The 121,896-nt window shown below is 34.4% G+C and overlaps 6 protein-coding genes and 1 non-coding gene across 15 annotated transcripts; 2 read left to right on the top strand and 5 right to left on the bottom strand.

Moving 5' to 3' along the window:
• Window positions 1–5,922: 5,922 nt before the first annotated feature.
• Window positions 5,923–37,180, bottom strand: REPTOR-BP (REPTOR-binding partner). 2 transcript variants are annotated; one of them, XM_076126264.1, is made up of 4 exons: window positions 36,977–37,180; window positions 23,192–23,330; window positions 20,738–20,859; window positions 5,923–19,929 (listed from the first exon to the last, which is right to left on the bottom strand). In XM_076126264.1, exons 1-4 carry the CDS (start codon window positions 37,025–37,027, stop codon window positions 19,822–19,824), a joined length of 420 nt encoding a protein of 139 aa, XP_075982379.1. In that variant the 5' UTR covers window positions 37,028–37,180; the 3' UTR covers window positions 5,923–19,821. The 2 variants fall into 2 exon arrangements, with proteins under 2 accessions (XP_075982379.1, XP_075982378.1); XM_076126263.1 differs by having other exon boundaries at window positions 20,738–20,880; window positions 36,977–37,178.
• A 146-nt stretch (window positions 37,181–37,326) lies between these two features.
• Window positions 37,327–83,066, top strand: Stim (stromal interaction molecule). 4 transcript variants are annotated; one of them, XR_012959895.1, is made up of 16 exons: window positions 37,327–37,732; window positions 53,291–53,421; window positions 54,887–55,006; window positions 55,347–55,459; window positions 56,229–56,344; window positions 69,969–70,165; window positions 71,507–71,626; window positions 72,816–72,983; window positions 73,346–73,480; window positions 73,817–73,940; window positions 74,977–75,039; window positions 78,182–78,275; window positions 78,519–78,728; window positions 78,982–79,241; window positions 79,514–79,692; window positions 80,127–80,267. XR_012959895.1 is itself a non-coding variant. In XM_076126261.1 (15 exons), exons 1-15 carry the CDS (start codon window positions 37,561–37,563, stop codon window positions 80,264–80,266), a joined length of 2,160 nt encoding a protein of 719 aa, XP_075982376.1. In that variant the 5' UTR covers window positions 37,327–37,560; the 3' UTR covers window positions 80,267–83,066. The 4 variants fall into 4 exon arrangements, 3 of the variants coding, with proteins under 3 accessions (XP_075982376.1, XP_075982375.1, XP_075982377.1); XM_076126261.1 differs by lacking the exon at window positions 79,514–79,692 and having other exon boundaries at window positions 69,972–70,165; window positions 80,127–83,066; XM_076126260.1 differs by lacking the exon at window positions 79,514–79,692 and having other exon boundaries at window positions 80,127–83,066.
• A 1,183-nt stretch (window positions 83,067–84,249) lies between these two features.
• LOC142980706 (nucleosome assembly protein 1-like 1) lies at window positions 84,250–95,168 on the bottom strand. Of its 5 annotated transcripts, none has more exons than XM_076126240.1 (9): window positions 95,044–95,168; window positions 94,566–94,680; window positions 90,107–90,314; window positions 89,666–89,823; window positions 89,298–89,428; window positions 88,762–88,934; window positions 88,353–88,541; window positions 87,471–87,593; window positions 84,250–85,596 (listed from the first exon to the last, which is right to left on the bottom strand). In XM_076126240.1, exons 2-9 carry the CDS (start codon window positions 94,670–94,672, stop codon window positions 85,477–85,479), a joined length of 1,209 nt encoding a protein of 402 aa, XP_075982355.1. In that variant the 5' UTR covers window positions 94,673–94,680; window positions 95,044–95,168; the 3' UTR covers window positions 84,250–85,476. The 5 variants fall into 5 exon arrangements, with proteins under 5 accessions (XP_075982355.1, XP_075982357.1, XP_075982356.1 ...); XM_076126242.1 differs by having other exon boundaries at window positions 88,762–88,922; XM_076126241.1 differs by having other exon boundaries at window positions 94,944–95,082.
• Window positions 89,490–89,573, bottom strand: LOC142980793 (small nucleolar RNA Me18S-Um1356). Its single transcript, XR_012959904.1, has one exon. It is a non-coding gene; the product is annotated as a small nucleolar RNA Me18S-Um1356 (small nucleolar RNA).
• A 1,175-nt stretch (window positions 95,169–96,343) lies between the features above and the next one.
• atms (RNA polymerase II-associated factor 1-like protein antimeros) lies at window positions 96,344–102,308 on the top strand. The gene is made up of 10 exons (XM_076126076.1): window positions 96,344–96,569; window positions 96,649–97,024; window positions 97,240–97,529; window positions 97,941–98,139; window positions 98,446–98,628; window positions 98,928–99,004; window positions 99,376–99,546; window positions 101,286–101,475; window positions 101,713–101,913; window positions 102,163–102,308. Exons 1-10 carry the CDS (start codon window positions 96,502–96,504, stop codon window positions 102,223–102,225), a joined length of 1,818 nt encoding a protein of 605 aa, XP_075982191.1. The 5' UTR covers window positions 96,344–96,501; the 3' UTR covers window positions 102,226–102,308.
• A 350-nt stretch (window positions 102,309–102,658) lies between these two features.
• On the bottom strand, window positions 102,659–110,909 carry LOC142980556 (T-complex protein 11-like protein 1). Its single transcript, XM_076126006.1, has 9 exons — window positions 110,469–110,909; window positions 109,391–109,585; window positions 108,900–109,020; window positions 107,693–107,899; window positions 107,186–107,336; window positions 106,606–106,769; window positions 105,985–106,166; window positions 105,421–105,587; window positions 102,659–104,791 (listed from the first exon to the last, which is right to left on the bottom strand). The coding sequence occupies exons 1-9, from the start codon at window positions 110,564–110,566 to the stop codon at window positions 104,595–104,597; spliced, it is 1,482 nt and encodes a 493-aa protein (XP_075982121.1). The 5' UTR covers window positions 110,567–110,909; the 3' UTR covers window positions 102,659–104,594.
• A 6,812-nt stretch (window positions 110,910–117,721) lies between these two features.
• On the bottom strand, window positions 117,722–119,415 carry LOC142980714 (alpha-(1,3)-fucosyltransferase C-like). Its single transcript, XM_076126259.1, has 3 exons — window positions 119,279–119,415; window positions 118,285–118,719; window positions 117,722–118,095 (listed from the first exon to the last, which is right to left on the bottom strand). The coding sequence occupies exons 2-3, from the start codon at window positions 118,629–118,631 to the stop codon at window positions 117,807–117,809; spliced, it is 636 nt and encodes a 211-aa protein (XP_075982374.1). The 5' UTR covers window positions 118,632–118,719; window positions 119,279–119,415; the 3' UTR covers window positions 117,722–117,806.
• Between the last annotated feature and the right edge of the window lie 2,481 nt (window positions 119,416–121,896).

The raw sequence follows: 121,896 nt of genomic DNA, 5'->3' as shown, positions 1-121,896 counted from the left end.
TACGAATACTTGCGAAGTAGATATTTACAAATGAATGCGACCCTCGTCACAAAGTATTTGCGACAAAGTCTATACAAAGTAGGGTTGTATCGGAGCTGTTATATAGCTTAGCCTTTCTTTCAACTATGTTAAAGTCAGCTTCCATTCAATGCAGCTGGATATAAGTATTTTACATGGAACGACTGCGCGACCTCCTCAACCCAGTTACCGGGGTTATAACACGATACCTTTCGGTAAGACAGGTTGTCAGACCTTCAAGCTTCTGACTACTGTTAACGAACTTACTAAAAGCATGCGATTAGCCTTATAAACATTCAATGAACTAGGCTAAATTTCAAACAATGTGACAAAAAAAAATCTAGCACCATGCGTTAAGTTTTGTGGATACAGAAGCGTAAGCTAACTTTTTAATTCAATCAGATGTTATATTGAAGGCGCATGCTAAGCGTTTTGTCATTATGCCATTTGCCATTATAACGCTGGACTTTCGAGGTCAAGATTATAGAAAGAACATTCTTGATTAACTCGCGTTAACTTTTTCGAACCCCTAAACGTAAGGTCTTGAGGAAAATCAACAGTTATGCTGATGCGGATCAAAGCTCCGTTACATCCCTAATACAAAGCGACATTTTATTAGTTTTTCTACGTTCCAACGATTGCTGAACATTGCTAGACTACTAACCAATGTAAGTTGTCTAACATAGACTAAAATAACTTTACAATTCCAACCACATATGGCTACGTCAAAGAACTAGCCTTTGCTTGTTCATTATAAATCAAGTCATCAACATGTTTTAGTCTACTGAGTTCTTTTTCATTGATATTTCAAGGTCATTGCGTCTTAACCCAGAATCTCTAAACTAGGCCTATTTCTATTCAAAGATTGCATAGTAACCGGCCTTACGGATAGCGATAGCCAATAGGCTTTCTACAAAGGATCAGAATATAGGTAGCCTATAAGTAATCCAACAACTTAATAGAGAACCTTCACGATTTATAAGATTAGTATTAAGAATTCTGATTAATCTATACTAATATTATAAAGCTGAATAGTTTGTTTGTTTGATTGTTTGAACGCGCTAATCTCAGGAACTACTGGTCCGATTTGAAAAATTCTTTCACTGTTAGATAGCCCATTTATCGAGAACGGTTTTAGGCTATATAGCATTACGCTACGACCATTAGGAGCGGAGTAGTAACGAAAAATGTTACAAAAACGGGGAAAATTATGACCCATTCTCTCTTACGTGACGCAAGTGAAGTTGCGCGGGTCAGCTAGTTCGAAAATAAAGTAGCTATATCATACCCATATCAGCTGCATAAACTTGTGGATCAATTATGTTTTAAATTGTCAATGTTATTTATTATCTGTTGGCCTAGCAACAAAATTAAACTATTCAGTCTCAATTGGAAACCGATTATGAAATTCAGCCGGCATTCTGATGGATAGATAGTGTTACTAGGAATTGTAAGCAGGCTATACAATAGGGTCCCAAGGTTTACCCAGTGGCTGACAAATGAAACACGTCCTTGGTGAAGATTATATCGTTGTAGGCTTAGATTCGGACCCTGGAGTTGTTTAGGTCCAATAATCTCAACAAAAGCTTGTTTACTTGCCCCACTGGACGGCTTTAGTGTTTTATGGTACGTGTAAAGACTTCTGAATTTTCCTGTTTGATATTTTAGAAAACGTATAATAGTTTCTTTATATCGTATTGTATTTGAATTTTTCATTGTATATTTAGCTGTACTTTATAATTATTATGACTACATTCCTTTCGGTTTTTAAGGAATGATTTTAAAATACATTTAAGTACTATTCTATTGGATAGCAGATAGTTGTTTAGAAATTTATTATTAAGGTTTTACAAAGGTAATGTTCAGAAGTATTTTTTTAAGAGAATTTATAAAGAAATCAAAACAAAATCGTTCCTTAAAAGTTAGTCTGCCAAATAACACTAGGGTACTACTTTAACTTAAAGAAACATGTTTAACTTAGGAAAAAGGAAAAATCCGAACAAATAACGACTAAAATGTCTTAAAGAGTGGAACCCCAGTCCCTTGTCAGTACCGTCGGTAAGCAAAGAACTGTCAGTTGCTGCAATGAATAATACATGGAGTCTACCACAACGACGTTTTCTAACCACGCTTATACGTGCCAGTCACTCTCCGTACCAATAATAATATTAAACTACAAAATAGTGTCTTTAAATCTGACGTTTTACTCCTTTTATCAGATTAAAATGGAAAGCGGATTTTTTAAATCGCTTTTTTGTATGCACATTAAAATTAAAAATAATAATAATGTAGAATGACTTTTTAATGTAGATTTAGAGATATCACTTCTTAACTTTTGGTTTTTTCCGTTCTACATACAATATACATATATTTACGTGCTAAGTATTTACTTGTGGCAGTGCGTTAGTATACGGTAAAGAAGAAAAGACCACGAAGTTAACGAAAAACAATTATTTCTAAATACGGAGGGCTTCTTTAATAATAGAAAAAAACCATCAGCAATCCTTTAAAATAACAAAAATATTTACCTTTGACCAAACACTTAGATAGTAGGAACTTGCTTAGAGGTAAATAAAAGAGGTTCAACTCTTATTTATCTAACATTTCGTAACAAATATTGCGAGTTTTCTTACCTAATCGTCTATTTCATTAGTACTTCATTAATAAATTAATGTGTTATAATAATATGAACAATTCAATATAATAAACACTAAGATGGCCATCAAATATATTAAATGGTGCGTTAGTTATACAAATAAATAGTTTATTAACCTCCACAACTTTGTGTATGAAACAATAGCAACGCAATAAAACATGTCGCAACTATTTTATTTTACGACTGAATAAATCTAAACATGTTTCAAAGGATTTATGAGTTACGATAATTATCAAAAATACGTGCTGTTGATAATTGCAAACTGAATTTATGGACTTTTGTATTCATACGAAACGTATAAAAAGAGAAAAGTTTACAAATATCCGACTTACGTCTTTTTTGTCTAGATTTCCACCTTGCATTTTTATGAGATGTCGTTCCCAAGGATACACTTACCCCCGGTCTCTGAGTACATTTAACGGTAGTTTATCTATTCAATAGCGTTTTTTTTTGTATGAGTTTAAACGCTGTTGAATAGATAAACTACCGCTAAATGTACCTCATAAATCGGGGTTAAATCTTTAACATTCACATTTTTAAATTTCGTCGTAACCGGGTTAGCAGTTTACTCTTAGAAGAAGAGAGCCTGGTGCTTGAACATCAAAGTATTGAACGTAAATTTATATGATAAGTACTTTGATTTTAAATGATCCATCAAACAATTCTCGTTTAGAACAAAATTAAAACTTGTCAACGGCTATCAAAAGGAATTATTAGAATCCATAAGCGCTAATAAAGAATCGCTTCAATGCTACCAATAATAATATCATTTTAAACGATCGACTAAGTGGTTTGTTCTACGCAATCCACGCTCCATTTGCTCGCTTTAATGGTTTTAACTAATCTAAATATATTTGTTATGTTTGTGGCATTTGAAGCATCAAACTTTGGTTTTATCGGAAGACAGATAAGGGATTAAATTATTTTCATCTATACTCACAAAATAATATTTATCACTTTATGTTTTTTATATGAATGACTGTTTTTCGGGAAATAATTTTAAAGATTTTGACTAATAGGCGCTATAAGTAGAATCTGTTGGTAAAGTCGAAATTATTCTTACCAATACCAGGTTTAATTCTTCTTCATTGAATGTTGCTTGTATATTATTTATTTAAATTCATACGTGATTTATGTCTCATAATCATATGCCTCTTCATATATTATTTATTGAAAAAATATTGCAAGCACTTTTCTGAGGGTTAATATTATTCTCTATCATAGCAGCTGTTATTGACAAGACAGGGCTTATCAAATTATTTTAAGTAGATGCATGGAGTTTAATAAATCCAAAGATTATCAAATTTCAATATAATCTATCTCAACCTATTTCGTTTTTTTCTGCACGCATTATTGAAATTCTAGGACTAGATTTATTGGACGTTTTTCTAAGAATATGTCCGAACAAGTATAATTATGTATTTTTTGGAAAATTTCATTATTGAGAAAGTGCATATATTAGTTTCCAAGACCCATTAGAAGCGTAATCTGAAGTTTAATGAACGATCGTTCAGAGAAAGACTTAGTTATCATTTTAAAAAACTCTGAACGGGGTTCTATTTTCGAGGACTGAAACAACCAATGAGTTATAAAAATATTTTCTTGATTTATTCTCTAGGATGTAATCTATAATTGCCCAACTTTACAACTTTAGATCTGTTTAGCCGTGATAAAAATGTAATAACTTACTTTGGAGACGTACGTAAAATCAAAACTGACAGCGCCACCTATCGCTGAGACGCCACATTAGCAGAACGGGGAATGCGGTATCGCAGAAGCAAAGTTTGTACGACAATATTCATTATAATTGAATTTGATTGACATTTTCACTTACCATTTTTCTCCTTTCAAGTACGATTTGTGTTCAAGGAAGAAAATAGCTCTTTACATAAGAAAACTATCTAAATCTAAACGACGTGCGTAGGTAATATAAAGGTAAATATATGTACCTACCTATAGTACCTACGCTTTATTATATTAGTACTAGCTACTGCTTGCGACTTCGTCCACGTGAACAGATTTCCCGGGGTAAAAAATATCCTACGGGATAATCCAAGTTATAAACTATATCTGGATCAAATCCGTCCAGTAGATTTTTCGTGAAAGAGTACCTAACAAACATACAAACTTTCGCACCATACTTTCGCATTCATATCGTTAGTACGATAGTATGGATTTTAGTCTTAATTTTAAATAGAAAACAAAATCACAAACCATTTATTAATATAAGTTTAATAATCTCTATCGCTTAGTTCGCTATGTGAATTCAATCAAATCTAACAAATGCTTGAACACATTTCATCGGCTGTGGGAGCAATCAATCGTGAAAGCATTGTTATATACTACTTAGTTCAATAACAATAGAATAGGTATATTAGTTTATTTTCCAACTAAATTGTGTTATTTTACTCTTTAAAGGTCAGGTTTGATAACGGACATTTTATTATTTTAATACGCCTACGTGGACATCAACGTTTGAAGTAATTTTAACTGAAAGATGTTTAGGGGAATTGTATGTCCAAATACACCTACGTCCTTTATTTTTAGGGGTATTTCGATATTTGACTTCTTCAGTTGTGTAATGGTGTAATAGGTAACAATACCGGGTTATTATTTTATAGAAAACCATAGGTCTGATAATGCAATCGAGTATTTTGTACTTTATTTAACCAAGCGTTTATAATTATTAAGGTGCTCGTTGTTTGCTGCGTTTTTTTGTAAATGAGGCATGTGTAGATATAAAGTGATCTTTAGCCCCCTACCTGAAAAATTATAGTTATATTAAAAGGATGAGCAGTGATAGCAGAGTGGTATTAATTGACAACTCCCACGCAAGTGGTTGCTGGTTCATTAATGAGGACAATGGACATTAATGAGTTAAATTTATTTATTATAATAGGATATTTTTTACATTTAGAAGTGTATATAAGGAATTATCTACTTCAGTAATTATTGGCAAAGGAGAAATCACTGTATATACACACAAATAAACCCTTAAGGCTACTTGACGGTTAAACGTAACGACCTGTAGTACGATTCTGTACAGTCGGTGCTGTCGAGTATCGAAATTTTGACATTTAGAATGTACTGCCAAAATATTTCCTACGACGTCCGTCAGAGGCGCTGATCAGATTTTCATACAAAATTTCTCGATGACAGGTCGGTTGTCGGTAGTCGATAGTAGTAGAGAATCGAGCTACTGTAAGGTAATGCGAGGATATTACTTGGGTAGCATAATAAAAAATCTGTTCAAATTAAAATGATTATATTATTATTCTAAATAATAACAAGTTCAAACGTATGACACGAACAACATATTAATATCTTAAATCATAAAAATTAACATACACTGATTGTTCCATTTTCTTTTATCGTTTAAAAAGTAAACTATCTGGTAATATATAAATTAAAAATTAAGGGAAAATCTTACGAAAAATTTTAATGAAAACATATCTTATATGTAGACACTCTTATTTCAAACACATTTATAAAGAACAACAGTGAATTTTCACACATTAAAATAGTTATTTTAATAATAAATATGTTTTTGATTTTCATAAAATATAAATTATTTCGTATTTAGAATAGCGACATCTATTAAAGTGTTTGAGGTACTATAGAAATTGTTTTAGAATATCGTACGTGAATGTTTACAAACAAACATACAAAGATACATAATTATTCTTTTTTAAAAGTCGGTATAGTAAGTAGCGTTATGGTGAATGCACGGTCTAAAAGTTTAAAAATATATGAGATTTTATGAACTTGTACACAATCGCCGGGCAACGAGTCTACTTAGTATTCCTTAGTTATTTAAGGTGTCACTAGTAAAAACTCTACTATTTATATTTTCATACATAATTGACATTATATGAAATACACTAGACCTGTAAGAGTACTTAAGTAAGCGTACGGTACTATCGAGTATCGAGAGTTTGACATTTAAAATGTACTGATAAAATAGTTCCTGTAACACCCACTAGAGGCGCTGATCAGATTTTCATACAAAATGACTCGATAGCTAGCCGTTTGTTGATAGTCGGCAGTAGTCGTATAAATGATGGCATTTAGATGTACATTCGATCTGTTTCAAACGAAAAAACTGCGTTGCACGGCGACTATTGTAATTACTTCTCGGCTAAAAGTACCTAAGTTATTATACATAAATAACAATAAATTTTACATACAGTTTTTATACATATAAGCCCATTCATCCTTTCTATAAGCATAGTCTTATAGTAACTATCAAGAATATAACTAGTCGAATATTAAAAAACATTTTACGATTTGAAAATAGCTCTCCTTTTTTCGGTCTCATACAAGGTAATATTAATAATTATTATATTAAAGTAAACTTACTTCATAGGACAAAATATATATTTTAATAAACACTTAAATATATATCTAATTTACGAAAACGTTTTTTGAAACGTGCTTATATGTTATTACTACTCGACTTTTCTTCATTAATGTCATTTAATATACAATTTTCTTATATCAATACTATTTATTTAAATGGGTAATGAAAATGGTATGACAAAATATATATATGAAAATATAAAACTGAAAAAACTAGTTTGACTTCAAAACTTTTAAACTGCAACTACGGCTAGTGCAACCTGCGCCGAAACGTCAAGCAATCCAAGGTAAAATGCGTGTTGACGCTATTTCCCGTATCGTATTTAATGGTTTTACTTCAATATATCGCAGTTAAGTGACTAATGTACTTAGTATTTTCATTGTTTTTATTTTACCTACTAGCAATGTGGGTTGTAGTACTCTTTGTGACCTGTCCAAGTATACATAGAAAATGTGTTAAGTAAGAGTTTACGTCGGTAATTAGATTTCATATAAAGACCGACTAGTGATACTTCACAACTGCTAGACTTTCTTGGCTATGCATTGCGGAACCGATGATAATTTCAAATAAATGATATTTTGTGTTATTTTTGATAATTATTCAATAAAATGTATGTATGAGATGAATTTATAAAAATACGTTAAACTAACACTGGTATACTTTAACCTACATTAAAATTGTATTTATAAACTAATGTCGCGTTTTCAAATATGGATGACTATATAATGTACACAATGAGACTTGCTTGTATTTTTGTTATATGTACATTTTACTTATTATATACTTATATACCTATTTATAGGTATTTATTATTCTTCTGACGACCCAATAGCGTAAACCGCGGTTCGATTCTCGACCGGTATGTACATATTTACTACATGTAACACTTTTAACGCACTCAAACAATAAATGAAAACTTTAGTCTTTAGTTACTTGATATTATATTTATAGTCGTTATGGTTGTTAATTTTAACATAATAACTTTTTTATATTGAAAAAATATTTTGTCTAATAAGTAAATTAGAAATACATAATCATACATAATATATAGCTATGCTATTCAACGAAACTAACTGATGATACTAGAATCAAAATGATTTACCGTTTAGCTGTTATATTGACAATTATGACAATCAAAAATACAGTCAGTGAAAACTGCCACCGATACATATTATATTATTGTTGTTTAACAGTTTACTATTGAACAAAGTAAGTATTGGGATTACGCACAATTGACATTCGTCAATGATAGTCATTTATTGTCTACGGAAAGAGCTCTCTGCCGTATTGTTATAATGAAGTAAAGGCTATGGGCGGCTAAAGTGAGTTATGATGGCCAAAGTAACTCATTAACTGTCTTCATGTCTTGAAACTTGTACTTTCAATAAGATAAATAAAATGTATTTGATTTTGAATGTGTACGTTATTAATGTTACATGTTGTAACCCTATCCTAATTGTATACTAAACCTTATTTTATTTCTATTATAAATTATAAATATGACAATGGAATAATATATATGCAGATATTTATTCATATATGGTGACATTTATTTCTTTAAATTGTTTTGCAATTGTAAATCAAAAAGTGGGTATTTTGTTATGATTAACTTTAGTATGAATTCAACTTAAACGCTTGAAATCACATTTCCCCTTGAAACGAAAATTTAAATGAATATAGATAAAAATAAATTAACCCATTACCGTCCCACACTAGTGGGATTTTGTTTTCCATAGGGCTTTATATAGCTTTTTCCATATGCCACCAGGAACGAGCCTTTTAAAAAGGGTCTCGTCGCACCGAACAACAAAAATATTTTTGATGGCGATTTCAACAAAACTGTTTCGCAAATAAAATTGTTACTTATGAATAAATACGATGATAAAAAATTCTTCATTTATTTGTGCTACACACACATGTAGTCGGTATTATTCAGCCGGTGAAAAAATAGCTCATTCGGAAAAAAGTCGCTCAGATTAATCGCATGTTAATACGTAGGAATCAGAGAGCGCTAACGTAAACACACAATCGTATCTCTTTTGCGTCGAGTCTTAGATATTTTAATCAAAGAAAAAATACTCGCAAATATTTAGAGAGTAACAGACTCTTTGTTTTTTCAAGCAAAAGTTGCCGATAGCAACTCGATAAAAGAGTCGCGAGCAGAGACTGAAAGCGATTCGAAATGGTCACAACATGTCTGTTCTGACCAAATACCTAGTCCTTAAAATTACCGTAACCGAAAACCGTAATTTGTGGGTAGTCTCCAAACCCCGCGGAGCATGCACTTGAACGAATACGACTTAAAAATAACCGTAATTCTGGGGTAGTCTCCAAACCCCGCGGAGCATGCACTTGAACGAATACGACTTAAAAATAACCGTAATTCTGGGGTAGTCTCCAAACCCCGCGGAGCATGCACTTGAACGAATACGACTTAAAAATAAGCGTAAATGAAAACCGTAATTTTTGGGTAGTCTCCAAACCCAGCGGAGCATGCATTTGAAAGAATACGACTTAAAAATAACCGTAATTTGTGGGTAGTCTCCAAACCCCGCGGAGCATGCACTTGAACGCATACGACTTAAAAATAACCGTAATTTGTGGGTAGTCTCCAAACCCCGCGGAGCATGCACTTGAACGCATACGACTTAAAAATAACCGTAATTTGTGGGTAGTCTCCAAACCCCGCGGAGCATGCACTTGAACGCATACGACTTAAAAATAACCATAATTTGTGGGTAGTCTCCAAACCCCGCGGAGCATGCATTTGAAAGAATACGACTTAAAAATAACCGTAATTTGTGGGTAGTCTCCAAACCCCGCGGAGCATGCACTTGAACGCATACGACTTAAAAATAACCATAATTTGTGGGTAGTCTCCAAACCCCGCGGAGCATGCATTTGAAAGAATACGACTTAAAAATAACCGTAATTTGTGGGTAGTCTCCAAACCCAGCGGAGCATGCACTTGAACGAATACGACTTAAAATTAACCGTAACTTGTGGGTAGTCTCCAAACCCCACGACCGCATACATTTGACGCATCTTATCAGCATTTTTTCGGTTATTCAGCCCCTGTTCGCAAGTAATTCGTGAACGCTCTCCTATCCACGATGCGTGTAGTCCGAGAAACCCCCGATATGTGGTGATTAGATACTTTACTTTGATGTTCAATAAAACGGCTGAATTGAAAGTTCCGACGCAACTGTGAATATAGCACTTACGATAGTATGTTTTAATTTATTAAGATGATGTACAATTATTTGATTGAAAAGGAAAAACAGTTTTGTTGTATGAGAAAATTCTCGCGTTATTCTTTACGAATTCTTTGCGCAGAAAAATAATAATTTGAGGTTTAAGCACTTGTCCCACCGCCGACGAGGGAACGACCAACTATCGGCTATTTTCTCGCTCAAGAAACGTATAACAGATATGCATTGCATGTAAACAAAAGAGACGCATATAACAGTTGATCGCTGACTGTCCACACTGACGGCGAGCACTCGCTTCACTAGTTTGTTGCTAAGCGACAGGAACTATGAAAGATAACACTCGCTTAGAGATACTCGCGCGATTAGAACATACGTCGAGAGAGCAACCAGCGGTCATTTCTCTACGATGAAAACAGTGATGCGAGTAATCGCTCGCCTCACTCACGCACTCGCTTGTTGCAGAGCTACGCTACTATCGCAACTACGCACTCGCTCCCCGCGGATCGCCAACTAGTTTCCAATTCTAGCGCTACTCGTTCATCGTTGGCGGTGGGACAACTGCCTTACCGACACATTACATGAGTTATTGAAATTAATGAATACTGTAATGCAATGATAAATTTAACGAGTGTTTAATATAAAGTATGGATGTACTGAAAACTTTTCGTTTAAAGGGGAAATGCGTTAATTAGCAAAATGTTTGATTATTTTATTATACCTGGTTTAAGTTTAATTACTTGATTTTATTTTACTTTGATAATTAATATTAATTTCAATATTGTTGAATACCGTTTGACAAAATTACTCCTGAATTTCAGACAGTCTGTGATAAACTATAGCAAGCTGGTTTTAGGAATGATTTCTATTTGGAATTATATGTATATTAATATATTATCGTATATCATATATATAATAATATATTTAACGTAATACTGAACTACACCAGATGAGAGATGGCCGTGCTTACTAAACCTAACCTATAATAATAATTATTAAGTAGTTCATTGTCCTTAACTATCACTGAGGTGAGAAGACTATCATTTCAAAATGTACACTTATATTTATTTAACAATATCTTAATCATTAATGTGCGTAGATCCAACTCAGAATTTTATAACCTTAAGAATTACTAAAACACTTTCTATAAACTTACTAAAACTAAGTGCTTAATTCATTTTAGTGTTACTACGAAGACGTGCTCTATCACTTTTATACGCGGAACTTTGCCGCTTAATTATACATATAAGACTATATTATATACATATTCAATTGACGTTGAGCTTTCCATATATACAGGTACTATATTAGACTTATGTATAAATATTGTAATTCTACTGTAGTGTTAATAAACAAGGGGATTGTCCGATTATATGTATTTTATACTGGCAACAACTAAAATCGAAACAAATAAATAAAAAATCTAGAAAAAGACTGGAAATTAGTATGTAACGCACAAAAAATTACTACTGAAATGAATATTATTTTCCTCTTATGAAGATTAGGTTTTAACATTATAGAAGTTACTGTTAGAAAAGTTAAATAATTACTGAATTTAATTGTATGTTGTATTCGTTAAATTATGGCAATATAAGAATAATCCGTGCACGCAGATGTACGTACCCGTTATAAAAGCGTATACGCCCGTGCACGTAAAAAAAACATACTAATATTACATATTTGCAGTAATATTAAGATAGTCACCAAACAAAAAATTAATTATATATTATAGTTTCAAGAAATAACGAGATTCCCCTTACTTATTAACACGACATAGCAACACTTATAATAAATCCAAGTCAGTGACTTTTGTTTACTATCTAATCTATTTGCTTGATGGGCCTAGGGCACTTCCCGTTTTAGGTATTTTTATATACTACACTATGTGCTATTCGCTTCCGTAGATTATAATTAATACATATATACTAACATTATATTAATTTAAGTTATAAAAATACTGCGTTTAACGATTATAATAATTTAATTTCAATGGAGTGAAAAATGGATTATAATAGATACGATTTCTAAAATGTTATATACTTAGCTTTACGTTAAAAAAAATGTCTTTTAAGAAGAAAACGACGTAATGAGTTGTGAATAATATTTCATAGAATGAATGATGTTCAAGAACAATTTATAATGTCTTATATTGATGAAATGGGTATGAGCTTGAATTAATAGAAATATAATATTTATTGTAAATAAAAGGGGAATTATGACATGGCTAAGTAAAGAAAAAAGTTGAATGATGCCTTAAAAAATTATAAAAATTATTATAATCGTCAGACGCGTATAAAACTACCTATACGAATGCTACTTCCCGTTTCATGCCAAATAATCAATGACTTATATCAATATACAGTTTATCTTAATATGACTTAATACTAATAACGACGTCGCAACCAGGCTCCCATTTCAATATTATGTACAATAATATATTGAAATGTCCATTAACTATAATTGTCCTTGGAGAAGCATGAGAAAATTGGAAAATTAATATTTAAACAACCGAAATGTCTAGTCTACTATTATTATTATTAGAAGCAAACACATGCCCCGTCCAGTGAAACATTATGAATAGTACTACGAAGGTATAATTTGACTTTAAATAAAAACAACCGAATTTATTTAAAAATAAAATACAGCCTGTTATTTGCTGGCTATTAAGCTGTAGTATGCTTGTCCGTTACTGGAGATAGTTTATAGAAATTGGCTATAAGGGATATTATTATACTTAAAATATTATAAAACCAAAAGTGATAGATAACTAAATAATGTATCCCAAGCCGTTAGTCGGCTACGAAGATCAGTATAACTGAAACCAGACACATAACAATATTTAAAAATTAGAATATAGATAAAATCTAAATAAAAAATTTCGAACTAAGTCTGTATTTAAAAGTATATAAGTATACTAGCGGACCCAACAGACGTTGTCCTGTCTACACGTCTTTAATTTAAAAAAAATAAACTTTTTTTAATAATCTAAACCATTCTCAGATCCCCTTGAACACACACAAAAAAAAACATCAAAATCGGTCCAGTCGTTTAAGAGAAGTTCAGTGACATACACACTTACAGAAGAATTATATATATAAAGATTTGTCAGTTGTCTGCTTAGTTTGAAATCAGATGACCGTGTTTAAAGATATTGATGTTATTTAATTCTTCAATAATGTCATTTCTCTGGACGTGGCATGTTATATTGTCACATTCCCACTTAGTTAATAAGTTAGTACATTAGGGTCCTTCGCACATCATCATTTATTCTACTAGCAACTTGTTCTTACATAAATTTATAACTAATCTTATTATAAAATCATTATTTATATCCTACTCGTAATATTCGTTCCAATTATTATTAGTGTTCGTTTTTATATTTACACTAAGCATATAAACTTACTTAATCTGTTTAATAATAGAGATCTAATAAGTAATCTATTGGCTTTATTTCCGGAAAATTCGAAATAAAATAAAAAATAATAAGACCAAAAAATATTACTTTTAAATAAATAACAAAATAATATGCCAAAGTAATATTTCTTTATGAAATAAACAAAATATTATTACCAACCTATAAAATTGTTTCATTATTTTTTTACTATGGCAAACTATGGTGTCGACTTACGGTAGTTTCTATAAACTACCTACCGTAAGGTGCCTAAACTGCAGCTTGTAAATTAAAAGATTTGTTTATGTCCTAAGTTATATGACTGTATTGTCAGTACCAACAATTTTATAACAAAAATTACCAAACTATTTGAAAAAATATAATTTTTGCTTTACTTCTATTATTAACAAGGAGATCTCTACCTGAGCTATTCTTGTTATATTGACAGTAATTGTACTTGGATTATAGCATTATCTGCATAACAATGTACACTAAAATAATATTTGGAATTTTCATACCTTACCTTGCTTAACACTACTACTACCTACAAATGACTTAATATTTACGATTTCTTGTTTAATATATACAACTACTCGTTTACAAAACACCGGGTACACACCTACATAATTAAATATAATAATTATATGATAATAACACAGTTAGTTAGATCGGTACTATAATATTCCCGCTTGTCACTTATAACAATCACACGAATCGGCGTGGCCAATATTTACCCTATACTAATTATTAATAAGATTATACGCAAATATTATTATTATAATCAAAATATATATTATTATATAACTAGGAATAAAATTGGTAATAGTTTTGTAGACACGATCAATTAAAGCCGCTTTCGTCTTTCTTGATCTAATGTACAATTAAAACTACGATAGAATTACGAAATTAAATTTGAGTAAAAACACAGGGATTACAAGTTTATTAGCTTTGAATTTAATTGCATTGTATGGTTAGTGATCAATCTAGTGTCAAAGTTGTTCAAGCCCCCCGAAGCCTTAGCTTGTTTTAAGTGTCATATTGTAATTGATGGCCATTGTTGAAACGTGTATATAATATACTATTAAAACTGCATATTGTTCGCTATTAAGTGCATTGTAACAGTGTTAAATATTTATTACATTTATTTGTCATAGGTGGTGTTATTATTTTATATGGCTACAGCGCCCCTATCGTGTATTCATGGTACTAATCAGTATCGTTGAAATGTCAAACAGAAAAGTTTGACGTTTAGACGATATGAGTTAAATACTATAGAATTGCAAACTTGTACTATTTGACCTATTCATTGTTTATTTATTCAGTGCATTTAGTCTTCGTTTCCCTGCTTTTATCAATATTTTATTTGTTATTTTTATGTAATGCCAACCAGACACTGTTTAAAACTTCTTAAAATACCTAAATAATATAACGCATTGCACAAATATAATAGTAGTTTTAAAGTATAGACTTATAGCTACACCTTACACTAGGCTACGTTTTAAAGCCAGACGTGTATGAAATTCTGCGCTGCACAGAATATAATTATATAATATATATACTTACATACATACTTATCCTACTACCCCATACACGAAACACAGCGCAATGAATTCCTTTTTTCAAATGTAAAATCTTCTTTTAAACGAACTCTAAAATGGGTCGCTGATAAAAACCCAGTTTGAGGACAGCGCCATCTATTGGTCGAATATATATATTTGTAAAATAGAATCAAGTTAATCGATCATTTGTGGCTTGAAAGCCACTATGACGCTATTTAAACGATCTTCTGGTACGACATAAGAATTATTACAATATAATAATCGTGTTCATCAAACAATAGAATATTAGTAAGTAGTTTTCAAATGAGATTTCAAACAATGTTTCGTGTATGGAGATACTTACAAATCTATTTGAGGTGGATTTCCTTTTGGTTGTATCAAGTATTTGATTTTAATTTTCAAAAAAATATAGCGAAATTCACACACCTTCAACTTAAGGATCAGGCAGAAATACTTATTCAACTCTCGTCTTACAGCTGTTAGAAAAGACTTTGGTAATAACAATTGTATTTCTGGCGTCCCCCAAAGCTGTGTGTTACCTAAAAATAATTTTGTAATAATAACTTCTTACAACATACTTTTAAAAACTTTAATAAAAAAATATAATGAAAACAGTTGCTGTGAAATAATTCTATATGTTGCGAGATATAAAATTATAAATAAACAAAAATGAAAATGAGCCATGAAAAATGGATTATAACGCAAACTAAATGAATAAGTAAAAACTAAGGCGGATTGCCGACAATGTCAAAATACCCTCTTATTGCAAAACACAATAAACTCAAGTCTAAAATCAAAATGTTATATTTTGACTTTATACTTATGTATATTATATATTTCGTAATAAAAGGTACAGTGTTTACTTCCTAAAATGGGACGAGATTATAATTGAATTGAATAATGTTATAATAAAATAAATTATATTCAGTTAACAGAATTATATTAAAATAACAGGGATTTTTAATAATACAATATTATATAAAAAAAGTAATTTAAAGAAAAAAAATGTTTTTTTATTTTGTCACGTAATCTCGTCCCAAATTAAATAGAAACTATAAAGTAAAAGCGTACTAGTAAATAAGACTATTCAGCCACGTGAAAAATAAACTAAATTACAAAACTAATAATTGAACGAAAGGGGACTCTTTCAAATAAAACTTATATTACAATAACAACTAAACGAACCAACTTTAAAATCGAGTGAAAAGATGTTTCTTATTAGCTCTTAATTTGTATCAAATGTTTATGATATTTGACTATATTAGTGTAAGCTTAGTCTTAGTTATAATTGTCGAGTCTATTATTATTATGTACCCAAAGAGGTAATTGACTGAAAGCTATCGGTATTTTTGTTGTAAAAGTCAATTATGTAACTGAAGAAAATTTAAATTAGTAAAATAATTGAATGCAAACTGAATCTTAACCGTATCACTAATATACCTGCATAATATGTACATAAACGTCAATACACGTAATAATAAAACGCCATATTGCGATTGGCGAAAAGAAAATTCTATGATTTTATCACTCCATTGACGAGTAGTCATTATGACTTTATGATATGCTTAAATAAAATTATCAAGAAAACTATTCTATAGTAAAAACTATGAAACAAGCTACGCACAATAAAATATAAGATTATATACGCACGAATTCCTAAAATAATTAACACGCAAGAACCGTAAACTCACACTAAATGAATATAAGAAAATTGTTTCCATTCACTCAAAAGTACTTATATTATAATATAATATGACTAAGCGACACATCTACAAAAAAATAATAATAAACAGGAGGAAATATGAAACCATATAAATTCCGTATATAATAAACGTTTAATACACCTAATTATATTTATTTAATAATGTGAAATGATTTCAAATTGAAACGTGCGATTATATTTTTATGATGCAAAGATTTCGTGAAATACGTGTATATGTTGAGATGTATTAAAAAGAACTTTATATTATTTAGAAAAATATATAGAAAAGTGTTAGTTTTTAAGTCTTATTTTCTTTAATATTGAAAAACTGTAAGGTTAATCTGCACAAGGAATGTTGAAGTTATTATAACTAATTTGAAAAGTAGTAATACAGCCCACTAACAGTACCTAGAAAGGGTAGAGGTAAGATTGGGAATAGAGCTTAGTTTCCAACAAATCTATTTATTTACGCAAACAAGACCACACCAGGTCAATTTCGAAAAATCGAGACATTTTGACTATAATGGGTTCATTCCGCAAGATACAGTGTTGTATATGTGTTTATCAAACGGTTAGAAAACATTTTATTTTTTGAGCAAATAGAATGCATAATTTGATGTGTTTAAACTCATTATATTTGTTGATTTATCCGTTAATTCCTGTTTGAGTAAATAAGTCAAATTATATTCGTACTTTTAAGTTATTATTGTCATATTGTGGAAATGTATTATTATGTCCGACTTCTAGGAAGGCAGGCTTGACTATGTAAGGCAAGTCTGTCAGTCAGTCTAGATTGTCTTCGAATAAAACCTCCCGGTGCAAAGGAACCTTTTCAGATAAAATATATTTCAAAATACTGCTGGCATAACGTTCTTCAACTGTTTGTTTAAAATATAGTTTTTAAATATGAATGGAGCGATGACGAAATTATTTATTTCGAGAGAGATGATCTTAGAATTGTCATTCGACCGTTATATTTACTTTATAATCTAACGTATATTTAAAAGTCGACTTACGACTTGTCACCTATTTACTACTGAATTAGGACTTTTCCTATCATTGCCCGGAATAGGGACTTGTTTTCAATGTACACTTAATCCTAAACACCGATTATTAAAAAATAAATTCGAAGTATCATATACGAAACACGACTTTAGCCAAAATAATATAAAATGAAATTAAAAGGATAAAAACTAAATCACGCAATAATAAAATTTAAATACGAAAACACGTGCATTTAATGACGTTAAACAATTCCGACATTGCAAATGATTTATATACAAACTCCTCAAAGGGCCCACTTAATGTTAATATTTAGGATACAGCCATATAAAAATAGTTACCTTAAAATATTCTTACAAAAAATAATTATATTAAAATTTTAACCATTCTCAAAAGTTTCATTCATTTCACGTCACCCAAAACGAAATAACAAAATGTAAAACCTAAAATATTCAACGTGACATTAAATGCCGTTAAATTCAAAAAAACAATTTTGATTCAAACACACTTAAAATTAGAATAAAACCTTTAAAAACAGGATTGTGTTGATTTTTGGATAAAATGTTTTTACAAAACATTAATTTTAGCAATTGTATCACCTGAAAGTTTTTGGGCAACAAAAATTGACATCGTTTTATGTCGAATATTAAAAAACTAAATAATACATACGTTACACAAACATACCAATACATATTGACATTCATATTCACACCACCATAACGTATGGAAAATTACAAAGTCTTGTTTATTATGGATCCAAATTCTTCTATGGTAGCAGAGTGAATGCCTAAAACGGAGACCATATTGGGAACGAAGGGAACAGAGCCCTTATATTCAACGAAAACGAGAATTCGTTAAAATCTCTTTAGTTTTTTATCACAATTCTATCCGTTATTGATCTCGGTCGAAATGGTACAAGAGTATAAGGCAAACTTTTTCGATACTGCCTACTATATGTCCAAACAGAATAGAGAAAAGTCATAATTGAACACCTTCAATATTTAAAGATATTTCGTTTTCACGAACCATAGTAGTCTCTCAGGACGTGATGCGAAGGTAGTTTGTATCGCTGACACTCGTATTAAGTCGAGGTTATAACAACTATATGAATGAAGATTGAAAATGTTGGATCATTTCGCTTCGATCCCAAAAGGTCTGCCTTATCGTATCAGAAACGGGGACAAGCAAAGTGGAAATATGGCAGTGTAGCGGGTTGTACGGAACACGAGAGCGGAGTAAAGCTGACGCCGGCTGAGCTAAAGTACTCGTCAAACGGACTGAAGAATGAACGAAACTGTCTAAAGATGTTTTTTTATATTAAAGGTATCAAGTTCGTTTCAAATTTCAATCCGTTATTTCGGTAATAACTTTGCTATAGAAACAGTCGAGATGTTAAATTAATCACCATTTTACTGCTGTAAAGAAGAATCCAAGCTCAGAAAATATGCTGACATTTTCACTAGCGGTAAAAGACTATACAAAATGGGTATGTTTTGTAAGTCTTATGTTAAAAGGTGAATGTTATAGTTAAATACGTAATAAGACATAACTGTTTCTTATAGTTTCGTTATAAAGTTGTTCAAATAAACCCAGCTGTGTCAACACTCCTCCGCTAAACAAATATGCGACTTATCTCCACCTGGCTGGTCCCCTATTCGTATTTTACAGTCTTTATAGTATTATACAATCTATGGCAGTCACTCTACATTTGTCATCCGGAAATTTGTTTATGGCGCTCGAAAAGTGTTGCTGTGTTGATAGATTTTTTAGTATGGCAAGACTTTGTTTCGGTAGTCATATTATGACTTTGGTGTTGCCAGAAGTTAAATATTATTTGCAGGATTTGTCATAGTGTGTCGTTCTTCATTTTTAAACAGTACATTATGGTGTAAAGTTTATAAGTTGGGACAGTATGGAGGTTTCGTTAGAAAGGTTTCCCCTCCTCTTGTTTCACTATGCCCATCTCCTGAAGCATGGCTTCCAGACCCTCGGGCATACGACCCTGATCTAGTTCTTGGTTCCATTTGTAATACTAGAAAGAGAAAAATTACTGATTATTTTAATGATTTGTGTTTTAAATTTGAATGTGTTATGATTACTTTTAAACTGACTTATAAAAAAGGAAGAGATTCTCAATTCGACTGTATTTTTTTTATGAAATTGTTTCTGGGAAATCCACTTGTGCTATAATGTTAAAATTCTAATAGCGTGTTTGTTCGATGGAAATAAGAATATAACGAGAAAACGGCTGAATTAACTCGGATGCAAATGAATTATGTCCTGACGGCTATTTATTATTTATAGACTAAGCTAATGATTTTAGAATATAACGTTACCTCATACAATATTAACGGTAATGAAAACTTACCATAGAACAGACCTGCAAAAATGAATAAAAAAACTATTTTCTACTAAATTAGTATATTGACAAAAATGTTTGTACTTGGATATTTGCATAACAAACACATTATATCAGAACTCATCCATCATATCATGGTATTTTGAAAATAATCTATAAAAAAATATATTTTTTAAAGTAGAACATAACTTTTAAAATCTTTATACTATTTTGAAAAGAGAGTACCTATGTAAAGATCTTTTCATTGTGATTTATGGAAACAAGGTCCAAAACTATACTAGTGTATTTTTTCATCTACCAGTAAGTTAAGAAACAAACGGTAGAACTTCAAAAATATGTTCTCCAAAAGAACCTTTTCAATTCTAAAAAGGGAGTAAGTAGGTAAGGAAGATTTTCTTTCCTTCGTGCAAGGCTCTCTTTCACTGTACCTCAATGAATATGAATAAATGATCTTATCATCTAGCAATAAGGTTTAAATTACCTTATCAAGTTCCTTCCTGAGTGCGAGCACAGACCTCTCCCTGTCAGCCACCAACTCCTCAAGGTATTGGTAGCGGAGTTTCTTGCGCGCACGGCACTCACGCGCCGACTGTCGGCTGCGCTCTGCAAGCATGTAACGATGATCTGATGACGAAAACAAACAAATAGATAGACGGACGACCTAGGCAAATAAAAAAAATGACCCATTTCTGGGCAAAAGGGGACAGAATAAGGGAGGGGTTAGGCCTTGAGTCCACCAAGATGGGTTAAGGACTCAGCATCCCTTGTTAAAGGAAAAAAAAATAAAGAATCAGGCAATAAAATGTTGAGAAGACATTAATCAGAGTCTTCAAAGTGATTAGCAGTCGAATGTCAGTCGTAAATACGGCAAGATAAAAATAAGTGTTATACTATTGCAGGAAAAAATATAAAACGAGACAATGCCAAGAAGTGTCCCTTCCAAAATGTTTCCAAGATAGTTAAAATCTTGGTTAAGGGTGTGTAATGTTTGTACCCTTTCATCATCTTACATTTCAGACGGAGACAATTTCGTGTTTTCCGTAGCATCATTCATTAGCATTATAGGAAAAAGACTGTGTAACAGAAACAGAGTAGACAATACTAACAGATAAGTGCATTAAATAAATATTTTGGGATAACTCTCATTATAACTATTTTTCACATGAATCCATAAGGTCATCACTTATGCAGTGGATTAATAAGTCAAGTATCAAGTTATCAACCAAACAAACAAGACCATAACTCAAGTTCGCATATTTTCAAAAACCGGCTGGTTCGGTAATCGTAAATAATGATAAGAGATAAATTACGTCAATGCCGTACGACACTATCTTTTAAATCTGTTTAAAAAAGTACATAAACAAAAATATGGGGATTCAAAACGCTATCTATGGAGTTTATCTCATATGTGACGTTAATTGGTAAACAAACAACTTAACGATATTAAATGCATTCCAGATATTCGTCTAGACGTCTACATATTGACTAAAACTTCTTTCTAAAACCAATTTATTTGGGTACATACATACCTAAGCTAATAAAAGGCGTTTTTATTAAACACTATCAAATAACTTCAAATATAGATAAACATCTTTACATTAACTTATTCTTTTCATTTCATTTAATAAATCACAATTCTGTCCTTCCTTCCAAAAAAAAATAGTTTTATAGATAAGTTAAGACGCGAACCAGAAAGAAAAGTAATAAGAATACCAAATAGATAGTAACTGGTATTCCTTTAATTTGCGATAAAATATATTCTTTATCTAAAACTGGTATTATATCAAAGAAAAATCCACTCCGATTCCAAAACAAAACCGATAAAACTAACCTAAAATCGCGAACGTAAAACTGCGCAGTTTCAATTTAGCGGCGAAAGAAAAAAAACTACGCTACTAGTTGTCATCCATCACGCATTTTTTTACTACGCAGAACTCACGAACCCATAAATAGTGTTCAACTGACAACATCGTAATTTTCCACGTGGAGAATATAGTATTAACAATACTAGGCCGTTCTCGAAACTACTTCTGTAGCGCGATTTTATACAGTCGGTACAGATTTTGACATTTAAAATCTACCGCAAAAATAGTTCCTATGCCGTCCACCAGAGGCGCTGATTAGATTTTCATACAAAATCTTTCGACCGCAAGCCGTTTGTCGATAGTCGACTGTAGTAGAGAATCAAGCTACTGACAGCATCGTAATTTTCCACGTGGAGAATATAGTATTAACAATACTACTCCGTTCTCGAAACTACTTCAGGTTCGTATTACTATGGCTTGCAGTTCACTTGCGTTTATACTGAATACTCCGATTCCGTAAGCCGTAGCGTAATATAATGCCTTCTTTATGAATGTGATTATTAAATGTAATAAAACCCCTTTCTGGCTTATTGACGTATTTATAAAGACCCAAACAACGACCAGAAGTTTCGCTAATCCTGCTAATTTTACGAATTTAATGCGACCTAATGTCATCCGGTGATTTATTAAACATACTACTTTTAATGAACACACGTAAAAAAACTGGTAAAATCCAATTATGAGATGGTTAATATAGATATTATTATATAACCATCACGTAGGTAATTAAGATAAAGATATTTGCTGATAGTAATAATCTAAACTAATATTATAAAGCTGAAGAGTTTGTTTGTGTGTTTAAAGGCGCTAATCTCAAGAACTACTGGTCCGATTTGAAAAATTATTTCACTGCTAGATAGCCCATTTATCGAGGAAGGCTATCTATCTATAGGCTATATATTATCACGCTACGACCAATAGAAGCATGACGATATACATGACCTCTTATATGACGAAAGCGAAGTTGCGCGAGTCAGCTAGTAAACTCATAAGACAGAATAATCAAATTCTGTGCTCCATGCTGTCAAAGGCTGAAAGTAGTATAAAAACTGCATATAGTGCATACATACCTAGCTTGGCCTTCATGTCCTGTTTGTCAAGCTGAGCCTTCCTGCCAGGCCGGCGCCCGCGCTTGCCCCCCTCGCGGCGCTCCCCGCCCTCGGCGCCCGACGTCCCCACCGAGCCGTACACCCCGCCACCCAGCGACTCCTGCAAATAAACACCAGCTTAACAACAGAGAAACTTGCACTTTCTGTAAGTCATACGATCTGGAAGGAAACCATCTTCCGCTCGTGTTAACAAAGGCCGGTTTTCTATAACTTATCTTAAGTAAAGGATAGACCTATCATATTCCAGTTCCATAGCATCTACCTGTATACCTGTATATATACGCATTATTACCGCTAAACTGTCACTATGTTTTTAAAAACGTAATTTAAAAAAATCCTTGCTACTATTTCCACTTGCCGTTAACGATCGCAACGATTATCTGGATGTGTTATTGACCTAATTACATCTAAACGTTGCATGGCAGTTACACATCATATAACATCACATCATTCTGATCTATAATAGAGATACTGCAATGACAAATCATTTGAAAAACTGAGTGAACAAAGTGTAAGAAAAAAATATGAATAAAGCATGTAATGCTTGTAAATAATATCGATATCTCACCACAAGAAAAAGCTTATTTTTCTTTACACTGTTATAAGTAAAAGCTATTGAATAGTAATCAACCCAGTTCGCTTTCGAAACCATTAAATGCGCATACGCATCTAACACTAACTTGGCACGTGGTCCCGTGAGCTCATAATCTTACACGACACACATTGAGACATCTAAATATGTCTCATTCATACACTACACCTGCTCATTGCCAAATATTTACTCTCTCTAACTTCGAACAACGCTATGGAAAGTTGTGGAATGATATGTTATGTTATATACTATAGTAATTGCTATTCAATTCAACGACAATTGCATCATTCGCGCCCCCTCGGGAGCTGCAAAATTAATTCCGGAAATGCTCCCGTCGAGATTTGACATACCAAATCCTGTGCGGGAGCAACGCATAAAGCGAAGTAAAAATACACGCGTTACCAATCCAAAAATATACTTTCTTAACGAACGTGTCACAGTCAGCTGTTGCAATTATACTCCAGTACATGAAACAAGTACGTTTATTCCCTTGAGAACGGGCATGTACTTACGAATCTTATGTATGCAGCATAATACAAAAACATAACGTAACTGCGTAGTAAACGCAAAATCGCATTCGGTACCGACCACGTCGAAAAAACCAAGGCGAGCTTCTATCCACAATGGACGGCGATCGTTGACACTAAAACCTCATTGGAAACACATACTTGAATGATTAGCAGCCGAGCACCTTTATGTGTGTGACAATAAGGTCGCAAGTGGCTTGCATATGTGAACAATAACCTTTCTGTTTAGTACCGTGACAGAACTCAATGGGGGTAATTGTTTTAAGACGCACGTTTCCACTGCGTGGAGGGAGATGCGGTGCCATAAACATTATTGTGTTTTCAAACAGTCTCGATGCAATTTTCTAGTTATATAATTCGGTAGTAAAGTGTGTTGTTTTGTTGAGACGGTAGGATAGTAAAGATTGGAGATATATTGGATGTTTTGATACGTTGTGCATATCATGAAACGAAATTAGTAAGAAAGATTTTGATTCAAAATCATTTGTTGATAAACCATAGAGACTCCTAAATAGTACCAACATAATGTTAAAAACAATTCTAAATGTTAACTCATAAAAAATGGGAATATTCCAGAATAAGGCACGAAGCTACCCTTTGAACAAGAGATACAACGTTTATTTTCGGTTCAGGAAAACACAGTTTCCCAGGAAACAAGATGAATCGATTTTCGCGAGGTTCCGGGGGCGGAAGTCAATCTCAATAGAACATTTCCTTAACTCAGAATATTACGACATCATAGTAAGGTAGTAAAATGAAACAATTACGTAGAGCTAGAAAGAGCCTTTACTTAACTATCGAACACTACCTCTATGGTAAAAACGGTATTGTATGCGATTGCTAATCCCGAGGTTCGATTCCCACGTGCGTATTTCATTAATACTTTTTCAAATTCTTCTTTTGTTAGGCAAGTACTAAAAAGGGGAAAAAATCCTTTTTGTATATTGGTCTACTTGTATCAAAGTTCCATTTGGTATTACCAATAAAATGTTTTAGCAGTCAATGTATTTTCTTTAGTGTTAGGAAAACAATACGTAAGTTAACAGCCGACTCGTATAGCAAAGCAATTATCGGTAGCTCACCCATGGTTAATCAAACTCCACATAACAATGAGTAGTTAATAAAAATTGTTCACAAATTGTACCGAAAATCTAGTGGAAATCCTTTTCTTTGTGTTGGAGAAACACGAAAACTCGATGTTCCGAATCATGTTCATTGTCCAGTAAGTATTTCTAAAGTTTTAATGGGAACAAGTTTACTTCTTACGTAAAAATTTGTGCGATGTAAAAATCGAAAGAACCCGTCGAGAAGATCCAGTAGTGAAAATATTTTAAAACGAACATTCCCGAAATCCAGACAGCTCAAATCTAGGTACTACGCATCAACCAGTATTGATTTATGAGGTGGGTTACACAACACGATACATACAAGATGCATAGGTATAGTGCACGTTGCACACAGGCGGGGGGCGGCGGCCATCCGAGCTCACCCCCTTCCTCCCCCTAACCCCCTAGACTCCCAACCCCTACGCTTCAGACTGGACGCCATGTTTGATTTTATAATTGGAAAAATATCACTGAAGCTTTTTAGTTATTCATAGTTATCGACACAAGATACAGGAAAATCAATATCCTCGCCCAGTATTCTTATAAATAGATAAGGTTGCTAACTACGACGTAATTATAAGAAACAATGATACTTTTCATAGAATATCTGAAAATAATATCTTTAATAAAGTAAAACACGTGGAAAAAACCTTTAACAATGAATAAGTTGACAAATAATAATGTAAACTTTGAAAATTCAATTCAATAAAATATTCTAACGTAATAATTTGAACTCACCTGAGACTGCAAACCGGAAAAAAATCACTTCTACTCTAATAAAAAGCTTAAACAAAACTGTAATCACTTATTAAATCTCAAAACTAAGCATAATTCAGAAAGGAACATAAAATTTAAAACTAAAATTTGCCAAACAAAGGAAGAACGGAGCGACCGACCTATCGGCTACATTTTTGAACTGCGTCTGATGTATGAAAACCGAGCAGTGAGGGAGCAGAGGGGCTGGATTCCTGTCTGGCTGCGAGGGGGGTAGCTAGACGCCCTGCGCAGACCGGTTCTGTCTATACAAACTACACCGGCAGATGTATCAGACAGACGTATTAATTATTGTTACCCTTTGAGCTTATAGGTAGGTTGTATTCATCGAGGGTACGTTATCTGTCTGTACCTTGTCAACGCAGACGTTTTAGTATCTGATAGTACGGATAAGATTAGAGGTATAAACAAACAACATTTTTGTATACGTCACGAGTGGTTATCACCTTTGAACCATGGTGAACAATGGTAGACTGTTAGCAACAATATTATTACTTTGACAAGTACTTAGAATATGACTGGGAGTTGTGTCATGAACCTCGCGAGAACGATGGATAACAAAGTAATCTTAATTCACGAGGTTTTGTCAAAACAATGTTATTTCAACATCAAGATCTTTTTAAAATTTAGAGAGGTAAAAGATTTTAATATAGAGTTTGTAAGTCGCTAAAGAACAGCTGTTATAGGCTTAAACAGATTTACAAATATAAACGTCCTCGATATCTTCATAAACCGGCGTTATCTGAAACGACGCAATTATAAAAAAATAAAAACAAAAAAATGTCGTCGACTGCTATAGTCCGTCAACGTGAAAAACGCGATGACGTTGCCCATTAAAATATCGAAACTGCGTAGTGGCGATCTCAATCGCAACCGTCAAGAGTCCTACCACAAGTCGAAAAAATAAAACGAGGATTTCAAGAGTTTGCGTTCTATTGCGCAATGTATTTACAAAAAAAGGAAGGCTGCCAAACAAAGAACGCAATGGAAGCCCAGCGATGGTTTGTGAACGACAATGAACCGCGATAATCTGGTAACATGCAACGGTGCAACGGTTTTTAGGTCGCGAATTACTCGCATTTATATTTGTCGAACGACGGCGGCCATACTTGTTGGAAAATTGAAAATCAATACTGCCACTGGACGCATATGTGTGCATATCTCTCTTACACAGTAACGATGCGATTGCAGACAGGTATAGCTAAAAGCTGTACGTAGATACAAAGGGGGAAAGGTGGGGTCTCCTGAAGTAATTTTAATGTGAATTTTAACTTTATTCCCTGTACGTAAGGTCGAAAACAGTTTGGAAGGATTAGTAAATTAATTTGTACACCCACCCTGGACGCAGACAGAGTATTATGAGCAATAACGTTCAGATTTGATATTTGCATGGCTTCCCGTCTCCTTTATGTTTTCATATCAAAGGACCTCTAATTGAAAATTGCGGAATCAACCCACGGATGTTTACAAATTGTTGAGTCTGAAGCAATCGTAAATTAGAGACATCTGTGACGAAGTAGGTGTATTTTTCAGACTATCAATGTTTAATTTAACAGTCATGTGAAAAATAGACATAATATTTGCATAAAGATTAACATACAAGTATTACTAAGTCGGTGAGACGGTTAAAAAACTGATGTTTTTGACGTGAGACATTCAAGCAACCTACACGCAACGTCAACGGTTAAATTAAAAAGCAATAATCAAATTGTCAAAACGTCTATGTATGTATATTTATGTAGCGCAGACATAACGGTCGAACAATTATTAGTAGAGCCGATTGCAATAAACTATCGTTAGTAAGCGATAGCTTTACTGTAGTTAGCTAAAAGTTTTTAGACCACCTCTATTACTTTTATAACTCAAATGAAGTTGGTTTATTTTATTCTGATGATAAGTGTAAATAGCGATCGTTTATGTTAATTTTTGGTTTTAAAATACAGGCAACATAACCAAAAACAAAGTATGTTCTTATCGTATTACAAGGTTAATGGTGCTTATTTTACCTCATTTTGCAAATTATATCGATACTTGTGAATGTAAGAGACGTAATTAAAAATTACTAAAAAGAATCGCGAATACAAATCGAATCAAAGTTTATATCGTCTTTTCTGTTGAACTACTACATTTCTTTACGCTTTGTAAAGTAGATATGAATATTCGCTAAAAATGTATGGTTAAATTGATTAGGGAGCCTTAAGGACTTATAGAAGAAAAGAGCTTTTAAGAAACAACAATTTCATTTTATTAAGTAGAGTTTTTCATATTACTTTAAACAAACACTGACTATTGAGTCATACAAAGTAAATAATACATAAGTAACTAAGCAAATAGTATTTGCATAGTGACACACATATTAAGATGTATTGTTAAAAAGTAGACTTGATATTCATGGACACAATTGAATTGAAGATGATAGCATTAAAATAACTTTTAAATAAATAAACTCAAAGTTTTGGTTAATGCTACTTTTTAAAGTTAATTTGATCCGTAACTTCAAGTAAGAAAAGGATAACGATAATATGGGTAATTCCATATTTTAATGTAACTACCAAAATTACTTAATTTAAAGCCATAAAAAATAAGCAGAAGACATATTTAAGACCTCATTCATGGCATGTATCACAAAAATTGTATGACTAAAATTCGCATTTGCTCTAATATAAGCAGTCAGTTATGCAGATAAACCACAAAAACATGCATACATACATACAATGTATATTTACGGAGATATCGGTGCCGACTGCTCTGTATCCTGAGTTCATTCATCATAAGGATTTCAAACACACTAATTTTAGACTTACAAGGACGTAAGTAAATATTCAATCGTAATTCCGAACGCATATGAACGTTTTGTTACGAATTTGAAATGGAGATAAACTATTTAGTACCTATGAATCTGTCTCCCTATCAAATAAAGCTAGAAGCATATTTTTACGTTATTGTGACAAACTTACAAACATACACCAGAGAACCAGACACCAGAGAAAATTGTGACAATCTTTTTGCGTCAAAACCACCCAAATACTGAAATTTCAAGTCCTTTTTATTATACACAAACCAAATAACAAACAAGTAGCTAACTAAAACTTCAATAAAACTATCAGTCTTATTGAAGCTATCCAGATTGGAAAATAACTGTGTGTACTTATCACAGAAACTTTCTTACGATAATAATTTACTTATTCGTATATTTCTAGCCACAGTATTGTGCCTTGAGGGAGCCCAAGATGTTCATACATCTTGCAAATCGTATTGCACAAGAACACGCGACACAATCTCGTTTCCCCTCATTCCCACATCATTACAATGACAAAGAGGCTTAAGACGACTGTAGGAGACGAAAACAGTATACATATGGCTGTTTTTAGAATTATATATTTCTATTTGCGTATAAATAAAACTAAACCCAACTTAATGGACTGTTATGATTTGTAATTGTACTAACTTATGCTTGTGGATCTAACTGCAAGATTATTTTTTGGCAAAAATAGTAGCCTATGTTTGAACCAGCGTCTTCAGCTATCTCCACGAAAAAAACACATGAAAATCTGTTTACGGTTTAGCTATGAAAGTTTACGCCGACTTGCGCATTTAAAGTCATTGGAGAATGGATATACTAAACTATAATATTATTTATATTCTTTAAATGTTGTTAGGTAGAGTCAGTGATATGAACGCAAGCAGCTCTACCTAAGTCAAAGCGATAATAATCAGCGATTTCAATGTCTATTGTAGTAACACTAAGTAATCTATGTTGGAAATCTTTACTGATCACTATAAATAGTAGTACTGCGTATTAAAAATCAATGCGATCATGCCAACAGATGTTCCGTGGTGGTGAGGAATTGGAGCAAATGCTTTGTTAAATTGTTTTCTACGCATTTTATTATAAAAAAAATTCTGGAGTAATTAAAAATGTATGAACGAAGTTCTTTGGTAATTAGAGATTTCATAGTTGGAATGTTTTTACTTTGACGTATACGATCATAAATGTTATTTTCGTAATTTTATTTCAAGTCGATATAGATGTTTATATCAACTTTCGTTAAATGTTACTGTATTAAGATAAGGAGCGTTAAATTGATTTTATTCTAAAATTAAGTACAAGTTCAAAACATTGAGTCATTGCTAAAAAGTAATAAACAATTTCCACATATCTGTGTGGGGGTATAGATCAAAGTTGGTCAATGTTACTCCTACATATCTCTTTATCGGCTTTACACAACAATGTTGATAAACAAACATCTACGATTGCACATTTTGCACCATTATAATAAGCCTAACATATTATAATAAACACCTAAAATTGTTATAAAGAAATTACGCATTAAAAACCCAAACTTTCTGGAATAAACTTTCATACTTCTGGCAAACCATGACCTGTCTCATAAAACTTCAAAGATATCAACTTATCTATTCAATTAACACCCGGAGACATCCCGGCAACATTGTTGTAAATATACAATAACATAATAAACAAATACGCAGTTAGTTTTGTTTCTCGGTTAGCAACAAAAGGCCGGCCGATACCAAGCGAACTGCGTCGTACGTTCGCGTCAAACGATGTACATTTTATGCGGCGTAGTAACTGTCATTTCATAACCTAAAATATTTGCCGACAACTACTTGAAACTCTGCAAAAACGCATTTTTTACATGCCGGTCGACAGGAATTACTATTGTAAATACATTTTCTCACAAGAATCTAATAAGAAACGTATCGCTACTTACGATTTATAGTGATAGCGGGAGTGCCGTGTCCGCCCCAGCGACTGCCTCAACGCACACTGACTGCGCCGCGTCGCGTTGCGCAGTGGGAACGACCGCGCGCGTTCACTCTTCTTATTTTTAAAAAACAACTTTTAAAATCGGCAATGGATCGGTACAGACAGCCAGACTGCAGCGAGTAGAAGCAGCGGGCACGAGACGTGTCGCAACTGCTCGTATTGTAGCCCTCCCCACCTTGGACAAAGTGACCTTATCGTTTCGCTGCACTCGGTAACAGCGAGTGCAGTATAAAGACGTACCTACAAACAACTTGTGTAGCGACACTAATAGAGATTGATGTTTTTTCCAATATTACCGCTGGGCATGCAGTTTTGGTTGAAGTATCACATTACCTACCAAGAGCTCTTCAAGTTTCTTACAATATCGCATACACGATGCAGTTATAGCGTAATCTAATATGAAAACATTTGCAATAGAGCGGCAGAAAGTAAAACAATTCAAAGAAAAGCCAAAGGAACAATTAATCAATATAATAACGACATAATTATAACTACGACGGCCATTAGCGAGGGTACGTGTAACATGATATGACACAATAGCTGACCATTTCATTTCCATCAGACATGCGCGGAGTAAAGTCGAGCTTTTGATAAGTAATTCATTACTTTTGATCACATTCACGGTCAATTCTGCATAGTCTTGATAAGTGCTTGTTAACCGGTATTAACCACCCGTTAACCATTGCCACATTCAAAGCCAGTTTCATCACCTTTCGATAAGTTATTGACAGTCGTTTTCATAATTGTCACTTTATCTAGCACATAGCTTATCTGACACTTGAATATAAAGTGTAATACAGGCTCTAAGTAATTTCATATCACTTTATGTACTAGTTAATCTATCTGTTAGTAGTTAAACCGGCACTTCTATAGTAAATATCATTGAACATCGTAGTAAATCAAGCGAGCGAAGTCAAAGCAGAAGGTATTGCGTAATATAGGACAGTGTCTAATTCGGGTTTTTAGGACAACGAATAGCTATTATTTGAAAATAAATCAAACTCCTGTCTCCCTTGGTCTTATAGGAATTTAATGGTTATAACCCAGATGATGCATTTATTAAGGGAGCGTTCTTGACAAACGAATCAATTTATAAAGAAAACTTCTATAACGCTATATAGCAATTCAAAACAAACTGTCTATTTTCTGACCAATTCCACTATCGTAGTTGCTTAAAAAAACTCATGCATCGCATTTTTTAAATAATAACTTAAAATAAGATATTCTAATCGTACCCCTAAGTCAAGAAATACCATTGTCATACTGTAAACTACCTTACGAATGTGAATTTCGTAAAAATAATGTCGGTAGAGCCAATGAGGAAAATATAGATAGAAAACATTATTTCTAACTATTTATGGTCATTTCTAGAATACGAAAGAATCTAGTCATGTAGGAAACTTAAGAATAGTAAAAACAGTTAATACAAAGTACAAACCTGACACGAATTAGATCATGAAGACCTGAATGATATGAATAAGCAGCAAATTTTCAAAAACACGTAACTCTAATTATCACCAAAAACCAATCAGACGTTTTATTTCTAACCCGAATCTGAAATATTCCTGCAACATCTCATAAAGACGTTTATAATGGGATGTTTGGTAACTGCGTAGAACGTTAAAACGGTGGAAATACTGCGTGCCGTGTAAAGCCGGCAAGCCGGGCAACTACGCAGAAACTAACCTAGGTCAACGATGAAGGACACTGGAACGATTCAGTCATTAATGCTTCACATTATACCATTGTTTATACCTGCATTTAATTTAAATATTGAGTCACTTGGATAGCTTACTTACCTCCGGTTTCTGAGGTACATTTAGCTGCAGTTTATCTATTCAATAGCGTTAGAACTCATACAAAAAAAACGCTATTGAATAGATAAACTACCGCTAAATGTAATCAGAAACCGGGGACTAGTGGATTATAACCAGTTGCAGTTTTACGAGGTACTTCTTAGAAGTAAACGGAGACTGTTCGGAGAAATGGTTTATTGTTAACACTAGACTAAATATTATGCGTAATATTGATAGCTAGTGTGAACGAATTTATTATTGTATTGACACGTCTGAAAGTGACTGTTTTATGCCTTTGGCTGTAAGTAAACAACACAACGCAACGTAATAGGGTCTCTACATTTAGGATTTTTTGTGTAACTTTTATTGCGAATCCACTGTCCAGGTTTATCTAAATGTAGCAAAGATATATAAATCATTTGAGTACGTCCTTCCACCAGCAACTGCATAATTAAGAAGAATCTAATCTAGGCCCTTCTCTTGCAGTAAAAAAAAGTATTTTGAAAAGCCGAAGAACTAAGCTTGAAGGTTTTTTAAGAGCTAGTTAACCTCAGTAATCTAATTATTGTGATTCGCACCAACGATCGTTACTCCGATACCAAAACCATCGCTACTGTAGGCTGTAATTTATTTAATTAACACTTTACTTGCTTGCTTCTTTCTATTTAGAATGCACAAGAACTGCACAGCAACAAAAGGGTTTATCAGGAACACATCAATTGTCTAATTATGTTTTCCCTATCATATCCCGTCCACGCAGGCCATACGTCTTTATTGAACCAGAATGCACAGCAATGAGTCATAGCCGATATGACAAGTGATAGCCGATGAGTATATTGCAGAATGAATCAGAAAGTAGGGAGTGTTTATTTAGGAAATGTTGCTAGGGCTTTCCCAAAGGGCACATGACGCGGTTGCTGGAGACACAAGAACAAGATAATGCCTCAGAGATGAAGATAATACAATTAGATTATAATGTATCGAAAGTTCATGAAATATACATAAAAAGAAAAGATATCACACATACAAAGATAGATAGTTTTTAACCCATCGATATTTATTGGTCGACATAAAATGTCGATATAAACGGAGGGATAAGGTAACTCTCCTTAACTGAAGCTGAAATTTAATATCAGTATATTTAAAGGTCTCATTTCTATTGTCAACTAATTAAGTAATAATTGAGATAAACTATTTCAATCTTCGCCTAGCCGTTACTCAAAACTGTCCATTGGTCTTCATATCGTCTTGTCTGCTAATTCACAAAATTGTACCGCGTAATTAAGTATTACACAACAATTTGAAAGATTTGAGCTTTAGTAGAAAATCTAATGAGAAACATCTCAATAAAATTGATTAACGCAAAATACACTTCAAACCCTTATTTTTAAAATTTGGGTCGGACTAACTCTCTTATAACTGACCCCTCAGAAAAAGCGACTAAAGAGCAAAAGAACCATTTATATATTGAAGAACATATTCTACCAACCACCTGGCCGGCCTTGGCCTCAATTTCTTTAATCGTAGACCGAGGGGACGTTTAATTATTTATTTAAAGAACCGCCATAATTTTGAAGGACATTCTTTTGAAAACATATTCAAAAGCAGATTTGGTTACTCTTCTCTTTCGGCTCTAAAATGAGGAATTCGTATTCTATTGCAAACATTGCTTGTAAAGTGTACTCACTAAATGATGACATTGCACAATGACGGACCACTAACGCGACGTATTTCATTTAATCCAATGGACATTCTCCATTAAGGGATTAACCTACTACAGTTTAGTTGCCGATATTCTGGTGTTATTTTCGAAACAAACAGTGAATATGGCTTCAAGTCTATGGAATCGAGGCTATGGAACTATAAAACTTATAGCTATTACGATATACGAGTCGATGACAAAATCATTTTTGTACCTTATCTATATACTCAAGCTTTTAAAAATTACGCGATATCAAATGGTAGTCGTGAACAAAATTTTGATATAATTCGTTTTTTAGCTAACATATTAAAGTTAATTTTGTAATGCAACGGGTCTTAAGCGATCTAATATAACAAAAGCGTCGATACCTTATTTACCCGACGTTTCGATCAAGTTATATCGATCGTGGTCGCAAGGTTTTTAAAGTTAAGCCTGGAGTACAAAATCAAGAAATCATAATTACCTGAGCAATGTATTAAACTGTAAAATACGTGAACTATAGTGCTCTAGTTTCAATTACAAGACTGACAAAGTGCAATCTTAAGAAGCGAATACCATTTTATCTTATCTATTGGACTATTGTCTAATCACTTTTAAGAAATGCTCACAAACAGACTTATAAATAATAAATCTATGTCTAGTATTGTCCAATGTAGTATAGTCCAACAACTTAGTAGAGGCTGCCGGAGTTATTCAAAATTCATAATTTGGAACATTAATAATGCGAATCTTATCCAGCTGGAGGAAATTCACTGAATTTTTATCTACAATCTAAATAAATCGTACACGCCAAGGCTCTCAACTAAGTTGTCGGACTACAAACTTACTGAGAACTACACGCCCTAATAACTGATGGTAAACTGCATTTTCTCTGACCCAGGAATCGAATGGAACACCGTTTTATCAGAAATACCATAACATATTTTAGACCCTAGCTCCCCCGCTGATATTTAATTGGAAAGTAGTATGGGTGTAAAGCCAAAAATATGAGAGAGTCCTCGAGAGACAAAACGACGTTTTAATTAAAATCTCACGCAATATCCACTAGATAGATGCCAAATAGAAATTAAATCTGCTTACTGATTTAGAGTTAAAATACTACTATGGAAAAAATACAAAATTAAGAAGTTTTATATTATAAGAAAGACATAACCATATTTCAATTTGGTATATCTCAAACCCCACGGCCTGCACCTTCGCCTATAACAGGCGTTATAATATTACAAAAAAATCTACGCCACAATGACTGAAAAATACACTTAAATGTCGATGAAAACATTGCGAACACTGCCATCTATAACGAAACGCCTGAAACAATGTGACTTGCGAATGTTACTATTGGTTTCAATAATGTCCAATAGATGTCGTTACACAACAGAAAATGTTTTTATTCATTTCCTTTGTTATCTTTAACTTTATCAGAAAATACCAAAAAATCGAATGCTTTCTTAAGATTTCCGTGTTAGATAGTAAAATTTATTGATATATCATATAGATAACCTCTTACAAAACATGTAAAAATAAAAACAGTTTTGCATAAAATCAATAATGTTAGTCCTATGCTAATAGCAAAAAGACCTTTGTACAGCAGAATTTCATGTGAAAAATAATGTCTTATGAAGATTTCAAACACTATGAGATGCATCACACATGATTGTATTATGTAAACACATAAAATATGCAATCAAAATTCTTCAGATAAGGAATCATACCTTATAATGAACTGGGTCACCAAATGTACAATTAAATTTAGTTACTAACCTGATAATAATATCAATATGTGTCAGTAGTATTAAGGGTCAAATGCAATACCAGATTATGAATTAAAGCAAAAATGACACATACTTGTACATGAGTTGGAAAATAAGACCTTACATTATTGATTTTTATTATAGAGATTACTTGATTGATACATACAAAGGCAGCTGGTATAATGAAACTCATATTTTTGGCTGCCTCATATTGATCAATGATTCAGAAAAGTATTATTTGAGACTTATTACTGAACAAAAACAACACTAACTACCTATACTATGTTGTCAATATTAAGGCGGACATCTTTCACGTGCGACCATCACACCACCCACATGTTCTTAGTAAACACAGCTGATAAGGACCTGTTATTAATGTTTTTAATATTCGCGTGTTTGTTCTTCACATGACTTCCTTGCAACCAACAATTTTATCTACCTGAATTAAAACCATTCAGCAAACACATGACGAAAATAATCATCTTGTTGTGCAATAGAATCAATCAGAAAATAGAAAAATGGAACCATGTCATGTCATAATAATAACATCGATTCACAAGGAAGTGAACTGAACCAAAATATTTTTAAACAATACCGCGATATTCCTCCAAGAATATACTCTGTGTCCGAAATAATACTGATGCTGTACATAAATAGAACACAATAAAGCAGTAAACAAGCGTAACAAAGGAAATTATAAGTTACTTACGCTCTGTGATTCCTCCTCCAAAACAGCCATGGCTTCAAAATCAATGTTCATTTCCACAATTTTTCTCACTTGCTCGCAAATAAACTCAAAATATATATTAATTTATGACGATATGCGAAATCAACAACTAGGAAATAAGATAATTTATATCAAAAGTTGCTCTTCAAGGTATTGTTTACAAACTGGCAAGGTCATTTGACATATTTTGGTAAATAATACGGGTGCGTTCATAGTAACGATTGCAAAACTATTCTCTCTGGTGAAAATATCACTTACATCATGCAGAATAATCGACTACTGGGCTGCCTCTATTATCATAAACAATGCCCTCTATGTTTCCAACAAATGTTGCCACATGCTAAAAATAAACGTCAAAGTTTTTCGACCTCGCTAGTTTTTTCTTTCTGTGATAAAAAATCGTAGTTTTTATGTTTTTTCATTGAACTTGTGATGTGGCCTTATAAACTATAAACCATTTTGTCCGCATATTATTTTAGAATGTGTATAGAGTGCGGTGTTACGGAGGTGGTTTTGTATTATTACGTGCGGTTAATGCATTAGATTAGTGTCATTGTGAGATCACGATGCGTATCGGTTTCGTGTTATATTGGTGCGTATTTGCTTTTCAACTGTGTAAAGCTGATGATGTGGAGAGGACAGAGAATAGAGACAGTGGGAGAAGGCAGCAGTGGGGTCCTGTGGTGAGAAGCGGATCGTTTTTGAGCGATGCCGCGATAACAGCATCCAATGAACAGAGTAAGTTCTCATGACCCTGAATACGAGCATTTTTTCTGATTTCTCATGACACCTGTTGACGTCCTTCACACGAGTCATGTCTGAAACAATTTGTAATTACTAGAATACATGCCAATTATTCATTTTCTTCTAATTATACTGACTAAATATAGCTATTCATAATTTTTTAAATTTGCGGCGATGCATTTTGCATCCGTAAGTAATAAATTCTAGATTATCGTGTGAATAATTGGCTAATAAACTAGCAGTGGGGCAAATAATTAAAAATACTAAGAATAAATCTGGTAGTATTGTTGCAGGAAAAATTTATTTAAATTCCTCTCAAACAATTGTTGCTATTAAAAGAATAGTAATCAAAAGCATCGTGAATATATTTTATGTGTAGTAAGAATCTATTGCTGAACAATGTGAAGACTTAAAACCATAAATTATGAAGTAAACTACACCTTGTCTCTTCTGTTTACATTATACTATGAGAACCATAGATTGTTAAGGGCAGTATAAACTTTAACCTCCTTGGATAAAGTACAAATTCCCATGGTAATGTCTGAGTAAGACCAGATGTTTTTAATAGTAAACATGGTACTTTTTATTAGTATACTTCAATCTCACATAGTTGTCTGTTATGATGAACATAAAAGTTACCACCACATGTTTCACTTCTATGGTGGTTTAATGGGAAATATTTAATGATAATAAACTCAATAATGGCTACTTATTACCATACAACTACAGTATTCTTAATTGTAATTTGGGAAAAATCTAAACAATGTGTATTAAATTAGGATGTCAAGAAATAAGCATTGTTTTAGTTGCTTATTTTAAATGTTCATTATAATAGTCCTCTAAACTACTTCTGTGTAAACACAAACAAAATCTCGACTTTGTAAGTTGTGGTCAATACTTAGGTAAGTATTTAATAGCTGAAGTTAAGTGAAGATGGCATGATAGTTTTAATTTTACCTAGGTACAAATTCCATACCTGAATGAGAAACTTTAATTCTAGGTTAATTTGAACATTATACATGAACAGTAACTTCTTTTAAAGGAGACTGGAACCAAACAGACCTGAAAAAATAATTGTAGCTATAGGTAGGTAGACCTTTATCACATAGACATTTATGATCCTATATTATTATTATATTTATCTCCATGCATGATGCTCAATTCTTTAGTGAAATATCAACCTATCTGAGTATACATTTAAAAAAAGAGTTTATTTATGAGGGAAAAATTAACCCAATTATGTGCCAACCTGTGTCACATGATATTGAAATAGACTAAATAAGTGACTTCATCACTATTTTATCATTTATAATAGTTGTGGTAGAGTAGTTTTTAAGTATCATTGACACTATATTGTGTTATCAATAGGGGATATATTTCTGTGTCAGTAGTACTCTTATGTCCTTGAGCATGCTCTATGATAGAAGCATACTATCAGCAAAGAATCAGGAAAGATCTGAGGCTGAAATTAAGCAGGCAGATTTAAAACTAGTCAATTAACAATTAGCTACCTAGATATAAATTCTAAAATTAAAATAATATATTACCTACCTATCATGGTGTTTCAAATAAAGTTGCAAAAATATTAGCTCAGTATATTATTGTGAAAATACAATTTGGCACTCATTCAAATATCAACTAAGTAATGTACAATGAATTGTTTGCATTGTGATTGAAGAAACAATTTTAATGGAATCATTGTTAGATGAGGATGGAGGAAATCTATGATAATTTATGAGTGGTCTGAATCTGCATTTTAATTGTATGATGTCATACACCTGAGTGAACTTGTCAAATTTATGGAATATTCTACTGAGATTGTTTGCCATCAAACAAGTTTAATTTCAACCAAAGGTCAATGGCAGAACAAAAAAAAGCACTGCAGAATAGATTTAATTCTTGATTTAATAATAGAGTTTTGACTTAATAATATTTGTATTTGGATATTATAAATTGTGGTGGTTCATTTAATGCCTTGGAAACATAGCTTTAATAATCTAAATAATAGGAAGTTTCACAATGACTAATTATTTAAACAATCATGAGTCATATTTTAAATTCTTTGTCTACATTATCAAATAAAGATACATATAAGCATGTGTCTAGTCATGTACAAAATCTAAATAGGCCATAGCTGCTCTCATATTCTGTATGCATAATTCTGTCTGCAAACATTATGTTTGCTTATCTGATTAAAGAAAGACTGTTGACACAATTTTGTTTGTAAAACCTCTATGAACTTAAGATTTAGAGGAAAACATAACACACACAGTTTTCCTTATCGTACACAATTATATTTTGTATACAATTTGGGTGCAGCTAAGTTTGTTTACATTTTTTGCAACAGTGACCTAGCCACTCCTTTATGCAATCATGCATATGCAAATTCAATAATGCATTAAATTTATTTTATTCTAATAGCTTTTCTGAGAATGCATCAAGATTCATTAATCTTATTGAACACTTGAAAATAGGACTGTATTTTCAGTGTTCTTATTCTTAAAGAGGTTTTTCCAAGTCCAGCAGACATCCGTGACTGCCACACGTGATTACACAGACGTTCTTCGGCAGCAGACGGTAACGTGACTCATCAAAATACTCGGATATCAATGGCAGACGAACGACAAGGCGATGCGTGTTTTCATCTTATTTTAGAACTCGTTACATCGTGTCGACGTGGCATCAATTGTACATTTGTACTAGCGAGCGAGTACGAAATACGAAACGCGAATCGCACACCGGCCAACGCGATTACAGTACTGGCCGCAGGTGAATTTTAGTCCAACGATGAGCCACGTCAATCGTTTTGAAATCTATGACCTCTTTAGTTATAATGTCAACGAACTCGCCAATATTTAAAATCGGCTAAACGATAACTAAACAGCGATTGTACTAATTTAATGATTTATCAATGCCTAACTTTGTAATAAAATATGATTGGTTAAAAAAGTCGGTTAATCGGTCGGTTCTAGAACGAATAGGTCCTTTGTGGGTGGCAGTAGCGGAAGCTGTACCGGATATAATTGTTTTTCCGTGACACTATGAATACCAACCACGAGAGTCGCATTTTTTATAGAAGTATATTTTCTGTGCTTTCAAAAGCAAATTATTCCTTCACAAATAAAGAAATGTATAGAAAAATACTTTTACAAACAAGTGCATCTTAACCGTATCTGGTTTTTCTTCTTAAAACATAAGAAAACATTTATTTATTAAGTCACAATATTTTTGTCTCCCTTTCGAGGAAGTACGATCTTAAATTCCTAACGTTATAAGGGCACTTGATTCTTATAAACGTAAACATTATGTTGGCACGCGCCGGCCGATCGGTTGATTAATTCCATGGCTAAATCAGTAACTGTACCGTCTAGCCATTACTTACGACATTTATACGATACGGATACTTTTTAACACGTTTTATTTAGTTTGATACTTTCCTTTTTCATATAAATCTTTTTAAACTGGATCCACAATATTAAGAATATTCTTTTAGATACAGTTCTCGCTTCTCATCTCCCTAGGTACCTATATGACTGCTGAATTTAATTTGTGTTCGAAGACAGAGGTCTTTAACTGCATAGATTGTTAAATTTCATTCAGTCATTGTAAATTGTCACGTAAATCCATACGATGTAGTTAATAGCTTTTTTATTGCATGTTGTGGCAAGTGATTTAAGCGCCACTACTTTTTAATGTTTAATAAATAAATTCATCTTTCTTGCTCGCCTTGTCCCGTATAGCGCCAATTTTCCTTCGATAATTCGTCTTCGTATCCAAAAACTTGTTTCAGAAGTTATCCCAAGGCTATGTGCCATGTGTACATTTTCTATTAGCTCTTAAACACCGAGACTGTGTGATTATATGAGTTGGTTAGCGGAACTTGGCGATTGTGAAACACGCTAATACAAATATTCGCTCAAACATACGATACGCGTAAAGGACATTGTTCTCTTGCTCGTGTATTTCTAGTTCTTGGTAATAAGTTCCCGATACCATTGACTCGTTCACCTCACTACTTCCACTTGTGATTTCTTGAAGGTGTTCCGATTACTCAGACTAATGAGTTAATTTTCCAATGTATTTGTTGTTTTCCTCCACTATGGCACGTTTCGGAGATAAGTATCTGATCAAAATAATTATTTTCCTTTAGTTATTTTCCTTCTATTGTATTCTATACTAAATCTAAGCTCTGGAAAATTCCCACCGAAATAACACACTAAGACGCAACTTACTGTGAGTTTGCTTTACTGGATCTGAGTTGACGTATACATATATGTTATTCTACAACTGTCATTGTAACTATCGTGTCATGGTATCATAGTATGCAAATTTTCCAAGATGTCAGATCAGTCTACATTACTAATTGTTTTTCATTAATACATTACGCTAAGGTTGATTCGTTAGCTCTCAATCATATTTTGTCCACCAATCTACACTTTAAATCAGATATTACTAGGTGTCTAAGTATTAGTATTTATTTATTTTTTGCCGGATCATCTCTTAACCTTGGATATCATTGTAAAAGATCGCCAGAACACTGGCTGTCACATACTTGACAGTTTTGACTTTTGATAAATACAAATGCTAATTTTAGACTCGAAACTTCATAGAAAACTTGATATATTTGAGGCTTAAACGTTGCATAATCTCTTATTAGTTAAAATTTGTCATCATAAAATGTTTATAAATATATTTTTTTAATCATGATTACTTTTTATTTTGTAAGGGCTTTCATATCATGTATTTGAATTATCCTTCTCATGATGATTTGCCAATTGCATAATTATTTTATAACAACGATGATACCTGTGATTATCATGATATATCTTCAATAACACCTCTTTAACAATTGAATTATAAATACCTAAGTCTGTTACTAGTTTATTAACAATTTTGTTGGCGTTTTTCCTTCTTTCAGCCGTGCTAAATCATCTGTATTTAATGTTATACTTGAGTATAGATTTGTCTGAAATACTATAATGTTTTTGTCCATCTATTAGACCAATAATTGCGGATGTTATACATGAAATATCTACGGACTCTTTCATATCCTATTTCACAATCCCGCACATTGTTTTGTGATTACAATTGAACATAATTGGTGTAACAATCTTGTGGCGAGAGCTCTGGCGGCTACATGATAATTGTGTTCTGCTCATTAACTGAAAAACCTCTGTTAAACAAACATATGTAGTTTCTTTCTACCGAGGAATTATTTATGAGGAAACATATTAATAATACTGTTTTTTCCGTGAAAGACAATCGGAAACATAAACGTAATTAAAAAACTATGAATTTATATCTTAATCTTCACATTGGCCTCTTTGTTGAGATTTTTCTTTTTCTTTAAACCAATCAAATTATTTCTTCCTCATGACTCTTTCACTCTACGTACATCCACGTCACGCATGAAAAAATATGTGCCGAAAAAACACTTTATAAATACAATTGAATCTCCAGCATCAAAGATTTATTGAAACAAGTTTGTTGAACCCCATACTTGCGTCTGTAAAATATCATGTTTATCTTTGTATAGCTTCTAGAATCGGAGCCAAGTGATATGAATTCATTGTTTGCAACGGGCAAGATTAATTTCGTATTATTATATAAACAGTCGTAATTGGAAGTTTGCCTTTCCGTCTAGGAATAGACTACTCCGTTACCACCTATACACGTCTACGCTCTCTGAGAGACTATTAAGGAAATGCACGAGGATCGGTATCGGTCATGAGTTGCAATTGTACATGTACTTAGAACTATTGCTGATTTTAGTCTCATGTTTTGAATGAATTCCTCTTCGAACTTGTTGGGTATTTGCATATTTGCTTATTGAGTCTGATGACCTAACAAATAATTAGTGTGTGTTAATTCATTTAGGTAGTAATAAGTACCTGTTGGACAGTTAATTAAATTATTAACATTCTGCAGACATATCTATAATACAACAATTAGTGTCCAATTAGTGGTAGAAACTTGATTTCTTAATGTACTGGAGTGATGGTGGAAACAGGAAAATAATTAACAGTATTACCTATCAAATTGAAGCAAAATAATACATATAGTCCGTCAACTTAGTAGAGAGCCTTACATGCAAGGTTCATGGCTAAATGTAGACAAAATTTAGAATTTAGAGAATCAGAAACCTGCAGGTCTATTGGTCTGCCTGATACAGCTACTAATAAATCGAGCGCGTCAAGGCTCTACTAAGTTGTCGGACTATAGACACTTTCGTTGAGAACCATACTAACCAAATACAATAGTTAGTTTTAAGTACCAATTTGTCAAGTGCTTTACGATTAGGTATGCTAGTAATAAATTTAATATGCAATTGATTAGTTTATGCTCGTTACATTATTGGGCTGTACAGCAGTATTGCCTTCGCCTTGTAAGCGCCATTGCCCATTACTGAGTCATGGGTTGCGCTGACTTGTCTACCCATTCAAATCTAGGGTTGCTGTTGTAAAAAATACGTTTGAAATAAGTTTATAATCTTGAAGTCTTGTCTCGTTCTTTGAAAAAGTTCTTTCTTCTCTGTATAATAATCCGTTATGGTTTTTTTTTATGAACTTTATTCGCTGCAATAAACAGATCTTAAAAGATGAGATATGAGTGACTTTGAGACCAAAATAAACGATATTAAAGTGATGAAACAAACTCAAAGTGAGGATTTTCCATTTTGCATAATGTTGTCGAAAAATCCTTCCTATCCTTTCCAATTTCTGGTCAAAGATTTCCTTTTAATTAAAAACATTTCATTAATTTGGTGCAATTCTTGGTAAAAAAAACCTTAACCTTTATTATTGTCGAAGTTTAGAACGAATACGTTTTATTTCATAAACTTTTAACAAATCATAATATTTTTATTCTGCCACCGTTTCGGAAGAGCTATTTCTCCTGTTAAGAAACAGCAAGAAACTCACGGCGTGCTCTTTTAATTGCTTCGTCTGATCGCGAATAACATTTCAGTATTTACATATACAATGTATTAATACCTCATCGATTGAAAGTCAAACAGAGCAAATCGCGAATGATGATAAATCTGTTACTATAATAAATCAGCGATAGTGGCCTGGAATATAAACAAACACTGAAAACGATCGACCATTAATTAAATTAATATGTTTATGAAATAACGATCACATCAAATGTAATGATTTAATATTATGGTGGGTAAATTATAGGATATTGAGGTAATCGATGACAGCCGGTATGTGTAAATAAACCAATATAGATGATGGAATGACATACGCTTGCGTTCTTGCTGTGCGGAGATGACAATACTGTATTGCCACAAAGAACTGAATTGACAAAAGCGTATTTTTAATCCTGAGTTTTGTGCTACATACACATTGATTTTATTACAAAGTATACAAAAGTGTGTAATACGGCTTTAGACTGAGATTATTCTCCGTAGATTGTAGATACGGATGAAGATTAAGAGACGATACCTAGGAATTTTTAAAGTCGGATACTTACAAAGATACTGTTTGATGTTTTGACAGCTTGTACATTATCTGTCAAAACATCAAATAATTCGTCGATTATCGTTATCTAACGATAAAGTATCGGCCTGTTAGTATACAAATACCGGTCATATAAGAATTCCTCTGTATAGTGTCTGTTCAACGCATGTTTTGACGTCTGTTCGATGCTTGTTTTAAGTAGGTACATTAGAATGAATGAATCTCGTTGCTAGGCAACCCTAATTGCAACAGATGCAACCCAGTTTCTCATTACGGGTGCATTGCAATAACGACTACACGCCACGCCTTCAATGGCCGCCGCGTTATTTATTAAACGGGTTTTATTTTCGTATTGTGTGACTTTAACCTTACATGGCATTGCAGTTGATACACGGCTTTAAACCGGCTTGACATTGGGTTCACAGATGGCTTTTCAAGTGCAAAAATATTGCATAATGTGTCTGCGATTTTCCAATAAATATGTGTTTAGTTCTTTGATTTCTTACGACTTATACTTTAGACTTAAGGTCTACGGCATGAGATGGTTCTAGTCATCTACAAAATGTAGTTCCTTTATGACTCATTTGTGAACTCGGCACTCTTTGAATTTTTCCTGTTTGTCTCAAAAACAGGAAATAACGGAATGAGATTTTAATTTTTCTTTCACTTTTTGGTTTATGTTGCTTATTCATCAGGATACTGCATATAAGTTTGACAACAAAACAGAAACTTTCCTGATACCATCAACGTTAAAAGGACGTTATTTACTCGACTGCTTAAATATTTTTCACTTAATCATGTAGGTATCCAGTTTACCCAGTTTTGATTTCAATTTCATTCCGTCATCAGTCTGTAAATCTTAACGGTCAAGCCAAGATGTTCGTCTCACAATAGTTATTATTTTCCCTTCGTGACTGTACGCTTTAAATCTTTTGCTACTTTACAATTGAACGTTTGTTGAGAATGGTTTGCGTCACACAACACCAATTGATCTTAATAAAGGGGGAGTTAAATAGCTCTGTGTTGCTTGCGCCGAGTACGGCTACTTGATTGTTTCATTCATAGATAACATTGAAATCGTAGGCTATCTTTCATTTTCCTTGAGAGTGAATCGACAGAGTATTAAGATTAATCTTAAGATGTTAAATATTGATGATCTGTTTGATCATTAACATTGTCTGGACTTACTCCCGGTTTCTGAGGTACATTTAGCGGTAGTTTATCTATTTAATGGCGTTTAAACTCATATAAAAAAACGCTATTGAATAGATAAACTACCGCTAAATGTACTCAGAAACCGGGGGTTAAAGATTGTGCTTCTTCTTCTTCACGTAAAAGAAAGATTTAATTTTTAGTCATATTTCATGACTACCAGTGTTTCGTAATCAATGATTCTTTCTGAGTAGGTATTATCGCATAGGGATTAATGTTATTTCACTATAAACTCGATAAGTTACATTTGACCTACACAACCCGACACCGCAGGCCGGCAACAAGGTTACACAGTATTATCAACACATTTAAGGCTTCTGACAGGCCTTTCGTTACAGCTGTCGTAACTGTATCGCACTACAACTGGAATTTGACATATTGTTCTATTTTTAGACTGATTTCTATGGAATTGCTTGATTCAGATATCACTTGAGTTACTATAAGTAGCAATATAATTAGTAATTTACACAATGTGATTATAATACAAAATGGCTAAGACCACCAGAGCGTGTATAATATATGCCAGGAGTAATGTAGGTAATAAAGGTCCTTTAAATTCTCATATTGCTCTTGAAAAGACGTTATTGAAAACATACATGTTTAAACTAACAACTCAGTATTCTTTAAATATGTTTTATACCAGAGTTTCGAGAAACTGGAGACCACTTTAAAAATAACCCAAAACCACACAGTCAAATAATATGAAGGACATTGTCTATGACAAACTAATCTCAATATTCACTGTTTATTCACAATTTATTGTCTGACACGGCAATCTATTCGTAGCAAACGTCAATAAAGTCTTCTAACATTTGAATCAAAGACTGTTTCGTATTGTTTGTTTACTTTGGCGTTTTTATTAACATCGCAGCTAAGGTATGAGTGATGTTTATAACTGGTTATAAAGGTTTTCCGTGTGATTTATTGATCTATTACATTTCTACCTAATGTTGTACTACCTACTGTATTTTGTACGGTCTCCATTGCAGCCGTACAAGTTTAACTAAGTCTTTACATGTCAGGACCATCTTGCCGGACGCCCGTCAAAATTTTAACAACCAAATATCTTAAAATCCAGTTGTTCATAGGAAGACTTTAGACAAGTCTGTATGTATAAAATTCTACTCTAACTAAACTACTATAACTTTTAGCACAACAACGAACGTCCCTGAAGTGAATTGTACTCCATTACCATAGTTTTTTCATTTAAATACTGTTATGACCCTTTTACATACTTAACTCTTAATATAGATAAAAAGTACGTAATTATACACCAAGGAACCTTTTTAATTACAGCCGGCTAGGTAACGAACCAGCATTCAGCAGCACAACATTAAAATACCACCCGTACCTTCGAATAATCCCAGCTGGCAAAATTGTTCAGAAATAATAGATATTGTATACTGTTATACGCCAGGTGTCCGTTCATATGAACGAAGCTTTAATAAATAACCATGGCCACGAGTTTATTACCGGAACGGCAACCTGTCGTGATGACAGTGGAAACTGACTCTGTCGCGATCATTGTGTGATTTCGGTATTCCCATGTCCGCCTGAGACAGTGCATTGGCACCTGTTGACGTAATTCAACTACGTTTACAATTATCTTGTTTGTTAGTTAAACATCCTCGATATGTTTGTACCATTGTTTTCGTATTTTGGCAATGAATCTTTGGCGTTTTCCTAGTAACCGATCGTCGTGATGTGAATCATAACTTCATTATGACCTTATATATTTGGGTGAGAACCTTGTAGATAAGAAGATTTGACTTTAAAAATACTGATGTTGAGTACGTGAGACCCTGAAAGGTTATACTTTCCTGCTTAGTTTTCTCCCAAACAAAAAGATACTGCCCTTGATATAATGATCCTATTAGAGCATCAGACTTAAAGAATTCGCGACTTACGAATAAGGTGTTTAGTGACTGAAATAATTGTCTAAATGCAAAATGTAAGGATATCCAGTTTTTAAATTGAGGATTGATGATAAAGCAGGCCGTTAATTGCGTTATTTGAATGTTGTTATAACCAAATAAGATATGATAACATCAGTTATTAAGTTAAATTACGTGTGAAAGAGCCGCCGTTTGTATATTGACGGAACCATCTTCATACGTAAACACCTAAAATATTACGTATATCCCATAAACGTTAGCTTGTTATCATTACCACATGTTTGTATATCAAAATGCCGGCAATAATAACTAGATTGCCTGTGTTAATGGTACTTTTAACGAGCGGTCATGTACTTTTTACGCGTCCAAAGTGTTTCGCTAAGCGTGCATGACGCAAATGTGTAAAAACATAAGTGTAATCTTTATTATACAATACCGTGATTTTTGTATCGATGCCGCAGTTTGTCATGTGGGTTACTAACGGCCATTATCAATGTTCAGTCAAAGTTTACCCATAGATTGCTAACTTAGATTGTTCAGTTACTTACTGATTTTTGTAGGAATTGCTCTATAAATGGACATAGAAAGCGAATTATTATAATGAATCCTGGTTTAAGGACCTAAACAGTGGAAAGTATATTTATGCCGTATGTTGACATTTGAGACATACAGCAAAGTAGTTACAGTGATACGCTTGTTATTATCTTACCTTAGAATTTTGTATTTTAGATAGAGTAGGGAAAGAATAATATGTGAGATACACGTTGTTTCAGTACTCCGTCTGTAGATGAACTTAGGACGATATTTATGCGAGCAAAGTCGACGCAGAATAAGCTTGGATGTCCCGATGTAGCTTACTCTATGAATAAATAATATTCAATATATATTTTTAAGCCCATCACTTTTAACCCTTTGTGAATAATGAAGGATATCATAAAGACATTAATAACATAATATCAAAATGAACACTAGTTTCCGTGCTCTATCGCATAACAACATACATAGCTGTATTTGTAACCCTGATGTATCTACGGTATAATAACATACGTCGTTAGTTGCTACATTCGCGCTTATACTGATAACAGGCAACCTTCCGCTTTGACTGATAATAGGGTAATCTAAACATATTGGATGCATTTGTAAACTGTTCATTTCTGCTTACGATATGTCCGCTAGGAGGATTTCCCTCGATTTTACCAAACAAAATTTCCAACCGCAGCTATCCATAGATGGGAGAATATTTAACATAGCGTTTTTGTAACGTTTTTTACTGGTACTCTGCTCTTATTGGTCGTAGCGTGATGATATATAGCCTATAACCTTCCTCGATAAATGGGCTATCTAACACTGAAAGAATTTTTCAAATCGCCAGTAGTAGTAGTAGTTCCTGAGATTAGCGCGTTCAAACAAACAAACAAACAAACAAACTCTTCAGCTTTATAATATTAGTATAGATTGATATTGGTCTTTCGATGCTTAGGTACTTCGTATTAACATTACCTTTTTAGTTATATTGCCCCTAAAATGGATAGTGGCGATTGATGATCTCGAAATTCGATGAAGGTTTTCCACATGGTTCAGGAGTTTACATTCAACTGACTTTAGCTACCATTAGTTTCATTGCAAATTCCTCAAGGAAAGGCAACATCATATTCCACATTTACAATATGTGCATACCATACTAATCAAGTAAAAACAGGGAATCCCTATACGCGAAACTACGAGTACTTGCCAATGGCGATATTGTCCTTTTTGGAGTAACAATTTCTATTGTTAGTAGTTTATGATACTCAGCACGTAACCCAAAAACATTTCTAGTGAATTAGATGTGTTCAACGACCAGTAAAAGGATTTATAAAATGTCTGACTCGCGCTGGCGTCGACCATTAAATAAACACTCGAAAATTATTGCTGTCTCATGTCTTCTTCATATTATACTATCGTATTTTAAACAATAGATTTCCCATGAGAACATAATCCTTATAATAAGAAATATAATTTGTTTATAATGTATAATGCTTCGCACATTTGTACAAAACTGAAAATTATAGCTTCACAATCCATTGTTACCTATTTGTTTCCAAACTGTTTATGTCATTATCAAGAGATTAATAAGCACTTAATGGAAAAATATTTTCCGTTTAATAATGGTTTGATAGATTAACCTAATATTTGCCGTCTTTTGTTCGATAATGATTGAACATTATAATAATTTATTGTACTTATATTATAGTTTACTTGCTTCTGCCCGCGACTTCGTCCGCATATTTCATCACAAGCTGTATAAGTTTTAGCGTGAAAGAGTCTTCACAAAATTTTTAATTTATTATACTAAGATTTACAAAACATCTGCTGTTCTTGGCCATATTGTCTCTTTAGTTCTGTAAAAGAAAAAAGGTAGACTTATAAAAACCCTGAAGCAAACTTACGCATAGATCCGGAAAACAAATGACTCACGCTATTTTTCTTTAAAAACTATCACGTTGTTCTCCAAAAGTCTAAATGATTGATACAGTAAATAAGGTTCTATTTGTCCACACTTTGTTCGTGATAGTATCATGGTCGTGATACCAGGGGCCGAAACAGGTCAGTAAAGTCAGTAAAAGTCAGTATTTTTGGGCCTGGTCAGTAAAAGTCAGTATTTTCGAAAATCGGTCAGTATAGTCAGTATTTTTCCAAACTCAACGATATTTTTTTGGTTTTCCTTAGCTGTTGGCCAATCTTACATTCTCGATTTGCCCAGTAATGATATCAGAGGGCTGCTTTGGACGCTCGATATTATGTGGATGATCTACGTAATATATATGTTACTGTAAAAGCCCGAACGGTGGTAAATCCTAAGATTTTCCGGTATAACCTAAGATTTACCAACTCGCAATGGTAAAAGTCCGAACAATTCTTTTATTTCGAACTTTTACCTATATTCACTTGATGATATCGAGATGTCGCCGGAGCTCCTCCTTCTGGGTGGTTAAAAAAAAATAACCACGAAGGCTAAGGTGGGAGCTTCGCTTCGCTCGCTCCCACCTTAGCCTTCTGACCTAACCTACCCATGTCGCTATGCCCAAAACTCCTTCTTTATAACTATGTCACAGTATATAATTATACCGTGAAATAGTTATAAACATAGTTATGAAGGAGGATTTTTTATATATCGTAACATAGTTTTTAAACTCTGGCTTGTTCGGACTTTTACCATTGAGCGTTGGTAAATCTTAGGTTTTACCGGAAAATCTTAGGAGTTACCACAGTTCGGGCTTTTACAGTAACATATACATCCATTACAGCATCACATGACTTCAATAGAATAGCAAATTAAAATTTACTATTTTTTTGAAATCAATAGTATAAAGTGAAAATTCTTTAGCGCCGTTGCGCACTTTTCTGTAATTTCTAAAAACTTCTAAACTCGCGTCCGGACACGTGACCTGATCGAAAATTCGTAAGACCTGATTGAAAATTCGTAAGACCTGATTGAAAATTCGTAAGACCTGATTAAAAATTCGTAAGTCCTGATTGAAAATTCGTAAGACCTGATTGAAAATTCGTAAGACCTGATTGAAAATTCGTAAGTCCTGATTGAAAATTCGTAAGACCTGATTGAAAATTCGTAAGACCTGATTGAAAATTCGTAAGACCAGATCGAAAACTTTACTAACAATAGAAAAAGCTCTTTAACACAATAAAAAGGCGGTGCTGGTTGACTATGGGGATGATGGAGACCAATAACCGAAAATAATCTTTTTAACCGACATCTAAAAAGGATTTTGTGTTTACAATTCGACTGTATTTTTTTTTTATTTCACACCGTTCAACTGAAAAACGGTTTAGAAATGGTCTGTATTTGGTCAGTATTTTTGAATTTTTGGTCAGTAAAATCAGTATTTTTGACCTCGGAACTTGTTTCGGCCCCTGTGATACTCAAGTTATGTAAATATTTTATGTAAATATACGAGCGATGTATTTAGGCTTTCCCATGTAAATATCGTATAAAATTTACTTTGTTGACGGCGCTAAATAAAATCACATACAATGTTACTAGGTACTCTTATGGCTGATAATGTAATTTTATTGGACATTGTATTTGATGTTAAAGTCTTCAACGAAGAACTATCGTGTTACGTCTTCGTATCAAGCGTATAAAACTGTACCTACTATAAGCTCTGAATAAACAATTGTCCAAAAAAATATCAACATTTACTTGATGGTACTAGGAAATTGCTCCTATGGTTATACAACTTTATTTAGACTTCTTTCTCTTCCAACTCTAACGTATGTTTAAATTCAGGCGTAAAAAGATATGTAGTCGAAACATTTATCAATCGCTAATTAATAAGAACAGTTTTCTAATTAAAAGAATATTTATCTCCGATTTAATTCACAAAACATTAATCTTTTGTAATTGGTAGGCTTATCGGGGTCAATGACCAGACAGGCCGGTGAATGAACAAGTGCTATTTTGTATTGAACTTGAATATACAAGATACGATAGCGTCGTCTGTAAAGATAAATGTCTGGGTTTTGGACATTATTTATCGCGAGGACAAAACATTTACGACAATATGGAATTTGATTGTCAAATAAAATTCATTGTTGATAGTGATTAGGAAAAGATATCGCACCTTCAGTGGATACTTTGGAGATTACATATTTCCTTAGTGTTCTGTCAAATTATGCTTTTAACTTATCCAGGACTCCTTCGAGTGTCAATGTTATTCCTATTTTATGAGAACTTTCACATACCGAAATAGGGAGGCTTTTTGTAACTTGACCTGCCTAGAATTTCTTTTTTGTGCCACAAAAGTAATTGGAAGTTATAAAGTACTTTACAATATAAAATTTAATTCTTCTTTCTTTCGGTATATTTCCATAATCCAGCTTGTCCACCAGGAATATAGTGTCACAACTTTTAAAAAATACTACTACTGTCAGTAGGTATTTAAGGCTCCTTTATTCATAGATTTCCCATCTCTTTATTCCAGTTCTGTTCGAGGCGTGCCACAATGAGCAGTCGTGCCTGCAGGACCGTGCCGGGCTGGAGGCCATCACCCAGCTGCACAGGCAGCTGGACGACGACGCCAACGGCAACGTTGACCTGAGCGAGAGTGATGATGTAAGTATATCATGGCTACTTGAAGCCGACGTGGCTTCATGTAGACCTGTCGTACTTTCAAATGTTTTTCTTGTTACGTGGTTTCTGGTCAACCTAATGTCAAGGTTTAAAGTGCTGTAAAGACACATAAATGCTAGGTTATTTTAAGTTTTATTGATAAACTCTACTGTCTGTCATGAAAGTTTGAGCTTTGCACTCTATTTAACTAAAAGCGCTGTAATTTTATAAAATGGGAAATTCGCTATATGTATGAAGAAAATTTTTATTTTACTGATTGATCATCTCAGTCTTAAAGAGCCTGCTCTTGGCTTTTTAACTACATTGGTAAGACCAAAAAGCAAACGATGTGAATTATTGTCAGGATCCACACAATTTCAGCTAGGATATCCGTTCCTCAGTATATAACGCAATTTTATTACGTCTAAAGTGCCGCCACTTTAAAGCTCTATAGGCGTGTAAGTATCTATGAGTAGCAACTTTGTTCCATATCGTAATCACATAATTCATTTGAAGTACGCTCAATGCACATATACCTGATACGGCGTTAGTTTATAGAGCTTCCCTCTCATTGTTCTATTTAGATATAACTATTTTCCTACAAATTGTAAATAGTGTAAATGTATTCAGCAAATCTATTTACGTGAGTGAAAAGGCCTTTGTTTCACATACATACACATACACATGATCCCTTTACCATAAGAGTAGGTAGAGACCAAAGAACGCCACTTAGACGCCACAATGCTTACAAACTTCCCTTGCCTCATTCACATCCATACATCTTGTCATACAGGACAGCCTGTTACGAATACTACGCACCTTTTAGCAAGAGATTGAAGTTAGTTCCATTCAATAATTATTATTGTTATTGTTCGGTACCTAGCTAAATAGTTATCAACTTCTTTCACAAAATAAAAATACCCATATCAAATACCAGTTTTTGGAAAGATTAAAGTTCTACTCTAAAAAAAAAACCAGGCCTAGTAACATTTTAGTATGTATAATTTCTCACTAAATAGTTATTCTGGGTCAACAAAAGAATTTAGTTGTAAAGCGTTGAAATTCGCGCATTAGATACACGCTATTGTTTTATTGTGGAAAATATTTGAGGCTAAATTAAGAACATAGTAACTAATTGTACATGTGTATATTTTAATTAATGTATGACTTTTAATCCTTATTATGCTTAATAGGTATTATGACAACTTCAGTCGTTTTCATCATTAATAGACACTATACTATTTATGAAATGAACCCTATGATTAAACCGATAAATATGCTTATGCGTTTCGACACTCTATAGAAACACTAAGGCCAGGCGCAAAAACAAGGAACCCAATATATTATTTGCACAACAGTCTGAGTAATATTATAGCATCTCTATATCCTACTTTTTCGTTCTGAAAATTCAGCTTACGACTGTTGAAGTATTTAAGTTTTGTAATAACAGTATTATCTTTGATTCCAGTTCCTTCGCGAAGAGTTGCAGTACGACAGTGGGTACGAGAAGAGACAGCGCGCTTTCCACCACAACGATGATATGCACATATCTGTCAAGGAGCTGTGGGAGGCCTGGCTTAGGTCTGAGGTATGTTGAAACATCCATTTATTTTTGTAAAGAAGCCTGGAACTCGACTCGAATTTCTAGTCCGAATAATAAGACAACAGTTTTGGGAGCTTCAAACTACGATACCAATGTAAATTGCGGTGTGTTTGCCGTGGCATGGATATCTTTGTCAAAAATGCAACTAACTAGACAACTACTGGTTGTCTAGCAATCCATAAGTGCGATTAACTATAAGAGCACTTATTTCCTCGACTTAAGTTATGTGGCGTGGGCTGAAATTCATAACAAAAGTTCACAACCAACACAAGATGTTATATTTATGTGTATTTAGTTAACATTGAACCCTTTTTGTTATTTCCAGGTGCACAACTGGACAGTGGAGCAGACGGTGGAATGGCTCTCACAATCGGTGGACCTGCCTCAATACAAGACTCTGTTCTTGCAGCACAAAGTCACTGGTGCTACTCTGCCCAGGTATGCATACAACAAACTTATTTTATTTTAAAACCAGACGGTAGTAACAAACAACATTTGAAAAGTAATATCTTCCTCGTATGAGACCAACTCCGACATTAGAATATGCCTTTTTAAGCAGATGGCAGCAGCAACAGCCGCACGGATGGATCTCTGAGGTTAAGCTACGCCTGCCGAGGTTGTTCCGTGGATGGGTGACCATCTTATACATATCGAGTTCCTCCGTGTTTCGGAAGGCACGTTAAATTGTGGGTCCCGGCTGTCATTTTCGAAGATCTTTGACAGTCGTTAACAGTAGTCAGAAGCTTGAAAGTCTGACAACCAGTCTTACCGAAGGGTATCGTGTTAATACCCAAGTAACTGGGTTGTGGAGGTCAGATAGGCAGTCGCTCCATGTAAAACACTGGTATCCAGCTGCATCCGGTGAGACTGGAAGCCGACTCCAACATAGTTTGGAACAAAGGCTAAGCGAATATATATATATATAAGCAGATGGTGTTCATGCCGTTGACCATACAATATCAGCTACTTGCTCCAACAACGTGTGTGGTTATATCTCGAAAGAAAACTACACCCGTGTTTAACTAACACTAAACTTCGCTTTGCAAAATGCGAAAGTTACTTTATTTGTATGCCATACCTAAACGCTAAACCAAAAGGGTTGTGATTCAAGCAATAGATTATATCCCTATTTATTTGAAATTCCTTAAACCTCCACGCTGACAGAGGTTATCGCTATGGTAAATCTTACCCTACTATTTTATTTTAGGTTGGCGGTAAACAACATGCAGTACTTAAGCAACGTCCTGGGCATCAAGGACCCCATCCACAAGCAGAAGCTTGCCCTCAAAGCCATGGACGTGGTGCTCTTTGGACCCCCTAAAGGTAATGTGTCGCAAACACGCTATATTTTATACTGCATGGTAGAATTTGAGAACAGTTTTGTGGTTTCAAGTCAAAATACATAATTATCGTCTGATATGACGCAAAAATTCAAACGCATTAGGCATTCTATATCGGTTCTTACTACCACAGCCAGTGTAGGTTGTGCCGAAAAGACATAAATTATGTTGTGTATATTACTAAACTGTATTTCAAATAGTCGCGTTTATAAAAATACGGTAAACGAAAGGATCGTGGTTCCTAGTCCGTCATCCGCACTTCTTGCTTGTATTGCAAGTCAAAGGGTATGTACTAAAATTAAGATACGTTGCATGATCCTGTATAATAATATTTCATCGCGAAAGTTGACAAACGTATATGATATTGAATCAATTTCGTCCCAAATCATAGAATTTTATCACGGCTCTATTTCAATATCGATGTTTAGGTACATAAATCGAATGCAGTCCAATCTAATGACTGAACTGTTGACAATCCCCAATCGATTCAGCTGACGCTGACTGTATGTTTACAAAATAGCACTAATTGGCTGGCAATATAGCACTAGTTGACCGCTTAGAATAACGATTCGTGCTATTGACACGCTGTTTATTACTTAAGGGCTATTTTCGTGTGCAAGTACGGTATGCTAACGAAATTTTTATTTTAGGGCTTTAATCACCATTTGTATATGGCTTTTGGTAATACGCGACTGTATGAAATAGTCTACTTGAGTATAAACTGAACTTTTATCGATAAGAGTATTAATAAAATCAAGCCTTTTTGCCATAGGGGTAGGATAAGATATGAATAAATAATCAGATCAGGACTAATAGGTCTAATGCGAATATAAATCAAAATTACATAATAATATGTCGTGATCAACATACTTAATTTACAAATCTATTTTTATCAGTGATCGAACAATATTAAAATATTTTGTATTTTCATCCAAAAACTTGCCTGCGTTTCCAAAACAAAATTAATAAAATACTCGGCATGGAAAACACGTTTTCAAATTATAATCAAAATCGACTAAACTTGTAAATGCATTACTTTATGACTATACGAGTGAAAAATGACTATTTAGATGTCATGACTAGATATGTGTCCATGAAATTGTGTACTTCACAATATTAGTATGCCACATCAAATGTTAAAACGTAGGTTATATTTCCAATGGAAACTGAAATGTATTAAAATCTTATTATTATGGCGTACACGTGCACGGGCGTATACGTGGTCATACGAACATTTACGTATGTGACACTTACATACGGCCTGCAACAATAAACCTTATTATAAAAGTTAAGCGCACTCTAAGCGAAACCAAATTCTGTAACAAGGGCAAAGAAAATATTGATTAGATACAAAAACCAGTTAATAAGACCGTCCTTGACCGTGCCAAACATTTAAATATAAAAATGATTTTGAATCGATGTACAAACTTGATTTCAGAACCCGTTGATTTGCCTTGTTTTTAGAGCCTTGTTTGGTATAAGGTCAGTAGGCTATAAACAATTATGTAAAGGAAAATACAATATTCTATGTATTACAATCATTACGGCAAAGTAATACCATACTCTCAAATTAATATATAATTGTTAATCAAGTGTGGTCTCTGGGAGTTTTATATACGTATACTGATCATGGGATCTCGGGTGCGATTCCCGGGTTGGGTAACACTTAAATTGGCAAACGCGTGTGTGTGTATTTCACACACCTCTACACTTATTTATTTTCGTGGTTATAACAATGGGTGGTGGTGTTATAAAACGAATAATAATATAATAGAGGCCGCCCGCGGCTTTGTCCGCGTGGAAACCCTTTCCGCGTAAATCCCGATCCCTCAGAAACTCCGGGATAAAAAGTAGCCTATGTGTTATTCTACAGCTAATTACATACCAAATTTCATCGTAATCGAATAAGTAGTATTTGCGTGAAAGAGTAACAAACATCCATACATACATACATGCTCACAAACTTTCGCATTTATAATATTAGTAGGATAAACGTAGATATCAGTATCGTTTTAGCACGGTTATGATCAACTTACTTATATACTTCTAAATACATACGCATAATAAATTTACAACCAACCTCAGAACAGATACTCGCACTCATCACGCAAATATCTGTCACGGGTGGAAGGGATTCCGGCCACAAGAACGATTATTGGGACTAGATGACCACGTTAACCACTGCACGAAACGTGCAGTTGTGCCCATGACTGTGTATCTTTTGACGTTCATTCAATATTATTTGTTACTTTATTTGGAAAAGTGACAAATTCGTCAATGAGTTCTATTCGTGTACAATTGTACAGTCATAGTTCTAAGTATATGTGCTAACTCTGTCTTACTAAGAATTCGCTTCATTCAGTCCCCTTAGCAATGTATCGCTAATTTGACAGTTCAATTAAATTAATTATTACGTTAAACTAAAACGAAATACAGGAGTACAAAATAAGTTGTGGAAGACGAAAGAAAATTAAAAATGTATTTGAACCAGTGCGATTTTTTTACTTTTAATTTAAAATCAAGACTTATATTTCTTTTTGGAAGTACTCGACTGCAACGCCAGTAATTATTTTATGCTAATTACAGTTTGTTATCTGTTATTTATGATTATTTTATTTCAATTATTGCAGTCACTCATGTGATTTTGAAAAATCTAACTACCTATACAATCAGTAGTAGACTGTGGTATATTCTATACTTATTTAAACTTTTTTAGTAAAATTTTAAGAAAAATAACTCGGTAGCGGAAAAATGCAATCGCTCATAATATTTGTACAACTAGTGACCTCCTACCCAGAATACTCAAGCATCAAATAGTCTTCTCAAAATGTTTGTTTTAGAAATTAATAAAAAAATGTTGTAACGACGTAAAGTAAGGCGACCAAGCATGAGAGATTATAAAAACCTTTATCAAATTACCTCCTGAGCGAGTTCATTGAATTGAGATTATCAGTTTATGTGAACAAAAAAGTGCAGTTTCGTTAATACACGTTTCGTTTACAAATAATTACTTACGCTTAAAATATAGCTCAGTATAAAACCACAAACTTAAATGATTTAAAATACCGAGCTACTGGAAACAGAATAAGCCTCATTACGGACAAAAAAACACAAAAACAGTCAGTCAGACTGATTTGTTATTCTTAAAAAGCGTTGATTCAGCGTAATCGCGATTTAACGATGAGTGCCCGCAACCATGACTGTGTAATAGAGGGTTTTTTATACAAAAATACTTAAAAAATCAACTAAGTATAGTCCAACAACTTATACTCAGGTACAAACATGCGAACTACGTCATAATCGAAAGAATCATAGGAATGTGACTATGTGTAAGTGCGAGCGAGAGACTCCGATAACATGACATGACTTAGTTTGCACGTTTTAAATGTAATTATAGTAGATAGATTTTATAAATAGTTTGCGGCTGACGAAGGTATACATAATTTATTATTTTTGACATAAGTGATAACGTGGGCTTATGTAGCGGACGGTTACCTATATACCACAGTTACTTAATTTTGGTCATATACAGAATTACTTTTTATACTCTAGATAAATTATGCATGCTTAGGCTCTTTACTAAGTTGTCGAACTATACTACTGAATTTTATAGTTAAATTCGTACGTTAGTTTTTTATACGAGTACGTGGGCGAAGGTAAATCCCCGAGCGTTTCTTACATTGTTTTGATTGTGTATTCCCAAATTTGAATAAACTAGTTTGCTGTTTGTCTGTACCATCTAGTACATGTTTAAACTGAAATAATTCATTGTTGATGTTAGTTAATGTTGGTAAAATAGCCCGATTGCAAAAGAAACATTCTGGCGTAGGCTTAAGTGTACGAAGTTTAGTGTGACTCGATCACAAGTGTCCACTCAATGTAGATTTTTTTGACAAAAATGCTCCATATTTTGGTAACAGCCTAGTAAATGTGTGTGATCAGTAAAAAGCACATTTAATTTACTCACTTTATTCTTAAAGAAATAGAAAATGATGAAGCTTTCAAATGATATTCACGATTTATTTATCAAACAGAACCCCAACACCATACTCAAGGTTACACCATTACAAACCATCAATAAATTGCAAAAAACCGCTTCATTATGTCACACAATAGATCGCGTCCATTGTTACACTGAACTCGTAAGGTTAGCTTCATATGTGACGATTACATTATGTATTGCAAATATATTTAGTAGAAAATCAAGGCATGTGATAAACAAAACAGTTTATATGTCTTATAGAGGACTGAAAGGTATTGGATAAGAATCATCGTATGTACTTTACATATTAAAAAAGTATTTTTTTTAAACTATTGCTTAATAGTATAAAAAAAATACATTTTTAATATATAGTATAGTCCCCAACCCGCACTTGGCCAGCGTGGTGGACTCAAGGCCTAACCCCTCCCTCATTACGGGAGGAGACCCTTGCCCAGCAGTGGGACAATAATGGGTTAAATTTATTTATTTATTGTAATTCATATAAGTAGGCATATTAATTTTGGAAACAAAATGTTGTGGTAAAACTATAGTACTACCTGTACCTCTACCTAGAAAAACCGTTATTAAATTATGTGACTGTGTCCCTTCGTAATGGTTTACACGAGGCTTTTGCTATGATACGTTATGTCATCTACGTTGAACCTCGTTGTGATGGAACCTTTTCTTGCTAGTCAAAATGCTTCTCCGACGTATGGTTCATAACTCATGGTCGTAAAAGAGCTAGAGGCTGGTCAACCATCCTCCCAATTTTTTATATAAAAGCGTCCCCTTTACATAGCTATACCAATTTTCTTTCTTCAAGCTGATCATCCAGACTTATAGGCTCACAATCTTTCATATAAAAGCACCCCTCTTTTATAGCTATACCAATTTTATATTTGTCTTTCATCATTTATCTTTGGACTCCCACCTCACACGAAAAGCTCCTGTGGTCCTGTGCTGTTGGGAACACGTGGTCTAGACGACGATCTGATTCCGTGAGGACGATTACCTAACTTTTCATTACTGACGGTCTCCGAAATCTATACTAATATTATAAAGCTGAAGAGTTTGTTTGTTTGAACGCGCTAATCTCAGGAAATACCGGTCCGGTTTGAAAAATTCTTTCAGTGTTAGTTAGGCCATTTATCGAGGAAGGCTATATAACATCACGCTACGGTCATTAGGAGCGGAGTAGCAACGAAAAATGTTACGAAAACGGGGAAAATTTTGACCCATTCTCTTCAGTGACGCAAGCGAAGTTGCGCGTGTCAGCTAGTGTAACAAAAACGGGGAAAATTATGACCCCATTCTCTCTTATGTGACGCAAGCGAAGTTGCGCGGGTCAGCTAGTACTAAATAAATCTCAAAAATAGATAAGTCTGCCTAACATCAGCTTAATACGTGTAGACATTTGACTATTGTTCTAGTCAGCTGACGCTATGCACAGACTTGCCGAGACAATTCGACCGCACGTCACTGATCTATTAAATATGCCATATTAGTTTTGTATGAGTAAATTATACGCTCGGCTTCCGATGACCGTCTATCGTGGTGTGGAGTTCGAGTTAAAATTGAATAGGTATCTTATATATGTATAAACTAGCTGACCCGCCCAACTTCGCTTGCGTCAGGAAAGAGAAGGGGTCAATTTTATCCCCGTTTTTGTAACATTTTTTATTGCTACTCTGCTCCTATTGGTTGCACCGTGATGATATATAGCCTATAGCCTTCCTCGATAAATGGTCTATCTCACACTGAAAGAATTTTTCAAATCGGACCAGTAGTTCCTGAGATTAGCGCGTTCAAACAAACAAACTCTTCAGCTTTATAATATTAGTATAGATGAGAATGAAGCAAATGATCGTAGCATGTGGCGTTCTTTGGTTTCTATCTACCTCCTTGGGAAAAAGATGTTGTATGGTTTTATGTATGTATATGTTTAGAAAAGCAATGAAGCGACTTCCCAGTAATAATGCTACTCTCTGATTCTTCTCATTGGATACAGCTTTTATTGTTCGATCGTGCCATCAAATTGACTTTCACTGCTTGTCAACAGAGATACACAATAGTCCTACATATTTTAATAATTCGCTTTTTTATTTAAATTTATGCTATTTTTACCTTACGGATATATAATGACACTGTCTAGTTAAGCTAAATTCGTCGCGAAGCTAAATTAATTTCTATACAAGTATATCTGTAGACACAATCAGTAACAAGACTCATCCGTCATCATTATAATTAACATAGATCTGTAATTTGCTAAGGTTATACGTAATTTGTCATAAGCAATGCGTATCTAACACTCGTACCGCTATACCTAATTGTGTGCTTCTGTTCTTGAGATGTTAGCTAAACATATTTGATGAATTCACTAAAACTATTATTGTCTTTAAATTAAAGACAACACTAAAATCTCATAATTATAAATTCAACGAAGTATTTGAAAATGACATTGATAAGTTACTTAACCTATAAGAGAAAAATAAAAGAACTGGCAAGGTTGTGTTTTCAATTTAATCGTAGATTGAGTAGTAACTACGCTTTTGTGTCACATTCTCTCCCTTTTAAATATTATGTATATGGGGAAAATAAATAGATAGATAGATATTAAAATATCAATTAAATACCTGTTTATAGTTCAATTGCATTAACAGTTCATATTTATGTACGAAGTACTTGAGTTTTTAGAAAACAATTAGACGTTTTTTTGACACTCGCAACAGTTTCCTCTTTAAACATTTAAACACATTCAAGGTTGATAAGCTTAGTCATCTAGCTATGCACTCAGTCTGAAAATTCATCTTAATAGCGTTTAATTCCAATTCAAGTCGGTCAATGGCAGTTTCTAATTACAAAATTATTCAATTAATGAGGTCTTCTTGAGGTCTAATGAGTATGCAGACACTTGTATGGTATATTTTTCAGTGGTATTGAATATTAGAGACAAATTGATATCGTAGTTTTGCGTGTTAAATAGTAATTGGGGAATATTACATGGGATTAACATTATTATTGGCAAAACGTGGGAGTATTTCATACGCCTATGCTCTCAGCTTATGGTGTAATAGGCGTGATATTATGTATGTATGGCCTTGTATTCTCACTCATAATTATCTACTGAGTCCAGTCTTAAGTCTACTATCTGATTTGCTGATTAATCGGGGATTTGAGATCGATGTTTCCATCGGCACATATTTTTATTCGATTGCATTTTTGGCTAATTTTGTTTTTATTTCTGTTTGACATATTCTCAAAGATCTGAATTACGTGGCCATTATTATCTGACCATGGATCAATCGGCCCCAGTGAAAGTGAATATCGTATCTAGTTCTTTGGAATACATCCAATATTCAAGTTGTAAGAAGGACTTTTTATAGAATACTTAGTAGTTAGACTAGTTAGTATCGGCTACATGTCGTCCAAATGTTAAACTTATGTTAAAAGGAGTTTGGTATGTCATCCATAATTTCCTTAACACTGACAAGCGATGACCCAATTCAATTACAATTTCAACATTCAGTAAAATTATGTCCAGAGGAAAGGCAATTTAATTAGCTACATAGAAAATAACTCACAAGCCCGTAGTTAATATGACTAATAATACCTTAATGACCAAATAAGAATACATTAATATAAATTGTAAAACCATTGAGTGTACGGTAAAAACTGTGGCCTTATTCATTTACCGCGATTTGCTTAATGTCGTTTTCCTTATTTTTATCCTTAATGTGCCCATACAATACTGCTATTCTTGGATCTATTTATTTAAAGACTATCGTTAAGTACTATAATTATGAAGTAATTTTATTAAGACTTCCTTTTTTTGCGATAGAACAGAATTTAGTATCGCGAGGTTTATAGTCTCGTAGACATATCGACGATTCTAAAGTTCTCTGGTCTTGACTTTAATGTTGCTTTATGTAAATTTACCTTATTATGGCTTCGGTTAAGTAAAACACGGGCAAAGTTAGGGTGTACTTTTTATACTGGGACCAGATTAAGTGCAGAGTTGCTAAAGATAGTAACGTAGCACAAGATACATTGATTTGGGAAAAATAATTCAGATGCGTACTTGATTTTGATACCAATAATAAGCTGATGTTGTTTTGTTTGTAGTTGATCGGCTTTTGCTGTAATACGATTAAATGACAAGTACAAAAGGATTATAAAAGTATACATTAGTAAACTGGATAGTTTCCCAGTTGTGCAGCATGGCAAGAATGTGTTGAATGTAATGTCAGAGTCAGACCACAAGTTATTACTACTTGTAACGTGTTATTAAATCACATTCAATAGTGTCGCCATTTGTTCGCGGGTTCACGAGACAGTCTCGTGGTGTTTTGTCTATTCAGAACTTGATTGGACATTCGTATGATGTTTATCTATGAGTCATATTTATTAAGATGTACTTTTTAATAATAAATGATCTAATTGCATCGTTGGACATCGTTGTAAATTGTTTTAGAACCTGCGCTAATCATGGGTACCTGTATAATTGGTTTCATTTTTGTTCAAACAAATTGATATTTGTTCAGTTCACTAATGAGTTTCTTAATAGTAAACTTCAAAATCCAAGATTAGTATTCTATAACGTCAATTATTTTACGTGTTATGAATATGTTGTTATTTCACGTTTTTTGGTATACACGGTTGCGTGTCTAGTAGCATGTCTATTACAGAAATAAGTGTGTTGAGCTTTGCCCTCGCAGGATCTTGATTACCACCCACCTGCTCCTCGCAATATCGCAATGACTACGAACTCGTGTAACTCATATTTATCAAACAGTTTTTTTTGTCCTTTTTCCTATATTTTGAGATTGTACTGACTCCTTGGGATGTAGTATATAGTCCTTTTATAACCCCAAACACAAGCTTTCGCTTTTAGGATAAGACGATCATTCTTACTAAATTATTACTCTCGAATTTAAATATTATCAACTTGTAAAAGTCGTTTTTGCTTACTCTATGTTTCCTGCGTGGCACACGGCGGGTGCGTGTACTCACTGCTCGATATGTGAGGAGTTCATATGTTTTACGTGAATATATCACAGTAACACCTGCAAGTGTGATATGACATCACCATGGTTGTCGAACTCTTATCCATTGTTGTACATCAATTCGTCTCGCATAAGACCATATTGTGCCATTATACAATTAAAACTGTATAGGAAAACCGGCAATGTCTCGCGCGGAACAAAATCGTGGTATCAACAACGTTACATCACGTTTACAAGAACGATTTAGCTTCATTCAATAGTATGTTTGCAACGGCAAGCGACGGTAACCGAGACTTAGTACGAAAAAACCGCATAAGTTCGTAATATGTGGTTATAATGTGTATTATTTGAGTGTGTGTTCGAGAAACGTCGGTGGTGTGTTACACAGTGGGTGTCAATGTGTTTCCTATTATGGGACAGTGCTAAATGTTCGATACCTGGATTGCAGTGGGTGCTACATACTGTGTGTATCTGTTGTTCAGTGGGCGGTATGTCGAGTTGACGGACGATGGTAAACATCTCTTTGTATTGAGCCTCTTTTTTTACACTGAATCATTATTAGGTTGTTTAAATATGGCTTTAGAATTAGGCTTGTCTTCCAGTCTCAAATCTTTATCAAAAGCAAATTGTTAGAAGATCGGAAATCAGAATGAATGGTATTAGAGATCTCCAAAACAATGTTTTATTTATAAATCTAGGAAAGAAGTCGCCTGCGTCTCCATTGATAGCATATTTATTGTATTCAAATTACTGTATTCTCACTAAACTTACGTACTCCGTTTACCCTAACTAAAGCAACTTCAATGTCGTTTGCTATTTTCCGTAAAAGTATCCAATCCTCGCGTTATTTTTGGCATAGCTTAATATCCAAACTAAAAGTAGAAACTTGTTTACCACTTTTCCTCTACACAAGTATGAATATCCTTTCTAAAATACTTCACCAAAATGAGTAAACTCGTTTCCCAGACACTTTCGTGACTAAAACGTTTTACGATGACATAATTATGTGCGATGTTGAACTTGACCTTACGTGTAGGTGTACTAAGTGTTACTCGTTACGTGTGTGTTCCTGCTTTTTATACGATCGTGTGCGTAAAAAGTTTGTTATGATTCACTCACTTTTGTATAATCAAACATTACTTTTATTAGCTGTCTGATTTACTATTCATGAATAAGTGGTACGGGCTATATTAACGTAGCCTTTAAAAGGTTAAAATCAGTTTTTTTTTTGTATTCATTCGACTTTTTGAAACCACCAACTTGTCTGCAAACTTTAAAGAGAGAGGTCTGATTTTTTCTTCGCCAGGTAATTTAATTAGAGGAATAAATTTGTGGTTCCTCACATATTCTCCCCATTGCCTGTGAAAAACGTAAGATTTTAGAAATAAACTTAAGAAAATTCGATGAAAATAGACTCTTTGTGATGTAGGACAACTTTTCAGCTCTAATATACTAGCATGCTAACTAATAGCTATGACAGAGATAACTTTCCTCGTACTCGAAATCACTTCATATCGATATAAAAATCACGAGGAAGTAAATTTTACCCATAGTCAAGCAGTTAAAGCTTCCAATGGCGTGATTATAGGCAATTTAACTTATTTTAAATAATGTCCACGGTGGGTCATTAACAGGAAAACGTGACAAAGGCTGATCAGCTGATCACCTTTAGATTAGCATGAGACCTCCGAGGGTAGCAATCATCATTATTAATAAGTGTTATGTTTGCATTTGTATGTTGTAGTCTTCACGATATTTTTTGGTATAATATGTAAAAAATATATTACGTAAAAAAGTTAAATGCCTCGTTTAAAATGAAACTCAACAATTATGTATTTTTTACGTGAAAATCGAATTAACGACAATCTATACTAATATTATAAAGCTGAAGAGTTTGTTTGTTTGTTTGATTGTTTGTTTGTTTGTTTGAACGCGCTAATCTCAGGAACTACTGGTCCGATTTGAAAAATTCTTTCAGTGTTAGATAGTCCATTTATCGAGGAAGGCTATAGGCTATATTTCATCATCATGTCGTTACGACAAATAGGAGCGAAGTAGCAACGAAAAATGTTACAAAAACGGGGAAAATTTTGACCCATTCTCTCTTATGTGACGCAAGCGAAGTTGCGCGGGTCGGCTAGTCGTTCATATAGTGCTATATTGTTTTTGTTACATGGCACCATGAATGTAATCGCATATTTTTAAATAACCGCATAACAGTCAAATCTCTTTTTTTAAAATTTTATACTAAATTTTCTTATTGCAAAGTTTAAAGATTTTCTCTCCGTAAGAACTATCCTCGTACTTCACGGAATATTTTATATAAATAATTATCGAATTCGGTTTAGCTTCTCTCGAGATTTGTGCTTAGTAACATTTGGAGATTCAGTTGTATTATGATGGTTCATGGTTTATAAAAACACGCAACACTGTTTCTAGTTTTCCATGTTGAACTTGTCAAAGGTACAGGTTTACATTGAGATTCTGATCCCCAGTTATAGATATTGTTGATAAATACGACTGAACAATGTAGTAAAATCTAACACTTATTACAATGTTATTGTTCTTGATGTTCATTGAAAAATCACTTGAAATTACTCGTTTCCTGTTACTATTGTGTTATAGAAAAACAACATTTTAGTTGAAGCTATTGTCACCTTCATCATTCATATTTGTGTTATTTAAAGGCAGTTCAAAGTTTGTTTTTCGGAAGAGCAAAAATTTCTGAACCTCGTTAAATACGCGCCTTCTCTTCTTTTTCTATCCTGCGGTAAAATACAAACTCAGAATCCTCTGGTCTGGTATCAAAGGATCTAGTCTGATTTAACTAAAAAAGAATGTTCGATTATAAATTAAATTACTTAAAAAAAAGTTTCGATCAGTGGAGTAAAAATATAAGATACATTTATCCGATACACTGCTCTGTGTACTTGAGTAAAAATTAAATACGGGTATCGTTATCAAACAACATAAATCGTTCTTCTACGAGATTTCGAATCGAAGAAACACATGAATTGAAAAAACATTGCCCTTTCCTTGAGGAAACCTCAGATTCGATCGAAGCCGGAATTAATTAAAAGTGTTGACTCAAAAAAAATTATTTAAGATACCGATCACATTTTGATGATATCATATGACACGGTTAATCGCGTAGATTAATTTGTGACTAGTGTCATGCAGGGGCAAGTCATATGATGTGATAGACACGTGATAAAGAGCTGAGCTACTACAGGGCAGTTACAACTGATTGATAACAATCTTCACTGCAATTGATGTTAGACTAATTACTTTTTACTGTGACCAATTAACTAAGTTGATAGTACACGCAATCGTTATTAAGAAAGTAGATCGTGAAGATTTAATATTAAACTAGCGGCTCAATCAACAGGCTCCGATTTCGCTCGGGCTATACCGGGTATACCTTAACAAATTATTAATTTTAACTTTCTCCGAGAACTAAAATTTTCCCCGAAAATAAGGCGAACTACCTATTAGTTAAAACGGCACGAAAATCCATTTAGTAATTTTTGAGTTTATCACGAACAGACAGACGAAACACGGAGATTTCATTTTTAATATGCCGTGGTAATAAGTATTCTGAATGTGTTCATTGTCTCTTCAATAATAAATGCAATGTTATTTCTTTTACACGTAATATTGAACTAATGACGTCTATGTTTTTACCTGAAACCACAATACTGTAGAGTGTAGACTATTTTCTTTTAAATTATGATTGAATGCATGATTGTCGGGTGAATCCTAGCAAAGTAGTACATAATTTGATTTGTTTTCTACACGCACTGACGTCAAAATATGATCCATATACAATTTCTTTTCAAACCCATGATTGTCCCAGTACTGGGCAAGGGTCCACACCAATGGTCCATGCCAATTGCGGGTATTCCATATGTAATACACAGAAATTAGTTACCTACTTATTATTTTACGACATAAGTACTAAAAAACCTTTCAGTTTCGATACCGAATTATTTACTCCTCATCTTCAAACTCAAAGGTATTGATGTATGCAAAAATAGCATAATTAAAATTCACATTGAGCCTAGCATGATGGCAATTATTCTTAACAGGTGCTAACTCAATTACCGGCCGGCTTAATTTATAAGGTTACTGGATATCAGTTACAGTAATCTAAAATGTCCGAGAGCGTCATGCCAATGATAGTCTTGTTACACGTGGCTCCGAACCTTTAGGAATTTAGATGTTGTAAAGGGAATTACCAGAAAATACTTTCGGTTAGGTAGTTAAGAGTGTGTGTGCTTGATATTTGCATTTTTAGATAGACTTAATAGTCAGTGTTTGGGGGATGATTTTGTATGAAACCTTAGTGTAAAGTAACTTAATTTAAAGCAACCCTTTTTTTACTTCAATTTTTGTTCGGTGTTTGTCTGGTGTAAAAATCATCCCTCAGTATTGTTAAAAGACTTAAAAAAAGTAAAGCTTGCCGAATGCCTGCACTTTAGACCCCGCATCGACAAAGCTTAAGCAACCCCGTCTCCACCGAAAATTGTTTTAAAACAACAAGTGGGTACTCCACTTAATATCCTAAGCTTGCAAACTAATAGCCCTAACCCTGCGACACTTGAACACCATCCGTTTCGCAGAAGGCAGTAGATGGAAGGACTGGCTCCTCGCGTCTCTCCTTCTTGGCGCCGTGGTCGGTGGGTGGGCGGCTCTCCGCGCTGGTCGTGCCAGCCGCTCCCAGGTGCAGAGGATGCTGCGAGACATGGAACAGCTGCGGAAGGCCGAGATGGCCCTCAACGATATGCAGGTGGAGTTGGAGAAGGCACGTTTAGAACAGGTTGGTATATAGTTACGTTTTTCGTATACCTTTCCCCTAGTTGCTATACGTTATGGCGTTATAAGTAGATAACTTTTACTCAGTTTAAGCATAAAACGGTAGGCTTAACGTCTTTTCCAACCCTTAGTAAATTGGTGTGCAGAAAATGTTGAATATGAACTGTCTGAATGGTTTGTATTCAAATATTTATTGTGACGTTTTCAGTAGATACAGGCGAAGGTATTCGAACTTTGATAAACGACAATAAACTTAACTAAAGACGCACACAATGTATCAAACAGTCACATAAACCAACAATTATTGTTCTAAAACCATTGAACAACTGTACAATAAAAACATATTTTTATTGAACTCGTGCGGTCCTAAAAATATAACGACTAATTTGATTACGTTTTCATGTAAATCATAGCAGTGTAATACTCGTCAAATCACCTATTACATGTCTCTTTTGTACAACATATGTGAATGTTCTTTATATAATGTGTTTGAAAATTTAAAAAATTGTACAAAATGCAGTTACGGTGTTGTATGGTGTCGCGAACTCAGGAGAGTGTGCTTTGGTTTTTTAATGATACGAATATGAAGGTATTTTTTGTTTTATGAAAAATTACAAGGACGCATAGAAAGGACTTAATATGATGAAGTAAAAGGGAATAGAGCCCATATTTTTTATTAAATAATGATTGTGTACTTCGTGTAGTATCTGTGTTTCTCTTTACCTGCCTTCATGCGCATCCGCATAAATCAAATAATTAAAATTGCTCTTCTTCCAACATAAGGTCAGCGTCGACCCAGGGTTCATCTGGTGTTAAACTTAAATTTTCTAGCAATGACAATTGTTGCTTATGACGTGTATCGGGTGATAAGTTTGCTACGTCATCAAGCGTTAAGATAGGCCAACTTGACACGGACATTTTTCAAATGAGTGGTCATCGAAGATGATCCTTGATCGGCGAATACGAGCAACCGTTCAAGAGCGATGTATACAAGATTAAAACGACGTTTCCATTGTAACATTCGTCATTCAATTAGATTCCTCTTCTTTACATATATGACTTACTAGCTGACCCGCGCAACTTCGCTTGCGTCACTGAAGAGAATGGGTCAAAATTTTCCCCGTTTTCGTAACATTTTTCGTTGCTACTCCGCTCCTAATGACCGTAGCGTGATGTTATATAGCCTATAGCCTTCCTCGATAAATAGGCTATCTAACACTGAAAGAATTTTTCAAATCGGACCAGTAGTTCCTGAGATTAGCGCGTTCAAACAAACAAACAAACAAACTCTTCAGCTTTATAATATTAGTATAGATAAATGAATCTCTTATAATTTATTTTCCAGGAAAACGTAACGACAGAGAAGAAAAACTTAGAAAAGAAGCTAAGAGAAGCAGGTGACACTCCACTATTGAACTCGGCCTCCTCAGACCTAGAAGTCACTCAGTTGAAGGCTGAAATTGAGGTAAATATTTATTTATAACGTACAATCACGCAAGTAGAGTTAATTGTAGGTGTATTTATATACACGTGTCGTTTCTATTGTTGTTTTATGTAAGGTTTCTGCACTGATTTGTTTATTTTTTATACTTCCCAATGCCGTGATCAGATTTTAAAGACCTTTCGGTTTGTACCCGGGACGATAAACCGGTTTTTGTATAATCTCGTGAATCCTGTAACACATAATTGGTTTTATCCTTTCTGAAAACCTAGTGTCAAAGTTGCCTAAGGTCTTTCATGAATCAACGAACCAATTTTTCACTTGCCCTCCGAAGCACAGAGACTATCGGTTCAAATATAAATATTAGTAGTAGAGGCATAGAATTTGCAGACAGACATACAAATGCTCCAACAGTTTTTTGTTCTTTAGTCGATTCCCACACTAAAAATTGCTGTATATGACTTTTTACAAACCAACAGACAACGGACACCACTACAGCCAGACCCAAAACAATTATTTGTAGATCGCACAAATATTTGTTCCGTGTAGGGATCGAACTTACGACGCACCCTTGGCAACCTTACCATTGGGCTACAGAGGCCGTCAATATCGATCAAAATGTCTGTAAAACAGTATACACGTTGAATTTATAGCCTCCATGTTTCATGCATACGACAATCATAGTGCCATTTAGATTTATCTATGTCTATAATTATTATGATGACTGTCGTGTCTTGTGTGACTTGGCGATTTTTCTCTTATTATTTGAATATAAACAGTAGTTTTTGTATAACTCGAATGATTAGTCTGAACCGCAAATTATATTGTTTGTTTAACACACGTCTATTCTACAAAGTATTGAAGATGTTTTGATAATCAGTCAAACTGTCAATCAATAACCCGCTCCACCTTCTTTTATGACTAAACGTATCTCTTTGCGATTGACTAAGGAAACCAAATACGTTGGGTACGAATTTTTGTGAATAGAATCAGAATTTGTGTTTTTTATGATCCATTCGCGTTTACGTCATGACGTGATTGTAGATAACCTATAAAAATAGTGGTTTGGTTTTAACTAGTTACCAGATTTTTCCTATTTTATTTTTAGTTACAGAAGTTTCTTGCAACTAAATATTACTCAATCCAATACATTGCTTAGTAAACCATTATATTTTTCTCATTGAAAGACAAATTAATATCTTCTGTTTCTCAGATGTTACGCGGTGAGCTTCGCCGCGCCGAAGGTGAGCTGGAGGACAGGTGCTGGGCGCCGCCTCCAGGCTTGCAACAATGGCTCCAGTTAACTCACGAGGTCGAGAACAGAGCGTATCTGCGGAAGAAACAGCAAGCTGACCTGCAGCTGCAACAGGCGAGAGAGGCTGTGAGTACACAATGACATGTTTAATCAATGTTTGTGGATGGTTTCATTGTTAGTTTCTTCAATAGTACCAATGACTTTGTGTAAAAAATGTGGCCTTCGATGACAAGCTGAAAATTTTTATTATTTAGTTGTTGTGAAAACCGACATACAAAATTAAGTAGGTTCTGATAGACTTGTGCGTCCAATAGCTAAAACAAATTTTAGTAGAAGACACTGTCCCTCGCACTTCTATCCTGTACTTATTTAGTTACTTCACTGCAGATGGTTTCCAGAAAACTTCTGCTGGGTTTCTTTTGTAAAATTGAGAAAGTGTCGTGCAGGCTGTCTAAAATCACCTATAAGACTTATTCTCGTTATTTCAGTGCGAGAAACTCCGCAAGAAGCGCTCGAGTTTAGTGGGCGCGTTCGTGTCGACGCACGGCAAGTCCATCGACGACGTGGACCGCTCCATCGTGGAGGCGCGCACCGCCCTCAACGAGGTCACGCAGGAACTACAGGTAAACACAACAACTATTAAATACCGTTAAAACGAGGGTTTTATTCGTTTCAGTGTTAAATCAATTTTTGTTCTGTAATGCCCGTTTTTACGGATGGCTAAACGTTGCAATTGTATGTGCGTATACGTGCACGCTCGTATAGATATTAGAGTATTTGAGCTTATTGTTTGTAGAATAACGCTTGTGTAACCAAAGAGATATATAATTTTCATTAATGAGAACTTTTTAATGAAAATAAGAAAATTAAACCCTGTCTGAATGTTTCGAAATACCAAATCAGCGCTTTTGCTAAATATTGTAAAATAAACACTACAGTTTAATTTGTGGTATTTGCAGGAGCGCATGCACAGGTGGAAGCAGATCGAGCGCCTGTGCGGCTTCAACATAATCAACAACAACGGGCTCCAGTTCCTCGAGACTACGCTATATAGAAACGCTAATGGAAGACCTTTAGGACGAGGTGAGTGAACAAGTACCATCAACTGCACGTTTGGCGCAGTGGTTTAAGCGGTCACCTCGCCGTAACAACCGGAGCGCCGCGTGTGGTGGGTTCGAATCCCACCCGGGACAAATCTTTGTGTGATGAGCACGAGTATTTGTTCTGAGCCTGGATGTTAATGTATCTATATAAGTATGCATGTAGAAGTATATAAGTATGTTTATCAGTTATTTGGTTACCATAGTACAAGCTCTGCTTAGTTTGGAATCAAATGACCGTGTGTGAGTTGTCCAATCATATTCATATCATATTCAAAAAATTAAAATTAATCAAAGTTAATGTGCTCTCCACCCTATTAACGGTGCGTTGGGAGTTTGTGAGTTCGATTCTCACATGAAAATATATTTGTGATCCACTGGTTGTTTATCTATTGTACTTTGTGTCCGTTGTATATATTTGTGAAAGTCCTCGCGACCCAAAAGCAATTATTAGTGTGGGAGTTATCTTTAAAGAAAATAGACAGCAGGCCTAAATTTCAAGCTAGCGCGTGATCAAACACTGGTTTAAATTAAAAATAATCTTCATCAATAACTATTCTATTAGTTTCACTTAAATCCAGCGTTCAATCATACGCTAGTCTAAAATTTAAAAATAAGATTAGACATTTATTCGAGCCCATCGAATTTCATTTTCTACTCGATACTGTTGGGAGTACATAAACCTGCAGAAATATGATTAACTAGCTGACCCGCGCAACTTCGCTTGCGTCACATAAGAGAGAATGAATCGAAATTTTCACCGTTTTTGTAACATTTTTACTGCAGCTCTGCTCCTTTTGGTCGTAGCGTGATGATATATAGCCTATAGCCTTCCTCGATAAATGGGCTATCTAACACTGAAATAATTTTTCAAATCGGACCAGTAGTTTCTGAGATTAGCGCGTTCAAACAAACAAACAAACAAACTCTTCAGCTTTATAATATTATAGTATAGATTTCTTTTCTTCGCTTGCGACTGTAAAGTAAAGATATTTCAAACGTGTGTTGTGACATCACAGGTCGCGTGACCAGTTCGCAGGACGACCTGAGCATCGGCGACGACGCGTCCCTGTGCGGCTCAGGTAAGAACTACGACGAGCTCTCCGTCTTCCACGACCACATCGACTAGTGTACCATTACTGTGTACCTGTACGGTACGTGTAGGAATGTGTGCTTTTATAGTGCGAAACAAAATGGTGAAACTTAGTAGGCCTTTGTTCTCTAAGAAAACGGTATTGGCCGAATGTGATTAGCCAGCTTTACACACACATAATAATTATGTGTCGCGACAGTTTAAAATGATTAATTTACACACACTATAGCACGTTCTTAGGAGCGTACATAATTAAGCGCGGGAAAGACTGCGCGCTCTTCGCTCGCGAATTTCTTAGTGCGTACGACTAATGAGCGACTTTATTCGCGCGCTCTTTCACACATGATTGCTGTTTCATGCGCGATAGAATGTGTGTGTAAAGCTGTTTTATGTTTTAGAATAGAAAAGGGGTTGCTTATTTGAAATTAGTGATACAAACGAAGACAAAAATTCTAACTTTGGGAAGATAATGAAATATAGAATTAGTAAGATTTGGTTTGGGAATGAGAATACTTACCTTTATTGAAATACTTTATAAGTAAGCGTATTCAGAATATTAATTTTGTTATGTTTATCCTCTTGATGACCTCTTCAATAGTCGATTAATATTTGTCGATTTTTGACGTAACTATAAACGCACATACGCCTACAACTGTATAGTAAAAAAAGAAACGATTGCCAAAATACATTTTCTGTAGACATTTTTGATTTGCATTTAGTGTAGCAAAAGTGTTTTATAGGGCCTTGTGAAGTGTTTGAATTGAAATACTTAATACGTATGACTTAACAGAATGTATCTAATTTGACGACTAATCGAATCTCATCGAAGTTCACAAATTGTATTTATTATAAAAATAAGCACTTCATAATAAGCCTTTCTTTTTTGGATAAATCTAGAGTGTTATTACTTACTTACTAATAAACGTTGCGTAAGCTCTGATAAGTTATACGATGATTTGTCTTTTTCACTCATACACAGTTTTAAAGATGATTGAAAGTGACAATACACTGTATATAGTCTAACAACAAGCCTTTATGTAGGCTTCGAAGCTGTAGAAGGTATATAAAAAAATGAAAATTAATATCATCAGTGACCCCGTTGGCTTGTGCAGCTGACAGTGGCCTGTTTGATATAGTTACTTTGTTTCAGAAATACATACATGTACATAAAATCACGCCTTTTCCCATAGCGAGAGACTAAATAACACAATTTAAGAAATGTATGCATAATAATAATCTAGATCAATCATGCCTGCCAAGGCTCTCCACGAAGTTGTCAGACTATAATCAGCGCTTACACAATGTTTATAAGTAAGACAGTTAGTCAATAGCGGCAGCGTATTATTTAAACAATTCTTTGCTTGATTACTTCTTAACTTATGCGGATAAAAGACATTAAATGTTAAGCATTTTACTATTGCAATTTATACAAAATTAGATTAGATTAGGAATTTTCGATATAAAAACTATTAAAATGTACAAAAATATATTCTGTTTAACAAATTGTTTTTAGATAAGTTACGAAAAGCTAAGAAACTGGTTCATCTTAGAATCAAAAAATGAAATAGAATCAGTCTTTCTTTACCATTTTTAAATCTTACATTACATTTTAACAAAAGGCTTTTAGATATTTCTCCAAATATATTCTCAAAGTAGGTATTGATAGAGCCAATGTTTGAAACGATGTGATAATAATAATATTAGTGATAAATAAGTAACAATTCCTTAAATATATATTATATTCAACTTATTATCTAACAAAGTACCTAAATTGTTAAACAGTGCTCAAAGTTTATATCGTTTTAAGCAGAGATCCTTTGTTTCTGTACTTAAACTAATATATTAATGTATTGATGCCGCGGCGATATTACCAATTTCTTATAGATTTAAAATCATTTTTTTAACCAATTCGGAGTAATTTCACATAACCAAAGATGGGTATGTCTTTAATTTTAATTCGTGCAAAGTTCGCAAAAAAAATTAAACGAATATTATTAAGAGTTCGATAATATTGCGGTGACAACGATACATTTATTTTAGTCGATTAATGTCATATATATCATTAACTTAAACTATTAGTTCTACCTAGGTATTTAATAATAAAAAAATAACTTATTTTTTATCCATCGAAATGTTTATACAGATTAGAAATATAACAGTCGTTGGTTAGTTTAAAATCATCTACATGTAATCGATTTTTTATTCGATTATAGACAGTCGTATTTTAGTCGAGTTCCTGATGTAGATCTTAATTATATCACAATGGTGACATTAATAGTAAGTTTAAAATATTGTTATTTATTATTATTAGTTTCTAAGTAACAGTTTTATGTATGTGTTTGATTTAATAAATCGTATTTTTAAAAATATGTCTTGTCACAATCGGTAGGAAGCTTTCAGGCCAAAAAGGTATTTAATTTTTATCATTATTCAAACTTTAGTTCAATTGATATCCAGATAAGTAAAGCATGTATGAAATAATACAATAGTTGTACATAGTATCTCCTATCGGTGTGGGTTTTCTTTCTCTTCCCTGTGCATGTTTTGTTAACTAATATCACAAAGATAAGTAGTATCATTTAGTTCATAGCTTGATACGAAATACTTCGCACGCAAAATTAAAACAATGTCAAAGACTGCAAAGCGCTTGATTGGTTTAAATATGGCGTATGATCTGCTTTTTAAAATTATAACGTTTTGTACATTGCGCTTTCACTAGACCCGAGCTTGATATATTTAGTAGATTATTTAGTCGATTTCTAAATAGTTGACATGTTTACTCTATGCACGTTTGAAAGCTTTTGAACGATTGTGATTTTGTTTTATTTTGCCGCCACATCCCCACTCCCGGCTTCCGTCAGTGTTGCAAGGATACAATATAGATTTATTAGTTATGCTTTATCAGTGTCTGGCAACATTCTTAGCTACACCTTTACAGGTAAGAGATTGTTATGTATAAAATTATTCTGCGCTTTTTATTGTAGTGTTATTGTATTATTTCATACATGCTTTGAGGGTTATTTAACACGCTTTTTCATTGTATAAACTGGATAAGATAAAAGGGGAAAATATGCTTGCTTACACACTAATGGATTTTTTTCTAAGTATTTATATGTACTGCGTTATTACAGTGTCGGCTGACAATTTCTTGTGGCGCGAAGACTCTTCGGGCAGTGAAGCTGATGCACCACATTATCCCCTAGATCTGAGACTTGCTGAAGCTAGGTAAGCATTTTTATACTGTTAATCTTATCTTATCATATATTCTTCGTATAAGATTCTCATATTAAAGGTGTTGAGTTTGAGTCTTGCCCTCACTAGGCTACTTTTTACTATCAAGCTTTTTTACAATTCATTATCTTATTCCATCGTAAAGAGATTTATTACTATTGTTTTTCCTTAATCCTCCTACTTTTTTCGAACTGGTGGTAAATGGACTAGCTTGATAAAGTATTTTTTGCTCTTTAGACTACAGCTAGAAGAGCGTCTAGCACAGGAAGCCCGCGAGCGGCGCCAGGACGAGAAGCTAGAACGCCTGGACCGACTGGAGCGACGCGCCGAGGAGAAGCGAGCCGCATTAGACGAACTGCGCGTGCGAGCCTCCTACAACGACCTGCGCAAGAGTCCCGCTGTCGAACCTAACAGGGACCAGGTGCACTTTGTGCTCGGAGGAGATAAGTGAGTACACTTTGTTGTGATAATGTAGCTGAAAATATATCATAACTGTGCAAAATGTTGGCCTATCCAAAAGTGTGTATAGATTATGAGTCGGTATGACATTCGTTGGAGCTATAGTATTTCATGATCTAGATCTGGAGTTCCAGATATAATACACGCGACCTTTAATTTGATAATGTCATACTTTCGTGTAGTTTATTTAATTTCAATAAATTATCAGAAAACATACTCATATTGTAACTTTACTTCGCAGTGTAAACTGGTCAGGCGAACCAGAGCTGACCAGAGCAATCCACTCGGCGTCCCAGCCGACACTGCGGGCGTCTCTCCGCGGGGCCCCGCTGCCGCCGCCGCGGCGCGCGGGCCCGCTGCCGGGCGTGGCGGGGCCCCCCGCGCCCGGGCCCATCATGCGCTCGCGCAGTACTGACGGTGTAGCACTCGCGGCGCAGTCCATCGACGACCCGCGACCGCCGCCTAGGAATCCATTTACTAAACAGAAAACGCTTGCCGAAGGTTAGTACGTGTGAAACTTAATGTATCATCCTACTTGTACACTGTGGTACACATTTAAAGTCTCTTTTTAAAGAATTTGTCAAAAAAACGATAAATAATTTCGTGTGTTAGTACGTTTCTTACACGCTCCTTTTTGCTAAGGGTTCACACTTAGTGCGGGCATGCTCTTTTAAATCTGTTTGTTTTTTGTATCTTGTTACTCATCGTATCGTTATTCAAAAGTTTTTTTTTTATATCCCAATTTGTGTAAAACTACCTACGTTGATCTTCAGTGAAAGCAGCATACGGTCTACAAGATCGGGGGCCGTTGACCGGTGACGCTTTGATCGGGTGGAATAAACTCGTACAGCACTTAGCCATGGCTGACGATGGCTCTGAATCCCCATAGACAACATATTCTACAGTATTCTCCCTCCACAAACAATTTATTTTTCTTAAAAAAAATGTTATCGTAAGTTACGAGTGGCATGGTGTAATAATGGTGTTTTGGGGTTCAATAACTTTTTAATGACAATTTTAAATCATATTTCATAAAGATAATTAATTTCTAACCCCCTCAACCATTCTACTTAGTAACAAAAACATGGCTCAGGGTTTTACCTAATGAAAAGGTGCGCGCTAAAATCTACATCCAAGCGCGTTAATTAGTTTATGGTAGTTTTTTTTTATGAATTTATTATTACTAAAACTTCATCATGGCCGGCATATAAAAAAACATCGTATGGTGTCGTTGGCTTTTATTATTTTTAGCGTTGGCCACACTGCTTGTCAGTCAATTCCGACTCGACTAAAAATAAAACACGAAGTCCTTTAATTTAATCGAATCGAATATTAGGTACAACTACTGCGTACAACAATTTCTAGTGATATAAAATAATATTACAGACGTGCCCACACCATCATCCAACACTCCTCCCGAAGAGGAGTCAACAGATTCATCTCTGATGGACGACGAGGGGGTCCCGAAGCCCCGCAAACGTCGCATCCACCTCCCCTTCGGTAAGAAGAGCAAGACGCCGGCGTGACCCCCGCCCCCAGCGCCACCCCGCGACTGTCCCAGGACGAAGCGTTTGTACAGCCCTTCTGTAACTTATCAACGTAGGGAAATTGTCCATATACATAACCGACTGCCGCTTGTTGTAGAATAAGCTAATTTTAATAAAGGAATCACTTGTGAACCAACCAGAATGCAAGCGGTCTAGCGGTCAGAGTTCCGAGTTCTGTTTTAAGCGTACACTGTAATGTATGCTGTGTATTAAAATGATACACACATAGACTGACCGCTTCGACCGTAATTCGCAGACAGCCGGGACCATGTGTTCGGCGCCTTAACTCTTGTGTGTACGATAGATGCGTTGTGTCTCACGTTACTATTTACAGGTTAAAATAATGGGTGCATTATTTACCTCGGTATTAATGACGTTTGTACTTTGTTACACCTCAAGTATCAAGCTGTCTCAGTCGCCGTATACACAAAGGTTCAACGTTCGGAAATATGAAGTGATATTAGAATTGGTTTAGTGCGTACAACGGTTTTAGTGGCAATGTATTTTAGTAAAATGGTTGAAGCGTTTCTAGACTCGGATGTATAAGAAAATGGCCTCGGTTGATTTCAGAGACTGCTTATTAATTCGAGCCGTAAAATATAGTGCGGTGCAACTATTTTGATACTTTGGGATTATTTATTTCGAATATTTCCATGACAAAATTATAGTATAATGAACGAATACGATATCGCTGTTTGATCGTATCGCCTGCGCCTTTGTCTCTCGCTTCCTCTTATAATTTTGTCAGTGAGTTAGAATGAGATGCAAGAACTGTATTTGCCTACCCAAAGACAAGGTAGTTGCACTGTATTTAGGTTAACAGTATATTTTAAATCTTAGTAAGTTGTGCTTCCTGAACGTTTGTTGTGAATTTGCAATAAAACACCACTTGTCAAAATTTGTTCGACGGCCTATCTACTAGTAAGAAGTCAATTTGTAAAGCCAAATAAACTATTTGTAAAGTCAGGTACTAACAGTAAGAAAAACTAACTTAATGTCAATTTGAAAACTGTTTAAATAACAGAAATCTGATAAATTTTGCATGTAATTCTGACTGCCATTTCACCGAGTGTTATAAACACCGCGTCACACAGTTCGTGTTTTAAATTAACTGTATAACAAAATAAGTGTTAGGTATAGTATAAAAGCAATAAATTACCTCAACGAAAATCATAGTGAATGACTGGCAGAAAGTGGCTATTGAAAATAACGCTTCGTCCTTACAACTATTTTAATATTGGTCGTATTTTTATTTGGCTGAACGTCGAGCGTCAAGTATGTATATTTTTACCCCCAAAACATGTTTTCTTGCACGTTTGATACAAGTTTGACGACACTGTTAGCCGTAGTTTTTGATTCAGAAACATATGTTATTTATTTGTACTTAATTTATCACAAAATACAATATTTTTCGCGGTACATTTCATGTTTTGTAAGTTGTGATCATACATTTTGGTGGCCATAGAAATTATTGTGTCACAAACGATGTCATTGTAATGTGGCGTTATAGTATATTATTATTTTTTAAAGTTCATTCGAACTGTAAATAGCAGATACACATTTTTTATTGAATTACTATTATTTTTACTTAAATAATACTATGGGACCATCGTTATGTTTTCAAGTTATTACCATATATTATAGGAATGAAGGAATTTCTTTTACATTTGTATGCGAAAACATGTTTCATTATCCAATGTGTATGTGTTACTTATAGAAACAAAATCATTATACATATACAGGAGAATTAAAGACATTCATTTGTATATTTAGATATTTACATCGCTTGTATAGACATTAAAATAAAATTGTTTATTAGTATTTATTTTTAAATACTTTTTTTATAGTGTAATGACATTTTGAAGTATTTTTGTCCGTTTTTGGAATGTTGTTTTGTGCAATCCAATGCCCTTGTTGAAAATCTCCAGTCGTGATTTTTTTATATTTTGACGTTTAGCTCTTGGTTGTGTGACCGATTAAATATTGTACTGTAAGCTTTAGGTTGGTAACACTGATTTATTGCAAAAGTATTTAATATTACTGTGAAATCGAATATTACAAGTTTATTTTTTTACATAAAATATTTACATTTTCTATTTCATGACTGCCTATCGCGTGTGTTTTATTTTGCTTTATCCTGAGATTTGAAAAAATATGGTTCGGACATTTTTAAAACAATTTTTATGTTTGTAAAAACATCTCGTTCATTTGTTTTGTCCTTTCATCTTTGTTACATGACTATGTTTCATAATTTCATTTTCACTATTATTTTTCTGTATAATTTATGTATGGTTAATCAGCTACGATTCGACTGTTTGAAAGATGAGAGCTCAGTTTTATGTTGTGATTATTGTAGTGTTTACAGCGTTTCGGAAAACGTACCTCCTTTTCTGTGAATCTACAAATGATAATTAATTATTGGGATAACCCTGCTATCGATTTCTCTTAATTACAGAATGAGAACGACAGTAAAATAATATGATTTTTCTTTACAATATTTTAAAGATCTCACCACGCAATGTAACAGTATGGATATTTTCTGAAACGCTGCATTGTAAATCATTTGCTAGTGTAATTATCACAGTATAAGTTACGATTAACAAGAGTTTACCATATCGCATCATTCCCTTGTTCGCGTAGATGATAGCGATATTATTGACCTTTAGCTGTACGTGTAGAATTATTTGTAAGGCAACATGGTGCTAAATGAACGTTCTCAGACTGAACACCAGGCATAGCTCAAATTTTTGTATCAATTATATTATTCTGTTTGTTTTCATGTTGTTTTTGTACTAAATTGTGACGTCATGTCTCATTTAGCTCCTGCCGTTTTAGACAATTCTGAGATATTTTATAATAAAACGTTGGCGTAGAATGTTTGTTGTACGATTTTGAAGTTATAGTGAGTTCTGTTCATTTCATTTTTTAAAACCTTATCTTGTTTGTACGGCCTTTTACGCCAAAGTAAAGTCAAGAATCAGTATAACTTAATTATAGTTCAATTTGTGTGTAATAAAGGCCTATTCATAAATAGTAGTGAGATGTCCTAGTAGTGTCAAATACAATCAAATACCGAGAGATATCGTACTTAATGAAATTATAGAATAATCTGAGGTTGAGTACAAAAATATCAGACAAGTGAATAACCGGTAACGCCATACTGGCACACTTTGTTGTCAATAATTATTACTTACATGAATTTTAGACATATTTTAATTAGATAATTTTACGGATGTATTTTATGACAACAAAAATTACGCACTTACACCGTTTTTTAAATCTTAAGTAGCGAGTCTGATTAGCTAGATAAACGCTTATTTATTTATCTGTATGTGAATAAAACGGATAGATTTCTGTTTGGTGTCATAAAATGCGTCTTGAGCTTTTCACGAAATGTATATTTTGTAGACCCCAGATCTGATCGCATGTAAAGACAACTCGTGATAAATAAATTGTTACAATCATTGAAAGTTAATAAATTGATATTACGAAATACGGGTTTAATTAATTAATGAACATTCCACACCCAAACCGCAATCCTTTTCCTTATAAAAAGTCAACGCCATTAAATGTATTCTGAATTAAAAGGAGGAGGGTTCAAGTGCCTTTAAGTTCGTCTCACGCACATACCTAACACTGTGTTAGCGTAAACTATTTAGATGGGTAGCATACTTAACGACATTCATGCCAAAATCGTGCTGCGGCACACCTACTTCCTTGCTTTTAGAACATATGCAAATATAAACGCACTCAAGAAATCCCAGGATACCCGGGTATGGTCTAGGATGTTGGGTCGATGGGCGTTACAGAATTTTTAGTGTCAGACTCGGACTTATTAAAATAATACTAGGTATTGCTCACTTTATACCATTTACCACCCTTAGACTTTTTGTACTTAACCGACACCCAGTCCCAGTACCTAAATTCCTGTAAATGAGTATTGGGGAATAAAATACATTATATTTCAGTATTAAATTTATTTAAAAATGTTATGTGTACAAATACCCTAGTAATAGCTTGTGTACGCAATGCGAATATAACGCTAATACAGTTTACAGTAAAAAAAAGAACTGGTTTCACAATAGCCTTAACAATCTCATTGATGTTCACTGTAACATAACATAACATTACACCTATAAAAATCTAACTTTGCATTGGCCAAGACTTGCCATCTTTAGTAGATGCTAAATTACGGGCGAACTCGCCATATATTCGGCGAATAATACAAGTACAAAATAACATCATTTTAATAATTATTACCGTCTTATAGACCGTTAATTCCAACAGCTGTTAACAAACAGGCAGTGTACCTACATCACAAGTCGTACTATAACCTAGCTATCGTGCCTCAAGCACCGAACCGATAATAAAATAACAATTGGACAAACTAAAAATAAACAGTGAACTTTAAGGCGGATTTAAAAACTTCGGACGACTGCGCTTCGAAGCGGGGGCGACCGCGGACATGCGAATATAAAAGCGCTCTGAATACATTATTAGCGCTTCTTATTACTATAAAATGTATATAGACAAATATTAAAAAGTAGAAATCGTCACCGATTCGAAGTTTTGCCTATCATTCCATTATTTTGTATGTGTTTTGACACTAAATAAGGAATGTGAAGGAAAAGTTGAAGTAACGCGAGCTGTAGCGAGGTTCTCAGTCCAACGCTTTCCTATGTCCATTCTAATAAGCATCCTATACTAGGTTGTCAGTCACTGCAATATGTGCATTACGCATGGCGAGGTCGGTCCAAATTACTGTTCGGAATCGACACATCATATGGCCACGATAACCTATATTCACGCGATAAAAACCATTGGAAAATTCCAAATTGGAATTGTTTTCCAGCAACCGTCAGACTGAGTTTTATCATACCGGGTTTCTTCTAGACGTAGTTTTGTAGTACTGAACACGTATACGATAGATTATGCAGGTCTATTAAATACGATTCACCTAAATATAAGATAGAACTGATTAAGGAACATCGCCTCTCACCACACAGACCCGATGAAAATATTCATATAGGATTCATTTGCCTAAAATATTTTTAAATCGCCGATAGACGTGAAGCGCGTTGTTTAAAATAGAGGGGTGTGTTGTGGTGAGGGCCGCAGTGTTACTCAGCACCAACGCGTCGTATGAACAGACCTCGAGAGTAAGTAAGTATACACGGAACAGTGGAGCGCTACTGTTGCTTGCACTCGGCGGGGTTGTCCTGCGGGCCTCCCTTGGCCGGTCGCTTGCCTCGTCTCCGCGGCGCCGGCTCCTCGTCTTCGCTCTCTTCCGTCGAGCATTCCTCCTCCTCCTGACAACGCCAACATTACGTGAACACATATTACAACAACAGTGCTAGCTACCGACAGACGACATCATTACCTTAGACAACATTGTACGTGAATTCTGCAACCATCTGCATTCTCGTAAAACTCGCATGCAAATAAGGATAAAATAAAACACACTCGGGTAAAAAGCATACAATTTTTAATGTCATCATTACGACATCATGCCAAAAACATAAAGCCATTACCGATATATAAAAACTACCTGACGAGCTGCTATACATTGACATTATTATGCTATCTTCAATAGAAGGTTACATAAATAAAAAATATACATCTATTATCCGACCTAACTATTGTCAAATCATTATTAAAATACATATCGGATAGATCACAGTTGGCGATGTTCAAGTGATGATGTAAAAAATGCATTTTGGCACTAAAAAGAGATTCAGCGAATTCAATTCCTGGGCCGACACCCGTAACGTACGGCTGTTGCGAGGGATCAACTAGCGTCTCAATGGAATGACAGTACTTCAATTTCATTTAATAGGAAACAATTAAATATAGCCTTAGAGAATAGTAATTAATATCACATGAAATTTCAAAGTACTCAAACGAACATGTAAAATTCGTAAACAAAATACACACTATAATTACTGTATAATAATAAATAAAAACGAGTAATTGTATAACTAAACTAGAAATGCAAAATAGTTGTCGTGACAGACATCTAACAAGTTAACATGCATTATACATCGATAATGAAGGCACCTCTCACTTCTCGCACGGTCTTAGACCATTACGCCTACTCCTCTAAAACACATTTATCTGGTCACGGATAAACCATGCTTAGAGCGGAGCGTCAATGCGAGAAGTTCATATTATATAATAATCTAGCGTACAAATACTACCGATTTATAGGACAACCACCCGACGCGTTGCAGGAGTATTCGTTAAAACGTTTCGCTTTGCGAATCGATTTACTTTTTGGTACAATTTTAAAAAAGATATGGGCTGATATGGTCGCGATAAAGACTAAAGCACGCAGGGCTTGTGGCGCGAGCCGCTAGGGGCCCACGTCGGACGCGAGCACGAGACGCGTCCGGCCGTGGGTCCGTAGCGATCTGCCGTGTGACGCTATTATATAACGTTAGGGGGCAGTCGGACAACTGTCTTGCATCAATCCTCCGCGTCGGACACTTCCTCCGTCCCGGAGTCTTCGTCAAAGTACGAATCCTCCTGAAACCAAATATACCGCTTTTGTTTGTGCAGCCACCCGCCAGCGCACACCCACCAGACGTAGATACTGTATACATATAACCCGTACGACTAGCTTACGCATTCGAACAATAACATTCAGATAGATATTTAAATGGGGAGCGGGGTTTACAATACATACCGTACCTTCGTCTGATATGGGGGAGCGGGAGGGAGGCAAAATCAACACGTTTAGCACGGCCGGTACTAAACTAGCTAAGCAAGCAATAGAAAAGTTCTACCATGCAAGGTCCAAACTGACACCTCGAGGAAATGCTAGATGGCTGGAGAATTCACTTTCTTTCGAAGTATGCAGACAAAGCGCTTGGTAAATAGCATTCATCGTCGTTGTTTTAATTTGTTTGTAGTGTACAGTTCAATCAAAAATACACTTTATGTAGTTTTGATTGACCTATAACCTATTAATCTTCTAAGCATAATTTTGTGTTTGTGTAAATATGTAATTGCAAAAGAACTGGTTTATTATTAACACAATGTACTTTGTAAACAAAATCAAATAATAAGTGTTATTATGTCTTCAGAGGATTGTTCTTTCTAACATTATGTCTTCAAATAATTGAGTTTTATGATAATAAGTTAGTGTGTGTTGTGTGTGTATAGAGCAAAGCGCGTGACTGACCTCCTCCTCGTAGTCATCGTCGTCATCATCGTCCAGCCCCTCGCCGGTGTACAGCAGCACGGCGCGCGAAACCACGCGCTCGCGGATGTAGTGGCCGATTTCGAAGTCAGCCGTCAACAGCGCCTGGAAAACGTACATTGTCCAAGTGTTAAGAACTATATGTTAAGCTCTCTTTAGAAACGAAACGTGTATAGACGAAGCAACACGCCTATTTAGTCCGCATAAACTAGATTAGTTTTCAGCAGTTTCAGAGTATCATCAGCCCCTAATAAGTCATGAAAATAAACAGGTTTACTTCTATATAATTTCATGTTTTGAGGACAAGACAACTATGAAAAAAGAATGTCCGTCAGGTTTTAAAATACAAGTTTCCTTTTAACCTCACAATATCATTAATCAAACTAGTCGACGGTTCTATTGAAGTGCTAATCACCAGTTCAACTAGGTGACCCACGCGACTAACCAACGGAACAAAGAGAAAGAGCTATGGAAAACACACATTAATCGCAATATAATTATTTCCGCGAACTGAAGCAAAACCTTTTCTTTCTTTTGTACGATTAACTATAATTTTGCACCCGCGACCTTCACAGCCGAAATGTGAAAAGTTTATTCATCCAAAGGGGTAATCTAAACACTACCAAACCAAGTAATTTTAACTATTTATACATTTTATTTGATTATTTATTGTTTATTTTATTTCATTTTATTTATAACTCGTTTAAAACAATTACTCGTTTCTTATTACTTCCAGTTTTGTATTATTCATTGTGTATTACTTTCAGCGAATAAAGGTATTTTTAATATTTCAAATAGTTACCCTTCATGGCCCATAACTATTTCCGCCCTGTATAAAACAAACATGTAGTATACATAACATACCTGGATGTCGGAGGCGAGGGTTGAGTTGGGGTCGTCAGGCATGGTGGGTGGCGAGAAGAAGTTGAAGAACGAGTCAGCCTGCACCGACTTGGTGACGGTGCGCACCGAGCCGCGGGACTTGTGCTTCTGCTTCTTCTTTATCGTCTTCACTGTCACGTTCTTGCCCTTCTTCCAGTTGATCTCGCATCCCTATAATGTTATTCGTGTTGCATTTAATTTGAAAAATTTGAGTCTACATAAAAAAATTATATTCAATAGATACTTTGTGATAGTCGAAACTTATCATTTACGACAATACTCTTTATTATATAGCTAAGATCATAGATAGACTCTGAAAATATGAAAATAAATACCAACATTTGTTAAATCTCATATCATACATTCAAAAAGTTAAATTTCTATATCTTACCTTGCAAGAATAGATCTCAGGTCCCTCGAACTCGAGCGGGTTCTCCTCATCAGGCTTGCACTTCATTGAGTACTCCTTGGTCAGAATGGTGTTTGTGAAGTAGTCGTTGGGTGCAAAGTGGAACTCCAGTGTAAAGCCGATGGGATCCTCGTGCATTTGCACTGCAAAGCTGGCTGTTAGAAACTTTGTATGATAGTATTGATAGTGCAATATAAGAGGAAACCTCAGTTGGTGATGCATGTTAAACAAATCAATCATTGATTTTCAGTAATTGGTGTTGGAGTGTCATCATAAAAAGTAATATCTGAATTCATAAAGACTTGGTTTAGTTGCCTATTTCACAGTCTAATTGTATAAACTTTTCAGAAACTTTTTTTTTCAGAGTTTTAACAGATTAAAATGAAGAAAGTACAAAAGAGTTCTTACATCTCCGAAATGTTACAGGGATTACAACTATAATTTAACAGAATATCAAAGAAGTGCGACATTTCAGAGTGCAGTCATAAGTTTACTGTAGCAAATAAATTAGTTCTTACCTTTGATGTCCTGCAAGCACTTAAGAATAGGCTCGTCATGTTCCTGCATCATTTCACACAGCATGGAAACATTCTTGAATATGGTGTACCAGAAGTCAGGGATGCCCTTCACATTGGGGTCCATAGGAGGCCTATGACAAAGCACTATTATTAGTAATCATACAAAGACAATAGTTAATTATAGTAGTGAGAAATAAGCCTCAGTTGGTGATGCATGTTAAACAAATCAATCATGATTCTCAGAGATTGGTGATTCTGTGTCATCATTTTAAATATACTTTTAAAAATAGTTCAAATAGGGTCCAAAATCAAATTTTACTATAACCATTTAACAGATTGAACATAAAATATTTTGTGTAAGTACTTACTCCTGGGGCTTATCCTCTGCTTTCTTCTCATCAGAGCCGTCGGTGATGGCAGCGCTCTGTACAGCGCGCGCTAGCTCTTCCTCCTCGGTCTCGTCACGCCACGGGTTCTGGCATTCGTCGTCATTGGGCTCGTAGCCGCCGTTCACGATTTGCGCACGCTAACAAAAAATACTCTATTTAATTCGACTGCCATTGTAATCAGCATCGAAAATAATTATTTTTGATTTACATCAGTAAAATGCGTTACGCATATCTATCATGGCATTCAGTTCTTGGTGGTAAAGGCATCATGTGTAAGTTTATTTCAAAGGTTTATACCTGTTTTCATAATACAAGTTAAAAGTAATAAAATCATAAGCTTTTGAATGTGCATCTTCGTAATAAAACCAAAAAAGTTCTTAAAGAATCATTGAATGTGTATTCAATGATAAAATGTCTCACCTTTTCAAAGAGTGGTTTATACAGTTTCTCGTACTTGCACTCGAGCGCGTGGACTTCGCTATAGAACTTAGCTTCGATGTCGACGAACTCCTTCTGTAGGGAGCGCAGCGCGCGGATGCGTCTGCGTACGTTCGGTGGCAGGGACGCCATCGCCTCCACGTGGATACGGTTTGTGATAGCGGCAAGCATCTCGTTGCGGGTAATTCCGCTGTTGACAAATAATAACAATAACTTACTGTAGAACCAGCACTAATAGCCAAAGCGGTAATATGTTATGTAGAAATAGAGCGTAACGATAGCACAGATAGATTATGCCAGAATGTTTTTTAAGTCTAACTAACCGTAAAACAAGCTATTCCGTGTTTATGCTTAATACAAGCAAAATTTCTACGTCGAAATAATGATAGCTTAAATTCAAAGAGAATAAGTTTACGAAAGTATAGTTGGTACAACACAACCCATATCATGTTTAAAACACGGAACACCAGCTATACCAGGTTACTTTATTCCAGAACGTATACATGTAACGATTTTACAGTTGTGCCCCAATTTCCCTGAAATAGCCACGTTCTACGTTGCACAACGGAATAAACAGTGTATCATCTTGTACGTGCGATCGTGACGATAACTTTATTATCCCGTTGTGGTACTATCTATTTTCCTCTTTGGGATCCATTAGTCTATACGACAATAGCCATATTACTGTTACGCATACTTCATTGGTTTATAATAACTAAAAGCGGAGTATATACAAAAGTACTAAGGTTCTTTTACTTTCCTAAAATCAATAAGTTATTTTCTATGTTAGGTGCAAACAAGGAGCACCCACTGTCAATTAAATTAACTTTTCCATTTTATATTATAACAGCTCGGTGCGTCTTGAAAGGTTGTGACTTTATTACATTGCATCGTTGCTTCAATGTCGTTCAATGTTACTGGATTATTCTAGACCGACTTATAAGACACCAGTTTTCTTCTAGATAAATCGGTCATCGTGAAGGGAAAATGTAGATAATGATTTGAAAATGAGGTATATTTAGAACGGATGGGTATAAAATGCCTGAATTAATATTTTATCTTCCGACCGGGCTCATTCCATATGACAATGGGAGCATATCGAGTGAAACACATAAACAATTGAAACACAAAATCGATAGAGTTTTTAATCGTTTTTGTGCCTAACAAGTAGCACTTTTTGTCCTAAAAATAATGTGTAAAAAAATAGGTGTTATTTTTTATGTAAACCGGATAAAATATGTGATAGGCATCTATTGCAGAAACATCATAAAGGAAACATCTAACAAAAAACGGTTACTCCAAAAATGCGATACATCTCCCGGATTTCAGATTCAACCCTAATTAATCCAAAAAATCATGTACGTCGCCAGTTTACTAAGCAAGTCACAATTTTAATTAAAATAAATGATTCCTTCTAATCTGTTACGTGATAGAAACTTGATACCAAGGTGCTATTCAAGGCTGGCGTCAGGTATAAAAGAATAATAAAAAGGGCTAAGTGGGTGTCGACTTGACGTCTCTCTGGTATTAATGCAGCTAGTGTTTGATCAATGCATCACCTAGATGTCCAGGAGTAACATATCAGTTTTGCAAGAAAATAAAATATTGATTTTTCAGCAACCTCTAGGCATTGGTAAAATTTTGAAGTTTTTCGACCTTCTATAAGTAGGTTTTATTTCTATTTAATACACTAAGGCAACAATAAAGAAAAATAAATGAAGTAAATATTACATGAATATCAACCATTTAGTACGGGAATTCATATCCGTTAAAATATTCAAGATACTAAAGGAAATTAGCATGTGCATAAAATTTGCTCTAACACACGGAAGCCGAGGTAGTTTCAGTTTTTACTAGGCGATCTTATTGCGCCGCAGTGAGCGGGACCTACCTGTAGGAACCGGCTTTTAACATATTCATGCGTATGAGTCGATTTCCTGCGAACATCGCGTCTCCAGTACATTGGATACGAGTACAGGTAGACTTCCGAGAAGTAGGTAGTGTCGTCACGAGTTAAAAATTGCTCCAAGGATGCTTATAGAATGTTTGGAAGATACGCTAAAAATATATTATGTACTCCGTTTTAAGCTGATTTCACATTCATGTCTCGTTATAACATACTTTTACTGGATATACATATAGGAATGTTCGATTGCAGTTATCTTAAGTATTTCAACAAGTGGAAATAAGTAAGCTGTAACGTAAAAACGAGACTGCAGCAGCTGGCGCACAGGCAGTACCGAAGGAAATAGATTATTAAGTGGCTGCGGGAGGGCACAGAAAATATAATAAAGCAATATCACCGCTCTCAAGCTGACGCGAACGTCCGTTTAGTATGTATTCATCACGATTCAAGTTTATAGCTCTGCTTAGCAACAAACAGAAAATAACGATGCAAAATATCCAATTAAAATCTAAATTACTTGTTCCTAGCACGGAACTTCTATGTGATTCGATCTAGTTCGGCAATGACTCAGCGCAGAACGTAAAGAAACTATTAAGGCTACTACAATAACCTCATCGATTATTCACCTTTGTAGGTTGATCGATAGGAAACAGCCTGCAGGTTCATCAAATTGCTGCGTAGTTTACATGAAGAGGATGTCGTATCTGCTTGGTAGATGGTACGTGTTTGTTCCTTTGTTACCATGAGGGTATGAGGTCTTTGTAAAATGAAGTTCATGTAGGCAAGTATTTTTTTTTATTCTCTTATCACTCGATATCTTTCGCCGAAGGACTAAATAACCTTAAATCAAACCGGAAAACCGCAACGCACAAAAAGTACAATTCAAATGCATAAAAAATACAGCCTAACACTCCTAGATATTATTATGGTCTTTGCTTCCGTCGATAGTATCTCAATTGGCAACAGACTGACTCATAAAAACTGCCTGGCTCATTGTTTGATGTGCCTTTTGTGGCCAAGAATAAAATTATTTAAGAGTACTAATATGAAAACTAGAGCACACCAAAATTGCTTAGTCTTTCACGTCCGTTTGCCGTTGCCGAGAACGAAGTTACGAGCCTAAATTACCTGTTTTTCTTCAGGTAGGCAGATGTACTTCTTTCTTGCGTTTTGTCTATAAACGTCAAGTGTAGATCAGCTATGTCTGGGATGATGTTTATAAATCATCCATTTCTCTCAGAATAAACGAGGTGCACACTTCCATTAAGATTTCTATACATTTCCGCACGCCATTTTAAAATATTTAATAGATTGCAACGAAAAAAAAGGTATGCTTGGTTAAACTTAAATTCCACGTGCTGCTTAAGATTCCGTGAGCCAGACCAAGCACTTATTGATCAAGTAGAGCATGAAATGACTCATTAGTTCAATGACCCGTAATCTCGCGCCTTTTTATATGAGATCCTTGATAGCCAGATGTCTTATGTGCAAGTGATTTGAGATTGTAATTACAGGGGCGTTTTTATAACTAACCAAAATTTCGTTCGGGATTTCGAGAGCGTTGACTTTTCGATTGCAAAGCGGCTAGTGACGTAGACGTCTGGCCCTGTAGGTGTCATCAATCTATACCCAGGGCCAGACATTCCTTTGTTTAGAAGGTAAGTTTTGACGTACGACTATGGGAAGTAGGTATGCAGACTAAGAAACATCTACCAAAAAGTACCTATTTAGAGACTAAGAGTACGCACGCCAATGGTTAAAATTAAGTTCATTTGAGACAATCATAATGAAATTGTTGTTTTTCATTGATGATGAATTATTTGATAATATGGTTAGATATGCCTAACCTCCTTATCAATAATAATGGTCAATATTTTGAATAATAGTGGTCGAAATGTCAATTATAATACCCATTAAGTATAAAATCGTAAAATGTGAGGGTTATAAATAAGTTGAATGAAATTATGTACCTAACCAAATTGTTTCAACATGTTACGAGCATGTTAACCAGAAGGAGTGATTCATCACATAAGAATTTAGGATGTGAGTACCATGACCATGTGACCAACTCTAATTAATTTTATAGGAGTGGAGCTATCTTGTCCCATGGTTCATAAAACGTTTAATCAAGGGTTCCGTGAAGTTGAAGATAAGCAGAACGCACATGCTTTGTGTGAACGAAATGTAACAGGTGCTAAAATCTAATTGTTATTTCAGTGTCAACAAATAAACGCTTAGCTACCTAGCTAAAAATAATATAAAACGAGGAACTAATAGAAACATTACGAAGCTAAAATATGTATTATTTTTTTGTACTTATAAAATAATATTAATAAATTTAAAATGATGAACATTCCATGATCATGCGGCGTAAAATCACATGTGCGCATTTACGTTTTTGAATAATTTGGCTACCAAAATTAACACAACACACATCAACAAGAAAATGAAATGTTCGTGATATCACATGTGAACTGATTGAACAATGCTGGGTAACCCGGAGACGGCTTTCACGGCTAACCTATAAGAACTTACCTCTTCATGAGGTGCTGTGCCAGCTCACCGCCCCCGACAATTTCCTCCTCCTCTCCGGACTCAACCTCGGAGGTATGGTCATCACCGGCGCGTTCAACTGTACCCATGTTTATATCTAAAACAAGAACAGTGTGTGAGAACAGCCGCGTTCGCGCCACGTTGGTTACCGTACCGGCTTCTGACAATTACCCAAATATTCGATAGCCAAATACGTCAATGTCATACTAAATAACATCAAATTGATTATTTCACATATCTAAAAAGCGTACTTCACGATTTACTACGTAAAACATAATGCGTAGTTGGTTGAAAAACCATTTTGGTCGACCACATGGCCGACTTTGTTCTACCACAAACTACAAAACTACAAGCACTTACGGAATACAAAATGTTTTGTAAAGAATTTGAAGCAACTGTGTAACGATATACAAGCACTTTATTGTTTCAATTGGCGAATTATGTGGATTTATTAACGTACCTCACTGCCGACAAGAGTTGTGAAAAGAAAGATGGCGACGGAATACGGCGAGTGAGCGATTACTGACTTGAAATGAAATGACTACGAACGTAGTGACGTGAATATGATCACTAGTATATATCGATTTTATTTCTGTAATCGATTACTAGTATTGCTATCTGTCTTGATTAACTATGAATTCAAATAAAATGTATTTATCAAAAAGACTCATTAAAGACGTATGGATAGATACTATGACGTGTTAAGCAATCGTAAATATTGTCGTTTTAGACGTAAATTTAGTATTAGATAGTTAATAAACTATTTAGGGTTGGTATGAACATCCTATTTCTCTGTTCTAATAATTCAATGAGATGGTAAATAACGCATTAATACGTAGCGTTTTATTTATTTTTTATTATTTTGCAAAGAGTGCATGCAAAACCGCAATCAAAGCACACTCGATGACATGTTAATAACGGCAGTTGAGGCATTCCACCTCCCTCTGTATCATGCCTGATATCAATATTCTGATAAAAAAAATATTTTGGTTATATATTTACGTCACTAAAACAGCAAATAGAATTTAATAGGTAATATATTTAAAAAAAATACGTTTGATTTTATTTACCTACTCAAACTTAATGCTATTATAAATTCGTAACAAATTCTTTGAACCTAACTTATTAATGCATGTGACTGATCTTTCTCGTAAAGCAAAAGATGCAATATAATTGTATTTCTAATTAGATAGCTTAACTATTTTTTTATAAATAACTGTTTCATAGTTATTTCTTATTTCTAAAGAATTCCATTTTACGTAGTTCAATATCGATTGACCCTCAATCGAGTGCATTTTTATTTTATTATGTATATTGGAGTATCAATATACATCCCTATTGGAAAGTATGAAAGAATGAATGGAAGAACTCAGAGGGGCAAGTAATAAAAAAAAACATATTGATACTTTAAAAAAATACAGTAAAATCTTTTTAATATTTATATTTTTCCTTATGTATGTAGTTAGAGTTGTAGAGTTTAATATTAATTTACAAGGATAACACGTTAAATATGTGGGTACATTCTGCGTTTAACTAAATGAGCTGTTGCTATGATGGTTAATTTTTACTGAATATCACCCTGTGATCATACTATTACTGTAGGATAAAAAGTATTCTTTTCAGGAAAATGAATATTTAATATATTTTATACATTCTAAACACAGTCTCTCATTACTATTTATTGGAGGGTATCAGCTGGGTATTGCTCGCCGTAAAATAAGTTTGTCTACGGTACTTTCTGCCAGAAGCAATGCCAAATTGCCAATTGACTTGTTGTCAAAATTGTCATTACGGGATAATATCAATCGCGTTGTTTGTGTAATTTTACGAAATGGTCTCTGTATTTAAGTGTTTTTGATATGACTAATTTGTGTTAATGTAATGTTTTAGTAAATAAGGGAACAATATAACTGTGAAGATGCCGCCTACGGTGCAAACAAATGAACCGGAACGTGAAAAACGTCCTCAGCGGACGGGCGAAAGGAGGTTAGTTGAGCAAACTTTCAAGATTTCTTTCTAATATTTTTATAAAAAATGATTACCATATTTTTAATGAAATTTTTAGATCGGAGTTGGTGACGCGTGTTAAATATTGCAATACACTGCCAGATATACCGTTCGATTTAAAGTTTATTACATATCCTTTTCCTTCGACGCGATTCATTCAGTATAATCCGACCTCTTTGGAGAAGAATTACCGGTATGAAGTGCTCACAGAGCACGACTTGGGAGTTCATATAGATCTTATAAACCGTGATATATACCAAGGAGATGGAAACGCATTATTAGATGCTGCTGATGAGAAATTATTGGAAGATGACATTCTTACTCCACAAGACTCAAAGAGATCCAGACATCATGCTAAGAATGTGTCTTGGTTGCGACGATCTGAATATATCTCCACAGAACAGACTAGATTCCAGCCTCAATCTATGGAGAAGGTAAGCTTTGGTATTCTATTGATTTGATTAATTGACTTCACTACAAAAAGCATTCTTCAAAGTTAAACCTAAATTATATTGTTATATTTGCAGGTAATAATAGTGATGTATTTTAACTGCACTTGATGTATTTACAGTGTAATACTAATTTGAAAAGTTTTATAAAACTCATATTACCAAAATACACACATTCTTATTCAATTCACTAACTCTAGGTTGAAGCCAAAGTCGGTTACAATGTCAAGAAGATATTCAGTGAAGAGACTCTATACATGGACCGTGAGAGTCAAATCAAGGCTATCGAGAAGACCTTTGAAGATAACAAGAAGCCTATAGAGAAACACTACAGTAAACCTGGTGTTACACCTGTGGAGGTCATGCCCGTGTTCCCAGACTTCGACATGTGGAAGTACCCATGTGCCCAGGTCATATTTGACTCTGATCCTGCACCTGCAGATAAGAATATTGCTGGACAGATTGAGGCTATGTCTCAAGCTATGATTCGGTGAGTGATTGCAATAGCATTATTTTTATATTAGTGTTATCAAAGAATGAAATAATGTTGATCTTTATGTCTTTGACTTGCAAATAGATCCACAATATTTTTAAACATGTAACTTCATGCTTTTTCATGTCTTTTTTATCAACTATTTACACGAAACTATCTGGCTGGTTGTTTTCTTTTTTATAATGCATTTCATAGGTCTTGTCTTGGTGTGATATTCCTCTGTAATCTATAACTTTAGTTTTCCTCTGTTGTGTAAAAAGGGATTTATCTATTCAACTTTTGTGTGATTTTGTTATCTATATAGAGGATAAAATAATATCACTAAAATTCTTTACCTAACTTTATTTGTGTAGTAGCTTATGTATGTTTAGTATCAAAAAGCTTGTACTAACTTTGTTTCGTTTTCAGAGGTGTGATGGACGAAAGTGGAGAACAGTTTGTGGCTTACTGTCTGCCCACTGAAGAGACGATTCAGAAGCGTCGCCGCGACATACAAGAAAACATGTTATACATGGACGGAGATACTTACGAGTACAAAATGGCTAGGGAATACAACTGGAACGTCAAGAGCAAAGCCTCTAAAGGATACGAAGAAAATTACTTTTTGGTATGTTTTTGGAGTCATTTCTTTTGTAAATAAAACTCGATTTAGACCATCCTGTCTCCTATTCTAACTCCATTAAATCGTCTTCTATTTTGAATGTCAGGCTTCAAAATAGTGTTTTGACCAGAAATTTAAATGCATCTTTAAGTTTGACTTCTTATACAATAAGCAACTATTTTGTTACTTGTTATAACTCATACACATGGTCAACAGGCTCTCTACAAGTAGTAATAATGAAAGAGTTAACAATTAGTAATATTGTATGGTTAGTATTAAGTTGAATTTATTAACATGATTGACTATGTTTAGGTGGTCCGCAACCACTGCGTGTACTACAACGAGTTGGAGACTCGTGTGCGTCTGTCGAAGCGCCGCGCTCGCGCCGGAGCAGCAGCCCAGGCCCTCACACGTCTGGTCGTCACGCATCGTCCGCTCAGTGCGGCTGAACACCGCATGCTTAGACTTAGGGAGAAACAACTTGAACCACCTCAGGTAAAATATTCGTTATTATTGATTGTATATCTGTAGTCAATCTAGTGTCCAAATTGTAGCCACCCAAAGTTCATCAGCATGGCTCGAAGATTATTGTCATCTTTTTGCTGAAGAGATTATAGGTTTAATTTTACATTACGTTCCGAAATAGAGTCATTGGTTCTATTGTATACCCTAAAGTCTCGACAACTTACAACTTTATCATCTGGAATATAGTCTTCTTAATATGTAAATGCACAATAATCTTTATCAAATGTCTAGATAAAACTAGCTTCAGTAATAATTTGTATCTTTTGTAGGAAGAAGACGAAGAAGAAGAGGAGGAAGATGATGAGGAAGAAGAAGAAAAGCAGGAACAGAATGGAGAAAAGGAAAGGTAAGCATTGTATCTCAATACATAACGGTACAACATTTTAATTCATGTCACAGGTTTTCTATAAACGCCTGCAGGTCAAAATATTCCCCAACCCTAACCCTCGGTTTCTGAGAAACATTTACCGGTAGTTTATCTATTCAATAGATCAAAAAAACTCATGTAAAAATTGCAATTGAATAGATAAACTACCGCTACATGTATTTTGAAACCGGGAATAAGAAACTCTTCGCCTATATTTAATCATGCTACTAAAAGCCGTAAGTGTATCTCAAATTGAGTGATAACTAATCTTAAGATTAATGTTTCAAAGATTTACAAAACCGTTTACGCTTATAGGTCTGCTGAATAAAAAGTTTTGTTTTGTTTTTTAGATCACGATCCCGTTCCAAATCGGCGTCGAAGTCTCCTCAAAGATCGCGGTCGGGCTCCCGCGAGAGGTCGAGGTCGAAATCAAAATCCAAGTCAAGGAGTCGTTCACGTTCCGGCTCCGGATCCAGGAAGTCCAGGTCTCGCTCTGGATCCGCACAGTCTGGTTCAGCGAGGTAAGAGAAACCGTCATTTAATTCCTTGGTATACCTTTACGTGGTTCCATCAGTCTGTAGTACCGGTGTTAATAATTGAAATGGTAGTGCCTAAGGCGCTGTCTCCACCGGCGAGAGAATCGCGACGAGTCCGTCCTTGTATCGTCGGACAATCTCCACGAACGAGCGATAATTCCGCCGCGTATCGTCGCGAGTCGTGACGGAATCGCTGAGATTCCGCGGCGACTCGTAACGGTATTCCCGCGTTTTCCTTGTTTAAAAAGCTTCTCGAAACAAGAGGCAACATCCATACTAATATTATAAATGCGGAAGTAACTCTGTCTGTCTGTCTATCTGTCTGTCTGTCTATCTGTCTGTCTGTCTATCTGTCTGTCTGTCTGCTACTCAATCACGTCTAAACTACTGAACCAATTTGCATGAAATTTGGTATGGAGATATTTTGATACTCGAGAAAGGACATAGGCTACTTTTTACCCCGGGAAAATGACGCATTTTCCGGGAAAATTCAGAAAATTCAACGAAGTCGCGAAAAATCAGTATTATAATGACATTAAATTAACTAAATTCCGTTGCCATGGCAACTGTTTTAATGACGGATATGCCTTAGCGCGACTTCGTTATACTAAGAGATATAAATAACTAGCTGACCCGCGCAACTTCGCTTGCGTCACATAAGAGAGAATGGGTCAGAATTTTCCACGTTTTTGTTATCATCAGTCGTAGCGTGATGATATAAAATATTCTTTTATTTTTTCACGAAAAATATTCTTAAAATTGTTTATATCTCTTAATATAACGAAGTCGCGCTAAGGCATATCCGCCATTAAAACAGTTGCCATGACAACGGAATTTTGTTAATTTAATGTCATTATTATATTGATTATTCGCGACTTCGTTCGCCACCTGAATTTTCCCGGGAAATGCGTCATTTTCCCGGGGTAAAAAGTAGCCTATGTCCTTTCTCGGGTATCAAAATATCTCCATACCAAATTTCATGTAAATTGGTTCAGTAGTTTAGGCGTGATTGAGTAGCAGACAAACAGACAGACAGACAGAGTTACTTTCGCATTTATAATATTAGTATGGAAAAGTATGGATTTTGAGAATATTTTTCGTGAAAAAAAAGCATATTTTATATCATCACGCATCACGCTACGACCAATAGGAGCAGAGTACCTAACAGTAAAAGGTGTTACAAAAACATGGAAAATTCTGACCCATTCTCTCTTATGTGACGCAAGCGAAGTTGCGCGGGTCAGCTAGTTGAAAATAAATGACGCTGCATTTGACAGCGCGCTCGCTGCGCGCTCGTCGCGATCGCGCGGCGGACCCGCTGCTTGTCGCGGCCGACTAGCGACGATGTATTGACGTTTCGCACGCTCGTTGACACTCGTCGTATCGCGGCGATATTATCGCCGTGTGGAGACGGTTCCATAGAGAGTGTATAGAAATACGTGGCACGACGATAATATCGCCGCGATTCTCTCGCTCGTGGAGACAGCGCCTAAGACGTGAATTAACCGTCGCAGTTCTGAATTATGATAATCATTCTTAAAACATTTCAATATACTGGCTAAAGTCCTTTTACTATTGCCCATTTATTCACATCTATTCTGCCTGTTTGGTTTACGTATTAGTTTGAATAACATTTCATCATTGATCCTATGTTGATGAGTGATCAGATCAGATATCCTTGTATTGGTAAGCATTAATAATCTTTTATATCGTGACTTCCACAGGTCTGGATCAGCAAAATCTCGTTCTCGTTCCCGTTCCCGCTCTCGCTCACGTTCCCGTTCTCGCTCGAAGTCCGGTTCCCGCGCTTCGTCGCGAGCATCGTCCCGTGCCAGTTCTAAGAGCGGGAAGGCATCCCGTGCTAGCTCGGCTAGTGGCCGCGCTTCTAGGGCTAGCTCTAAAGCTAGTGGCAAGGTAAATGTGATATATTCTTCTATTTCATATAATAAGGTAGTACTATGATTTCATTTAACGACTGCAATGCTTTCGTTTTATATTTAAAACGACTTAATAATATTTAAGCGCGTCGTTATTTGAAAACATGGCTCATTTAATGGCTTATGTGTTTAAATTAGACATACATTTTTAACAGAAGAATTCAATATGTAGTGCGAAATTCGTAAAGATGTAATGTTATTCTTATGTTTGCAGGCTTCTCGCGCGAGTTCCCGAGCATCATCTCGCGCGTCGTCTCGCAGCAAGCGATCATCGCGGGCATCTTCACGCGCCTCCCGCGCCTCGTCCAAGGCGTCAGGCTCGAAGGCCTCGTCCCGCGCTAGTTCTAGAAGAAACTCGGGTTCTGGCAGTGGTTCTGACCGGTCGAGGAGTCGCTCGCGTAGTGGCTCTAAGCAGGTAAGTTTAGGAATTTTTCCATATTTTTTTGTTTGAAATAAATTTGAGACATGTATTTTTATGCGGTATTATTTCTTGGGTATTAGGTATCTTGCAGACTTTCAATAATATTTTAGAAGTTCAAACCATGTCTAGGATGTAAATTATCTGCCTTAGCCAGGAAAACTTTGCAGTTAAAGAAACTTTCGTTTTACATCGTATGGATGGTAGAAAATTGCATAACGTGGCATTTTCTTCATTTATTCGCAGGGTTCTCGTTCCCGCAGCGGGTCCGCGTCGAGCGCGTCGTCTCGTCGCAGCGGCTCTGACTGAACCACCACGTGTTCTGTGTCGTGTGTAACTCGATGTGTCTGTCGACTGCTACTGTAAAGTGTAATAAAATGTTAAGATTGTACTCATGGCTTTAATTTAACCCTTATATGAAACAACAGACAAACATGTTGTTAATAGTGACACCAGTGCTTTTTGAAACGTGTATTTGTGTTAAGCCTTTCGCACACCAGAACGACGTAATCTGGTGAAAATTTTGGCATTGTGTATCTGTATCCGAACCTATGTCAATGATGTGTTACCTATATAGCTTGGGTCTGACCATAGGGTATGAGAGATTTATGCTACGTTGTGAACAAAGGACATTAATGTGATTTTTTAAGTGTTTGTTCATAGTCCTAGTTTACGACTATCTGTGGTAAGGATAAAGTGGGAAAGTGACTAAAGCTATAAGGAGTTAAATAAGAACCTGGAATCATATCAATACTTTTATTAGTGCATCAACCACTTGATTACATACAAATAACACATTGGATTCACAAATAAAAAACTAATTTGCTCCCGTTTTATCTGACACAATGATAAAACAATTCATTTTATACCTACATTTCATCCAGTTATTAAACGATTATGTTTCGAATATGGACCCTTAAATACTTTATTGGGTCAAATATCCCGTAAATATTTCTTAAAATTTGGATCACAGCAAATATTTTTCAAAATGCAATCATTTTTAGTAAATAATAAGTATCTATTTTATATTGCGATATGTCAGGTAAAAATACTAGTTGTTACGAATATGTATTAGTTATTTAAACTAAATGAAAAATCACTCAAACTTCTCACTCAAGCAAAAAGGAAAAATATTTAATTACTTTTAAAAGCTTCATTCATGAGAGAATTCACATAAATATTTAATTCTTGATTGCAAAAGTTCTTATACATTTTCGCGTACAAAGATAGGCACATTGACGAATAATGTTGGTATATTATTAATGCCGCACAGCCTTTAATATAGACACTTTTAGTCATTAATTCAAAACAAATTAATTGTTAATTGTCTTGTTTGGTTAAACTTAACATGGGTATATATTTTCAATACGAATGGTAAGGGCTAGTCCGCAATACTCCGCTAAATGCACCGGTAACATAGACGCTCGTCTATGAATCTTGTCTTGCTGTATAAAGTCGTTTTAAGATGCGTCGACGCAACAAGAGTTGTGATTTCGCTCGATGGTCATACTATACTCGGGCCATTTCAAACGTGCGTACCTAGTCACGTTATTTTATCGGTGTCTATCGTTCACACTTCCACATTTTCATATTCCTATGATTCTTTGGACTATGACGTAGTTCGCATGTTTGTAACGGCCTGACTATAGACGCTAACATCCTTCAAGAGTACAAATATTTATTGCATAATACTTTGTTAATCAATTGTAAATATTCAACTATGAAATATACTAAAATTCATTGAATATAATATCTAATTTATTATTTATATTAGTCTTGAAGCACGTTTCCAATTTCATGTAAGCACCATTACATTGACTAGGTGACAATTATAGCAAGTTTATTTTATTATGGGGCGTTTTTCAGTTCATTTTTTTAGGCGGAAAACAGTTCAGTTGTTCTATTAATTACTTGGAATGGAATTCTACGATCATAATCTTAGTTTTCGTGAGTGCATTACGACGTTTTTACACTGGGTTTATTTTTAACAAGTATAAACTTACGTATAGCAATGTTTCTACTACTATGTATAAATTTTACGCATATTATTGTATTATGATGTATCTGGCAAGTGAACACAAGGATTGATGTAACGGTATTGTTTTTGTACACCAATAAAATCTTTATTGTCTCAGTCATAATGTTATTTCGAAATCTATTGTGCAAAACGTGGCAACATCTATCATAATTTTAAGGTTACAATTTCATTTCTTGCTTGGATTTTAAAAACTTCTTATAGGTACATTAAAAACATTCAAATGGTCATGAATTAACATTTGGAATCGATATATTATAAAACATTAAGGTACATAAGTTATTGAAAAAAGCACATTAATTTATTAGTGCAGATAGTTTTAATAGGACATGGAACCAAATCAGAAAATCATAAAGTAGGTAACACTATGTTACGTTTTGTTGCCAGTGTTAAAAATAATCGGACAGATTTTATGATTGCCATACTGAGGGCCGTTTTCTCCTCTTAAAGATAAGTATTGGCTAACCTATCCAGAAGCACAGTGATATATAACATGACATAAAATCAATCAATATTCTACTTGATACGAAAACCAATGCCTATTTCAAAGTAATGAATCTGGCCATAAATATTCTGTAGTTACTTTTAACCTGCCCGATTAGTCGATTTTAAATTTAAATAAATTAAAACTAATAGATATAACTTAGGGTCTACTGAGTTCTGCCTCAACAAGGTCTAGATAGTGTGATGTGAAGACTGCCTTGTTGTGCATGACGTATCGGAGTAGTGTTCCCGAGATTGACGTCAGTTCACGTGACAGAGCAGAGAGTCCTACAGGGATTTGTCTGGAACCACCACCGCAGACGAGGATCGTTTTTAAGAACTCGTGAACTCGCTGACCTGTTGGGAAAAGTACTTCTTTATAGGCATTTCTTCTGACTTAACCTATTGGCAAAGGCATGTTTTATCTCGTATATTGAATCAGCTGTCTTTTTATAAAGATGAATTTAATGTCAATAATTTAGGAGTAGTTTAAAAAAATTCTTGAATTTTTAATGACTTTACAATAATGTCAATCACAATTCCCAAAGAATAAAAAAATCTGGATACATAATTTGTAGATCGCACGACCATCTATGAGTTGGCCACAGCCATTGTCAAATTTTCCTGATAGCTTTAATAATACATTCTTATCTTATCTTAGGGGTGGGGGTGCCGGTGCCTGGCTGACACTTCGACCATTCCTGATCCTTTGTGTCACCCCGTCCTTTGCTACTCTAGACGTTGGGGGGCAGGGCAAAACTTATTAGTTTTGCTATGCACCCCACCGGAAGCAGCATGTAGTCTTCTGGTTTAGGGTAACCGCATCCTAGAAGATCCATTATTTTCCTTCCTAAAGCATCACACTCGCACAGTATGTTTTTCATGGTTTCTGCTTCTAATTCTTCTTCTAATTAATAATACATTACTTTTATCCAGAATAGTTTAAGCATAAATATTACATAAAGATGTATTTTGTGTGTACTTACGAACAATCTCGCGCACTCTATGCTCGGGGTCACCGAGCGACGTGATCTGAGTTCTGATGAGATCCTTCGTCTCATTGTTCAGCGCTGGCTGATTGAGGTTCTCTAACAACTGCTCTGTCACCAGGATTACTTCCTCGGCCACAGACGGTAGGACGGATTTCAGTTCACTGGCGAAAATAATAAGAATATTATGTAAATTTTACTTACGTACATTGTTCATGATAATAGAACTATGCACTTTTGGGAGGGGGTTTATTACTAACAAAATGAGTAAATTAATATTAGAAAAGTAAGGTTCATAATTTTTATTTCTAGAGATGTTCGATAATAACTCCCTATTCCTCTAGGACTAACCCTGTAAATATGTATTTCAAACATATTTGCCTACACTTTGGGGTAGCGTGATGCAAAAAGAAATAAAAGTATAAGGGAAGAGAGATCAAATGTGAGCTGTTGATTTATTTAATCAAAAGCTCACACTATACCAAAAAACATTACGAGATTTCTTAAAACCTACCGAGTAAAAAATGTTACGATTAAAACATTTGTACAGTACATACTCACATATCATTACTAGTATTATCAATAATGATGACGATTTTATCCTTGAGCGTGAGTTTGTGTACGGCGGCAGTGTTGGCGTCCGTGGCACACGACGGACTGGCCAGCATCAGCGACGCCGTGACGATGAGCCGGAACACCTGCGTGCCTAGCTCTGTGAAGCGAGGCGCGTCGAGAGCTACCGTCTAAGATAAAAAGACAAATACTTTAAAGAACATTTTAATGTTTAGCTGCGAATCTGATTGTATGGTAAAATAGAATATAATAGAGTATGGTAAAAAAAACCAGTGATAGCCGAGTGGTATAAGTTGATACCTCCCACACAAGTGGTCGCAGGTTCGAACCCGAGGCAACACACCTATGACTTTTCGAAGTTATGTGTGTATTAGAAATAATTATCACATGCTCCAACGGTGAAGGAAAACATCGTGAGGAAACCTTGAATGCCTAAAATTTGTTTAATTCATTTATTGAGGGCATGCAAAGTCCCCAATCCGCACTTGGCCGGCGTGGTGGACTCAAGGCCTAACCCCTCCCTCATTACGGGAGGAGACCCTTGCCCAGCAGTGGGACATTAATGGGTTAAATTTATTTATTTATTACTAAAAACAATTAACAACTTACCTCAGGATAGTGTTTAGTTCCATTCCATTCTAACAGCTCTAAATAGGCCTTGGCCAAAGTCTGTGCGGTGACATTTCGAATAATCGTCTTGTCAGTCACCGGTAGAGACAGTCCTTCCTTTTCTATGTGACGCTTCAACCATTCTCGAGTGTGTTTCATGCCATCTGGATGGAAATAAATAGTTATTTAGACACAGTAGGAGAGATATGTGTTACTTTTACCCTTGACTACTTTTTTGATGTTATCGTACCGTTTCTCTATAAACTATTTTATTGTTCCCTAAATTAATAGAACAGAACATAATTTGTCATATTATTCTAAAACTGTTACTAGAAAAGAATCGCGAGTCGTGTCGATTGTTTGATCCACCGGGCTTTGAGAAAAACGGACAGTGTGCCTGTGTATTGTGCATACACTTGCCCAAACATAAAGGGTTAATAGCTTACGGCACATTTCGCTAATTCGAATGGAATTGGCTAAGTGAAAATTACAAGAAAAATACATTCTAAACAGGAATTCGAATCTGGGACTGTCAATATGATGCAATAACAACAAAATGTCCATATAGCACGAACATTACCTTCAGTTATGAGCAGCATTTCATCAAACTTGGCTCGTTCGTAGTGCACGCTCTCTTGTTGCACGTGAGGACGGATCATCGCGATCAGCGTGTTCGCCAGGTCTAGTTTCAACACTTCCAACGTTTCTAGGATAGCACGGAATATGTCCACCTGGAGAAAATTGTATTGATTTTGAATAATAATATACTGTTTTATATCTTAGCTAGATAATGTGCAATTCGTTTGTTTGTTTTTAAGGAGGGAATGAAAAAGTGTGCTCTTACAAGTACGTCAACTACAAATTTAACTTCAAAGGACCTTTTTTTAATTTCGTTTAAGAAAGAATGAATTTAAAGGCTCATGCAAAAGCTAACAACTAAAATCGTGTTAAGTTAGACTTGGAACAACGATAAAAAATAAATAGTACCGTCGCGTTGTGCAAGTATTATCTGTTAGTTGCTATAGTATTTATATTATTTAACAGCAAAGATGTGCTTAATTTAAGAAGAAATCTTATTCATACTCACTGTATCAGTCAGCTTAGTAATATTCTGTATCATTTCATCCCTGGCGGGGGCGGCCAGCTTCGCCATAAGATCTATCACAAAACTGGCATACTTGTGGAAGTCTAAGCTGTTGTTCTCAGCCTGTTGCTTGATGAACTCGCCGTCTAGGACTTCCTCGATCATCTCACGGATACGCGTGTGGCGGGGTAACAGGATTGAGAATAAACCCTGAAATAAATATACCTATTGTTGGAACTGGGGTTTAAGAACAACCAAGATCGGCTATTTAACCTTTGAGGTATTGATTTGGTTATTGGATCAATTTTTACGGTTAAAGCTGGAAATGGTTAATACCAGTTTGGAATAGCCTTCTCGATTAGTAAGTAATATAATAAATTACATGTACGAGAAATCTGTCAAAATACAAATTCTTAATTCACCACTTTAAATAACTATTGGCTCGTTTATCAGGTGCAATTTTTACGGGATTTTTTTAACAAAATGTTTCTTTGTTATCACTTTCTTCTATCGGATAGATTGTCTGTTAAATTAAATTCAGACGCGGTCGAAATTGTCCTCAATATCATAAAAAAAAAATTCAAAAGCAATCAAAATTCAGGAATTTCTATCAACCGTAATTTAAACAGTTCAATTCAAACCTAGATTTTTTATTTCTAACTATAACCAAATATTTGAGGCTTTCGAGAAGTTGGCTTTAATTAAGACTTCAATAACAGTATACTGAAACAGAATTTCAGCACTGAAATACATTGGATGTGTGCCAAGTGTGTTACATAAAACGATTATAACACTGTTGCAAGACATTCACTTGAATACCTTCCTCTTACAGTTTTAGTAACACATTATGCAATCATATGTAATGTACTAATTACTTTTATACTTCATGAGTTAATTAAATTTTAGAAGTTATGTAAACATGAAATTTCGTCAGTTGGCTTATAAAGAACATTATGACTATACATATGCATTCCTTAGTTCGTCAATTTGCTCTTGGAAGGACAATGTAGCAGGTACTCATTAGAGAATCCTTACTATTTTATGAATACATAAAATATCTACCCGATAACAAAAGGCAGTATTATTAGTGTTGGTCTGTATTTATAATGGGTTGTAGATGAAAAGCTTGTCTTTCCATAAAAAGGACAATAAGGCAGAATAAGAAATATTTCCTTATTATATGCAATAAAATAATTAGTATTCATATTACCTGTTTGACATCTTCTAACAGTACAAGAGCTTGTTTATACTCTGGTGGATCAGAGTTGAGCTGCTCTCTCAAAATGTCGAAGTATGCTTTGTGCATTGTTTCTTTTACCAACTTTTGATAACTGAAATGAAATGTTTTTTAAGTCTGTGGTATATTTATGGTTATTTAGATTACAGTGTTTGAAATTTTTATCTTATACTATGAAAGGCGTTGTATTTTTGATCATAAATGCACAAGCATGGTTGTGTTGGTTTCTTAGGGTGATGGACCAGAAATTGTTAAACTGTCTTACAATAAACAAAGCAAAATCTCACCATTGAATCATTGAAAAACTTAAGCAATAAACTTACCAATATGTCATGTTACATGACAGAATTTTTTATGAATCACTGCAATAAAAACCAAGAAGAAAGTCCTTCTGACTCAAATATGAAAATAATTTATCTCTATTCTATGAATATGTACATTCAAACATATAATTATAATATTACCTGTTATCTGGTGGTTCAAAAGTCTCCAATTTGAAGTCCTGGTCCACAGCTATTTCATGAGCAAGAGCCATGTTCTGCATGCCATGGGCTGCCTTCATGATGTCCTCTAATGTCACAAATGTAGGGGGTGATGCTCCCGTTATTGTTGACCCACGGACTCTGAACTGAATTGGCTCACTGGCATAGTAACTGTTACTGTGAATATTAAATTTGAAAAAAGTTTTTAAGCTATTGTGGCTTGTACACAGAATACTAAGATTAGTAATGGGTGTTACAAGAAGACGATGCTCAATAAGTACATCAGACTGTCTATGACCATGATTGATATAACTTGAATGAAACATTGGGCAGTCAAATATAATAATGATTTCGTGTGTTTGTTTATTTTTTGCTTAAAAATAGGATTCTTATTCCTTGTTTTTTTAAATTTTAATAAAGAAAGTTTAAATATAAAAATTGTTGATGTTTTAACTGATATATTGAGAAAAAAAAACAAAGTCAAGAAAGTTTACTCAAAACCAATAGACTGGTTCCGGAAGGTTAAAAACAGCTTATGGAAAAACAAACAAAAGTAAGTAAGTCTATAATCTAAGAACAAAGTTGTCTAGAATTCAGTTTCATATCAAACATGTATCTTTATTATGTTAGGTACATCAAACAATCGTCATAATATTTAAGCCACTACAGCTACTAGATCATTCTATAATATTCTAGAATATAGGTATGTTAGATATAAAAGATAAATCTAGACAAACTACAAAGACAATGCAATGTTGCTTTGTTATGTAAACCCTATTTGTGGTCATGACATAGATATGAGTCATACCTTATATTACAGTTAACTTCCTGATATAACCTACCTGGATGAACAAAGGATTAGATAAATTTTGACAACTATTTACATACATTTCTATTAATTCTTGTGTATGATAACAAAGCAACGTACTATAGTTACCATCACTAATCCGACAGATACCTATTATTTATTGATTAAACATGTATTGTAATCCAATAAGAGAACATTTTATAACTAGATTTTTTAAAGAAATAAATTGAATATATTTTTTTTATTACTTACTTGGATCCAGTAGGCATAGGCTGCGAAGGAGTCCTGGTTTTATCATTTTTGTCGGATCCTTGCGACCCTGAACCACTTGGCCCCTCACGCTCACTCATTGCGAAAACTTAACACAAACTGATTCAAGTAAAACTCGGAGTAAAGTCAGGTAATTTCTTCACCCCATATAAGGCAGACTTACTCAAAGGCACAACATGAAAACGGTCAAATCATCCGATACAATCACCTTGGGTCATAACAACACATAACCTAACTTTTACAACAAAGAAACACACCGATAAACTACTTCCTACGCGAAAATTTAAAATATTAATCACGTATTAGTCCTCTTTAATACACGTGTGATTCACTTTTAAATCTTTTGCGATGTTTTCGTTTATTTAAACAAAATGTAACAGATGTTTTCATTTATTTACTTGTCAATTTAGTTGGCTGTCACGAAATGTCAAATTTACAGAAAAATAGAGTATTGCGTTTTGTTCACTGCTATCAGTTAGACGCACCTTGTATTATTTTTAAATTATATAATTCTTTGAAAATATAAAATTATGATATCGTTAAAAAATGGTCAATGTTGATGCAGAGTTTATTCTCATAATATAAAAACGTGTAAAATCATGCTTGTTTTTGCCACGGATTTGCACCAGGCCTTTCCTTCGATACCTACTTAATGTTGGTTTTGTTTTACCGTTAACCTATTAAGTTTACAGATTGTGTACTCCTTTTCTTTAAAGGTGAGATGGAATTAGCATGGAATTAATTATTTTTAAGGAGATAGAAATATTATTTTTGAGCAGTCGTTGCTAGTTGGTGCGTCTCGCGTTCGATTCTCGGGTTGGCCTAAATGGTTCCTTAGTTTTTCTGTCATTTTTTGCTGGTGTGATGTTATCATCGTGTCACTAGCACAAAGAGTGGAATATAATAATGCAGATGCCATTCGTTGACCAATAACGCTGAGTGTAATATTCGACCATGGCTGTTTTCTTTCATAATTCTGAATGGAGACTTGATTCGTACGCAGTCATGGGACAGGAAATAATTATATACTTAACCAGTTTGAACAAACTCAAAGTAGGTAATCTAGGTAAAAAAATTAAATTATCTCTAAATTCACTCGAATAAGATCAAGATAAGTAAAATAGCATAATTCATAATTATTATCTAGACGAACCAAAAAAAGAATTTCTTTGCACACACAGAAGCCAATTACTGTTCAACCCACGCAGAAAAACTCAAACGCGACTACTTACTTTATATTTCAGAGAAAAATTAAAGAAGCGTGGAAGGTAGAGGTAGGTTAGCTAGGAGGCAATCTAACTTGTTCACAGACAGTACTAGCAACTAATTTACCTAGGCAAACGTAGTGCCGACGGCGAAGAGGATTGCTTTTTCTCAACTATTTCATTTTAAACTTGAGAAAATTTACCTCCATTCCTTTGCTTTATCTTCAGCCGTTATAATAAGATTGATTCAGTTTGTGTGCGCTTTGCTTTTGATTATAGTTGTTGTTTAAATTGGAAAATGTTGAGGTGATTCACCTAAAAGAATTGTTGATTCATATCGTGAATAATATGCAGCCATATTATGTGTAAGGCCACGATATAAAGGTTAACAAACTTTGGCAGTAAAGGTCATAACAATAAAAGGTTGACTGAGTAGAACTTCTATTCAGTTTTAACGAAATTATTTGTCCTTAGATCTTTAAGAAAAATTTAAAAACATAATTATATACCTGATTAGGAAGTTTATATCGTTGAAAAATATTAACTTATCGAGTTTATGAAGAATTTTGTGTTTTTTATTACTGTCGTAACTTAATTACTTTTATTTCAGCCCGTAAATTATAAGCTAAACTACTTAAACCAAATTGAAACTGGGAGTTCTGCTGGAACTACCTCAATTCGTTGTTTCTAAAATGAACGAGCTATATCATAAATGAATGAAGCCAACTTGGCACATCTTAGCTGGTTTTACGTATGCTCCTCAACTGAATTTATTAGCACTTAGGGGAGCAACAGAGATTAGAAATGTAGATTGTCTGAGACAAAAACTATACTTACCCGCCGAGATGGCGTTTAGCATAGTAATTAAGTATTCGGATGTGAGCCGAGAATTAATAATGGGGATTATGGTGTAAGCGATATACTCATGGTGAGGAGGGTGGGGTATGTTGGGTGTTGTAAGAAAACGTTCTTAGGATTTTATCAAATTTTCCGAACAAAATTATAATAAACTGACTCTTTAATAAGATTACGGGCTTTTAATTACTGTTCTTTTAAAACATCAATTCAATTCTGTAGCAATAGCACAATAATAAACTTTAGCCTTTTATTTATCGCAAGAAAATCCAAACAATACAATTAAATGTCAAAAATAAAACTACCACCTCACCTGACGATCAAGTTTTGCAATAAAAAGGCCAAACAAAGCGCTTGGGAAGCGTTCAAGAAACAATTTTGTTCTCTCGAAGAGTTGGTTCATTAAAAATGTGGTGGTGTACCGCAAACAGCTTAGTATTGGCTGGCTTAACTAAAGCTGCAACTTTGACTTATAGACTTTATATAAAGTCTGTCTACAGCTTCCGAATCGAGTTAGTAATTTATGGGTTTAGCTGCGGATTTAGCTGCTCTTAAGCTTTATTGAATGTACTATGTTGCTAGTAAATAATACGACGATAAATATGTGTTTTATAGATCACAATCTTATCAGAGTGACTCTTAGAAAAATCATTTGGTTTGTTACAAAATATAAACAGTTCTAATACTAGACTCTTTAGGTTTTCGTATGGTATACCTGTAAAAATCTATATCTCAGCTTATCGGAGTTGCACAGTGAACAGGTATTTTCCCCAAATGAAATCAAAATTTGGCATGCACATGCTGCAGATGTATTTGACTTTAACAAACTTTCATTAATGAATTTTAAGCATTCTGCATCAAAGAAAAATAGTGGAAAATCGAACACTTAACTTACTGGCAATTTACCGGTTTTTTCCTAAAGTAAAATGTTTAATTTAAACTATGACGCGGCGGCCGTAGCTTGTGAAAATGTTAAATGGAACTGGCTGTTTACCTTAGAATTCAGTTCCGAAGTTGAGTCAGAAAATTAGCTCCCTTTTTCCGGTTACGGTCCCGAACACCTACCTATAGCTGTGTAAACTTTCCAAATTACTAATGGTCTCAAAAGCTTTTAGTTTTAAATGAATTTTCTGTTTTGAACACTTATATTAGCTATTCTCTGATAAATTCTAAAAATAGAGAGCATTGTGAATATTGTGATATATTTGCATAAATTATAATCCTTTAAATATTAAACTAAATTGTGAATGTTTGTAGTTTTTCTGATGTTTATTACTTGATTCCGCCGCAGCGAGCGGATTAGATACGATCATAGGACATATCCAGACACGGGCGCGAAACGGGAGATTAGATCTTATGTTTTGAACCAGGAAACAGATGTTTCGCAAAATAATTCAACCTCATTAGTAATAGGTTGTTATTATTATGTGACTTGGTGATAGCTGTTGTTACAATTTCATCTTAAGCTTAAAATAGCAACCTATATATCGGCCTAGCCTTTCTTTCAACTATATTGGAGTCGTCTTCCAGTCTCACCGGATGCAGTAGGATACGAGAGTTTTACATGAAGCGACTGAATATGGAGCTTGAAATAGTAACCTTATTATAACAAAACAAATGAAATAAAATTAGTCATTGGTAATGAAAGAAACTCGATAAGCCATAAGAGCAATTGAGTCACTAAGCATTGTACAGCCTTTTATGAAGTAACACAATCAATATGAGTTCACGGTTCTCAATTTATTTCGTGTTTAATATGGGTATTGTCTTCGTGCTTATATAAAAACGTAATTTTAGGCAAAGGCATATAATTCGGACTGATTGACGGAAGGAAACATGTCTAAATTTGCAAAGATTTTATTGATTATTTGTTTTCCAACTATTTTCGCTATTTTATTATAAGTAAGACTTAACCAATATTGAATGACGTAATTATTATGTGTTTGGTTACCAATTTTATAAAAGTCTTTTTTAGTATTTTCAGGATGCCTTCTACTAAACTAATTCAGTTTAGATACTGTGTTTACACCCGCTATAAGCAGAGGGAAATTGGAAAAAATGTACTTAATTCTGATGATGGACCTCCATGCACCGAAAAGAAAGTTGTTCACCTCGAGATTGTTTGTTATTAATAAATAATAAATAAATGTTGTTATGTTTATAAAGTACTATGTTTTAATCCCCTTGCATAGCAATTATAAAGTCTCTAAAGTCTAAATCTCACTTAGCAAACCTTGTAGAAGTAAAAGCAATAATTGCATATCTAAAGAGATTAGACCAAGATGTTCTCTGATAGTTATTACGATCTGAGAATTAAAATAATTTGTATTTTAACGAGTTTTAGATAACACACATACACACATGTCATATTAACATATGCATATAAAAACACACATATATTACTTGAAAATAAAAGTCCATAACTGTTACACTGCTGGGCCAGGGTCACGGCTCGAACGAGGGAGGGTATAGGCCTTATGCCCACCACGTTGGCCAAATGCGAATTAATGACTGTATACGTTCAAGAAATGTGAGAGCGTCAAAGAACTTTAGACATACGAGGTTTCATCACGATGTTCTCCTTCACCATAAGAGATTTCACTTTGCAATGAATCCATCTTGTGTTTGTCGTTAGCAAAGTAAGTATCACGCAGTTGTCTGCAGACCACGCGTTTCCTCGCATTTTAACAAGTCGTTTTTATAATAACTTAATTTTAGTTGCTGACGAAAGAGGATAAGAGCAGCTTAACAGAAATATTGGGCTCAAATGAGACGGTTTGAGGACTTCGTGCCGATTAACATATCGTGGTACATTTATTTTCACCGTGACCAACCGTATGTCACGGTGAAACCAAAAGACACTAGGTCATAATTAATAGAAGTAGAAGATGAAAAGCTACAAGGGGTCGGTAGGTATATTGTGAGTTTGTCCTCTGTAATTAAAAATTAAATGCTATTAAATAAATTAAGTTTACAAAACTTAAAATACTGTAAAGACTTGCAGAGAATACCTTTGTGGTAAAGCCTCCTTTAAGTTAAATAAGTATAAAGCTTTCAGTAATACGGAACTTTCATATGATTATTGTGTACAATTTACTTTTAACAATATGATTTACTTTATTTTTTCCGATACATACAGATTCTCTATGGATTACCGTAAATGATAGATATTGTTTAAGTATTTTTTTTGTATGGGTTTAGGAAGACCCTTAATTGAAGACATATTTAACCGTTGATCTATAGAAGTTAGCATTTAAAAAAACAACAACAACAAAACGCGTCATTATAAGAATACAAAAACGAGGAACCTAAAGTCACATTTCTGTTAAAGATTCCCATAAGAAATGATTTAAAAAAAAAGCTTAACCAAATCTTCGGCAGGCAGCAAAAACAATAAAAAATCAGGTATTGTTTTGACACTGATGACCTAATTTAAAAACACAATACCTATGACTTCACAAGTTCACATTGGCCTATTGTAATCGTGAAATAAAAGTAAAATATTTGGTATAGGCAACTCATTTGCCGGACGCACTCAGTAAAGGAAAGATGTCCAAATTGGGATATGTCGTATTAGCCTTGCTTATTCCAAGTATTATTGTTTTTTGTATTTAGCAGTGTAATATTTTTATAATGTGATTATTTTGACAAACGTTAGTTTTCGCCATCATTTGTCATGATTCTATTGTGTATTTAGAATTCAGGCGAAGCAGATTTCTAAAATGTTTACGTATAAGTTCAATACGGTAAGTTAATTTATAATCGTATATCATTTTGAAAAAAAAAGGTCTTTGGATTAATGAGTCTATAAAATGATTTATTTCTACATTAATTCGAATATAGGTCTGACTGAATGTCTGTAGAGAATCTATGAAGACATCTAAAGTTAAGTTGAATTTGGTTTTCAGGAGGACTTCATTTTCATCGATGGGTAGAGCGTAACTGACTAACCCGCGAAATGCATATTGATATAACTACTCACATTTTTGTACACATTCCATTGTACAGAAAACCGTGTGTGAATACTAAATTATACGTTATTATGTTATTGTAAAAGTCGTTAAATAAAGTAATCATGTTATTATATACTTTGTTTATTTCTTTAAATAATATCGTACCTTGTTATCTCTATGTTTTGAAATAAATTCTAAGTAAAAGGTTAATTACAAAAACTTCCAGTTAATGGTCAAAGTCGGGATAAGAGTTGCAGAATTTTATTTGTGTGTTTTCTAATAAATACTGGATGTTTTAGATCAACTGCAACAGGAAAAATATTACTAAATCTTTTAAAATCGTAAGGATTATTCTAAAATGTCTTATTTTAAGTAATAAATTTAATATTCAAGGTCTAGACTACTTAAGAAGTATTTAAACATGAGTTAAAACTTCCCCTGCTCACTTTTTCAATCAAAATACACTCAACATTTTATCTTGAACGTGTGCGAGCAATTAAGCATCGTAATAACTTTTAATTAAACGACCATAAGCCTCACAGACCGCTATCAACAACAACAGACAAATACAAATGAAATGATTATCCGCAACAATTTTTGCCGCCAAAATTATAGTCTGCAATAACGCCGTCCAATACCGAAATCACATACACAAACAAGGATTAAGAGTTAAATTATTTCAAGAGATTAAAACGCATGATAAAACATGGAAGCTATCCGTTGTCGACACCCCGGTCCAATGTTAATTTAACTTTAAATCCTGTGTTTAAGCAGATTGTTCGCGGCCATATTGTATTTATTGTTCTTAACACATTTAAACTGGATCAGAATTTTGTACGTAAATTATGTTTTAGTAATTTACGCTGGTGTTTGTTTTTCGCGGATATAGTTTGGGGTTTAATGAAATGTGTTTTGTTTTGTTTGATATATTTCTCGTGTTGTTGTTCACTGTGTTATATTCAGAACTTACTGTAATATAGTGTTATCTAAATATAGATACTATGACAAATGGAAAAGCTGCGATATTAACATAATAGTTGACACAGCGCTACAAGGATCTATGTAAATCATCAAATACCAATGCGAACCTAGCTGTAGTAGGAGCACGGAAGTAGAAACACTGAAAAAATGCGTATATTTTAAAAGTTTATTTATAATTAACGTACAAAAAATATCATAGATATACGACTAATTCATTGCTGATCAATCTATTTCTGTAACTGTGGAACTTTCATGGAATAATTATGGTAAACGAACCATAACATCATGATTTTTCATATGATTAACAGTTAACAAAATATGTTGTACTAAAATGAAAAATAACTTTTTCTAGTTCCACATTTCTGTCTGAAATATGGGTTCCACCATTTTCTGAGGTGGACGTAACTAGCTCTGATGTCCAACCAGGCTGGATGGTTGATGAAGTCGCAGAGGACACAGGGGTCCATGCCCGCGGCTTCCTTGATCACGTAGTGGTTCCGCCATTTGAAGAAGTCCTGGTACCATTCCTTGTTTTGTATTATTTCAAACATTTCTTTGGCTAACATCGTCTCACCGAGTAACGAAGCGTCTATGTAGGAATCTGGAGGGAGAAACCTGTGAAAAAATTATAATATTATAGTTTTTCTTACGAGGAATTTTTCATCCCACTGTCTGCACAATCTACTAAAGGGTATAAAAACTCACGAAAATTTGAAATTTTATTATTGATAGCTTTTGATTGCAACTTAAAAGAAACAAAAAACTTGACAGAAAAATAAGAAAATGAAATATTCATCGACTTACTTGGTATACTTCGCCCCACCATAAACAATTGGCACAGTATTGTGTAAATATCCATTTAAAACCGACGTCGTGATGTAATCAGGTGCTATCGAATCTTCAAACGCCAAATAAAAGTAATACGTGGTCTTTAGTCTATAATAACACGCATTCATAGACTTTCGAGCACATTTCAAAGGTCCACACTTTCCAAAAATGTCTACAGTTAAGTTATACTTTGCCAGTTCAATTTGCAATTGTTTTATAAACTTTTCTCTCTTGCTGGTTGTGTTACATTTGTCTAGGAATATTGCAGCTGCCTTAGATTTTGATTGGAGGAGGCTTTTCGACAGTTTGTCGATTGATTTCATGTTTCGAATCCATTGGAAGTTGTTGCCCAGTTCTTCTCTATCCCGGTTGTAAACGGTAATGTATTTGTATGGGATTGAGGAGTCCGTTCTGAAAGGCACAATGATACATTCTGATTATTAGCATTAGCAGCATTATTGACACGTTAAATATCTTGCTCATAGGCTTATTAAGGCACGTAGGAAGATGTTGAGAGACTTCTATATTTAACGCCACTTGAATCACTTGCAATAATAGGTGGGCAGTCGGACAAAGGCCAAAAATTACTTTATAAAAAGCTATACCAGTGTTATTGGGACATTTAAATATTTTTTTGAAAAAAAAAACAGTTGAAGCTATTACGTACTGCCCTATCGTATCCACTGGTCTCCTCACGGACTGGGAAAGGAATTAGTTTTTTACACTGGCTAAGAACTGGGGAATTCTTAAGTGAAGTTCACGCGCGATATTTTCTTTTACAGTTTAAACTGGTTTTAAACAAATCACAATTATGTATATTTATACAATTGTGCATGCAATTATTGTTATACACACAATTTTGAAACTGATGATTGCCTCAGATTTGAGACCTCAAACACTTGTTCTGGAAGCAAATGCGATTGCTGCCATATCTTTAAGAGAAACTAAAATATAGTGCAAGAAAACTTACCAACAAAATAATAATTTTACACCAGCAACATATATAACAATCTATATTTCTATCGTAGATAAAACACCAATAATTAATGGACTTAATAACACAATAAGCATAATATATTTGAATTTCATTTTACCGTTCTCCCGTGCACAGAGAACGAGAGAGTGCTTTCTATGCTGTGAGTCTAGCTGTTATTATTTATATAGGTTATTCTAGTAGGGAGACCAAAATAAATGCAGTAGCGCGATTTTCTACAAACGGTACTATCGAGTAATGGGAATTTGATATTTAAAACGTTCTGCGAAATTAGTTCCAACGATAGCCACTAGAGGCGCTGATCAGATTTTCATATGAAATTTGTCAGTAGCTAACCGGTTGTCGATAGTCGAGAATACCCCTCTGGTCTAAGTAGTAAGTATTATGTGACATAATTTAAAGTTCATAAAAAACAGCATTGCTCACTGTGTTAGATTAAAAGCATTGATGTGTTTAATATTACTGTAAATGGGTCTTATACGAGATTAATATCTAAGAGTTAGCCTCATTTTACTTGACATTTCGACCGAGTCACACCAGTCTTGGTCACGGCCCGACTGATGTATCTGCTAAGTATCGTTTCCTTGGACGAGTTTCTACGCACATTCTCAGCTGGTCTTCACACTTTTTCTAAATTGTCCGAAATCACCACAGTAACAAATAAGATACGGTACACTTCAAGTAATAATCACGTATAAAACCCGGTTATTTTATGTGTACAAATCGTTAGTTTAAAATCTTTAAATTATATGTTTGTTAACGTTTGCAATAATGACAAAATATGTAAACAAAACAGAATTTAGTTGCGATTAAAGTGCAATACCGGCAGGTCCATCAGACATTGTTCTACGAACTGAGATCACAAACAAAAAGAATTTAAAAAAAAACATCTCTCAGGAATCGGGTGATATGTATGGTAACGTAACGGAAGTTAAAACCAGAAAGACACTAACGATACATAAAGTATGGACATCGTACATAACCACAAGATTGTTTATACATAAGAATTGCAATTGTGGTTCTAAGGAATTTATGGGGTCAGAATGAAAACAATGGATACATTTTTTCTACAATTAGAATACATCATTCCTAGATCTAGGAATTCGTCCTGTTTGAGTACCTAGCGGGTTAGAAAAGTTGGTCGGTAAACTATTGCTGAAAACACCAAGTTTACGTAAGTATGTCCCTATGTAAATACGAAAGACTACGTGTGTAAATCAATCAATTGATATAAAACTCTACCGTTACTGAGTGACTGACTGATGGACAATGCACAGCCGAAATTACTGAACGTAGAAAGTTGAATACTTAGTATGAAGATTCCTTAGGAAATGTAGAGGAGGGCTAAGAGAGGATTTTTAAAAACTCGCCACCAATCGGATGAAATCCCACGCAAGCAAAGCCGCGGGTGGAAAGCTAGTAACTTACAAAATATAAAGAAAAAATCTTTACCTGTATGTCCACGTCCAGTTGAAAAAGTCATCATACACAGGGCTGCAGACAGGAAAGTTATCAGCCGAATCGTTTGCAGCAAAAATATACTTCTGAATGTCACTCCTTATTCTCGGTAAGTCCCAAGTCTTCCTGCCCACGTGTTCAACATTGAATATAACAGCATCAAAATACCGAAGATCATTTAAATGATTTCTATTCGTTGTTAAATAGCAGTTGGTACGTTTACAACCTCTATCGATAAAGACTTGCTGGCCCTCTCGCTCCAATCCGGCAAACTTTGTCCATAACAACAAGTGTTTTATATCTGTAGAGAACCTCCCAACTTTTTTCATAGCCTTCATCGGCTTTTTATTAACTGTTTGACTTAAAAAATATAATATTCCTAAGTGTACAGCGATCTTGAAAAATTTTGGTATTCGTACCATACTGATGTAATGATGAGAAGAAACTGTTTGGTAATAAGGGAATGATCGTAATGGAAGCTGTGTTGAATAACTTCATCGTTGTGACGTAAAAGTTTCTGAAACCTGAAACGAGCGTTTCTTGTGAAGAATCTTGTTGTTTATCAATTCTTTTGTATTATGCCTTCTGTATTTGGGTCACTCTTCACGATTGGTTTTCTAGAAACGACATTGATTGAGGTGACCTAAGAATATTGACAAATAACTTGATCTGCAAAATAATATTATAATTTAAAAATGTGTCAAGAAAAATGTACAACTTTTCACACAATAGAATGAACATATGTAAAATATAACTGAATACGAAAGAAAAATTAGATTTGATTTCCCAAATACGATTTGGCGCGCTTTTTTTCCAAAATGGCGACAATGCGTCGCGCGCTCATTGTGCACATGATGTGGGTCTCGGACAGGTTCCTAACAAAATTGTCCGTGTTTTTTGAATGGCTTGCCCGATTAATGTTGTTACACGGAAATCGTTTTGATGGACGCTTTAGAAAACATTTTTTTGTTGTTACCAATGTGACGTATGAATGTGTTACGAGGGAAGAGAAATTGGAAATGTCTGCGCTGACTGTATAAGGGTTTATTGTTGCCCGTTGAAAAAATGTTGGATATTATTCGAAAAACTTTTCAGCAAATCAAATTGTTAACGAGTTATTAAGATCTTTTTAGAAT

The sequence above is a fragment of the Anticarsia gemmatalis genome, chromosome 18 (assembly GCF_050436995.1).
Source record: "Anticarsia gemmatalis isolate Benzon Research Colony breed Stoneville strain chromosome 18, ilAntGemm2 primary, whole genome shotgun sequence".
Classification (NCBI taxonomy): domain Eukaryota; kingdom Metazoa; phylum Arthropoda; class Insecta; order Lepidoptera; family Erebidae; genus Anticarsia; species Anticarsia gemmatalis.
The sequence above is the reverse complement of the archived record's forward strand: the minus strand, read 5'-3'. Positions and strand labels throughout refer to the sequence as shown.

Bases quoted from the DNA above. Each gene is read 5' to 3' on its own strand.
- atms (XM_076126076.1), top strand. From the start codon at position 96,502: ATGCCGCCTACGGTGCAAACAAATGAACCGGAACGTGAAAAACGTCCT. The intron at 98,140-98,445 runs GTATGTTTTTGG...GACTATGTTTAG, and splicing joins ACGAAGAAAATTACTTTTTG to GTGGTCCGCAACCACTGCGT. The intron at 99,547-101,285 runs GTAAGAGAAACC...TGACTTCCACAG, and splicing joins GCACAGTCTGGTTCAGCGAG to GTCTGGATCAGCAAAATCTC.
- LOC142980706 (XM_076126240.1), bottom strand. From the start codon at position 94,672: ATGGGTACAGTTGAACGCGCCGGTGATGACCATACCTCCGAGGTTGAG. The intron at 90,315-94,565 runs GTAAGTTCTTAT...ATTTGTCAACAG, and splicing joins GCACAGCACCTCATGAAGAG to CGGAATTACCCGCAACGAGA. The intron at 85,597-87,470 runs GTCAGTCACGCG...TGGCGTTGTCAG, and splicing joins ACGATGACTACGAGGAGGAG to GAGGAGGAGGAATGCTCGAC.
- REPTOR-BP (XM_076126263.1), bottom strand. From the start codon at position 37,027: ATGAACATTGATTTTGAAGCCATGGCTGTTTTGGAGGAGGAATCACAG. The intron at 20,881-23,191 runs GTATGTATGCAC...TTTCGTCATCAG, and splicing joins GGACATGAAGGCCAAGCTAG to ATCATCGTTACATGCTTGCA. The intron at 19,930-20,737 runs GTAATTTAAACC...TTCTCTTTCTAG, and splicing joins TCAGGAAGGAACTTGATAAG to TATTACAAATGGAACCAAGA.
- LOC142980714 (XM_076126259.1), bottom strand. From the start codon at position 118,631: ATGAAATCAATCGACAAACTGTCGAAAAGCCTCCTCCAATCAAAATCT. The intron at 118,096-118,284 runs GTAAGTCGATGA...ATTTTTTCACAG, and splicing joins GGTGGGGCGAAGTATACCAA to GTTTCTCCCTCCAGATTCCT.
- LOC142980556 (XM_076126006.1), bottom strand. From the start codon at position 110,566: ATGAGTGAGCGTGAGGGGCCAAGTGGTTCAGGGTCGCAAGGATCCGAC. The intron at 109,586-110,468 runs GTAAGTAATAAA...TAATATTCACAG, and splicing joins CCTATGCCTACTGGATCCAA to TAACAGTTACTATGCCAGTG. The intron at 104,792-105,420 runs GTAAGTACACAC...TTTTCCCAACAG, and splicing joins TAGAGTGCGCGAGATTGTTC to GTCAGCGAGTTCACGAGTTC.
- Stim (XM_076126260.1), top strand. From the start codon at position 37,561: ATGCGTATCGGTTTCGTGTTATATTGGTGCGTATTTGCTTTTCAACTG. The intron at 56,345-69,968 runs GTAATGTGTCGC...TCCGTTTCGCAG, and splicing joins GCTCTTTGGACCCCCTAAAG to AAGGCAGTAGATGGAAGGAC. The intron at 78,729-78,981 runs GTGAGTACACTT...TTTACTTCGCAG, and splicing joins TTTGTGCTCGGAGGAGATAA to TGTAAACTGGTCAGGCGAAC.